Source organism: Cynocephalus volans, chromosome 4 (genome assembly GCF_027409185.1).
Source record: "Cynocephalus volans isolate mCynVol1 chromosome 4, mCynVol1.pri, whole genome shotgun sequence".
Lineage (NCBI taxonomy): Eukaryota > Metazoa > Chordata > Mammalia > Dermoptera > Cynocephalidae > Cynocephalus > Cynocephalus volans.
The window spans coordinates 4,730,514-4,868,005 of NC_084463.1; the positions used below are offsets into that span (position 1 = coordinate 4,730,514).

At 39.2% G+C, this 137,492-nt stretch overlaps 4 protein-coding genes and 1 pseudogene across 5 annotated transcripts in view; 1 reads left to right on the forward strand and 4 right to left on the reverse strand.

Annotated features, from left to right (window-relative positions):
• The window catches only part of LOC134375183 (protein O-glucosyltransferase 3), a 22,541-nt gene extending 4,803 nt beyond the window's left edge, over window positions 1-17,738 (reverse strand). The window contains exons 1-6 of one of the 2 annotated variants that reach the window (XM_063093409.1): window positions 17,408-17,738; window positions 9,011-9,208; window positions 6,519-6,805; window positions 5,623-5,839; window positions 2,521-2,717; window positions 859-1,053 (exon numbers count right to left, since the gene is read on the reverse strand). In XM_063093409.1, the coding sequence (XP_062949479.1) occupies window positions 859-1,053; window positions 2,521-2,717; window positions 5,623-5,839; window positions 6,519-6,805; window positions 9,011-9,208; window positions 17,408-17,612 (1,299 nt within the window). In that variant the 5' untranslated portion in view covers window positions 17,613-17,738. The remainder of the gene's footprint in view (window positions 1-858; window positions 1,054-2,520; window positions 2,718-5,622; window positions 5,840-6,518; window positions 6,806-9,010; window positions 9,209-17,407) is intronic. The other variant, XM_063093410.1, reaches the window with a different exon arrangement.
• LOC134375637 (cytochrome c, somatic-like) lies at window positions 3,953-4,462 on the forward strand. Its single transcript, XM_063094272.1, has one exon. It carries the CDS (start codon window positions 3,953-3,955, stop codon window positions 4,268-4,270), a length of 318 nt encoding a protein of 105 aa, XP_062950342.1. The 3' UTR covers window positions 4,271-4,462.
• Window positions 17,739-24,706: 6,968 nt separating the features above from the next.
• Window positions 24,707-100,330, reverse strand: EXPH5 (exophilin 5). Its single transcript, XM_063095845.1, has 7 exons — window positions 100,212-100,330; window positions 52,509-52,669; window positions 50,002-50,161; window positions 40,956-41,004; window positions 34,031-34,169; window positions 28,198-30,102; window positions 24,707-28,146 (listed from the first exon to the last, which is right to left on the reverse strand). Exons 1-7 carry the CDS (start codon window positions 100,328-100,330, stop codon window positions 24,707-24,709), a joined length of 5,973 nt encoding a protein of 1,990 aa, XP_062951915.1.
• On the reverse strand, window positions 64,412-100,072 carry LOC134374934 (ADP-ribosylation factor 1-like; annotated as a pseudogene).
• Window positions 100,331-124,760: 24,430 nt separating the features above from the next.
• Window positions 124,761-125,300, reverse strand: LOC134374581 (large ribosomal subunit protein eL18-like). Its single transcript, XM_063092386.1, has one exon. It carries the CDS (start codon window positions 125,298-125,300, stop codon window positions 124,761-124,763), a length of 540 nt encoding a protein of 179 aa, XP_062948456.1.
• Between the last annotated feature and the right edge of the window lie 12,192 nt (window positions 125,301-137,492).

Genomic DNA, 137,492 nt, shown 5'->3' on the forward strand with positions numbered 1-137,492 from the left:
TAGAAAATCTATATTCTATTTAACACTGGACTTCAAATCTTCAAAAAATCCTTGAAAATATTAATAGAGGTTATACAAAACAATTCTGATGTTGATTCTTTAGATATTTCAAGGGAACAAGAATTTCAGAAAATAACATTTCTTTTGGTTCCATTATGTCAAATTAAATTGCCTTGTGTTCATAATAGCTGAGATATAGAATGAACCTAAATATCTGACAGATATGGGATAAAGAAAATGTGATATATGTACACAAATAATGTACACTACTCAGCCATAAAAAACAATGAAATACTGCCATTCGCAGCAGCACAGATAAGCTTAGAGAAAACTATATTAAGTGAAATAAGCCAGGCACAGAAACAGAAATACCACATGTTCTCATATGTGGGAGCTAAAATAAATAAATAAACAAATAAAACTGAACTTTTAGGAGGAGACAGTAGAACTATCTACACGCAGGAAAGGGGAGGAGAAAGGGGATAGTGGGAGGTTGGTTAAAGGACACAAAATTACAGCTAGATAGGAAAAATAAGTTCTATTGGTGTATAGTTGAGCTAGGCATCTATAATTAACAATAATTTACTGCATGCAATCAAACAGCTACGACAGGAGATCCAATGTGCACATCACAAAGAAATGATTAAGTTTTGCACTGATGATGAATATGCTAATTACCCTGATTTGGTCATCACACATCATATACATGTATTGAAATATAACTCTGTACCTCGTAAATATGTATAATCAATATATTTCAATAAAAAATAAATAAATAAACTGTTGTGATAGAACTCATATAACTAATACTGGTGAATTTGTTATTCCCTAAAGAAATGAAAATTGCAGGAAGTGTACCTTGGCCCATTTAATTTTCTCTAGTAAATCACTAAGATTTCTTTTAATTGGAACATAATGTTTCCAAGCCTTTAGTGCCCCGTAGAAATGTTCATAATATGGTGAGTCCTGCTTCAGAACCAGACTGTCGCCCAGCATGAGATATGGGTATCTATAAGCAGCCACGGTCCCATCCACATTCACTTGATACTTGTACTGGAAGGTTAAAAACAAACATAAACAACCAAAGCTTTTATTTTTTAAGTAGTCATTTGCTTCACTTCTGCTTCTCATCAACACTGTAATTAATGCTAAATACAAAGGAATTACTTTCCATTTTCCAACTTTTGTGTTTCACAGTTTTATTTTATAACATGTTTCTTTTTGAATTAAAATCATAAACAGCCTTTAGCAGATCAATTTTAAGACATACAATGCATTTAAAGATAAGATAATAAATAATTTTTGGAAATAGGAATGAATACCTCTTTCAATTATGTCTGTGTAATGGAGAATCCCGATTTCAGTAACCAGGTAGGAAAACTATTTTTGAAAGTTCTATCTTTATTCAAGATGAGTATTGATAAAAATTTACACTTTCACTTTTCCATAATATTATTTGTTCTTTATACTCAACCTATGAAACAGGAAGGCACTATCTCTATTTTACAGTTTTAGAGTTGAGACAGAAATCTGGAGAATTTTAAGGACTTGTGCAAGATGCCAGCAACACAGTAGGTATTTTGTTTGCATATCTGTTGGATTAATAGATGTTGACTTACATTTCAAAAGCTCTTTTCATAGACATTAAACCTCATTCAATTATAAAGCAATGTGAAGCAGTATTTTAACTCCTCCCCCCCCCCTTTTTTTTTTATAAAAGAGAAAACTGGTGTTCAGAGGAATATAAAAACCCCTATTCTCTGAGTCCAAGTCCCCTGTTCTTTTCACCATATCACACTGAGATGAAGAGGATATACTTCCAGATCTGGTCATTATTTCTTTCGTTTTATTTTTTTTTATTTTGGCAGATGGAGGGTAAAGGGATTTGAACCCTTGACCTTGGTGTTATCACTGCCACACTCTACACCAAGTGAGCTAACCAGCCAGCCCTAACTATTTCTTAAACAATTGGTACCAAGTTTTCTAGCCAGTCAGATTTTGTCACATTGTTCACATCTCTATCTCCTTTGAGCCTCATGATAATGTTCTGAAGGAGCTAGGTATCTCACGTGTTTAGAATCCAGACACTCAGAGATGAAGGTCCTACAGTTAGTGGCAGAGGAAGGACTTGAACTCCAATTCCAGCTCCTCTTTTACATACATGGAATTTATACTCTATTTACAAAAGACATGAGATCACTTCACGTAAAAAATATTTATATTCCCAGCTTATTAAAATAAATACAAAAAAGAGAAAAGATAAATAAATACATCAAAACCCCAGATTAATCCTATATTCCCATTTTGAGCATTAAGTATAGTTTTGAGCTATTTGGTAGACAAAATTAAAGATAAAAAAAGGAAACCACAATGAGTTTTGTAATTCTTTGTGTCTGATAAGAAAGTGTGAAAGTGTGTCAGTTCACAAAAGAGGAGAAATTTGCCTAAGCCCACCTATCAGGTAGACTTTTAACATAAGTTTATCACTTCATATCCATACAGGAAGATTCAAATGCGTACCTTGAAGAAATCAAAGAAACCTGTCAACTTGGCTTTTCCAAGCTCTTTTTCTTTTTCCTGGAAAAAGAAATATCCTGTAATTCCTGCATCTAGTAGTTGTGGATTTTCTTTGGACAGCTGTACCAACTGGAGCCTTTCCTCTCGGCTATCTCTACCTCTGAAGAAAGCTTTCTCTGTTTTATTGATCCAGGAAGGCCCTAGAAGTTTGAGACCATAAAAACAAACTAGGATTATGAACTTGACTTTCTATATGGTAAGTAAATCATCTTTAATCTACCATTGTCATTTAAGATATTAAAGCTCTTTTATCATCAACTTATCTTTTAAAGTAGATGCTATTTCCAAAAAAAATGGGATTGAGTCTCAATTTGCCAGCGATACTTTCAAGTTTAGACTTTCAGAACAGTCTATTTATTTTTTTATTATTTATTTATTTGCTGTATTATAATAAAAGAATGCTGTAATTTTACCATTTTGTCCGCTATGAGAGCTCACACAAATATTGGTCTTTTCTGTTGTACAACCCTAGGAAATGTCCAAAGTAATATCCAAAGTAAATGTTGGACCAAGTTCAAAGCAAAAAGAGATTCAGTGACTTGGCCCACTCACCAAGGCATTAGCTTCTTCCATCTTTTGTGTTTCATAACCACACATGACCTAGGCTTTGTTCTTAGACAGGGTCACCAAAAAAACCTACATAACTAATACTCATAAATCTTTAATCCTTAGGTTGCTCAGAATTTTGAATACAGGGAAGACTTTTTCTAATATGCTGTTAAATGCAAATATATATATATATATATATATATATATATATATATATATAAACTCAACTGTATACATATATTTATATCCACTCTTTCCTGGAAGGGAAATATTCTAGAATTAATTTAAATTTATTTCTATTATTCTAAAGAAAGATGTCATTGATTTAATACCTGTCAATGTTTGAAAGGATAAATCATGAGGCATAGAAGCTGGAGGCAGTCAATATCTATTATTTTAGCACACTTTTCAGGAATTCACTGTTATCAAATTAAAAGTAGGTCAGTTTTCATTTCATGTTATCTTTAGATAGTTTACATAAAGTCCCTGGTCTTGTCTACCAAATAAGTCCACCAAACCACTATAAACAGAAATAGAGGCTATAAAGACAAGGCAGGGCTTTTTCTGCTCATACATTTTGGTTTAATAAAAAGTTGTGTTGGGAGAGTGGGACGTCTGGCTTCCGAGTGGGGATCCTAGTAGCACTAGTGACGAAAGAGCGAATTAAAAATGGGTGATGTTGGGCCGAACCTGTGGCGCACTTGGTAGAGTGCTGCGCTGGCAGCGTGGCGACGCTCCCGCCGCGGGTTCGGATCCTATATAGGACTGACCGGTGTGTGCCGGTCACGAAAAAAAAAAAAACGACAAAAAAAAAAAAAAAAAAAAAATGGGTGATGTTGAGAAAGGCAAGAAGATTTTTGTTCAGAAGTGTGCCCAGTGCCACACCGTGGAAAAGGGAGGCAAGCACAAGACTGGGCCCAATCTCCATGGTCTGTTTGGGTGGAAGACAGGTCAGGCACCTGGATTCTCTTACACAGATGCCAACAAGAACAAAGGCATCACCTGGGGAGAGGACACACTCATGGAGTATTTGGAGAATCCCAAGAAGTACATCCCTGGAACAAAAATGATCTTCGCTGGCATTAAGAAGAAGGCAGAAAGAGCAGATTTGATAGCTTATCTCAAAAAAGCTTCTAATGAGTAATAGTTGGCCACTGCCTTATTTATTACAAAATGGAAATGTCTCATGACTTTTTATGTGTACCATAATTTAGTTGATCTCATACACCAGAATTTAGATCATGAGTGACTGACAGAATATTTTTGTTGGACAGTCCTGATTTAAGTAAGACTGGTTTGTGGTAAATATAATAGGTTTTTTGAATTTTGATAGTAATTCCAGTCCAGTCAATACTATCACTGTTTTCCCCTTCTAAAGACATGATTGGACTTGATTAGTAGTGTTCAACTTTTCACAAAGATGGTGAATGCCATCTCAGAACCTATTGGAGATTAGTTTTATATCTAGATTTATAACTGATTATATGAATAAATTTAAATACTGGAGAAATCCCTTCACAGTTTCAGAACCGAGCACGACTCACCTTTGTTTTAATGTGTGTTCATTAGCCTGTTGAAGGCGAGGGCTGAAGTTAAGTAGCAATGTCTACTTTATATTTTTGGTCTTAACTATGCCAATCTAATGAGAATTCCCTGTGTCTAAAATGCTGCCTTTTACTTATTGAAAAGCATTTTAGTGTGGTTTATGTATTATATCAAATAAGGAAGATTTAACACTTGTCATATTTTATAGATGATATATGAGAACAGATGCTTTTAAAAGTCAGGGTGACGAGATATAATACCAAGTTAAATTTTACTTTTGAATTCTTTACTAAGTCAAGCTCAGTTATAATTTAGGATTGCCTTTAAACAAGTATTCAAAAACACATAAAACTGTAGAACTACAAAAAAAAAAAAGTTGTGTTGTAGTGTTGTATTACAAATCTAAGGCCATCAATCAGGGAGAAAGGAATTCAGATTTTAAAGGAACAAGAGAGGCAGAAAAAGGAAAGGAAGAATTCCTTACAAAGTGTTGGAAGTAGTAATATTAAAATCATATGACTATCACAATTCTCTTATATTTGCTTATAATTTTTAATTTTCAAAATTCTCTCATTTCATCTGGTAACATAAAGGCATTGGAGTCAAAATTATGTTAAGTGGCAACTTCACCAAATACATATTTTCAAATTGTATTTGCAAGTGACCAACTCAAAGGAGACTCAGTTAAGGTAGGATTAGAAGATACTAAACAAACCACTTCAGCATTTAGGGTGCTCTTTTTCTCTTTTCTTGGTTATAAAATAAGAACGGTTATTTAAATATGCTAGAGGTCTTCAAAAAGTTCATGGAAAGATTCATATCATCTTTTAATTCCATTTTTTCCCATGGACCTTTTGAAGTACCCTCGTATACATTTACTCTCTCTGACTGAACATACCCTTCACCTTTTTTACCTCTAAACTTTTTCTTAGAGAATTAACCTTAATTTACCTGTATTTCCCTGAATAGAGAGGAGATCACTTGTAACACCTCTCATTCCTTCAAGTGTGGAGTGCGTGATGTCATATGTTGGAAGGATAACATCTCTTGAATCCAGAGAGCCACACCATGAAATGATAGGAATAGGGCCAGGGGTTTCATTGACTTTTCGATGCTCCAAGGGCCAGTCTCCAAGATTAACGTAAAGTTCTAAATCTGGGAGAAGGACCTAAATAAACAGAAGTATAATTATCAGTGCTGGAAAAACTTCTGTCTTTGGTACTAAATACTACAGTTCTTTGGCTTTATTAAATATTTCTGAAAGAACTGACTACATGTGTTCTAAGTTCAAGTCATTTTTTTTTTCAAAAGATGACCGGTAAGGGGATCTTAACCCTTGACTTGGCGTTGTCAGCACCATGCTCACCCAATGAGCTAACCGGCCATCCCTATATGGGATCCGATCCCGGGGCCTTGGTGTTATCAGCACCGCACTCTCCCGAGTGAGCCACGGGCCGGACCAAAGTTCAAGTCATTTTGAGGTAAAGAGAAGAAAACAGCTGCAGAAGGTGAAATCTGAATGGGAGGAGTATTTAGCAGAAACAGAGAACGTAAAGAAGTGACCTAGAGGCTGTAAACATCTGGGAGTTCACAGAAACCTTGGGAGTGCCCTGTATGGCTTAATTACCTGGGAGGGGGTCTCTAGCCAATTAATTTAAATCTTCCAAGAAAGTGAGCTCCACAAAGGTGGAGGACTTATGAGCACTCAAGTGGTAAACGTCTTAGAAGCACACTTCTGAGCTTGAAATCCATTTTCATCCTTTGCCATTATAATTTTAAGCATTTAAATGTGACAACTAAATAATTAAATTTTACTATTTTTGGAATCAATTAATTTATTCTCATACCTTTCTTGCCAGTGACAGCAAAATCTCATCGGAGAACATTTTGAAGTCTGTGTATTTCCCTAAAGATCTCCGGTAAATGAGGTTATTGAGGATTGTGTAATGAACAATGGCACCCCTCTCATCCCCAAACCTTTTGGGGACTTCATTTAGCATCTGTTGGAGATTAATGCTGGGGAAGGAAGCAAAGTCTTTTGCAATCTGTGGTTCCTTGGTTGGACAAGAAAGAGTTTTCTGCCAGGCCTGAGGATCCTCTTCTGGACAGTCACAGAACTCATGGTACACTGGACCTAAGGAAAAAGAACCAGTACAAGGCCACACTCCATTAAGAAGCACCATAACATGGGGAGTTGTTTCTGCCCCTGCTTCTTGGTGAATTATAAGATTATCCAAACAGAGATAATCTTCCCTAGTCAAAATGGTGGTGATTGTAATTATGTCGGGGTCCTAAGCTTCTACTTTCTGTGTCCTTTTCATATCACCCTGGGTAACCTAGCATAGCACATGCCCTCTCCCAGTCTATCTTACTCGCAGACAATTAACTGATAAATTCATTTCTAGTGAGGTATAAATGGCTGACGAACATAAAACAACTTATCTTTTAACAAGGAAAAAAAGAATGTATTAATTTTCAGGCATTAAAGTGTAGTAGGGGTTGTGATTTCTTAAGACAAGTTGGGGTCTCCTCTGAGCCCTTAAAATCACTTCCATCAGCAAATCTCAGAGGAAATGTGTAACTCAGGAGGGTGTGGCAGTGTAATTTAAGTGGCCAGCCATAAGTACAGAACTTCTCTGAAGACTCATTTAAAAAAGAATTTATGCAAAATTTATGTCTTGATTCAAGATATAGCTATACTTATTTTAATATAAAAATGATTTTTAAAATTATTTAATTTTCTTGAGGATTGCTATATCAGGCCAAGATGAATTACAGGGACTGATTTACCCTACTACCTGAAACAGCCAAAAAAGCCCAGACAAAATACATAAAACAACAGTGTTTAAGACACTGGACATGAGGCAATGAAGGACAGTGTCTGAGAGATGGGAAACAAATAAGATGAGCCCTGTAATTCCTACAGCTTACTTCTGAAGGGAGTTTGTAGTGTAGGGAGGAGGAATGTAGGCAGAAGCTGGCAGTCTCACTGAGTTGAAGAGATAGAGCTGAGAGTCCAAGGGGACCAAGGAACCTAGAATCTGTAGGACAGAATATCTGAAAGGAGAGAATTGCACAGAAAGAACTCCAGAGATCTGCACAAGGTCCCCTTCAAGTATTTTAGCAGAGCACATGATCAGTGCATATGTGTGAGGAAGCCATCCAAGTCAGAGGAATACCATCTAAAGTGATGAGGGAACAGTACCTACCACTCACAGAGAGCTGGGAATAGTGCCTATTTGTACCAGCCAAACTGGAAAGCCTCCTGATTCATGGGGCTTGGATAGAATATGCAGAAGGGTGTTGCCTTAGCAGTGGGAAATAATTAGCCCTAGACTAAACATGGCTGTAGTCCTACCTAACAAATTGTAAAAGCAAAACTCAAAAGGATGAAACTATTTCCAAGTAACACAATTGCATCCCAGAAAAAAGCTCTAGAAGATGAAAAAGCATCAAGAAATGAAGATGAAAAATATACTGTATGGGGTTAATGACAAACTGGACATTGCAGAACCTAAAGACATAGCAATAGAAACTATACAAAATCAAACAGAGAGAAAAAGAGAATTTAAAAAATGAATAGTATCAAAAGCCATAATTTCAAGCTTAATATATGAGTAATTAGAATCTATGAAAGGCAGCTGGAGTAGAACAGAAAAAATATTTGAAGAAATAATGACCAAAATTTTCTAAATATGATAAAAAGTATAAGCCCAAGGATCCAAGAAGATCCACAAATCCTAAGTACAAGAATCATGAAAAAAACTACACTAAGGCACACAATAATCAAACTACTCAAAGCAACTAAAGAGAAAAGCTTAAAAGCAGTGTGGAGAAACAAAGATGATGGTAGAGTTATTGTTGGAACCAATGCAAGTGAGAAGATAAAGTAAAAGCATCTTTGAAGTACTAAAAACAAACAAACCCATCAAATTATCATTCTATAACCAGCAAAAATGTCTTTTAAAAATGAAGGCGGAATGAAGACTTTTTCAGACATTCCAAAGCTGGATGAATTCATTACCAGTATTCTCACACTAGGAAATCCTTCAAGCAGAAGGCAAATGGTACTAGATGGAAATATGGATCTACAGAAAGGAATGAAGAGTACCAGAAATGGTAACAATGTGGGTAAATATACAAAATTTTTTTCTTATCATTTAAAACTCTATAAATTACTTAATTTTCTTTCCCCTAAATTTTCAAATTAAATTGAGCTTCAGGAGTTATATATACAATGTTCACTGTTACACATGACTTCGAGGTCATCATAATCCATTCCTGAAAAGCAGGGGACCTACACATAAGGCTGGCTCTGGATTATATAAGAGTCACCTACCTTTCAAAATATAGGGAGACTGAGCCACATGTTCATCACCATAAAGGATGTCTATCTTCAGCCCTTCACTGACAGTTTCATACATCCTATATCTCACCAAAAAAGTTCCATCATTCCTGTCCAAAGGTTTAGGAACATGAATCCGGACTAACTCTTTAGGTGAAAGAGATTTCACTGCTACTTTAAATAGTGTTTGACCTGGAAGAAAAAGAAATATAAACAACTCTACCACTTTATGATTATTATGCCTTAACAATTATTGGATAGGTATCTCCATATATAAGTTACTTATTACTGTAGCATCAATAGTAAACAAAATCATTTCAGCTTGGATGATTCTTGAGGCCGGGAACTATGTCTGGTTCATGTGTTGAAACCAAGGATCAGACTCAGACTCGACATTTAATTCGGTTTTTTTTTTTTTTTTTTGGTGGCTAGCCAGTACATTCGATAAAGATGTACTGAGTGAACAAAATCAATTCATTTTTAAAAATCAAAGAAGAAATTAACTTTTTGCCATGTGATCTTTTCTCCTTTGGGTAGGATTGAAGCCCAGGTAGTTAAAAATCCATGAACTCTAAGAAGGACAGACCTCTACAGTAATCCAACTTTCTTCTTGTAAAATACACATAAATATACCATTTCAATATCTAACAACCCTTATTTCTGAAAAATTTCCTTTTTTTAAACCCAAATTTCAAGCAATACTTCTAAGCACATTTTCTTAGGTAGAGAGCAATTATAGCTAATTACCAGTTTGTGCACAAATACACACACAAACACACACACACATCTTTATAAATACCAGAGTTTACTTCTCTGAGTCTATCTCCACAGTTTGAAATGAGATATTTATATTATGATGATCCCTTCCAACTCCAAAATTATATGGGTTTTCTGTTCTGGTAAATAATACCTACTTAACAAACTTGCCTTTTTCTATCAGCTGACTTATTTAGGCTTTGAAACAATACTGTTGTGATTAATGTTACTGTGGCCCAGGAATAAATTTTGGAACCTCTTTTTTCAGAGAGTACAGTGGATATATCATTCAGATCACTATATCAGAGGGAGATGTTTAAAAAGTGGTGAATCCTCTAAAATCCACAACCCTAGTAAACAGTAAGTTGTGACCAAAGTTGTCTTTCATCTCACATCTATCATATTATGAAATAAAGCTTATTTCGGGGCTGGCCTGTGGCTCACTCAGGAGAGTGAGGTGCTGATAACATGAAGGCCACGGGTTCGGATCCCATATAGGGATGGCCGGTTTGCTCACTGGGTGAGCGTGGTGCTGACAACACCAAGTCAAGGGTTAAGATCCCCTTACCAGTCATCTTTTTAAAAAAAAAAAGAGAAAAAAAGAAATGAAAAAGTTTGTTTCTCCTACTCTTAGTTTCTATATCTAGTGACTGTGAGATTCTACTTTCTTTTGATCTTCAAGGGTTTTATTTTTTCTACTGTGTCAGGAGAAATGTTTCTCAGTCTCTTCTATTTAGTAACTGTAATATGATATCTGACACATTGCTATTAAATAAGTAGCAAACACATTTTAGGATCCTTGAAATAAGTGTAATAAAATTATGAAAGAAATCTGCTAAAATAAATGAACTATAATAAACAGAGCAGATGTTATTTAAAAAGATAACAATGTAATATGAAATTATTAGAAATGTTGGCCAATTACCTGAGATGCATAAATGAAACACATAAATCTCTGCCTTATTTTCTACTTGGTTTCAGAAAGGCCATGTGGCACAGCAAATTGAAAATCAGGAGAGAAAGTCTGGGAATTAGAAAGCACTTTCCATTGCTCTCTTCCCAAATCGGAAATGTACAAAAAGGTTTTCTTGTCTGCTGATCAAACACTCCTGTTCTCCATATGTTTATTTTAAACAAACAAAACAGACATAATGCAAGCATATTATTGACTGTGATTTTTTGGAAAGAGCTGGACTTACAGAAGAAAACTAGCTCCAAAATGCTTCATTATTTGTAAATTGCAAATATTGGACTAGATCACTATGGTCTCTTCCAATTATAACATTTTTGTCTCTGAAACAGCATTTAAAAGTTATGTTTCAAAATGTATCAAGCTATAATATAGAAATTGGAAATACATATTTTAAATGTTCCGTTATTTTTATAGTAATCTTTCATGCCTGTGTCATTGTTGGCATGAAATTAATATCAGCATCAATGCAAAATAATATTGATCAGAGTTGAAACAGAAATAAGCAATTCTAATCTCATAAAAGAGAAAATAAGAAAAGTGAAATTTCAAATTGCTTCAAATGGGAGGAATGTGAGTTCTCATTTACCCTGGGTCTAATATAATAGAACAGAATTGAAGCTCAGCTTGAGCTTTCTACTGCACAAATTCAAACTTCTTTAAGAGAAATAGCTAATTGAATGAGAATGCAGTGAGTGTGTGGACAAAAGGAGGTTGTCCATATCAAAGTCTCAACATCATTAGAGTTAGAGATCTTGATCACTTTTGATATGGATAGAAATCAAAAGCATTTTTAGACATTCATGTACTTAGCACTTATTATGTGCCAGCTCCTGAGCTTCAGATTTCATATGTATTTTCTCATTTATTTCCTACAAGAACTTTGAGGTAGATATTTGTCACCCTCATTTTACAGATCAAGAAACCAAAGCTCCAAGAAGTTAAGTGACTTGCCCAAGGTCACATACAAAACAGTAGCAGAGCCAATATTTGAACACAGCTTCACAGAATTCAAAATTGGAGAAATATTGCTGGCACTTGTGGTACAATGGTGTCATCTCCTGTTGTTTAGGAAGTTTATTAAGGCTTTCTGCAGCTACAGTAAATTGTTGACCCCATGTGGCCAGAGTCCTGGAAGGCGAAGGTGTAATGTGCCCTGAGGACAAATGCAAATCCTCCAAAAATGTCTGGCTGCCGGCTGGCCATGCACACTCTCCAGGATCTTATGGAAAATTGATATTAGGGTGATTTGATAAAAGGGAAAGAGTATCAAAGCAGGAATTCAAATGGTTGTTCTGGTCTTAGCTCTGACACTTAGTTGTGGAGCCCATGGGCAAGGCCTTTTCGTTTCATTGAGCCCAGTTTCCTATGTGTAAAGTGAAAAAAAAATCTATCCTCTTACCTCACCAGATTATTTTTCAGGACAAATTAAATAGGGCATAGTTTAAAACACTAAAGTACTACACAACTAGGAGGTAAGATTATTTTATGAAGATACCATTACTGATGAATGTTGAGGACTGAGTAGAACATAATTACATCCTTCCACCTTGACATATTTCAGCCATCCCTACCTCAACCCCTTCTTTCCATTCATCTACAATATTTAGTTGGAATCACTGCCAGGCATCATGCAAGATGCTTGGAATGTAACAGTATCAACAGGTTCTGCCTACATTCATAATGGAAGGAAATGCTTAATTTAGGTCAGAGGTTAGTGAAAATAAAGATACAGGTTTTTTTCCCCCATCCAAGCTCACAGACCCCCTAATTTCTGTCTGTGGACTCCAGTTTGAGATTGCCTGCTTTAGATACTGAAGTTCACAATATGTTTTCTAGGTATTTGGATATATGCAGCATAATAATAGTATTCAGACAAATGTTACACTGTTAAATAGGAGTGATAATAAGGAAATCTTCATAAGTGTGTACAGTAGACTACAGCTTGGGAAAATTTTTCCTCTTTTTCAATTAGTTCTGGGAGATGGAAAGATTTCAGGATTTGCAAGTGTATGACAGTAGCAGAAAATGTAAAAAACAGATTAGGTGAGCTTTTCAGAACTATAAGACAGCTTTTTAATTGGAAGCTAGAAATCAAGTGGCCTGAAAGAAACAAAGAGAATCCAAAGGAATGACAGTAAGATTGTCTTAAGTTTTTGGTGACGTGGTGAAGACTTTAGCTTTTTTTTTTCTTATGACTTTTTTCCTGATTATAAAAATATTATGATCATTTTAGGGGAAAATTTTTTTGAGAAAAATAGTATGAAAAAGAAAAAAACCCTTACTCTCTTGCTGTAACCACTGATAAGCATAGGTACAGGTTCATTTATTTTTTTACAAAATTGGAATGAAACTATATAATTCTGTTCTGCCCTTAACCTTGTAAGCATTATTAAATAATCTTTACTCATATTAAATAATCTTAAAAAAATTTTAAAACATTTTAAATTGTGATTTAAAAAAACACATAAAATTCACCATCTTAACCATTTTTAAGTGTACAGTTCAGTAGAGTCAAGTATTTTCAAGTAACATTTTAGGTTCAAGTAACATTTTCACATTGTTGTGCAATAAATCACCAGACCTTTTTCATCTTACAAAGCTGAAATTCTACGTCCATTTGAGACAGGACAGGGCTAGGCCTGTGAACCAAACTGACTCCATTTTCCCTGCAGAGGGCATTTTGTTACTTTTCCACTCCTCTATCATGACACCCCAGTGGACACGATTACCCCATGGCCCTGATCAAAGTAACTGAAAGAGACCTGTTGGGCATGACTGGTTGGGTATAACTACCCTGATAAAATAAACTGAGATAAGGGAACAGATATTCAATTCACTGAGTTCCAAAATCCTCCCCCCCAAGGCTTGTTTCCTGTAACTGTAAAAATTAAATTACAGATTAACCTTATGACCCCTTTAGGAGTTCCCACATGCGCACAAAGCTTCAGGGTGACCGCTACAATGACCCTCCTGGGGTGATGATATTGAACACCACGACCATCTTGGACCTATTGAGCAGCACAAGGACCAAAGCCCTAACTGAGCATACACCCATGATGCAATCAGGAAGAGCAGAACGGACCACCTCCAGAAGTGCAGAATGATGACACTGGCCTGGTCCTTGACCCCACTTCCTATAAAGAACGCTAAACAGCTCCCCTAAGGGGAGCTTTCCTGTAGCTACCCCCCTTATGCACTGCTTGCTCTACTGCTGGGTGCTTTGTCAGTTTCTATGACTTTGGGACCCAAGAGCCTAATTTGGTAACATATTTAACATCTTCCTATTTACCCTTTCCCCTGGCTACCATCGTTCTACTTTGTTTCTATAAATTTGACTACTTTAGATACCTTATATAAGTGGAATCTAAAATGTTACTTTTAATGGCTATCAAATAGTCTATCATAATGAATGTACCATACTTTATTTATCAATTACATAATGGTTGGCTATGTGGACTTGCTGTGACAAGTAATTATAATACTGCAAGAATATCCTTGCATATAAATCTCTGACCACACAGATTATTTTCTCAGGACAGATACCTAGAACTCAGATAAAAGGGCATGATTTTTTTTGTACATAATATTTTCTTAAAAATTACAGTTCTTAAATGTTGAAACTCTTTATATATATACACACACAAACATATGTGTATACGTTTTGTAAAGTTCAAGACTCTTGATAGTTTGGAAAATTACTTTCCAGAAACAATTTACCAATTTGTGCTCCCATCAGTAGGGAAGGAAAGTGACTATCAGAGTGTCCCATTGCTCCCTTAATAGCTTAGAATATTTCCACTTAAAAAAAAAAATCTTTGCCGATATCTTTATATAAAAAATTGAATTTTATTTGGGCTTGTGTTATTTTTATTAATAGTTAAATTAACATTATTTCATTTCAAATCATGTAATTTTCTTTTTTCACGTATAACTTTTTCTTAGTTTTCCATCTTTTCTTATTAAATTCCCTCTTCATTTTAACATTACAAAATTAATTTTAAAAAATAAAGCAGAAAATACACCCCTCATGAATCTTGAATTTAGATTTAAGAATATTTTCTCCTGAACCTTAAGACAATGGAAAGTCTCTGTAAGACCAAAAAAAAAAAAAAAAAAGTCATCGTTTGCAAGGGTAAGCCATGTAGAAACAGATGTAATCCCTTTTCTGTTAAGATATTTAATAGACACCGAGTGTAAACTGTTTCTGTTTGATGTGTGTGTATATACATAACTTTAAGTCATGTATCACTTGGATTTTGATGAGGGTCTTTAATATATATATCAGGGGTTGGCAAACTATGGCTAATCCAGCTCATTGCTTATTTTTGTAAGGCCTGTGAGCTAAAGAATGTTTTTTACATTTTAAAATGGTTGGAAAAAAAACCAAAAGAAGAATATTTTGCGACATGAAAAATTATATGAAATTCAAATTTCAGCGGCCATAGTTTCATTAGAGCCCAGACAGCCCGTTTACACACTGTCTAAGACTATAGGCAGAAGTGAGTAAATCTGACAGACTGTATGACATGCAAAGCCTAAATTATTTACTATCTGGCCCTTTAAAGAAAAAGTTTGCCAAACCCTGATATACACTCATGAGTCCCTGCTGTAACTATTCTACCCTAGTGCATAAAAAGCATACAAAACCAGTTTTTTGAGGATTTAGGATCTAATTAGGCCTAATTTGATCTAATGCTATCAAAGTGATATTCAAGGACAACTTTAGGAGTGGTGTTCTGAAGCAAATGTAGAGCACAAGCCCCATGTCACTCTCAGCTCTAAATTCTCCAATGGCTCTCCTTTACCTAGTTCTAAAAAGACTTTGCTTGGCATTCAAGGCCCTTGAAGATTTGGGGCTGTGATCTGACTAGGCTTTCCTGCTCAGCATCACTGAAGTACTTATTGTCCTGAACGCCATGCTCTCTATGCCTCTGTGCTTTTGCACATGCGGGTGCATCCACCTGCGTGTCCGCCCCCCGACACCCTCTCATCCTTCAACTGTGTGCTCCTGAAATGTTTCCGGACTTTTTCAGGCCGACTTGGTAGTTCTTCAATGTTTCCATTGCACTCTGCACATACCTTCATTGTAACAATTATCTTGCACAGTTATCTGTTATCTGCATGCTTGTTTTCCCAAAGGGCTGTAAATTCCTTGACGGCCAGTCATTGTCTTTTCATCCTTACCAAACACATAGTAAGTAGACAGCAAATGATTATTGCTTGAATAAATAAAAATTTTTAAAAATTTAAAATCTAAAAGTGAATTATGTTTGGCTCCTAAATTTTCTGCTTTGCCGAATTTGTCCCTAACTCCCCATCCACAAGCTGGGGCTCACTTCTGGCAGCTAAGTGAAGTTCCCAGCTGGACTGGCAGGGGAAGACACTGGTTTTGATTGCCTCTTTGTTAATAGGGTGCCAGTTGGCCGGAGCCCTAAACTTAAGACATAAATTGGCCAATCCTGACTGGCAACACTTGAAACCAGCAGGACAAGTTGTAAGGAGCTGCAAAGTTAAGATGTGAAGTAGATAGTGGGAGAGGGACCAGGCAGAAAGGGATTCAGGACAAGATCCACCCTTGGTGGAGAGAAAACCGAATGATTTGTATTGTTTCACTAATTCCTGTAATCTGCTTTCAAGAACTCAAAACTAAGAAGAAAATAAAACCAAGGGTGCAAAACTGCCTCCTTTCTGTCTACTGCTCTGACATTTCCTCTGTGTAGGAGTTCGTTGTTTCAAAGCTATCAGGCCTAAAGCATGTAATCTGAGGTGGGCTTGATGACTCATCACGTGCATGTTGTAACAGTTCAGACAACTAAGCCGCCGAGGGACCATCCTCCAACTCTGTTACTCACACAACATTCATTATAATGTTGTGGGGCGAACGCACAGAGGAATCCAAGACCGACGTTAGTGCTGTAGTTTTATAGCTCTTTATTTTAGTGTTGCAGTCTTTGTTCAGCGTTATAGCGCCTCTTTTTGCTTGCAAGCAAGGAGAGCACTGGAGAGCAGAAACTCTTAACCCAGTGTCTCCCAGAACAAAGGAAAAGACCCCCTTATATAGCTAAATTCCTGCCTTTTTCCCTCCCAGGTTCCCATTCCGGTCCTCTTACGTAAATAAGGGATGCTGTCCTGCTAATTTAGATTGGCTGGTTATGGGACACAGTCTGTTGGTCACTTTAGGAGCCTAATTTGCCTCTGGCCCCTGGGGGAGGGTGTGAGACTGCTGTTATCTCATAGAGGGTGGGCGCAAGAAGCAAGCTGGGTAAATGGTAGGGGCCTGAGTTTGCAGTGGAGCATAGTTTCTAAAACAGTTTCTCAAAAGGGAAAAGCTCAACAATTAAAAATGCTTAGGGTTCCCTGCAGCAATAACGCCCTGGGCGCCATCCACTCGGAACAGCAGTCCCTGCACAATAAATGTGCAAGAACCCTCGGAGTTCGTTCATTCATTCAACCAACTTTTGGGGAGATTCCTTGCCGCTTTGTATCCGGTGAGGACGAAGGAAGAGGAGCTGACCTCACCGGAGAAAGGGCGACGCAAGCCGGGGGAAGGACGCCCCGCAGGCCGCGGGCAGATTCCGGGGCGGGGCTGTCGCGGCGTGGACGCGCGGCGGCGACGGACGGGGAGCGCGCAGCGAGGCTCTAGGCCCGCGGCGGGACGGTACCTGGGGGCGAGCGAGTGAGGTTCTGGCCCTCCGAGTCGACCGCCTGCACGTAGAAATAGCGGACGGGCAGGACGACGGCCGCCTGCAGCCCGGGCCCCCACACCAGGCTCCGCGGCGCGCTGACCGGCGCCTCGGGGGCCCCGGCGGCCACGAGCAGGGCGAGCTGCAGCGGCGGCAGCAGCAGGGCCGGCGGGAGGCGGCGCATGGTCGGCGGGGCTGCAGCGGTCCAGCTCCGCGGCGGCGGGGAGGGGACGGGAGTGCCGCGGGCCCAGGCCGGGGCCCACCCGGGGGCGGGCCTGTAGGCGGCCGCCCGCCGTCCCGCCCCCGGCTCTCAGGGCGGCACCGTGAGCGAGCGCCGCAGACACCGGCCGTGCGCGCTGCCGAGCGTGGACGGCGGACACCCGCCTGCTCCAGCCGCGGTGGCGCGCACCGAGTCCCAGGGTGCGGGCGCGCGCTCTTGACGGCCGAGGCCCCGGGCGCGCGGCCCCCACCCCTGGTGGTTTGGCTTGTCGACTGTTCAGAGGAAACCGTTTTTAAGGGACGCAGACCCAGTGGTCATTCCTGTGGGAGGAGAGGAGGGGCCCCGCCGCGAAGAACCTCGATGTAGGTCAGGGAAATGATCTTGCCGCTCCCCTCCACGGCCCCTCTAGCAGCCCTCTGTTGACACCAACACCGGCCACGTTCTCTGGTCGCCTGTTTTCTTTCTTTTCTGCTCAGCCGTGATTCCCTCCACTCCTTCCCTTTCCCCCTTCCTGCCACACTCCCCTTCTCTCACCACGTGTTTACTGAGCGTCTGCGGAGTTTGGGCCAAGCCCGGGCTGAGGAGCTGGGCCCTGGAGCGGCAGAAGGCGGGGTCTCGGCCTTGCATTGAGCCTGGTGGGTGAGCTTCACCTCAAAGCCAGGAACCTCCTGTCCCCTGCAATCGATGGGGAATGGTTCGTCTTGGCCACTTCCACAGCTTCTCAAGCTGGAAGTCGGATCCAGGAAGAGAGTGGCAGGGGCCCTAAGAGCCAGACGCTACTGTCTGCCTCTCTTCTGACCGTTTTATCAACGTTTGTTGGTTATTTTTCCTTTTTAAAATCTGCTTATGGTTTCGATATATTTAAAGGAAATAAAGATTCTCCTCAGCGAACTCACACCCCAGAATGGACACAGGGTTTCTGCACCCTCTTAGCAGGCTTCCATCCGAAAATGTCAGAACCAGGCAGTGGGCAGCCCTGTGGTCATACCATGGCTTTAATTGGCCTACTCAGCAGTCTTGCTGTGACCGAGTTTTATGAGGGCAAAATCTTTCCCATATTTTCACCCGTTCTCTTGACCTATGTTAGTAATGCTGAGCAGAGGTTGTAGACAGTATTCTTCATACTTTGGAAAAGATTATCAGAAACTGGTAGTAAATCACTGGTAAATTGTAGGGCTCAAGTGTAGCATTACTTGGTATTACTTTCATTGATAAACTTATTTGTGGGGGTGTGTCTGCATGCTTTAAATGGAAAGCTGCACTCAGTTCCAACTGTCACTTTAAAAGATTGTATGGAACACATTTTGTTCACTCTTCCAAAATCAGACTTTAAAAAATTTTCCTGAGAAATAATCCGACAGCTGGTACTGGATGATAGTGAAATATGGCCTAATAAATTATATAGCACTTGGGGTAACACCTAGTTTTTTTATGAGCACATCAAGGAAGCCATATAATTTTATCTGAACACTCTTGTTTAGCAATACTGAGTCTGTGCTAACCTGTTTTCTTTCTCATTTTAATCCATCTCATAAGACCCTATCTCTTTAGATCAGCCAATTCCTTGACCAGATTCTTTATCATTAGTCAAACTTTATTCATTCAACAAACATTTATTTAGTGCATACTATATTTTAGATATTGAACTTTGACTTCAGAATACCTGTGTTTAGTGGAGAGGAAAGACAAAGAGGCAATGTAAATAGGGTATCAGTGTTAAAATATGGGTGTTAAGAACTGTGCAAGGTCTGGGATTTTACCTTACAAGCTAACAAGTTAGACTGTTACTGTTTCAAGGATGCTCTTGAAAGACACAAGACTCCTGGGTCAGAGACAAAGGACTTTATTATTCACTGCAGAAGGAGTAGCCAGAGTTTCGTTTTGGTTCATGTTGGTTCCCTATGCCCCCCAAAGTCCTGCAGGGACATTGCAAAAGGCTGGTCATGGATGCCTGAAGTGGGTGGCATTACAAGAGAGGAGCACTGAATGCATAAAATTTTAATTATTTCAATAATATTTATTCAGCACCCACTTGATGTCATCATGCATTTTGCAAGGTGCTGGAGATATAAACTCATTCTCCACCCTTCCACAATTAGTCTCATAATCAGATTGTGAGACAATTGGTTTAAATATTAACTTGAATCCAGAATCTCATAATATACGGGTATTTCCTCCTAAAAAACAACTACTCATTAGTCCAGCCTGAGTCAAGGACTCATCTCTGAACCAACAGACTGTGCCCAGACTCTTAGGATCATGTAAGAATATTGATTCTTCCACAGTCAGTATGTGGCCTAGAGGGGAGGAGGGTGTCATTCAGAGAACGCAGTTCCCAAAGAAAAAAGTGTCTACTGGGCAAACAATCATATCAATATCTAGTACATGCTTCTAGAATATTTCTAGAAGTACTTCCGAGTTTACCCCAGACTGGAATGACAACACAATGTGGAAAGGATGCTTGGGGAAGAAAGCATGGGCCTAGAGGGAAACTTAGTGGTAGCATTTATGTTATTAAAATACAGAGTTTTGTAGAATCAAGTACGATGATCAATTTTTACTTTTATTTATTTATTTATTTTTTGTGACTGGTAAGGGGATCTTAACCCTTGGCTTGGTGTCGTCCGCACCGCGCTCCCTGAACGCACCAGCCATCCCCACATAGGATCCGAACCCGCGGCCTCGGCGCTCCCAGCGCTGCACTCTCCTAAGTGAGCCACAGGGTCGGCCCGATGATCAATTTTTAAAAGGAAAGTAACTTATTAAATATTCTCCTGGAGAATAACTAAAGAATAAAGAATAAATAAAGTAACTTATTAAATATTCTCCTGGAGAGTAAATCTTTCAAAAAACTATCTTTACCTGCACATCCACTGATATATAATTCTACATAAGTGCATAATCATAATTACATACACACATATCTCAATATTTCTATATACATGTATATTTGGTTTCTTTTTTGAAGATGGTCTTGAATATCCCTTCTCTTTCTTTTCTCCTATTCTCAAACCCCATCCCCCCTTCCCAAATCTGGCCACAAAACTGAACTGGGATGTATCCCTCCATATGTACACATGTATATACAAGTTTTTTGGTTAATGCTTATTAAAAATGAGATTTTTGCCTTTCTTGCTCAAAAAAATCTCATAAAAATTTTCCAAATCAACTTGTCTAGGTCTATTTTTTTTTTTAATGGTTTCATAATACTACATATATAATGTTCCATAATACTGTATTCAGTCACTTCTTATTAACTGTTCACCTTGTTTCCAGCTTTTGCCACAAAAACATTACAGCAATAAAAACTATGTGTAAATCTATACACACTTGTGTTTTTATTTCTATAGCAGTCATTTCTGGGGCAAGTGAATATGGTGATTCAGTGTATTGACCCACTTAATGTCCTGATTCTGCATCTTCCTGATTATAACAGACATAGCACCTCCCTTGGCAAGTCCAATTCTGTGACATGGCTTTAGGAATTGGTTCTGGAATTTCAGCTTAAAATCTATCTCCTCAGCCCTACCAATGCATGTGTGAGCAAAGTATACACTTTAATAAATCTTCTATTTGAACCAGCTAGAGAGGATGCTATTGTTTACCACTAAAAATCCTAGCTGATCCAATGTAATTTAAATTTTAATAAAGAACAGTATTTTGAATAAAATGCTGTCCATATTTAAGATGATGACACTTTCCTGTCTTTGGTAAGGAAAGGGCTCTGGGTTGCTATTCCAGGAAAGATAAAAGATTAGTACAAATTAGCAAGAATTAACATCACATGTCTTATATTCAACTAGAAAGACATGCTTATCTGTCATCAGTGCCACTGGGCAATGGATGGCCCCCAACTCCATGTAGCTCCCTCTTCCTCCATAAATATAAAAAAACCCCCCACAATGCCAGACTTTCTTCATTCCTGTCCTATTAGGCAACCAGGAACATTGATCTCTTGATGCTGGTTAGTTGCTTTTTGAGTACAAATGAAAGAAGAAAGAAGCAAGCCACTGTTTTTTTTTTTTAAACCACCTATGTGGTCAATCTCATTCAATTGCCACCACAAGATTCATTTGAATACTTTCGCTCCCCACCCCACCCCCTTTTTTTTATTCCTGAAACTTTCACTCTTAAAAATAATCATTTGAGGATGGGGATAAAACCAAACAGTACAACTGTTTAAATCTTTTATTTCAACACAGGCATTGTTTTAAATTGGCACCTTGTATTGTAACACATATCATACCTAGAGAATAGATCTGAGAACAACTACATAAAAGGATTATTTGACAAAGTTTTAACAAAAGTGTTTATAGCTTATTTGTTTCAGAAACACAGAATTGCTAGACACAAACAACCACTAAGTGGCAAAACATTTATTCACAAACTTGCTTAGAAAGTAAAATATTTACATATTTACACTGTACATTTAGGTGGGATACTCTGATACATTATTAACAATAAACTCTTAGCAATAAGACTTCTTGGAGTTCAGTGGAACATATTAATTTTATGGAGGTGTGAAATTTCCAATTTGATTTCCATCTTTACCATAACCTAAGTGAACTTTCTTTAACCACCTTCAGGACACATGCTTACCTCCTATACAAAATAGCTTTTATTAGCTTATCACCAACCAAACCCTTGTTAGTAACAGATGGAGTTTTATTATCAATGTATTTATAATGTAAGGGTAAATTATTTAGAAGGAAGTCTCTAAAAATTATAATCTCATTAAACCCTATTTTAAATGAACTTTACAGTATAAAATTTATGGTCACATAAGTCTAATATCTAAACAAGTTAATAATTTACAAAGTACTTATTTGTATTGATACTCTCATGATTTACTCCATTTACATGGATATTTATTTTAATAATGACATCTTTTAGAAAACAAGTTATGAATATAAAAATGACTATTATAAATTACCATAGCTATACCAAAAATGAACATTCAAAAAGCAGCAATTTGTATGTTAAAATACATAGAAATTTGCTCTACTTCTTTAGCAAAATGCTTTATAAAAGTATAAAACTATAAAAGGTGCTATTTTCTTGAATTTTCAGTTTTCTTGATACTTGAGCCAGACCAACAAGCAAACATTACAAATAGTGCAACTGAGCACTGGTCATCGATTTACTTTGAATTCAGACAGTAGATTCCAGTGCACAGAGTCGGGCCCCAAAGCAGTTGTTCATCCTTTTGTTAACATACCTAACTGTTGATAGAGTCTAAGCTCACTGAAAAATAACTTATCTCACCTTTTGTAGAATACATGTAGACTCAGTATTTACTGAAATAGAGCTAACAAGCTTATCATTACAAAATCAAGACAATTAAAATAGTAACTCTGAATATCTTAACATAGGAAAATATAGGTCATGATTTATGAAAATTTTACTCAAGCACATAAGTAGTAAAAGAGGAAAGGCAGAATTTATAAACATATATGAAACAAAAAATAAAATGTTATTCTTTACCATATAAATTTGAATTGACAAGTTCAGAACAGTCGATTTAAAATTCTATCATCAGTCTCTTTGCACTCAAGATTGGTCAGAGCTTCAAATTTAAAACAGTTGACAGATTTAAGGAATAGCTTTCACATTAATGACCTCATCTTCATTCATTTTGAGTTTCATGGGAACAATGTAAACTAGCCCTGGCACTTTGTTCTAGGTAAGGCAATTATTAGAAGGGTAATAATAATATAGCTCTTTCTTGCATTTCTATCAGTTCTTGCGTTGCTATCAGCATGATAGTATTGAGATCCAAGATTGCATGCTGTCTAGTTCTAGCAAATTATCTTCACCACCATCTATTGGTCTTTATCTTGAATTAGGAGAGAAATCCCCAGATATTCTGCACAGTAACAAAAGTTAGGAAAGCCAAATTATCAGGAGGTATCAGAAGTGATTTACTCTAGATAAATTATTGAAAAAGTCATAGTGACAGGCACTTAGGAACTCTGCCTTAGAATTTCCCAAGGATTTGCTAAACGATCCTGCAGAGATGCCTGTGAATCCTAGTGTCAGTTCTGACTTGACAGCATTTTTGGGACTTGGCCAAGTTTCCCTCTTGATACTTGTAACTGAAATGTCCCACCTGAAAAGAAGTATTCTATCCTGCAAATAAAGAAAATGTGAAAATGGATAGTTCTAGTTCCGGCAGAATGGGAAAAAAAATGGGAGAGCTGCAGTAAAGATGTCAGTGCCATGGAGAGAAGTCTTCTTGTCTCCTCCCCCCAGTTATGCTCCCTTCATGCAGAAATTCTGTGGCCATGCCACTATCCATATGGTAAGGTTGCCTGGCCTAAGTCCTTGGCTTGATTAAAACTTAGCCCTTAATAATTCAGCCAATTCCCACAAACTGTTTCAAAGATATTCGTAGGAGTATTAATGTTCTATTAGCTTACTAGTGATTCAGCTCCTCATCTATAACTTCAACATGTGCTTTAAATATGTGCCTCCTGGGCTCCATTATGGATATAACAGGACATCCTTATGAAAATTCTTTTAACTTTGTTTCAAAGAAAAAAAATTCCTCAAACTCTTAAATGTTGTTGAGTCAAACAGGGTGATAATATTTACTCTACTGTTATTATCCCTACATTTTATTTAATGTCATGAGTAGAAGGTACAGACGGGAAGAGGCAATACAGAGTTTTGCAGTTCTGCTGAGTAATTAATAAGTTTTCCATGTGCCTGGGATACTAACGTTGCAAATCACAATGAATGTGTAAACATTTTAGGTGGACGGTAAAGCAGAAAGCCAAAATTGGACATTGAATTTGAGATTAAGTTGGTGGAGAGTCGGGGAGAAGGCAGGCCAAGAACAGACATGGAAGGAGAAAATAGCAGAAAAGTCATTGTTCTGGAATTCAGGAAGTATATATATAGGGTATAGAGGGAAAAAAGGAAATCTGGGCTGTTTGAGAGCAGGCACTGCCCAGACTAGACCGTTTATATTTGCCTTTCCCATGGACACACACATTTACACTTCCTTTCCATGACAAGCTTTTGGCAAAAAGGTTATGCATTTCATTGAAAAAGCCTCACAGTTCTGACTCTTTGTCCTTTTCATCCAGGTAGTATTCATCATCTGTGGTTGTGTCTGTGTCACAATCCGAGTCCACTGGGTCCTCCTCATAGATATTAAGTGGTTTATTTGGAGATAAGCCATCTTCGGGCATCTGACCACTAGGAGAATTTGAGCTTAACAACTCTGATGGGTTGGGAGGGTTAATCACATCATCTTTCAGGAAGCCAGGGTTCTTAAGAAAACTTGGTTTCCATAATCTTCCTTGTGTGAGTGACCTCTTTACATTCTCCAAGAAAGCCAACTGTTGTTCTTTCCCAAAAATACCATAGTCAATAGGTCTGGATATAGATGATGCAGACTTGGGACCTGTTTTTGTCCTGCTGCTATACAAAGTCCAACTTTCATTTTCATCACAGGAAGGAAATTCGGAAAATGATTTGAATCTACGACTGTACCTATTGTTGACAGAGAATTCATTCCCAAGGGTCAGTCGACTCAGAGTATTGTCAATAGAAGTGCTTTCAGAAAAATGGCGCTCCCTGACTTTTGGAGGATGATTTTTGTGTAGCAGATCACCGTGCACATTGATGCTTTTTAAACTCTTTGAACGATAGAGGTGTGACTCGGGTTCCCACTCCAGGGATGAAGCGCTCCTTTGCTGCTGCTGACAACTGGCCAGAGGGATACTGAGTGTAGATTTCTGTGCAGGCTCCAGTGGAAAAGGAGAGCTCAGCCTCCTGTGATGGTCAGAGAAGTCTGCTTCCCCGAGGCTGGTGAATTTGAGCTGGTCTGGGGCTCCTGACTCTCTTTCCAAAATCTGAGCTACTGTTATGTCTTTAGAATTCTCATGCTTTGGTGGTGATTCTGAGACATTATTAAACCCATTCTGATGTAGTTGTGAAATGCTGTCAGACTTCTGATTGCTGGAGTGTGTAGAAGGTTCTCCGTTGGATATTACAGTAACCTGGAGAAGGTTCTCAGATTTCTCCACATTCATTCCATCATTACTCAACCTGCTTTCACCTATGGATTCTGAGGACTTTGTAGTAGGCTCAGGGGACAGTGGGTTGCACTCCAGTGTGCCGAGAGATAAACAGCCAAAGCCAGACCTGCTTCCACTTTTGGGGATGATAGTAGCTACATGTCTTCTGGGACTTAACTCTTTAGCTGGGAATTTTCTGATTGCTGTAGACTTGGTTAAACATCTGTGTTTAACTGAAGATCTGTCTTCCTCTTTTTCTAGGTCATCCAGGTTGTTTTCATTTTTATTATTTCCCCCAGGAAGTAAAGGTGGATCCCATGCAAACTTGGGCATTTCATCTTTAGCCTTCCTGTTCTCTGTCATATTTACCTCCTCACTTCTTTGAGGTGATCCTCTGGGTTCAGTCTGCAAACTCTCTAAATCTGGGTCCCCTGAATGAGTCTCTTCAACAAGCTGTAGTTTATGCAATGCTGGAATAAGAGCAAAGACTTGGTTTTCTGAGTCAGAAAGTGTTTTCTCAGTCAATTTTTGGCAATCTATTCTGATTTCCTCTTTGACTTCCCTACACTGTGATCCACTGATGCCATCATCTACAGCTCTGGCTGTGTGATTTTTCTGAGGACACTTTCCATTTCCAGTGAATGTAGTGACTATTTCACTACCTGCACACACCCCGGAACTTCTTTTGGTTTGGAAATTTTCAATATGATCTTCTGAATGGGCTGGTAGACTAGAAGAACCACTGTTACCTGAATTAATAAATTGTTGACAATTTTCATATTTTTCTTCTGTACCATTTTTTTCTTGAAGCATCAATGAGGTATGCAGGGTTTCACTTTGCAACTTGATTCCTCTCTCTTTCCTGCTTTGTGAATCATCCAGAGGACTTTTAGCTAAATTATCTGGGAAAATCTCTGTAGTTTTAGATTCTCCTTTATGAGGAGAAACATCTGCCTCAACAGAAACCATTTCCTGTAATGTAGACTCTGAGGGTCTTCTACTTGGGAACTGCAAGATGGTCATATTCTCAGTGGTATGAGAAAGACAATGGCTATTCTTCTGAGCAGAGTTAACCGGCATCTTTAGATTTTCAGATAAAGGTGTTCCTGACTGCTCTTGCACAGAATAGTTTAGTTCGTTTTTTTCTAAAGCTTTACAAAATGTTTCAGTCTCCACTTGAGGTGATTCTGTAAGTGAATCAGTACTTTGTGTATACTGTTGAAGAAGGTTACAGAATGTTTTGCTCTGTTTCCTTGGTAGAGTGTAATATATTGAAACCACCTCAAGACATTTTACATTATCTTCATCACCAGAAACAGAAAACGTACTCGTAGTCTTAAATTTATGTAATGTTTTCCCACTTTCCTTTCCTGACAGATCTGAACAAAAAGGTACAGAGTCTTTGTTTGAAAGAGAAAATACACTTGTCCTGGAGGCAGCAATTTTGCCATCCTTTTCAGTGCATTCTTGAGCGTATTCCTTTTGGTTGTATCTTTTGGTTAAATAACAATCTCTAATAGACGAGTCACTTTCCAGAGGGTTAATGTTCCTCTCCCTAGGCCTTGGTGTTATGGCAAAAGCACTGGTGTCTGAGACTGCTGATTTTTTTCTTTCATCCCTTCCATTTGAGGCACATGGATCTCCTGAAGGACATGACATAGTCCTCTTGATATGGAACGGAAATGGTCCTTTTCTCACAGAAGATTTCATCATTTTCATATTTGTCATCCTTTCCGTGGCTTCAGCTGCTACTGGAACTGAGTTTGAAATGACTTTGGCACATTCACTAATTGACTCAGGAGAACTGGGACTGAGTTTGTTTGATGTGTGCTTTCCTATTGGATCGTCCACATTATGTTTGATTTGGAATGGAAGCGGCCCATTCCTAAACGAAGCAGCCATTATCTTCCCTTCAGACTGCCTATTATTTGTGAGAAAACTGGCTGGTTTTCTTGGCAAGGTACAATAAATTGTGTCAAACTCGGAAGCTTTGGCACTGCTCTGATTCACCTCAATGACGCTACTGCTATCATTTGTAGGTGCTGATTTACTTTCTGTTTTGCTTAACTTTTCAATACAGGATATGCGACGTCTTACTTTTCCTTTTCCCTTTCCACTCCTGAAAGGAGAGTGTGAGTGGCATTGGACAAAATCATCCACTTCATCATAGACAGGCACATGACTATCATTGTCCTTTTGGTTTTCTGAGGGGCATACAGCAAATGGATCATTTTGGCTCTTGCTAGCATTGTCTTTTCCTTCTCTTTCTCCCAGAGATGAATCTTCATCCGAAAGGCCTCTCCTGGAGAACCCTGTAGTAGAAGGAATCACAAGAGCATCAGGGAAAGAATTATTCCATGATGAGGAATCTGGTAGTGCACCTGATGACACACCTAAAGAATCACATGAGATATTGTGCCCGGCAGCCAACTTGCTATAGTTAATGGAATGAGTTGTGGTACATTCTTCTCCTTTGGTGTCTAAAATAACAGGCTCCCCTGGAGACAGTGCATTTTGATTACCTGTAGGTTTATTAATACTTGAAATATCTTCATTACTTTCTGTTAATTCCTGGTGACAATCTTGACTTGGGCTGGGGAAAGATAGTGGTGGTCTACTTTTCTGAATGAAATGAAGGGAAGTTGCTGAGCCAAGTTGTCTGTTACCATCAAAACTCTGGTCAATTTTAAGTTCATTGGCTTTATCTCTGTGTGATATATAAATTTTGGAGGAATCTTTCCTGGAAAAGGCTCTGGGTGACCTTTTTGAACTTATTGTCATAGATACATTTGAAATAAACCTGTTGCTCTTGGCTGAATCCTGGGAGAGGGGGTTTTGAAAATCAGGTAAAGGGTTAGAAATTACTGTCTGTGAAACAGATTGTGGTATTTCATCTGTCATGTTTATGTGGTCCTTCTTGTTTAGTTTGTCTTCTTCTGAAATAGATTCATTCAAGCCTTTCTTATAATTCACTTTTGTAGCCAAGATATTGGGCTGGCTTTCAGCAAGAAGTGGAGAATCAATGGAATCACTGTTGGTCACAGTGACTTCTGTATGGCTTCTTATTGGAAGAGAGGCCAGCTTATCAGGAATAATTTTCTGCATAGTGACTGTGGGATTCTGAAAGTTGGGACTCTGAGAATCCCCTCTGTCATCAGGAATTTGGGGAAAGGAAGTTTGGAATGAGGATGATGGAGTCTGAGCAATACCCAATGAGTAAGGTTCTTTGTTTTTATGTACTACTATAGGAGAACTGTCCTGTTGATATTCCAACCCACCAGATGTGATGTGATAACTTGAACCAGACATGGAGCAAACATTTGGTGTGCCATAATGAGGAGTCAGCTGGTTCCCATTACCTTTTGATACCTCCAAGCTCTCCAGTGTGGACATCTGAACATCAGACTGCCAGGGATGTGCCTCTTCTTGGACTCTGGAAACATCTGCTCTGTAACCAGGAGAAATCGATCCCCAGTGCTGAGAAGAAACACTATGGCCATGAACAGCTGATGCACTATTTGTTTCAATGGAAATCATGTCAAAGTCTCTGTCAGAAGAAGTGGATGGCTTCCTGCTTTGATGAAAGTCAGACCAGGAGGAATGTTCTTCCTGTTGGCCCCAAAAAGGATTTTGTCCATATCTCTGTTCTCTGCTTCGTCCAAAGGTATTGCTAAAGAAAGATCTAGCAAATGAGTTGTCTTTATGGTAGAATGGCATATTCTCTGAGTTCTCAAATGTGTCAGGACTCATTGCATTATCCATGGGGGCATTTAAACTAACACTTTGGTAAACATTCTGTGAATGGTACGATTCATCTCTTCTGTTCTCCTGAAAACACCTGGGATACATATACTGGTCAGTAGAGTCAATTTCCATTGGTGAAGGTGCCCTCAGAAACTCTTCCTGGTTCTGCTTATCTGTAGAAGAATCTGATCTATTCCATACGATGGCTGATAGAGGAACTCTCTTTGGGCTCTGCTGGTGGAGTGGTGGCACAAAACCATGCTTGCTCTGAGTCACGGTTGGAAAATGTAAGCTTCTTGTTGTGAAATGCCTTGTCGCTTGTGGGGTTGATCGTCGCCTGCTGTCGAAACACAGAGAAGTACTACCAAAAGTATTCTTTTGCACAGCATCTTCTTTTAAGACTCTGGGCTCCCTTGTCCTGTACATATCATAAATTGTCTTTGTCCTAGGAGAAAAGGTTTTAAAACCTTCCCTGGGAGTTCTTGGTCTTAGGATGTCATAGATAGACATATTGGAAGTTTCATTATAGCTATTTTTGTGCCTTCCTGTGAGATTATCGTGTCTGTTCCCACTGGAGTAAAAATGACTGAACTGTGTTCTTGATCCACAGGTGGGGGGCGTTCTGGTATTCACTGAGCTTGCAGATTGTTCCTGAGCCAGTTTGCTATCCAAATCATCTAAAACTGAAAGAAAAATGGAGTCAATTTTTTGGATATGATTTTACAGTTAAATAATAATCTGAGTTGTAAAAAACCCATCTTCAAGAAACATAGTTTTTATCATATTATCATGAGTGCAATGATTACATTAATTTTGGATATAAGATAGCCTGACTTATACAAGACTGTAATGGAAGTTTCTTTTTCATACTTTTTCAAAGTAAACCTTACATAATGACAAGGATATAAAGCTATATTTTTTCTAACAATGAATTTTTTTTTTTTTTTTTTTTTTTGTCTTTTTCGTGACCGGCACTCAGCCACTGAGTGCACCCGCCATTACCTATATAGGATCCGAACCCGCAGCGGGAGCGTCGCCGCGTTCCCAGCGCTGCACTCTCCCGAGCGCGCCACGGGCTCGGCCCAACTAACAATGAATTTTAATCATGTTTTTTTCTAAGACATAGGCCTTTGTAAGACATTGGTTAGTAATAAAAGGGAATTAATAATGTAAATTGCAGTATTGGTTCTACCATTTTTTTTTAATGATTTTTAAAAATCAACTTTATTGAGATATATTTTACATAAAGTAAATACAGTAATTTTAAGTGTTAGTTCTATTCCTTTCAACTACCACAATCAAGATATAGAATAAATATAGTTCCATCACCCTAAAAATTTTTTTCATCCCCTGTCCCAGGCAGTCCCCATTCACCACTGCTTTCCATCACTAAAGGTGACATTTCTCTTTTCTAGGATTTCATAAAAATAGAACCATATAGTGTGCACTTTTTTGTGTGTCTGACATCTTTCCTCAGCATAATGTTTCTGATTCATCCGTGTCATTGTATGTATCTATAGTTAATTACTCTTTAATACTGAAGAGGATTCCATTTTATAGATATAACACAATTTGCTATCCAAACACCTACTGATGAATATTTGTTTATTTCCAGTTCTGGAGTATTATAAATGAAACTGTTATGAACAAGTCTTTGAGTGGATGTATTCTTTTATTTCTCTTCAATATCCAGGAGTAGAATTGCTGGATCATAGAATATGTATTTGTTTAACTTAACAAAGAATTGACAGTTTTCTTTTTTTTCTCATTTTATTTTATTTTGTCGATATACAATGTGGTTGATTATTGTGGCCCATTACCGAAACCTCCCTGCCTCCTCCCTCTCCCCCCTCCCAACAATCCAACAATGTTGGTTCTACCATTGAATAACTAGACAGCTATGGGTATTATTAACCCATGTCTTTCTGTTTTTTTCATGCCACTAAGTCTCTGAAATATTTCCACCTGTGTTTACCTTATGGGCTTGTAATAGAAATGAGTCTGTAAATAGCATGTGATTTCTCAGTTGTACTATTAAAAACAGCATTACTACCAAAAGATAAACAGCTAATTTATAAACATACTTAGATGGATTTGAGGAATACATATAATTAAAAGTTCTATACAATATTATTAAATGATATGCTAAGGGTAGATTTTTTTTCCTGAAAAAATTAAGACCTATTAGCATTCCTATAATACAGCACTTTCTATGTGTCAGGCACTTATCTCACATAACCTTACAAGATTGGTACTACTACTATTCTCATTTTATAATGAGGAAACTGAGGCATGAAGACATTAAGTAAATTGCCAGGATCACATGGCACTGGAATTTGAATCCAGGCAGTCTGTCTCCTGAGTCCATGCATGCAAACTCTGTGCAATGCAACTGCTGGTCTCTAAAAGCTGACTTTTCATTTTTACTTTTTATGAACTATAAAGATGACTTCACTATGATATGAGTTTGTAGTTTTACAAGGATGTGAAGTTGCTGTTGTCAAACAATGATTACTTTGATCTCAGTAGCAAGGTCAGAGGGTGGTGTCCAAGTCGGGGACCAGTGATCTCCTTGTCAAACCAAGGACCCAGGCCAAGTGGAGCCCCAGGGCTCATGTTCATTAGGACCACAGTCTCTGTGACCTCAAACAAGCTACAGCATATTTTCATTGATATGGTTGGCATTTCTTCAAATTGTGTTTGTTTAATTATATTTGACATCTTTTTCTCAGTAAAATCCTGTCAGAATTTAAATAGAACTATAATCTTTCAGGCTCTTTAAATTCTCTAACATCTATCTCATAATAGATGTATTTCACCATATTCATGTACAATAAATACAAATACATTATGTATTTATTGGAGAAATGTTCATTAATGAAAATCAAATCTGATATGGGAAATAAGTTATAGCATTATTTAAATAGCTGAAAGAGGTTTTTGTTTGTTTTGTTTAGCAGCTGGTTGGTAGAGGGATTGAACCCTGCACCTTGGTGTTATCAACATCATGCTCTTAACCAACTGAGCAAACTGGCCAGCCCTGAAGAAGTTTTTGGTTTACAGAAATCTCTCCTTCTGAGTTACATAAAATAGTGCATTAACGTTTGTTATTTTAAATTATTTGTCATTTAGATTTCTGATTTTAACTAGACAATGACAAGGAAAGTGAGGCATATTAGTGTCTGCATGCAATGGGATGTACATGTGACCTGCCAGTTATGTTAGGACAGATGCTAAGGGCATTTTTGATGTTCGTTCTGGATTTTCCCTACTCTATTTTATTTGTAAGTTGGTGCAATTAAGTTTGTACAGCCAACAGAAGAATTAATCTTGAGCATAAAGGATCTGTAAACTAAGGAATTCTTTAGGGAATCTTCCTGCCAATGTTTTAATGAAAAACTATTTATTTATCCCTAGTCTTCCAAATAATCTATTCTCTACACCCACAATAAAATAATCAAGCAATGTCAAAGTATAAGGTGGGGTAAAAAGAAAACAAAACTATGTAATGAATGAAAATCTGTCATTCAAACAAATAATAATAAAATCTCTTTGATCTCCATTCTCCCTTTCAAGTTTGTGTGTTTGTTTCTCCCTTAAAGTCTTTTTCTGACTACAAAAGCAATGTATGGTTAGAATAGAAAATTCAGGAAAGTATAACAAAAGAGGTAAAACCACCTGGAATACTAACCAGAAGTAACCACTCTTACCATCACTATAACAGGATTTTAAATAATTCAAAGTCAATTAGAATCCCAAATTAATGGTGCTGTTTTACTCACGACGCCTGATGTCAGAAAAACTTCTGCACGGTTCTCTTCTTTTTTTTCTGAGAGGACGTGCCATTTTTTAAAAAAATTCCATAAACAGTAGCTCCCCTCTTCAAACAAAACCTTCATTTTGAAATATATATTTTCCTTGGGGTCTCTGCCAGGCACCATCTTACTGAAGGGAGTCCCTCGGGTGACCATCCAGCTGAATGTCTTTCACTGACCACCCCGCCTGTCCCACACACGGGCAAGGTGATGTCATTACCTTTGCAAACTGAATTAGTTCCTCAGGGTGAAACTGGTGAATGACTTTAGAGATAACTTTTCAAATGGCCAGGCTTATTTTCACACAGAATAACCTATGTAAAGGTGAACTACAATTGTATAATAATAAGAAACATGTGCATATGGTACTTTTGGAATCTGTTTCAGTTTTCATCATTATCTATTGTACAAGGTTAATTGTTTAATGACAATTAGATTTTATTACAATGCATTTAGGTCCTAATGAGGAATAATAAAAGTCTAGTAAGTGCAGCAAACTTTATAGATATATTTCCTAAAGATGCATTTCCTTTGTTAAATATTAAACATGATTACTGTTCCATATATTTATCACTTTGACCTGAGAATATTTGCTTAGATTATATTTAATCACAAGATTTTAAAATATTTGTATTAATAATATATTTGGCATCCTCTACAAATAAGGTAAACAAAAAGACTTCAAAAATAAAGTACAGGGTTTGATATGTTTTGAGCACTTCAATACAAACTATAATTATTATTTGCTTCCTTTTAGTGCTGGGAGTTCGGAAAGTGACTTAATGCATGGACTTACCTTGAAAAATCTCATTCTCCAGCAGGGAGGCATCCCATGGAGGAGGGATCCCACTTCCTTCCCTCATGACTGCTGGCTTGGAGACAAATGCACTGTTGACTGGTTGTCTTTCCAGAGGTAAACTGTATGTTTTTGTCTGCTAATTTTAGAGTAGAAAATACAATATTATTTCTGGATCCTCTCCAGACAAAATACACACATGCTCCCACAAAAATGCCCCAAGCTTAAAAGTCCTAACTTAAGGACTATAAATCAATTTCCCTAACATTTATTCCTCAACTTACAATGTTTTGTTGTTTTTGCTATTTGGAACCGATCATGAACTTCATACTTACACTAATTCTTTCAACTATGAGTCTTTAAGCAAGATACTGAGCCTCTCTCTGCCAAAGTGTCCAACCAACTTACACAGCTCTATACAAATCTGTTGTGGAGTGGGAGGGGTGTTCCTGGCAGACAGGAAAGAAATCAACCTTTCCTGAGTGGGAGTGTTGTCTCCATGGCGCCAATGGCTGGGATTTTGTATTTCCTAACGCTGTACCTATTCTATCAGGAGCCTATTAGCTGAAGCTTGTAATGGACCTTCAGGTTTGTGAACTTGGTGGATTTAGAAAAAAAGTGTTTTTACCCAGAGGTCACCTAGAATGGTAGAATCCTAGTAGTTCTGGAACAAAGGCACCAAAAGTTATGACCTTAGAAATTTTTAAAACCATTGCAAGTTTTAAAGGATTTAGGAGAATGATACAGAGGTAAAGTTGTTTTCCTTTTATTTTTTAACTAGCAAATGTTTATCTTGATTTCATCAAATACAATCACTGCCCTACTTTCAAGCTTTAATTTGTCTTTATAACCTTGGGAGCCACTCCCGTATCTTTACTTTCTTGTGCCAAAACTTCATTTGCATTTCCTCTGTCAAACTGGCTCTGTCACTCATGGCTCCACTTTCACACATCCTGCACATCCCTGAACAAGGCTGGCAGTCACTTCCCTTTCCAGTCTCATTATTTGCATCTCATTCTGCTACCCAGTCCTTGACCCTTGAATCCCTTTCCTCCCCAACTTAATCCTTTCCATTTGATGTTCAACATTACATTTCCATCTTTAATGCCAAGACCAAATGTCTAACCTTTCCAAAGTTCCAACTTCTCAATTTTTCCATCACAGGTCTGTCCAATTCTAAAACCCAGTTCTCTTACCTCTCCATTCCTCACAATCTAGTATTTTCCCTCCTGCCTGTTTTCTTTCTCAAAGTCTAAGTCAGTTATTTCTTACAGAAGCCTTCCTAATTTCATTGACTTGTGGTTTTCAGTTCTATTGGCAAGCCACAATTGACTACTCACAAAGAAGATTAATTAATAAGGAAGAAATGTTCCCATGATAATCTATTAGTCATTGGATATAACTTAATGCACTAATATGAAATTAGGAAGTAAACAAATATTAGAAGCAAAACATAACTACAGTGAGATACCAAGTGAAGGTAATAAAAACTCAACCTAGTCATTTGAGAAATAGATCAGTTAAAGTTAATTCTAAAGTACATCAAGGTGTTCTCTTTTGTTTCCTGCCTAATGTGTCTCCAACTCTTCATTTATGATAATAACAATTAATCACAAATAATTATAAGAATAGATCTTATAAATCTATTCTTTCCAAATCTGCAGTTTTGATGGTTGGTGCAGAGTAGATATATCTGATAAAGAGAATACTAAACATCATTGTCTTTCAACCATTTTAACATCCAAACAAACTTCAAATTTCCTCCATGTAGATCAGAGAACATTCCTTGTGACCTCCTGGATCACATTCCTTTATAATGAAAATTTACAGTGAAATGAAAAGTACATGAACTGTAGGGTCATGTTGAAAAGATGAAACGCTCTAGGATGGGAAGAATTAGTACCATCTAGAGATCTGAGTATAATTTCCTTTGATTATATTTCTGCTCAAACCTCTCCTTCAAGACCAACCCTACTCACCCAACATATTCAGGATGATTCCAAAACATAGAGATGTAAATTACATGGCTAAGAGAAAACACCTTGGGTTTACTTATACTTAACTTTAACTCTGCAAGGATTTTTTTAGTGATAAAAGTGTTTTTAAAAAGTAACTGCAAGGGCTGGCCCATGGCTCACTTGGGAGAGCGTGGTGCTGACAACACCAAGTCAAGGGTTAAGATCCCCTTCCGGTCATCTTAAAAAAAAAAAAAAAGTAACTGCTAGTCAATGGTAGGTATCATATATAAAGAAGATCAAACGCTCACTGATCTGTAGACCCAACTTGTATTTAAGCTATGTGTGAGATATTATTATTACTATTATTATTATTGTTAGCAGCAGCAGCAACTAAACATTGATTATTCTGGGCAATGTGTAAGGGCTTTATATGGGTTACTTTATTTAGTTATTTTAATGACACTATGAGGTTGGTACTACTATTATCCCTACTTTGAGAAAATTGAGGTTTCAAGAGGTCCGGTCATTTGCCTCAGGTCACACTGGTGGAGGGAGAGGTTCACTCCCAGTCTGCTGGATTTCAGAGCCCGTGCTGAATCACCTCACTAGTCCTGATCAAGTTTTGCAGCACTATATTCTAGTATATAATATACTACAGTATATAACATGCTATTACTGCACTATATCCTAGCAGTAGGCATTCTCTGAAGCTAAATACAGATCTTAGAGCTGCTGGAAAGCACCCTAGAAAAGAGGTAAATCCCTCCAGGGCCCAGAACAGATGCTGATCTTCAACAGGGCTCAGTCTTGAACTCAGAATTCACCTCAAAATAATGCGTGGAGTTGCCGTAAAAGGTGAAGTCTATTTCCCACCTCTGGCCTATAGGAGGAGGTTCAAACACCACTTTGCAGCAAAATTGTGTAAAATTCCTTTTCCAATTTTGGATGTAAGCCTTTCCTCCCATCTCTCCATGGATGTCCTGTGCTCCAAGCTCACTATGCACAGTTCCCCAAAATGTCATGTCATATACTTCTAGGCCTCCATGTCTCTGCTTCTGGTTTTTGCTCTTTCTCCATTTCTTCTTCTGGAAAATAGAGTCCAGTTTATATAACACCATCTCTGTGAGCCTTTCTCCAACTCTCTTGGGTAGAATTAATTCTGGTGGTATTTTTTATGCACCTCTGCTATGTCATACTCAAACCTGTTTACGTTCTTCCCACTTTTAGTTTACCAGTAGTCTTCTCCCCTTTCTCCCTACCACAAATTTCAGTCCCCTCCATGATTCAGAAAACCAAGGATTCAAAGACAAATGAATCAGGACCTTGGACGTGGATCAATCTCTAAAATGACTAAGAAAGCACAGTATTCTTCTTTGTATCCCCAGCACCTAGTATGGTGTTTAGCATATAAGAGATTGATTAATATCAAATCCAAGACTACTCTTCGCACAATAATATTCTCCTCTTCTGGACTTCTCTAACACATTTTTGTGTACTCTTTTCTTACTGACTTTCTTATATTTGAACAGAAGTACTCATTTATTCAGTTTTCAATATACTTTTTAATATCCTCTCTCATCGGGTCCTTACAAAAAATTTGTGAGTTATGTAGGGATTATCATTCCCATTTTGCAGATGAGAAAACTAAGTCTCTTGTAAGTGCCTTACTTAAGTCATATGAATAATGTATGGTGGCTTCAGCTACTCACACTCATATGATCTGATCCTTAACCCTGTTCTTTCCACTATGCTGCTTTTTACTGTTATTTTACTAATGTACATATCTTCAGTTAGACGGTAAACTCTCTGAAGAGAGGAAACTTGTTGTAAACATTCCATACCCTTCATTGCATGTGGCGTGATACTTTGCACAGTTATGAAATGATCTACAATACACCAACTTAGAAATCTACATATATAAAATTTCTAGTAAAGATTATTACAGAAATTGTGACACTAAAAATTTACAATATAGGACTCAAAAAAGCATGTTGAATGCAGGGACAGCACAGTGGTTAAGCACATGAGCTCTACGTAGTTTCAAATCCTGGTTCTGCCCATTAATTTTTATATGACTTTGAGCAAGTGACTTAACCTCTCTGTACCTTCATTTCTTGGTAAAATAAAAAGAACAACAACCACAACAACACCTACCTCATAGGGTTGCTGTGAGAGTCAAATGAATAGTTATAAAACACTTAGAGTGATGTCTAGCACTTAGTAAGTCCTTACTATTAGCTGTTACTATTCTTTCGTGGTTTTTCCGGAGAATTTCCTGAGGACTTCTGCTGATGCTTGCAGCCCAACAAGCTAGAAAGGTTCCCACAGGATTAAACGCTGGAGTCTCCAAACGTTGGCTTTCAGGATCTCAGTTACATTCTCAGACACGGTACACAAAATAGGCTGAGAAAAATGAGGCCTTTTACGCAACTCCAATCCACTCTACTGGTATTGTCTGCAATTCTGACATGACTAGATAAACAAACCTTCTGTCCCACAGTAACCTTAGAATATTTGAGATTCCTAGGGCAGCCAAACCTGCAGAACAGCTGTCAGAGCTAAAGCCTAAGCTCACCGATGCTATCATGATAAAGTCAGTTCTGTGTCTGTTTTCCTGAGTAGGTCACATCCACCAATGTTCCTCGTGGCTTAACAACTCCCATTCATTTCTTCACTCAATTCCTGGGTGCTGAGGTTGTGCTAGCAATCGGGATGCACAGGTGGGAATTAGACAGCCCCTGCCTTGGGGATCTCACATGGGCCCAGTGTGGTCACATGGGAGGTGTGATCCAGGGGGGCAGAGCTGACTGTATCACCTAACAGTAGGTCCTGGCAGAATTTGTTCAGAGATAAAGAGTGATCATGTGGCCCAGGCCATAAGTTTTGTCTTTATTCTCAAAGATGGTGACTACTTTGACTTTGGATTCCTCACTTGTTAGATGGTTCTCAACCGGAGGCCACTTGTTCCTCAGGGAACATTTGACAATGGAGACATTTTTGATTGTCACAATTGGATGGAGGAGAGGTAATGGCATCTAGTAGGTAGAGACCAGGGATGCTGCTAAATATCCTACATACAAAAAGGCCAGCTCCCATCCCCCCAGCAGAGAATTATTCAGCCCAAAATGTCAATAATGCTGAGGTTGAGAGAAACCCTAGGCTAGATGATCTCTATGTTTCTCCCCAGCTCTAAAAATTCTATGTTTTCTGAAACGCTTTACTTCTTTTAATTTTACGCAGAGTTAACTAGCAGCTTCCTTCTTTTCTGAGTGGAAGGTCATCTAATAATGTAGTACAACCTCCCGTAAAATTCTGGATTCCCCTTTGTACCAATCCTGCCAGGCTGCCAACCAAGTGATGGGAAGGAAGTTCATCACCTCACGTCTTGGCAAGGATCCCTGTGGCATCAATGGTCAGCTTCCAGCTCTCTGTGGGCTAAGGGATAGGACTTCCATGAAAAAATGATAGAAATCTACATGTCACACAGAGCTCTCGTTTTAGTAGATATTTTCTCTCTCTTACTTTTTGTAACAGCTGTTAACTGGGAGCAACAATCACTGGCTTTTATTTTTCCAGCTCTTCCCTTTTAGATTGACAGGCTCTGAGCAGTGAAATGGTGAAACGTAAGGGACAATCGGGAAGGTCAAAGAAAGATATCTATTAATCTTCAGACTGGATTTTCAAATCCCAAGAACTCCGAATTAGCTCTACTGTCTTATAATTTCAAGGCATTTGCATTTCTTTTTATGTTCTTTATCTGCTTCAGATCCCACGGCTCTCAAACAGGAGGTCAGTCTGAGCACTTTTCTTGGGAAAATTGAGAGTACATGTGCATCCCGGTGCAGGGTTCCGTCTTCTTAGAGAGTAAAGCTGGATGTGGAGGACGTTTCAAGTCCACTGCTCAATTAAAGGAGAGTCTCTGAAGGTAGCAAACAACTGGGGTTCATATGCAAACAGGGGCTGATGAACTACAGACGTTATGACTTCTGGCTGTTGAGTTATAGACACCCAGGTTTTCTAATCCTGACTCCACTATTTACCATTGTGACCTTGAGCATGATCTTTAAATTCTCTAAACCTCAGTTTCTTCATCTTTGAAATGGGAACACTAATAGTACCTATTTCATAGGTTTTCTTGGGGGATTAAATGAAATGACCTATGTCCAGTGCCTGGATGATAATAAATTCTCCATGAGAGTGTAGCAGTTGTTGGTGTTGCTGTCATGGCTGTGGCTAAATCATACAGAGGTGAGAAACAACGTTCAGTGTTATTATCCAGAAAAAGTACATTACTCTGAAGAAGAAAGGAGACTCATTTTTGTTTTTGAAGGACCTCTGTTTATATGCACTCCTCATGGAATTCTACTCCATGCTTTTTGCAAAAAAAAAAAAAAAAAAGAAAGAAAGAAAGAAAGAAAATAAAGTGCAAAGGCCATAATAAATTGAAAAATGCTGCTGCCCTCTTCCTGCACACTCGTAGGTCCTTTCCAAAACTCTACCTTTGTTTCATCTCCAAAACCACACGAATTATACAGAAAGACACAGGCAGGCGTAGATCAAAAGTTATGACCACGAATAAGCATAACAGAAAACTTAAACCTTCTCAGTCTTGTAAGTGTGTGAACACACTGATAAATTTAAATTTAAGACTTTGGGGGAGGTCACACTAGGTCAATGCCCTTGTGTGAACTTGGTCCAGCAAAATGCATTTCATCTACCAGTGGTTTCTTCTTTCAGTACAACCGATGATCAACCCTCCCTGGCAGAGCCCACTGCCTGAGCACGCCAGTACCGCAGCCAGCCGGAAACCAACCATGAGTGGGGAACTTTGAACTCTTGAGAAAAAATCTAAGCTTCTAAAGTAAATTTAAAGTTAGGCCTAGGGGAATCTTATTTAAATATGTAGCCAACCTGGCATTACATAAATTCGAATTTCTGAGTGTAATGGTTATTCTCTGGCTACTTACCACCGAGGTTCCCCTCACAGACGCAGGAGGTCCTGCCTGACCATCGCATCTGTGGAAAGAATTTGAAATAATGTCTTTGAAGAAAAGCCTAATTTTTACCAGGAGGAAAATCAACAGACCATTTACCATTCTATGTTCTTATCTTGAGGAGATATATTTCTCATGCTTTGTAGAAAGACATTTCTTGGTTTGTGCATTGCTGAAAAGAATTTCAGAAACTTTTTCTATGATTGTTTAGAATCAATGTTATATATCTTTTTCACTCAGGAGGCCAAGAACAAATTACATAATAGTGGATTTGTACTTGAGCACAGCATGGAAACCTAATAACAAAAACAGTTACATTTGTTGAGTTTTGACTCTGTGTCAAGTACTGGTCTCATGTTTTATATGCATTTTAATTCATTTACATACATCACTCCTGTGAGACGGATATTATGGCTACTCCCATTTTACAGAGAGAAGATGGAGGTACAGAGAAGTTAGAATACACCACCCAAGGTACACAGTTAGTGGCTGCTCTTAGCTTAAGAGTCTTAGCTTAAGAGTTGGGCAAAGGCTGTCTGACTCTCTCCTTAACCAGTACAGCGCACTGACTCTTCTTGCAAATGGGAAACAGATTTTCTGTCTCTGTGTATTTTTATTTTAAAGATAATTAAGTGAGGACCAGAGTTAATAATCCATAGGAGAGTTGTTTAAAGAAGAAACCCTATAAAAATTGCTTCGATATGTTTATTTTTATAAAGATGCCTGACTTATTATGAAACAATTTTGCAGGTGACCAAGTACGCTTTTACTATTTATGTTTCTTCTCTCAAATTCAGTGAGAAGGTAAAAAATTTATAAGACCTAGGTCCAAAATAGAGATAGATTTTGATCTTTTAAATCCATAGTCTTTGCTCTGCCTTTATTCTGGTTCGAGATTTAATAGACCATAATGACTCAGAGATCTGTATAAATCAGGCTCTCTCCTCCACTAAGAGAACACTAGGTCGGATCAGTCAAAAGTAGCAAGGCATGGCTGACTTTCATTCAAACTCCTAGCTGCTTTGTGTTCATGAAAATTGTGCATAAAACCTGGGAGACCAAATAATGTTATATTTTAAAGATATCCACGCATATTTTATAATTTAGCTCAGATTTTAAACAGAAATTGAAATTAATATCATGAATTTCTTCATAGTACTTTGAAATACTAGCTCTACAAATAATATCTAGAAGTTAGATACTGCTTATATTTTTATTCTTCTCTTCTGTACACATTTATTGAGCCTGTATTCCTCCTATATGCTATGTACTACTTCGAGCTCTCTGTAGGAAACAAATATGACTGAGATAGAGATTCCATTTCTAAGAGCTTTTAACAATAGAAAAGATTAGCTACATAACGAGCCAAAACACAAGCTAAGACTTGATAAGGACAAAGAGATATAAGTAAAATGTGCTGAAAATGCAGAAAGGCCAGCAAGCACTTCCTGGGGATGAACAGGGAAGTGACAGGAAGAAGATGGCAGTTGAACTAGTACCAGAGGCTGAGAAACAGCATAAGCAAAAGCTTGGAGATGGGAGCGTTGCAAGGAAGGTTGGGAACTGGCAAGTGATTCAATTTGCCTGGAGCCAAGAATATACGCCAGCTTGTGAAGAAAGACCCAGAACCCTGTTGGGCTGCAACCCTCACGGTGTATCCCCACATCCCAACACTCTCACCAGCTCACCAGGCACCCATCAGATTTGGAATGAGAGCAGCGTGGGCAGGTTTCTGAGAATGGCAGGTGGGTGGAAGATATGGCTAAAGGACCAGAGGATGTCTGGAGCACAGTCGGGACAGAGCACCACTGGATATGAGAGTGTGCAGGAATGGAAGGATGCACACTCACCTAAGGGTGTGCATGTCGTGTGTAACACCGTGGACTTAGGTATAAGAGGGTATGGGACTCAGTCGCCTTGGTGGACCAGAGAGTCTCTACACCTATTCCTAGGCCCTCCTACAAGTTAATTTATGTGTCTGATTTGAATAGACTCCACTTGTTGAGTGAATAAAAGCAACAGTGGTATCATGAAAGCTATGCTGGTAAAAGCCCTCAGAACTTGGTCATATCAAAGGATATGAAGATATCTCCTCTTCTGCATTTACTCATGAGTCCTATTGATGCCAGGTCTTAGAGATCTATCATGTATATCCCCACTTCTCCATCTCCAATCATTCTGCCTGATATTAAACTTTCACAATTTATCTTCTGGACTCCTCTCCATCCTTCATACCACCAGCAGAAAGATCTGCCTAAAATGGAAATTTGACCTCATCAATCTTACAATTATCCCAAATCTTAGCATGACACAAGGCTTTTCTTTTATCTGGTGAATCCCACAGACAGTACCTCACTCTTCGAGCCTCATCTCCCCACACTTCTCCCCTCCACAAGTACCTGTACTCTAGACTTGTCAAGTTAATTCCACCTCCATTAAATATTTTCTTTTCCATACATTTGCATATGCCATTCAGGAATTCTCATTCGATAGAGTAGGATAGGGCTCAAGAATATTCTTTTCCAACCAGAACCCTGAATGATTTTCCCCCAGGTATTGGTGGAGCACACTTTAACCACTGAGGGGCTCCACCTGGATGGCCACAGGCAATTCAGACCCTACCTGTCCAAAACAGACTCCACATCTTCCTTTCATCTCCATACTTTCCGGTCCAAGCAATCAACAAATCCTGTTGATTTAAACTCAGAAATCCCCCTCAAATCCATCCACATCTCTACATCTCCCTGCCTTTATCCTAGTTAAGACATCCATCATCCCTTGCTTTTATTACGGCAATACCCCTTTAACTATTAATATTAATCACCCTGTCTGTCGATGGGTTTTATCCTAATCCAATTCATTCTTTATCCTTTAGCTAGAGTGATCAGTATAAACTGAATCATGCCACTTCCCTGCAGACTTCCACTTGCTCTTAGGTGAAAGTTGAAATTCTTTTCTGTGTCTTTGCGTTTAGGTGAAAGTTGAAATTCTTTTCATGATACCACATAAGGCCCTATGTGATCTAGTCCCTGCATACTTTCCAGCCTCATAACTCATCTTCCCATACTCCTTCTGACACAGAGAATTTGATAGACCTCTGAGCCTATGCACATATTGTTCCTCTGCCTGGAACAAATTTCTACCAGCTCTTTGCCTGGATAACCATCTCATACTTGAAGAATCATTACAAATGTCATTTTCTCCAGGAGACCTACCTGGGCTTAGTCTAAGATCCATACCTCTCGTACATGCTCCCATAGCCTACGGGTCTTCCCCATCCTAGCATTATTCTTCTTTGTGTCTCTATTTTCTTTTTATTGTCCTCACAAGACTAAAGCCCATGAAGGCAAAGACTGTTTTGTCCCACAGTGCTGTAAAGGCCTTCTTCGAGCAGTTTTTGTTGACTATATGAGTGAATGCATTCATTCTTATCCTCACCACATCTGCTCTTCTTATGTTGTTCACGATTACAGACCTAGTTTCCCAAGTCATGTCCACTCCTTCCTCCTCACCCACCACGTCTGATCACTAGGTTTTCGTATTTCTATACTCGAAATCTTGCACAAATCTGCCCATCTTTGCCTTGCTCATTGCTTCTACCGTATTTTAGGCCACCACCATCTCAATAGTCTCTTTCCTGATCTCTCTGCCTCTTTTGCCTCCTCAAATCCATTGTTTGTGCTACAGTGAGAGCAGTTTCTCAGCCGTGGCACCATTGACATGTCTTTGTTATGGTGGCCTGTCGTGTGCACGGTAGGATGTCTAGCAGCATCCCTGGCCTCTACCCACTACATGCCAATAGCATCCCCGCTTCCATTGTGAAAATCAAAAATGTTTTCAAACATTGCTAGATGTCCTTTGGTGGACAAGCTCACCCTTGGTTGAAAACCACTGAGCTAAAGTGATCTTTCTTAAAATGAAAATCTGACTATGTCATTTCTCTGTTTAAAAACCATCAATGGAAAAAATATACCCACATGCACAGTCACACACACAGAAATACGCCAAAATGCTAGTGGTTTGTCCAGATCAGTGGGTTGTGGGTGATTTTATCTGATATACATATATATATATGTATATAAAACGTGGAAAAGAATGGTATTATTCTAAAAGTGGTCAAGGGCTCCACACTTCCTACAGAATCAAGTCCTTTGTATTGCATTGCTTGTATAAAGTCTCCATGTTCTGGCCTCGCCAACCTCTTCCACCCTGCCTCTTACCAGTCTTCACCTTATACTGGGTCACTGAACTTCAGTGACCTAGATGAATTCCTGCTTTCTCCAGTCTCTGCATCTTTGCTGTGTCATTCCTTTTGCCTGGTGCAGACTCTACAATCTTAATTGCCTAGCTCAGTACTATTTCCCCTTCAAAAATTGGCTCTCTCTTTCCAAGGAGACTTCTGGATCCTCTAGTCTAAATTAAGCACTCCCTCCTATATGTTTTCCTGGCAGGAATATCATGCATCACCATGGCATTCACAATATTATACCACAGTCTCAGTAACTCAGCTGTTACTCAGGTTGCTGCAAGGCCACATGGTATCCCTGTGTGAGTTTTAAAGAGCATACCTTTCTCAAAACTCCTTACTGTCATTTGTCGGAAATTTCCATAATAAATATACAAATCCATGATGACCATGATGTGACTAGCACTTCCTAGGAGTTCTGAGATGTGCCTCCTGCCCGGCCGTAGCAATCTGGTGTTCCCTAGTAGATTACAAAGTCCTCCAGGCAGGGATTTTGCTTTATTTTCACTCTTTTATCTCTAGCACTAAATGCAGTGTCTGATCCAGAGTAGGACTCTGATAAAAGCTTGATAAATAACCCAAAGGGAAGCTGTCATCTTGGCTGTCATTACCCACACCAGGAATTTTGATGGCCCTTGCTATAGCGGGAAAAGCAGCAACCTACACTGCAGTGGTTCCCAAACCTGAATGAGCATCTGAATATCCTGGAGAATTAGAAGTAAATAAATAAAGCTCCCCGTGCCCTACTTCAGGCCTTCTGAATCAGAACCACGGACTGGGGCCTGATTACCTGTCCAATTTAAATTTTACCAATTTAAATTACCTTTTAAATTGCTTCATGAGATACTGATAATGGTCAACCAGATCAACTGGGAACCACTGGCCACCCAGGACGAAACTCAAAACCACTTCCCCTGTCTTGCTTCTCCCTCGTGCCACCACAACCCTGCTGTTTTTCTCTGGAAACACCTGGAATCACAAAAGGGTCATTTCCAAGAAGGATTTTGCTTGCTCTGAATTCTCCTTCAGTCTAGGTGTCTTAGATTCCTGTGTCTTCCAGCTCGGACACAGGCTCTCAACTAGGAAAGAGGAAGAGGGCACAGGAGGACATTTGGAAGGAGTGAGGGGGAAAGAGAGGGAGAGAGAGAGAAACAGAATCCAGGAAAAAACATGATCTGCCATTTTAACTTTCCAAAATAGTATTTGACCTTTTTTGTTTACGTAACAGAGGTTGCAGCTAGACTGCCTAAGCCATGTACGCCCTGTGGATCAGGCAAATTCGGGCATGTCTGAAGAGCAGCCAGGTGGATCTTTGCATCTGAAATTAAGAAAATCACCCTAAAGGAACAGTGTGGTGGGCACACATACTCTCACTCCAAGACAACAGCTGTCATTCCAATCACAGCTCTATCCTAAGTACTGTGATGGTCCTTGAAGGAAAGCGGTGGTTTAACGTTTGTTTATTTATTTTCTTGGGGCTTTTTTTTTTTTTTTGCGGGGGTGGAGGGTTCAGTGGCTAGCTGGTACAGGGATCTGAACTCTCAACCGTGGTGTTATCAGCACCATGCTCTAACCATGTGAGCTAACCAGCCAGCCTTACATTTAACTGTGCGTGTTATTCAGGTGCCTTATGAACTAGTTCTCTTGTATTTTCACTTTGCCTTAATCCTTGGGACTACCACAGGATAGGGAGAAAAACCCACATCCGTAAAATTGCCATAATGAATTGGTAGCATATGGCTGCACAGCTTTGAGGTGTGTGGACATGAGGGTAGGTGGCTCCTTTCAGGGAGTGGTTTCCTTGTGGAGTCCTGTGGAGCATGGAACAGAGGGCAGCAAAGCACATCACCTATTTATGGTGTAGAGGACATCACTGGGATAACGGGGGGTCTGGAACAAGAAATGAACAATTGTAGACGCTACTTGGCAGCCAGGAAGACTGCATGTATAAGCTCACGACTTACTCTATTGGATACTTAGAACTATGTGGAAGGAATCTGTGAGATGATGGAGTTACTGAAATTCTGTGGTGGGGTTTGTGTACCATATGTCACATGCACTAGGTACCCCATAATAAGACACGAGGAAACACGATTTACAGGAAAATGTTGGGGAAAAGCTACATGAAATATATGTAATACATTTCTTGAATTTATTGGCTAGGCTAGCAATAAATAAATTAAAACATGAATGGAAAATACTTTTCTTTTTTCCTGGGGTTAGGGTGGGGTCAATCATTTACAAATAGAAATAAATTAAAATCATAATGGGATAATTTGGGAATTGTATAAGTTTGGGAGGAGGAACAAATCATATATGAAGCACAAATGGTAAATGCTTTTGCCTTTTTGTAAAAATATGAAGTCACTATATTATCCACTGATTTTAGAAAACTCAAAGTTTCAAAATGCCATGCGCGTATTGGCCGGGCCTTAAAGTGAGCAAGTATATCTGGAGAAATGATGAGGCCCGTTTTCTTCTGGGGAGGGATACCCATTACTCAGTGTCATTTCTCTGTTAAAACCAAAGCTTAAAAGAGGAAAAGAAATTTCTCTGTTAATCAAGTTTTTTTAAAAGGGCTGAACAGAAGGCTGTCGTTTGCATATAGGGGTTGGTTCTTTTTCTTTGATTTGCAAAAGATCCATTAAACTGCTTTGCTGACCTGTTCTCCAAAGCACCAGTTGTGACAAAGTCAATCCCTTGATGGCTTCAGCAAGTAGAAACCTGACTGCTGCATGACTGTGCTTCCCCGGGCCCTTTGTCAATCCCTCCCGGTGTACTAATAGGCAAGTAGGAACTCCTGATTCAGAGTCTGTATTTTGAAGGTTGATTTTATATTTTGAAAGAGCAAAACTGCCAAAGAATGTTAGGTTCTACCTGAGATTAAAGAGCTTCTTAAAATCAACATATATGATACACAATTTATGTTACCAGCCATAGCACAATACCTCTCTTAAAAAATACTTCCTCCCCCATGTTTGGGATATATATCCAGATATTTAGGTCACATTCAACTTTAAAAATAAAAAGGACATGCTTTTACATTTTATATTCTGAAATCTCTTAGGAAGAAAAAAGCAGTGCATTCATTACATTCTGTACCAGCAGAATTAATAAATATTTATCAATATCAATAATAACATTAAGATAAGTGTTAAATATTCCCACTTATGTTTTTAAAGTAAAATGTATTTAAAGATAAAAAATTCTGAAAACTGCTAAGTGCACATATGAAATTTGTTTCATTCCTGCATGCTATGCCATATGTTTCAGTTTGTCTGGTTAAAAGAGAGCTGCAAGTCATCTTACTACCTAAGAACATTTACTAAACAGAATCTTGCAAGAGTTTCAATTTTTTTTTTTCAGTTTGATCTATAACCAAAGCACATGACACCCAGAATGCAGATTATAGATCTTTTATCTTCTTCGATCCACTTTGTAACTTGTAACACGAACTTGGAAATAACTTGCCCATAGAGTTAACAGGTTTCTCAACTTTTCCCAGTTTGCTAATGTTACATTGTTCAGCTATATAACACTCTGCCTTGAAGAAAATCATCTAAAACACAAATTACATCACAAGCCTATACCACACACTGGGAATATTTCTTTCTTAAAAGAAATATTTATCCTTAAAAGAAATATTTCCTATGCAGGAAGTACTCCTCAATTTTAAATTCCCCAAGTGAGAGAATTACTAGTGTCTCAAACATTTTTACAAAGAAAAGCAACTTACCTATTCGAAGAGTATTTTCTTGCAAGTGACTCTGGTAGAGACAGTCACATAAATCTACATTTTGTTCAGTTCCTCATTATTTCAAAACAGCCTCAGGTGAGAGCTGAAAAACCTTCCATCCACCCAAGAGGGGCGGACAGTGCTCTGCTAAGTCCAGGAGCCTCATCACATGCCCTACCAGCTGCTCACTGTCTATTGTTTTTCAGCTACAGTGACCTCCAACACCTTTTATTCAGTGCTGCAAAACTCTCAATGGTTTGCCGGCACACGGAACACATCACGTGCCAAGCCAACACCTTAACTGGGTGGGAAGCTTTGCAACCAGGAAGACATACCGAAAATATTTAGCAGTCAGCTTATGTGCATGTCAGCATAGCCTTGCTTGTTTTTCACAAAACAATCCAACTACATAATGAGTCCGATGAACTGATTTATACAGTACCTCACCGGCAATCATCTGGAACTGTGCCTCCACTGCTCCAAAAGCTTCTCCTTCCTCACCTTATATTTAAATTCTGGGCAACCACATGGGAACGAGTGCCCTCAATATGTCTGGTGACAGTAACACATTTTTCTGCTTTAAGAATCTTGTTTTTCTCTATGCTCTTTGCTCCTCTGATATTTACTCTCATCCAGTCTTTATGCCCCAACTCTCCTTATGACCACAGACATGCATTGTCCCCAGAGACGGAGTAGTTTGGATTAAAATATTTCTTCCCGGACAAGGCATTGACATGGCTCTTGGAGCAGTGGAAAAAAAAATCAAGAACTATTTCCTAATGTTTAACCCATCATTCCCCAAGTGCACCACCAGGGACCTCTGCAGTCGGTCAGAAGTTGCATTTCAGGTGAGCCAAGTTTCATGGTTTCTTAACAACTTTGTCACTGTGTGAATGACAAAGGTTGTCCTCTTTCTTTTGTTACTATCTGAATTGAAATTCTAAGAACAAACATTAAACATTCTGAGCACAAAACAGGCTGCTGGCCTCTGATATTGAATAACTAATAGGCTGTCCCATGACCTGAGTTCAACTCACCCTTTCTGTCCCGGAGACTGAAGCTTTAAAGTCTCCTTTCCGGGTTTTCTGAATGAGAACAGGGAAGCAAATGATGATCTGAAGCTCAGCCGAGACGAAACAGATGTCTTTTTCTGATTCATTAAATTTTTAGATCCTGATGTTTGTAATTCTATTGGATCTAAAAAAAATGGGAAAAATTTTGCATTGTTAAAATATTTCCAGGCAAATATGCTTGGTAGAATGAAGCGTTCACTGTTGCTTCACTCTGCCCCTCTGTGCAGTGTGGAAAAGGAGCAGGCATCCTAATGTGAAGACTTCAGGAATTTGGGGGGTCAGAGTCACTTCTCAGAGTTCTGTGCCCTCTGATGGTTCTGCCAAGCAGAGCAAATCCTCACAAATAGTAGGAAGTCTTTCCATATGGACTGTGGATCGGAGTTCTGTCTAATGGCCCTCCCCTCACACCAGCTGTGTGAATATTCCTCAACCTGTCTTCCCAAGGGCTGTCCAAAACCCAGGCCAGGAGGTCAGGGACCCCATCCAATTCTCAGGTTGCTTAACCACTCTGTCCTTCAGAAATTTTTGTTTTAGGACTTTAAAACCGTCGCGATAGGTACTACATAACTTTTTTTTTTTTTTTTGGAGTAGAAAACTTTTAAAAAAATTTTAATTTATCAATATACAATATAGTTGATTTTTGTAGCAACACGGATGGACTTATAATTAAAGAAAATTATATTAAGTGAAATAAGCCAGGCACAGAAAGAGAAATACTACAATAAAAACTTTTTATACTGAAGTAAAGGAAAAGGAAATTAAGCCATTTAGACTGTTTCTTATTCCTCTCCAAAATCTCTCTCTGTATATGTATTTGCTACATATGTGGTTTATATATGTGTATCCATGTAGCATATATATGGATAATATATCTGTATAGATAATATATAGTTTTACTTATGAGCATTAGAAATTCCAAAGCACCATCAAAACATAAAAATAATGCTATAAAACTATAATACTTTTGGACATGCTAATCTTATAAATATTAGAGGAATTCAAGATAAGGGAAAAGTCACCATGGGTGTTGATTTAAAAATCTGAACTGTGAGTCTTTTTATTTATTTATTATTTATTTATTTATTTTTATTTTTGGTGGCTGGCTGATGTGAGAATCTGAACCCTTGACCTTGGTGTTATCAATACCATACTTTAACCACGTGAGCTAACCAGCTAGCTCCGTGAGTCTTTTTAGATAAATTTGTTTATTAAGGGAGTCGCAAGATATTATCAATATATAAGTTTAGAAATATTGTTAGATGTTTCATGATATTACTAATGTTAGTAATATATGCAAAAGCAGCCTATGTGACCTTGTATCAGTAAAAAGATACTTTATACTATTTTAATATTTTATAATTTCTAATGCACTTTTTTATTTTCACAATAGTACTGTGAAAGCAGGTTTTATTATCCCCATTTACAGATTTTTGTAGAAATTGATGAAGTTAAGTGCATGCTGGTAGTCACATAGAATGTCCATAGAAGACACTTATTAGAATTCACATACGGGGCCAGCCCGTGGCTCGCTCGGGAGAGTGCGGTGCTGATAACACCCAGGCCACGGGTTCGGATCCCATATACGGATGGCCAGTTAGCTCACTGGGTGAGCGTGGTGCTGATAGCACCAAGTCAAGTGTTAAGATCCCCTTACCGGTCATCTTTAAAAAAAAAAAAAAAAAAGAATTCACATATGCAGTTTACAAAAGTAACAGAATTACTTGAAGTTGATACGACAAGCAAACAGAAAGGACATTGTTGGGGGGCAGGGGGGGAGGGAGAAGGGAGGGAGGTTTTGGTGATGGGGAGCAATAATCAGCCACAATGTATATCAACAAAATAAAATTAAAAAAAAAAAATAAATAAATAAAATAAAAAATAAAAAAAAAGTAACAGAAGGGTGGCAGCTCCTCACCATGTTCCCTCCCCTCTTCCCCCTGCCTCCCCTGATTCTCCCTTTCTCTATTCCTCCCCTCCTGTTTCCTCCTCCTCCATCATCCTCACTATCCCACTTATTTAAGTGCTTACTGTATTAATACTTTACAGCTTACAGCTTAATACTTTATACACATAATTTTACTTAATTCTCACTACCACTTATGAGGTAGGTACTATTATACCCATATAAAGATGAGAAAATTGAGGTTTACAGAGAATAAAAAATTTGGACAGATTCACATGGAGAGAGACAGAGTGGATATTTGAATCCAGCCCTTTTTTGACATCAATGGTTGTGTTCCTAACCAATATACTATCTTGCCTGATTCTAAAAACACACCCCCCACAAGACATTCCTGCAGTGAGATTTTGGTTCACTCTTTTTAGTGTATGTTGTGCTATTAAACTACTGTGGCTTATAATAATAGTCCTAAAATATGGATTGGTAAAATTGGAGATCCACTGAGCCATTATCTACAATACTATACCACAAGAAACAGAAAAAAAAAATTAAATCTAAATTTTTTTCTCACCATTTTTTGCCATCTCCTTCCTTAGCCTGCATGTAAGTGGTTGTTTTAACATTTGGCTAACATCTGTGTCATTGCAAAACTTTTTTCTTTGAATTTCTTCAAACCATTCGCCGGTCACTCCTTGAAGCCATCTGATATCTCTCTTTGTCTTCTGAAGTTTGCTGAAATCAAACAAAAATATCAATGCACTTTTAAATTCATTCACGTCTAGTGCAAATTACGTGATGGGCTAAATTCTACCTAATGAAGCAGCAGCAGCAACTATAAATCTAGAAAAAAAAATTGGCTCTAGTCAGAATTTCCTTTTCACCACTGAGTATATATTTCAGATGTATTCTTCTAAATACCATGACAACCTAAAAGTTTTGCATGTAGAGAAAATAATCATCAAGCCAATGAGGCCAACCTGGGTTGAGCAACGTGCTAAAAACCTGACCTAACAATGCAATTGAATGATAGATGCTCTAATGACACGTAGAAACTAGAATATTCTAGTTCTGATTACTCATTCATTTGTTAATCCATTACATGTTTATTAAGGAATGTTAATCAATTAAATATTTATTGAGGTCCCCTATAGAAAATGGAGATTCAACAGGGAATATAACAGATAGAATTCTTGTCCATCCAGTGGTCAAAGAAAAAGCCAACATGAAGAAAAGAAATTGTTAAATGTAATGGTCTTAGATAATGGAATTCTTTAATACAAAAACAGAAAAGCTTGTGAACGAGCTCAGGGCTAATGCTCAGGTAGCAAAGGACAGTGTGACTGGAGATGAACAGAAAAAGCAATCCAGGGCACAAATGCGTCTGCCACACACCCTCAGAATACCAGGCTGATGTTTTGTCATTACTGCTTTTTCCTTTTCTTCTGCCCCTTCCTGCTTCATCCTCTTTCACATGAAAATGGTGCTATAAGTCCCTAATTAAATCACCAGTTGTGGACTCATTTTTTTCAAAGTATATTATTTTGCTCTATTTCAGGAGGACCCTAGAACTGTTTGGAAATGAGAGGTGCTTAATCTAGAGAGAGACGTTCCTGGACTGAGGTTAAAAAAAAAAAAAAAAAGCAGAAAAGGGAGTTGGAAGAACCTGATGCCAAGGCTTGTACAGTGGTTGGTTTTGCATAGCACTAATGAAGTCAGGCTTGCTGTTGGGTTCCAAGCTTGGGAAGTTCTGCTGTTTGGGGAAGTATTTCATGTAACTCAGAAGCTGTTATCCTTTGTCCAGGGTCTGCTGTAAAGCACAAGTGTTAGGGTCTTTGTGTTACTAAGAAGGTGGTGAGCAAGGTGTCTGTGAAGTGGCAAATTTGGGGTTAAAGGCAATGAACTGAGATGGCTCTTGCTTGGGGCCACGATACTGCCACTTTATAAAAATATTTGAGAAGGAAGCCAAAGGTCATCTTGCCCAGACTTGCATTTTGAAAAGCATTAGGCAGCATTCATTATGTGCAGCCCATAGAATTTGCATTGGTGCCTCCTCTTTGCGGTTGCTACACTCTGACATCTGGTCACTCCTGTCTCTATGGCTACCTCCCTTACTGGCAGAACAGGCTAAGAGATCCCAGTATCTGCCTCTAACTAGTACTGGCTGCCTCCAACTTTCTCACACCTCATTTACTAATGTCCCTCCTTTGTACGTGACCTCGTGACCTCGGCTTCCTCAGTGCCCTCCCTAATTGTTGGTTCCCCCAAAGTCAATACCACTCTACTTCGCTTCTCACACATCCATCTCATTTCAGAGCACAGGCAAGACAGACTTAGGAACACTCTATGTAAACATAAGTTTTTTTTTTTTTTTCCTACAGTATTGGGATAACATTGACTCTTAGAAATATTTCTAACATAAAGAAATGGTAAATGTTTGAGGTGATGGAAAAGCTAATTACCCTGATTCGATCACTATACATTGTATACATGTATCAAAATATCACTTTATACTCCATAAATATGTACAATGATTGTGTGTCAATCAAAAATAATAAAATGAAAAAAAAATCACAGTTCATTAAATCCTACCCCATTACGTATTCCATACTGAACACATATCCATTACTACTGCCTGTTTCTTTTCCATCTTCCGACCAATCAAGTCAGAAATCTGTATTTCCCTGTGAGTACTCATACACTTTGAATTCTATTCCAGGAAATATATCTTAAAGCAATAACCCCACCAGAAGTACATTAATTTAACTGAACATGGTATAGTTACTAACAGTAATTATTACACAGGCAATGTAGAATTCTGGGGAAATGCCTATGACATAACATGAAGAAGGAAAAACAAAATGCAACATTCTTTCTATGATTACAGCTATGTAAAAATGATGCAGCCACTGGGATACACCAGGGAAAAAATGAAAACATCTGATCTTTCAGAGTAGAATAATTATAGGTATCATTTCTATTTTTAGCTTATTTTATTATTTTCAATTTTATTTTAGCTTTTTGATTATTCAATACCTAAAATATATGGAGTTATTTCTTCTTTTTGCTTAATTGTGAATTTTTATTTATATTGGTAGTTCTCTATTATATATATTTTTTGGAGACAGAAAAAAAATCAGTTATACTGTCACAATCCTAATACAATCACTATTGCTCTTTTGGTGTGACTTTTCCTCTGAGTTTTTCACATGGTTGTACTAAAATTTATTGAGTATAAATAAACCCTGCGGAAGGTCTCCTGTGGTTCAGGTGCTGGGATACAATGGTGAGCAGAGCCGACATGGCTCCACCCAAGAGAGCTTACATTCTAGTGGCAGAGAGTGACGAGAATCCAATAATGGTACAGATGTAAGGTAACAAATATGATTTATTCATTCAACACATGTTTGAACCCTGGATAAAGAGCAGTGAACAAGTCAAACCCCTGCCTGCATGGAATTTATTTATTTATTTTTATGGGATACTGCAAATAAATTCTGCTGGGGTGGTAGTGAGGGGTTGGGGGGAGGCAAATGATAAAAAAGTAAATAGCAGCTGAGAAAGCATATAACAACGGGACCTGGTGTGAGGCAGCAGTTAAGACTTCCCGGAGAAGATGGCTTAGGACTGAAAGGATGAAGGATGGAGGATGAGACAAAGGGGAGTGGGCAGGGGGCTCTGGGACAGAGCTTTCTAGGCAGAGTAGCAGCAGCTGTGGAGCAACGAGTGTCCCAGGGAAAGAAGCAAGGAACTGAGATGAAGCCCACGTGGCTGGAGTGTGGAGATGGAGGGAAAAACTAACTAACTGAAGGAGAGAGGAGAGAGGCAGCTGCTAGATCATGCAGAATTAGAGGTCAAGTTCAGCCGCCTGGCCTTTGGTCCTGGAGTAATGAGAAAGCATTGGTGGTTTAGCACGCGGATTACATGTCAGATTTGCATTTTTAAAAGGTCATCCTAGCTGCAGGTGGAGAGTAGATTCCAGTGGGGGACAGGAGACCAGCCAGGGTACTTGCAGGATTTAAGACACACAGGTGTTTGCTTGGAACAGGATGGTGGTGGTGGTGAAGCTGAAGAAAGTAGAAAGTGTTCAGAGTGACTTAGGGGGTAAAACTGAGCCCCAAGTGATGAGCGACTTCGTGGGGGGATAGGGACAGAGACACATCGTGGAAGACTCCTAGACTTCCAATTTACATAAGTACACAGAAGATGCTATTCATAGAGATCATGCATATATAATCTTAAAAAATCCAAAACAATTATATCAAGAACACTTTTAACATTACTCATCTTCAGAGCAATCGTTACATATTTTCATAATATTCAAGCTAGTATGTTTTTCATAATTTATTTACTATTCCTCCCTGGTGCTGGACATTGAGAACATCATTGTGCATTTTCTATTTTTATAGTGTTTCTGATAGACACTGAAATAGAATGATTGGGTCAAAGAATTGAAATATTTTTGTGACTCTATACACGTTACCAAAATGCTTTTCAAAATGGCTGTACCGATATTACTCATGCTGTAATGTACATGACTGCCATTAGGCATCCTTGGAAGACTAGGTATTATTATTTCAAGTATTTTTATTTTCCTAATTTAATATTTTATGCTACATTTCTTTGGGTAAATAGTGAGGTTTGAACACTATCCCATATGTCTGTTTAGTAATTATAGTTTATGTTTTGTCAATTGCATGTTTTGTCAATTTATGAATCAGTGCCTCAGAGTTTTTCATTGGAATGAGACATACCTAATAAAAGTATTAGCTCATTATTTTTATTACATGTTTTCAATATTTTACCCAGGTTTTTGACTTTAATTTTGATTAAATTTTGAGTGTTGGGTCATAAAACCTCATTCTGGCTTGGGTTAGAGTAGGTAAAATATAATTAATCTGTAGATATGTTTATGTTAACATTTGTTTCCTGAAGACAATGAGAAATGAAATTTAGACAGTAGCGACATTCACATACATGAAGGGGGCAAGATTTTGAAGAAATTCAGAGACTTTTAAAGCAGAAATATTTCAGGTATGGTCCTGGGGATGGTTGTCAGGAAAGTGGATGAACAAGTAAGTACAGTCAAGAACCAGAAAATTCCAGGTTCAGGTGGTCAACAGTAGCATTGTGCTTTTTGCTGTTTTATTTTTTTTTTTACTGGTTATACATATTCATGGGGTACAAAGCTGACCGTCACCACTCGTGCCCAAGATGTGGTGGTCAGATCAATACTATCCGCATGCCCATTACCACAAATTGCGATTATTCCCCATGTCCCCCACCCAGTTAATCCCCGACCGCCCTCCCCCTCCCCTTCTTCCTTCCCTTCCCCCCTCCCCCACTCCACTCTGCAACCCTAGGTATGCTCTCTCCCTCTGCAAGTCCAACACAAGTAGCATTGTGTTTAACCAAGGAAGCAAAACAGAAATAGTTCTGGCCTTGGAAGTAAGGGTGACCCAGGAAGGGAAACTATGAATGACATAATTCTAGACTCTTTTGGTGCCTGTGACTCACCATCTTAACCTTATACATCCAAGAGCCCCATGTACTATAAGATAGTTTGTACACTCACAAAGATTGACTGAGCTTCTTGTACTAAACGGAACACAACAAGTGTAAAATCAGTGGTTAAGGCTCATTGATTTACTTACAATAATAAAATATCAAATTAGCTCAACATTAGCAAGTAAGAAAAAATTCTGACATGAAGCAGAAATGCAGTGACGTGTACAACTTGAGGACAGTGTTTTATACCTCATCTGGCCTCAGTTTGACAGAGATAACATTTGTTTGTAAGTGGACTTCACTCAAGTTCATAACCAGCCTGCACAAGGCTCTTCCTCATCTGTGCTCAGCTGGCCGATTGGAGTGTACGGTCCACTATATGCCAATGAGAAGAACCTCAGGGTTAGCAATGACACACGTACAGGCAAATCACTAGTATACAGCTAGTCTGTTTAATCAGTCCTGCTTGACTCAACATATGACAAGGGCCTGTTGTCTACACTTCTAACTGTTTTACTCCCAGGCTGATAGACTTGAATAAATTAGTTCAGGTCTTTCCTTGCTGTGACACAGGCTGCCCTCTGCTCCAGGTCAGTGTCCTTTCTTCATTCACATGAATCCTAGTACTTCCTGAACACACCACTCCTCTTAGATTTATTTTTCCTTTGTTTTCCAGCCTTGAGCTATGGATTCCATCTCCCCCTCCTCTTTGACTTCCCAGTTGTGACCTTGCTGACCTTTACTAGTCACCTTTGTCTTCATTCTGAGCAAGTCTTTGTCCTCACCATTATTTCCATGACTAGTGAATTATATATTAACCATATAGAATGTGCTCAGTCAATAACAGTCATCTCTTTATATCCCATTTTTTTGGCCCCACTTGTCTGTCTCCTGTTAATCAAACAGGTCCATTCTTGAGTTACCATCAGATAGTAGAAAGAGCATAGGACCAGGGTCAGTTCTAGCTGAGTGATCTTGGCCAAACATCTAACTTTCTTGGCATTACTTTCCTCATTTATAAGAGGGATAAATGATGGGGAGATTTTTTGAAAGAAAGCCTCCGTAATTCCTTTCATTCCTGAAGGTACCCTCCTGGGCAAAGTGACCTTGCCACACTTCCCTCTCCCTTGAATCTGGGCTGGTTTGTGCTTGCTCAGACCAACAGAATACAGTGGACATGGAACTGTGAGACTTCTAAGCCAAGGCCTCGAGAGATCTTGTAGCTTCTGCTCTCTCCTTGACTGCTGTGCAAAAAAGCCTGTGCTAGTCTCCTTGAGGAGGAGATCATAACCAGAGAGAGGAGCAGCTGAGAGCCATCATAAAGTGCCAAACATGTGGGTGATGTCACCTTGGACCATCCAGACCCAGCTGAGCTGCCAGACTACTAGAGCCAAATGAGGGATCCCAGGCAAACCACCCAGCTGAGTCCAGCCCAAATGGAGATCACACATAATCATAAGCTAATAAGTAGAAGTTGTTTTAAGTCTTTAAGTTTTTTTGGGGTTTGTTATATACAATTTTTAAAAAATGGACGCAGATGAAGTTATCCCAAAGATATCTTCTGGTCTGAAATCTATGGTCAAAAGACTTAATATTTCTACTTTAAATCCTTGAGAAATCTTAGAAAGCTGCAAAGGGCGTCAAGACATAATCTGATCAAGCTCCCTGTCTTTAGGCGAAATAATACCAATAAAAAATAATAACGGCAGATGATGTATCGAGCTCCTGCTCTCTCCCAGGACTGTGCAGTCATCATTGCTAATCCTCACCATAACACTGGCAGAATTATCGATGTCCTCATTTACAGAGAGGGCACTGAAGCCCGGCAGGCTGGAGTCACTGTACTGAGATGTGAACTCACATCTTTGATTCTAAAGTTCACGTTCTCCTAACCTTATATCTCACTGAAATGGGTGTTATTAACCCCACTAATAAACAGTGCAATTGATGTAAACAAAAGTGACATTTACCAAGTAAGCAGGTGGTAATGATAATTCAAATATGATTGAGGAGAGAGCAATTAGACAAATTTTGAAAGCAAACAAATCCTCTAAGCCAGAAAACAGGAATTATACCTTCCATTTTCTTGCCAGAAAAATCTCAAATATTTCTCAAAATAGTTCCCCTTAATAGCTCCTCTTGCTGAAGGAATAGCTCCTCTTTTTGCTGTTCTCACCTCTCCTCACTGACATTTTTTCCTCCACTTGTCTTACTTCTCTTTGCTTCTATACACATTTAATCTTTCTTTCATAGCTGTCCTTCCCCTACTTGATTTTTATTACACCTTGTTCTGCCTTCCAGGCAGCTACGCACCCTGATCCTTATCAACCCTTGATAACAGGCTTCAAGGACCTCTTGCCAAATATTCCGCAAATCCCCCACCCTATCCTTGTCTTACAGGTTCAATCATCAGTGAAGCCCAGAAAGAATTTTTCAGTTACACTGAATCTTGTAAAAGTGGATTTACACTTGATTTACAGGAGATCAAAGAAGCATTAAAGTTTTCCTCCCACACAGGAATTCAAACATATTTTTGTTTCTATTGCTCAGCAACCACAACACACAGAAATGCACAAATGGAGGGCGTGAGGCCAGGAACTGTGAGGCCAGGAACTGTATCCCGAGTCAGAGCTTTAATATCAGCTTAATGCTGTAATGGAGAATGGATCAGTATTGTCCCAGCAAGAACTTTTTCAAAACCCTAAAGCTCCAAGGGAGACTCACCATCTCAGGAAAGTGTTACCTTTGTTTTCCTACTCCAGAAAGGTGATAGTTCCAGGTGGAGATTTCTTATCTTCCAGGTACAGATTTCTTATTGCTCACACCCTAAGGAAAGCTTTAGAACAAATATTGCGAGTTCTCAGGAAGAGGCAGAATAAAGGAAGCAAAAGTCCTGTGCTTCAGTGGCTGCCCCAGCTATATTATAGTCCAGGGCCAGATCTCTCCTCTCCCTTTGCTCTTCTGAAAAGATTATTTGAAAGCCTTTGCCCCTGACATCAGAGCCTATTCTTTGGCTCAGCCCACAGCCAAGACTCAGGGAGGATCAGGGATTAGAAAAAGCAAGCACGTATATTGAGAAATGTGTTCTTTTCATAAGAGTAAACTTATACCACGGAAGGAAGTCTAGCAGAAGGGAAGCTTGGATAAGGAGAGGTGGTGAACTAAAGCAAGCAAGCAACTATAACAACAAACCTTTAGAACTCAGAGGTGCAACAAAAGAATGGCACCAGCATTTGAGTCAAGCTAGATAATAAAGCCCATTTAAACTCCTCGAATGGCTGTGATTGAGACTGCGCACTCTTTGATAAAAGACAACCTTTTCTATATTTTTTAAATTGATATTGTGACATTCCTGGATGTTTATGTTCACATGACACAAAGTCACAACGAAGTTAAAAATAAGTTATCTGAGTAACAATAAGGATGTGTAATTCCCATACTGGTTCAGATCCCTTACCAATAGTCACCCTTTACTTACTGTCACCTTAAAGAGGGTGCTATAAAAAACAAGCTGTCCACCCTAACGTCAGACTTGGAGTTTAAGTGGCAATTCCTCCTGTGGCCATAAAGGCTCTTCTGTCTTCCTAGGTTTATCCGATCTCTTTTTGAATCCATTTATACATTTTTCATCTCTGTATTTACCAAGTTATATCAAATAACTTGTCATGTCCCTGTTTGGCTGTCCCAGCAGGCTGTCAGCTCCTTGAGGTATTGTGTCTCATCTGTTTTGGTATCACCAGGGCCTCGTATGGTCCCTGACTCATGGTCAATCCATCTATATTTTCTCAACTTCTGGGGTAATGAATGAGTTCTACAAAGTTATTATGCCATTATTGTGAAGTCGTTGGTATTTGACATAAGTGATCTTGCACACAGACAAAAATTGTGTATATAAAAAGTAATTTTTTTACATACACTAGAAAGCAAATCATAGCTGGCATTTACACAATGCTTACCCTGGGCTGGGCATGGTTACACATATTAACTAACTTAAACTTCACAAGAACCCTAATGAAGCTAGATAACATTATTCCTATTTTACCAATGAGAAAATTAAAATACTGAGAGGCTAAATTAAAATCAGATTGCTTGGGATGAATGCTGCCCCTGATCTTTATTAACTGTCTGACTTTGACCTCTGTGCCTCAATTTACTAATCTGCAAAATGAGGACAAGAGTGATATTATCTCCCAGAGCTTTTGTGAAGATGACTGGTGTCAACGCATGTAGGGTCCACAAACGAAGTGATGAGTCATTGTGACCTATGAAATTTGCAGGATGGGTAATAAAGTTAGTGGAGAGTGGGGGGAGGGATGGAAATTGTGTATTACCATCCCCTACACAAAAAAGGTCTATGGCAGTAAAGAAAATTACCCTTAGGTTTTTCTTTTCCTGTAAAGAAACTCAAAAGCATCAACTGTTTGGTTTAGGCCCAACAGATCAGCTCTTCACGTTGCACCTAAATCAACATCACAATTGTGAGAAAACCAAACTTTTCAGTGCAGATGTTCACAAACACCGCTTACATGGCATGTGCAAGACAAGAGGAGTACATTCACTGCTGGTCACCAGACTGGCTCTCACACTACACTGAATTCACTGGTTAATGCCATGGTTTGGGCCACAGAATTGCTAAGAATAGTGTACAAATATTATTAAAAAGGTCTCAAAAGCACATACTATTCCAAACTTGAATAAGGCGAATATACATGAACTGAGAAGAGCTTATACCTTTATTTATCTTAAACCTGGATTCCAGTTTAATTTCAAAAAGTAACCATGAATAGAAATCATCATGTCAAAGAGATACATGCACCCCCATGTTTATCAGGGCTCTATCCACAATAACCAAGAGTGGAACCAACGTAAATGTCCATCACTGGTCAACTGGATAAGGAAAATGTGGTATATATACATAATGGAATACTATTCTGCCATAAAAAAGAATGAAATTGTGCCATTCACAAGGAACATGGATGAACTTAGAAAAAAATCATGTTAAGTGAAATAAGCCAAATACCACATGTCCTTACTCTTAAGTGGAGCTAAAAAATAAACAAATAAATAATAAAAAGAAGAAAGATGCAACAATCACAGTAATACTTTGACCTTTCAAAAGGAGACAACAGAACTGAGGTTACCAGAGGTGGGGGAGGAGGGGGTAAGGGAGGAATTGGTAAAGGGCCATCAAAAACGATTACACTTTATAATGTTGAAAATACTAATTATCCTGATTTGGGCATCACATATTGCACACAGGTGTTGATGTTCAACTCTGTACCCCACAGAAATGTACAATCGACTGTTATAATAAAAACAAAAACAAAAACAAAAATAGTAACCATTCATTGATTTGACTAATATTTATTGAGCACTTGTGTGTCAGGCACTGTTCTAGGAGCTTGGAATACATTAGTGTGCAAAAGAGACAAGGAACCTCACCTTCCTAGAGCTTGCAGTCTACCAAGTATCTCCAAAGTCACCTCCCTGGTCCAAGCCACCACTGTCTCTCACCTGGATGACTGCAGGAATCCCCTACCTGTCTCCCTGCTCCCACTCTGGCTCCCCTTCCATCCAGAATCCACACAGCAGTCAGAGAAATTGTCAAAGAACAAAATTTCAACAAACTGAGTTTTAAAGATCTAACTGGCTTTTATTACTGATTCATGAATCAGGCAGCATCCCATCTACAAAATAGAGAGCTACATTGGGCATGGCAGAGCAGTTGGTTTTGTAATGTAGCTTAAGCAGGAATAAGGAAAACAAAAAAAGTGGATTAGTTAACAACAGGTTACTTCAGGTTACTTTATTCATAAGGATTAAAGCAGAGGGAACTTCCTAATCATGGAGGCTAGGGTGGACTTGGGCCTTCTTCTTCTTTTTTTTTTTTTTTTTAATAATTAAGAGACTTTATTCTAATAGTTATAGTTATAGTGCTTGTTTGTCGAAATTTAAAGTGAAAACAAATACACAAAACGGTTGATTACTAATTGTATACTGAAAGCAGTAAGCGATTCCACGACACCAAATGAACCAGTTCTGAGGTCTTCCCCAAGATAAATTTAACAGCTCCAGCTTCTTCCGTGTTTATCAAAATACAAAAGAAAAAAGTAGATGGCAAATCGGACCCTTGCAGGCTGAGGGAGCGAGGGCTACTTCACACGGTGCCTGGGTGCTCTAGAGGGCGGCTCTGGAACCGCCCGACCCTCCCTGCGAGCGGGGCTCCTGCCGGGGAGACCCCAGGCAGCCCCCTAACGTCTGCGCGCTGCACACGGCAGGCGCCTCCCAGTGCGTCCCCTCCGTGAGCACAGGTCCAAGCACAACGGCTATGGAACGCAGGGTGACCCAAAGACGAGCGAGTCACGTGCCGCCTACCGTGACCATGCAGGGTGGATCCGTTGGTTTCGTCACCACCTCACGTTCCCAAAGGGAAACAGACGAGCCGATGGACCGTTTTCAGGCCGTTACCTCAAAACCGGCACTACGCATAGCCTCCCTTCTGCCTGCTCATGAGTTCAACTAATCTTGTATTTTTAACTATTTTTTAAAAATGCACCGAGCTCGGGTTAAAAACCAACACACAAATGGATCTCAACACAGATCTCAGCCAGGAGGTGCGTCCAACTCGTCTAAGGCGGCTGCTGCTGGGGCCAGACGCCCACGTGCCCACGTCCCTTCTCAGAACTGAACAGTGAGTTGATTTTTCTTCTTACAGTTAAAAACAAGCTGAGTGACATTGCATACGAGTACCAGACACTGCCTCATTGGAAACAAAAGCTATTTACGTTAAATAAAAACCCTGGCTGCAGGCTGCGTCTGCCACATTTACAGCAAGGCGCGGTGCACATGGTGACCAAAACCATGGGGACAGCTTCTGGTACTCAGAACCACAGAGTCGCTCATCTGCCTCATGAGAGTGAAGCGGAGGGCGGAGAGGAGGAAGTGGGGTGGGGGTGGGAGCGTTCGCCTTCACTGCTGGTTGTGGAGCTGATGGGGCCGCCAGTCCAGTCCTTCATGGAGCCTGTCCCCGCTGGTGGCGCAGAGTGCAGCCCCAGCTTGTCTGTGATTTCAGATGTGTTCACGGCGGTGAGGAGGTCCTGTTGTTGGCTGGCACTCGGGGAGGTCCTGCTGTTGGTTGGCACACTCGGGGAGGTCCTGCTGTTGGCACACTCGGGGAGCTCCTGTTGTTGGCACACTCGGGGAGGTCCTGCTGTTGGCATACTCGGGGAGGGCCTGTTGTTGGTTGGCACACTCGGGGAGGTCCTGTTGTTGGTTGGCACACTCGGGGAGGTCCTGTTGTTGGTTGGCACACTCGGGGAGGTCCTGTTGTTGGCTGGCACACTCGGGGAGGTCCTGTTGTTGGCATACTTGAGGAGGAACGAGTCCCGGAGCTCGTCCTCGGCCAGCATCCTCCTGAGCTCCTCGCGGGCCGCATTCACACACTCCCGCTCACAGCTGTCCACCGTGGAGATCTAACTTAGTGTGTTCTGGAAGTAGTGGCGCCACAGTGGCCGGATCTTGTCCTGGCCACCCCCGGCCCAGGCGGTGAAACTGATGTTCCTGTCGTCTGCGGTCTCTACATTGAAACCTGGGGTGGGAATGGTAATCACCATGTCACCGAGCTTCAGTTTGTACAGAATCATCAAGAGCATGCGCATTTCCTCTTTGTCAAAAAGGCCCTTGAAGAGGTTAAGATATTCCCCATTCCTGCGGACGGGTGGAAGCGACGCTGGCCAGAGAAACTTCAGCAGCTGTTGCTCCCAGCAAGTCACTGGTTTTGCACCCACAACATGGTGGCTCTTGACTTGTCGCTTTTTGATTGGTTGCTTTGAGTCTCCCGTTTTCTTGAAAAACTAACTTGTTTGGACATTTTCCTGTTTTTTTAAAGTTTCAGTTTAATTATGTGGCACTTGACAAGAGTGACTCCTTTTGTTGTTGTTATGAATATTCATGAGATACAAGGCTGATTGTCCCCGTCTTGCCCTGGATGGGAAGGCCAGATCCATACTGGCAGCATGCCCATTACCACAAATTGCGATTGTAGCCCCTCTCCTCCACCCAGTTATCCCCAACCTCCCCCACCCCACTCCACTTTGTATTCCCAGGAATGTTCTCTCCCTCTGCAAGTCCAACGCACTGCTGTGGTCTTTCTTTCCTCCCTTCTTTCTCTTAGCTCCCACATATGAATGAGTACCTGAGGTATTTATCCCTCTGTGCTTTGCTTATTTCACTCAAGTTAAGTTTCTCCAAGCTCATCCATGTTGTTGTAAATGGGAGAATTTCATTCTTTTTTATGGCAGAGTAGTATTCCATGGTGCATATATACCACAATTTCCTTATCCAATCATCCATTGATGGACATTTAGGTTGGTTCCATATCTTGGCTATTGTAAACAGAGCTGCAATGAACGTGGGAGTTCAGGTATCCCTTTGACACAATGATTTCCATTCCTCTGGGTATATACCCAGACGTGGGATTGCTGGATCATATGAAAGATCTATCTGTAGTTGTTTGAGAAACCTTCGTACTGTTTTCCATAGTGGTTGTATTAATTTACAACCTACACCAACAGTGTAGGAGCGTTCCCTTCTCTCTACATCCTCACAAGCATTTGTTATTCACCGTCTTTTTGATTTTAGCCAGTCTAACTGGGGTGAGGTGGTATCTCAATGTGGTTTTAATTTCCATTTCCCTGATGAACTAGTGATGTTGAGCATTTTTTCTTGTACCTGTTGGCCATTCATATATCTTCCTTTGAAAAATGTCTATTCAGCTCCTTTGCACATTTTTTAATTGGGTTATTTGGTTTTTTACTGAGTAATTACTTGAGTTCCTTGTATATTATGCATATTAATCCCTTGTTGGATGCATAGTTAGCAAAAGTTTTCTCCCACTCTGTAGGTTGTCGTTTTAACTTTCGTTTCCTTTGCTGTGCAGAAGCTTTTTAGTTTGATATAGTCCCATTTGTTTATTTTTTCTTTTGTTGCTTGTGCTTTCGGACTCATGTTCATAAAGTCTGTGCCCAGACCTAGTTGCTGAAACGTTTCACCTATATTTTCCCTTAGTAATTTTACAGTTTCAGGTCTTATACTTAAGTCTTTAGTCCATTTTGAGTTGATTTTAGTATATGGTGAGAGGTGCATGTCTAGTTTCATTCTTCTGCATATGGATATCCAGTTTTCTGAGCACCACTTGTTGAAGAGGCAGTCTTTTCCCCAATGTAGATTTTTGTTGCCTTTGTCCAATATCAGATGGCTATAGAGTGACTCCGTTTTGGTTTGGTCTGGTGGGGCCTATTGCAGGAGCTCATCCCCCCGCAACCCCAAGCTTAGGATATATGGTCTTCAAAGCTGTATAGTGTCTGGACTTCTGCCTTTTCTACCACTTTTAATACCACTTTCCCCTCCACTCAGCATTTGGGCTTCTTTCTGTTCCTCTAGCAAACTGGTTCCCTCTGGGCTTTGCACTTGCTGTTCCCTCCACCTGAAATGCTCTTCCCTACTCTGTCACATGGCCATTGCTTTGTATCATTTAGATCTTAGCTAAAATGTTACAACCTTAGAGAAACCTCCCCTGACTCTCCAAAATAAATGATCCCTTTCCCTAAATACAGTCTCTTTCTACCAAATTAGTTGGTTTACTTTTCTTAATCTCATTAATCTCCTTTTGAAATCATTATCATCATTTATTAACTTTTTTTTACCAATTGTCTCCCTGGTGCCCCACTAAAATATAATCCATAAGCATAAGAATCTTGTTTGTCTTGTTTTCTGGAATGCTGTCTGACAGAGTAGGGACTCCATAAGCCCTTGGTGAACAAACGAACAAATGAATGAATGTGAATGAAATTTGGGAAACTCTTTTCTCTGGACCTGCATTTCTTCATCCATAAAATGTAGGGGGTGGGGAACTTGAGGCTCTCATGGTGCTTTCCCACTTTTTGTGATTCTAAGCACACTTTTGCTAATGTTTCAAATATCCTGGTATTTTATTTTTTTTAAATTTTTTACTTGCAATTTATTTCCATGTTAGTCACTTTACTACAAAAAAATAACTTAAATGATATTTAAGTTTGCCATCACGAGGATTCTATTTACCAATTCTTTTATTGTAATACCTATGGAGTAGAAATATACATTCAGAAAGACAAATAATATAGGAAGTGACACATTAATATTAAATATGATGCCAATAGTAGGTTCAGGTGAGGTAGACATTGCATATATCCATTTTTATCTTTATTTATTTTTCTTTCTTTCTTTCTTTCTTTCTTTCTTTCTTTCTTTCTTTCTTTCTTTCTTTCTTTCTTTCTTTCTTTCTTTCTTTCTTTCTCTCTCTCTCTCTCTCTCTCTCTTTCTTTCTTTTTAATTTTATTATGTCGATATACATTGTGGCTGATTATTGTTGCCCATCACCAAAACCTCCCTCCCTCCTCCCTCCCCCCTCCCCCCCAACAATGTCCTTTCTGTTTGCTTGTCGTATCAACTTCAAGTAATTGTGGTTGTTATATCTTCTTCCCCCCCAGTTTTTTTTTTTTTTGTGTGTGTGTGTGTGTGAATTATATATTAATTTTTAGCTCCCACCAATAAGTGAGAACATGTGGTATTTCTCTTTCTGTGCCTGACTTCTTTCACTTAATATAATTCTCTCAAGGTCCATCCATTTTGTTGCAAATGGCAGTATTTCATTCGTTTTTATAGCTGAGTAGTATTCCATTGTGTAGATGTACCACATTTTCCGTATCCACTCATCTGATGATGGACATTTGGGCTGGTTCCAACTCTTGGCTATTGTAAAGAGTGCTGCGATGAACATTGGGGAACAGGTAATATCCTGGTATTTAAAAACGTGGTTAACAAATCCATATTTAGCTCTATTTCAGCCTGAAAAATCCCAAGCTTGTTCTCTTGTGTCAACTGCCCTTTCTGCTGCTTCTCTCTAAATTAATTGCATGATTAAAACTGATGTTGGAGGTAGGGTACAGGGGGCCCCACAGTCGGCCTCCACACACCCAGTCCTCTTACAAGGTTCTTGACTCTGCCACAGCAAAGAATTCAAGGGCAGGGTCACAGGAAAAAGTGAGAACACGTTTAATATAATAGATAAGAAATACAGGTTCCACAGAGAGTACAGCATAGCTCCTGAGACTGAGCAGGGCCCACACCAAGTTTAACACAAAAGTAAGTTCAGTATAGACATCAAGTGTTAACACAAAAGCAAGAAAAACAAAGTTCAGTATGAAGTGCAGGCTGGCTCAAGAGAATGAGCAGGTGCAGGCTGAAAGTAAGTTTGATACAAAGTAAAGTATGCACACCTCAGCCAGCAAAGTACAGCTGACTCCCCGAAAGTGAGCAACAACCCCACCTTTGCCTGGGACTTGGCTTTTATAGTTTCTCTACCTAATGAATATTCAATTAAGGGGGTGGCTCCCATGTATGTAATATTTAGTCTTGCACATGCTCAGTTGGTTTCTTCCTGGAGCATGTTCATTGGTCAGACCCTATCGCATGCACCAGGCATATTCAAGAATATTCAGTCCTCCCTATTGAGTATGCCCAGTTACTAGATTTGCATAAGCCAGCCCCCTGTGATTTCATCTTCCCCCTGTTCCTGCTGAAAATAGGTCTAACTGCCAACAGTAACTTTCCTCCAGGGGAGAATCCAGAGGAGGGGGCCTGACACCTCAGGGACTGGATGGAAACCCAGTGGTGTGTCCTGAAAGCTGAGCCCAGGGAAACTGAGCACCTCCTATATCAAAATGAAACAACTAGAAAAGGCCATGTAATTCCAGATTCAAACTGACAATAACTTTAGGAAGATGAAGATAATATTTAGTATTACTTCTAGCACCTTCATGCTGCTCCTGAACATGATGGGAACTTGCATACTGAAAAGACACATTGTTCCCTGAGGAGAAAAGTGGGTCTAAAATTCACCATTAAACATACATTTTGTGACAGCCACTGTGCTGGGTGCTTCCACATAGCACCATAGGAACCCAGTGAGGCAGGTGCTACTATACCCATTTTACAATAAAAGGAATTAAAACCATGAAAAGTGAAAAAAACTTGCCAGAGGTTGTAAAGAGGGAAAAGAGCAAGGCTTCTACCTAGCTTCAGACCACCGCTACCCAGCATGAAAATATTCGTTGAGTAAGTACAGTTATTTCCAGATTATATTCCAGAGGCTGAATTGTTCAATACTTGCCTAGAATTAGCCTCCTTTGTTAAGTCTCTGCAATTTTTTTCATGCTGGTTGTCTTGTCACTGGATTGCCAGCTCCTTAAATCAAGTGCAAGAATTCCTGAACACACATCAAGCAGTGAATAAATACTTGTTGAATAACCGAACAAATGAATACAAGGGAATTAAAAACTAGAGCTTTTAGTTTTTGCCTCCCTTTTATTCCTCTTTATACAGATGCTTGTACATTTTCCACTGAAACTTGCAAGGCAAGTGTTAGTGCAAGTTGAATGTTGGGATTCTACAAGCGCAGGGAATCTGCAAGGCAGGTTAGAGCCAGTAAAGTTCCACAGATAAAGTGCATGATCTCAACATCTTGGATTTGTTTATTATATTATTCATGGCTTCTTTCCAAAGGCAACTACATCCTAAATTCTGACCACATCCTCTGTACCACTAGTTATGCAGAGTTAGGTAACAAGACAGAACTGTACACATGAATATCTAGTGCATCCCCGCTTCACTTTCATTAATAAGAATACAGGGAGTGTTTTTTCTCATATTCAGGCAATTTAATGCTTATTCTTAGAAGACAAAAATAGGAGCCTAGGCAATTTCACAAGGTGTAAGGAAACTGATGCTCCCATAGATTCATTCTGGGTCCAGGCAGAAAGGTCACAAGTCTAAATGGCTTTCACTTCTCACACTGTAATTAAAATCCACAATTATTGTATTCAACTTCATTCACCCTCTGTGTCATGCAATCTTAAAGGTGTTAGAAAACCAACTTAAATTCAACTTTCTGGAATTAGCTTTAGCTTTAAGGAATTCAGTGTTACAATGTGAGACTCTCCCCTTCCCCCTCCTCCTGCCCCACCTCCCCGCGCTGGTCAAATATGCAAGCCAGGAAGGAAGATAGATCTCTGATAGCTATTTAGTCTTTACTTTAGAGCACAGAATGTTGAGAACATGCCCTGAGGTTTCCTAAATGTCACCACCATGAATGTACTGCTCCTGGGTTCCATAAGGGATAGTGGAGGTTCCCAGACTCCATGATTTGCAAACCTGTCCATTGCAGGATTCACCCACTGGGTCAAAAAAAGCTTGATGTTGGAATCAGTTAAAGCTCATTGGTTTGAATTACAGTCTAATTCATTTTCAAAAAGAGTTAATCCTTGAAGTATAACCCTTATCCAAGTGGTTGCTGCTTTTCTAAATCCTCTCAAGAAAAGATGCCCTACAAAGACCAGTGCTGTATTTAAACGGCTTTTTTCCATCTACTGACAAATCAACTGACCTGGCAAACCACTCCACCTCAGAAATTACTGCAGAATCCCATTCCAAGGGCTTTACTTTGAACATTTCCCCCTTGGATCCTTGTACTAAATGTTCTCATTAGAATTATTACTCTGCTGATAAGTTATTCCAAACACACGTATTGTTTTCATATGGTATTATCTCATCCAGAAGACCTTGTTAAGTTTTGTCTTTATGCGTGGGTCTGCTCCAAATTATGTAACTTGTTTAGGGAAGCTTGATTTTGTGTAAGATATTTTTCTGGTAATGTCATTGTTGTATGTTCTTATTATTTGTGATCATTTTAACTTTCAGATTCTAGTATCTAAATTCTTCTTTCTCAGTCTCAATAACAAACGAAATTTGTGACCATTCTTTATAATGTATTTAATACTTGATCATGAAATCTCAATGGGTCTTTGGAGACAAGACCTAAATGAAGCCTTGTTACACAGTACAAATGAAAATGTAACAATGAAGGATGTTACACACTTTAAATTAATATGTCTCAGTACATCAAGAATAGGTACGGAATAATTGTACTCAATCTGTTAACAATCAGCCCATTTTTCAAAAATGGAAAGAAATATCAATTCAAGGGAGCAGTAATGCCAGGTGCATTTTACAGAAGAAAAATGGAAATGAAAAGAACTGTTTACTTGGTACATGTATATGGGTGTGGCCTATTCTTTATTAACAATGACCTTAGATTTTAAAAATCATCATCTAGTTAGCTTTGAATTACTTGAATTACTTTGGCTTTCCTTTTTGGAAAAATGTTTGTTCTCTTTAAGGTAGAATACAGAATGTCTAACATAGAAAAAGAAATCTCGAAATTTGATTCCCCCCACTTTTTGTTTTGTTTTGTTTTAAATGTTTTGAACACCCACAAATAGGACTCAAGCCACAGAAGTAATGGATTAAACATGATTTAGATCCATCTGAGAGGCATGGACCACTTTTCTAGCACACGAGCAGCCCATGATGTGTTGGGAGCCTGTCCCACTCATAGCAAAGTGGTCATTGTAGTTGCTGTGCTTTGGGTCATGGGATACAAAACTTTTTGCACTCCTGGCTGTAATCAGCTGAACCAGGGATTCGTGGTTGACCCAAAAGCCATGAGCAAGAATGCTGCCCAGCCGATGTGCTCCATTTTGGAGAGTAACACCTTAATCTCGTCTTTCCTCCTGGCATGTCTTGAAATCATGACAAGTAAGACATACTGAAATGACATAGAGGCTGAGAGACACACAGAGAGAAGGCATTGAGCCTGAGTATGTACCATGAGTAGAAGCCATGAAGCAACAGGGTCATGAACAGGCAGAAGCCATGGGACAGACAAGAAAGTTGTAAGAAGAAAGTCAGCCATGGCAACGGAAGTGAGCAGGGAGAAACAGAGCAGAGAAGCTGAGCCACAAGCCTGGCCTATTACCAGCCCAGGTGATTGGCACCAGAATGCTGCTGTATTCTGATCAACTTTCCAGTTCCTGAGGACTGGTTGTGCAGGGCTGAGGCTATTTCATGTTTCCTTACTTCTCCATTGTATCCTTGAAAAAAGTGTCACCCACCACTTGAGCAAACTAGTGTATGTTCCTTGTCACCTAAAATAGCATAACTAAAATATCCAGCCATTAAAACATCAACACACAAAAACCAATAGTCTTACTAGTCACCAATAGTGAAATAGCTGAAGAAGAAATCAAGAAAGTGATTGAATTCATAATAACTATTAAATAAATGAAGTATCTAGGAGTAAATTTAACCAAGGAGGTGAGAGACCTCTACAATCAAAACTATAAAACACTGGTGAAAAAAACTGAAGATGACAAAAATAAATGGAAAGTATCCCATGTTCATAGGATGGAAGAATTAACATCATCAAAATGTCCATATTACCCAAAGCAATCTACACATTCAGCACAATCCCTACCAAAATACCAATGACACTCTTCACATAAATAGAAAAAATGATCTGAAAATTTGTAGAGAAAAGAAAATTTGTATGGAACCACAAAAGACCCTGTATAGCTAAAGCAATCTTGAGCAAAAAGAACAAAGTTGGAAGCATTGTGCTTCCTGACTTAAAAATATACTATAAAACTATAGTAACCAAAACAGAATGGTACTGGCATAAAAACAGAAAATTAGACCAATGGAACAGAATAGAGAGCCCAGAAACAAACCCACACACTTACAGTCAATTGACTTTTGACAAAAGTGCCAAGAACATACAGTGGGGAAAGGACCGTCTCTTCAATAAACGGTGCTGGGAAAACTGGATATCTATACACAGAAGATTGATACCCCTATCTTTCATCATACATGAAAATCAACTTAAAATGGTTAAAGACCTAAATTTAAGACCCAAAACTATGAAACTACTAGAACAAAACATAGGGGAAATGCTACACAAAATGGGAGTGGGCAGTGCTTTTTCACGCAAGACTACAAAGGCACAGGCAACAAAAGCAAAAATACACAAATGGGAGTTCATCAGACTAAAAAGCTTCTGCACAAAAGGAACACTATCAACAAAGTAAAGTGACAACCTACAGAATGGGAGAAAGTGTTCACAAACTACACATCAGACAAGGGGCTAATAGCAACAATATATTAGGGACTCAAACAAATCAACAGCAAAAAACCAAATAACCCAATTAAAAAATGGGCAAAGGACCTGAACAGACATTTTGCAAAAGAAGACATACAAATGGCCAACAGGCACATGAAAAATGCTCAAAATCACTCAGCATCAGGGAAATGCAAATTAAAACCACAATAAGATATCATCTCTCACCCCAGTTAGAATGGCTATTATTGACAAGACAGAAAATAACAAGTGCTGACAAGGATGTGGAGAAAAGGGAACCCTCCTACATTGTTGGTGGGAATGTAAATTGGTACAGCCACTGGGGAAAACAGTATGGAGGTTCCTCAGAGAATTAAAAATAGATCTACCTTACAACCCACCTATCACACTGTGGATATATGCCCAAAGGAAATGAAATCAATGCATTAAAAAGACACCTGCAACTCCCATGTTTATTGCAACTCTGTTCACAATAGCCAAGAGATGGAATCAACCCAAAGGCCCATCAACAGATGAATGGATAAAAAAACTGGTATATATACACAAGGGAATACTATTAAGCTATAAAAAGAAATGATATCCTATTATTTACAGCAACATGGATGGAACTGGAAACCATCATGTTGAGTAAGTCAGGCACAGAACGACAAATACTGCACAATCTCACTCATGTGGAATCTAAAAAAAAAAAATCACAAAAAATACGTAAGTGGTTCTCATAGAAGTAGAGAGTAGAATAACGATTACCAGAGGCCAGGAGGAGAGGGGGTGGGAGGGAGGGGAAGTGGTGGACTAATGGATACAAAACTATGCTATCTACCCTAAGTGAATCGTTGTGCAGCATATGCATGTATTGAAACAACACACTGTATCCCACAAAAATGTACAAATAAATGTTAAAATTAAAAAAGAAAACATCCAGCCACAAGCAACATGTAGGAATGTATTCACAAGTGTTGGGACAGGAAATTTCAAATATCAATTAAAACTGACTTTGTCTTACCATTATAAAATTTTTAAGTTAATTTTTTTGTAATTATGAATGTAAAAATATACTCAATGCAGAAGACTTGGAAATTACAAAAAAAGCTTGGAAAAGAAAAGTCACAATCGCCACAACCAGAGATATTGCTGTGTTGTGTGTATGTCTCTCCAAGTGTTTTAAAGCAGGAGTAACAGGACTGGGATTCTGCCTGTCTCAGTTTTATCTGGGATATGAAAGCAAGAGATCCCAGATATCCAAGTGAGTTTGTAAAGAAGACCAGCCAGGAGAACTTGCTCGGTGGGATTTACAAAAACAAACTAAAGCCCAAGCTCTCTTGTTAGGGTTACAAGTCTCCTTACCCACAGGGTCAGGAGAGCAGAGACAAAGGGAGGATCTGTGAGGAGGCTTTCTTTAGAGAGGGGGGCTTCTACAGCACTATAGAAGAGCATAATTCTGTCCCTACTAGTGTGGGGAAAGGCGGCCTGGTATCTGACTCCTGCCTGAGAAGTCCGAGTTTGAGAAACTGGGGCAGGCCCGTTGCTTTGGCTGCAGTGTAAAGTGCATAGCTCAGCTGGCAATCTGCTCATTTCCAGGGTTTCTTGGGCAAAAATGGTGTGAGTGCTTCCCATGAACAAGACATGGGCCACAGGAGAGGCTGAGGAGGCATGGGGTTCTCTTGGTTTGTGTTCACTAGAGCTGGCTCAAGGGGTGAAGAGACCTTAGTAGAAAGAGGCTGTGGGTGAATCATTGGAATTCTAGGAGAGAGTAGGGGAGAGTACATAATCTGCATCAAAAGAGCTGCAGAACAGTGCCTGGCCATGGGGCATCTCTGAAAACGCCACATGAGCACACACAAGAAAAGAGGCAGATTTAAACATCTGCCCAACCCAGAGAATGTGAAGCTACCCTGCAACCATTCCAGCCAAACCAGAGCCTTTCAGCATATGCCTCCCATTCAGACTCGTGCCTCTCCTCCAACCCACTCTCCACCTCCACCCTGGAATGGTTAAAAACCAGCATCAAAGGGATGAAGAGGTAGAAGCTTAGAGGGAAAGGAAGAAGGACCAAATTCCTCCTCACTGTCTCACTGCAGCAAGTGGTGGCTGTGCAAGGGAAGTGACTGCTCCTCTGAAAGAAGCTGGAATTAATCTGGGACAGGACATTCTAGGTATTGTATTGAATTGAGACTATGTTTTGTGTCTTCAAGTGATCAAAGGAACTTTATTACATAAGAGTGAGCAGAAAAGTCACAGGACTGCCCTTGTTTTTATCCAGCTGCATTTGAAGGGATAGTAGGAGACAAAACTAAAGACGGTTTCTGATTATATTCCCTGATTCCTCTTTGCTCGATGTGCCAAGTTATACATGTGTGCAGTTTTAAAAAATGCTGTTACACTATATGTACTGTTGGGCAGCCTAGGTTTCCCACTTAGCACTACAGTGGGATTGCTCTGCTATGTCAATACTGGACCACTGTATCTCTGTACTGTAACATGTGTACCTACTCCCCTATTGTTGGATATATGAGTTATTTCTAATTTTTTAAGGTCATAATGTTGAAATGAACATGGTTCAAAACTAGCATTGTGCACATCTCTGATTAATTCCTTAGGATAAATTTCCTTGAAGTGGGATTTTCAAGTCAAAGGATGAGCACGCTTTAATGACTTAAGAAAATATATGACCAAATTGCTCTCCTGGAGAAAGGTCATACTAAATTTTTCTCCTATGAGTGCCCATTTTCTTTGCCAACAGTAGTTATTATTATTGTTTTTTAAATCTTTGCTATTCTGATAGACAAAAATTTTTTTTTCTTTTTTTGGTATTTATTTGATTACTTATAGAGGTTGAACATTATTTCGTATGTTTATTGGATTAGTATACTTTTTCTTGACTTCTCTGCTCAACATCTATGCTTATTATTTAAACCAGGAGTCACTGAAAATATTGATTCCATGAAGTTCAAGGTAAAGAGCCAAAAGAAGGTAGAATTGGCAACTTTTGGTATTTGCTTTAGAGTGTAGCTCACAGGCCGGTTTATATGGCACTAATCGGGGCTCAGAGTGGCCCCTACAGCATGCACCTTTTTCTTGGTTGCCTCATATTGCTCTTGCCTCTGTTCAGGTTGCAATGGTAAGTACAGAGAAGTAAAATGTGGCCTAGTTATACAGACATTACTGTCATTTACGCTATCACTATTTTCATGTTTGATGGCCCCAGACTGCAGTGGTAGCATAAAATTACTGTGTGAGCTTCTCTGAGGGTGCTGGGCCTGGCTGGTGAGGACGATCAGTCAGATGATGGGTTCTAATTTGTTCCTTGGGCTGATCAAATAACATCTGTGTGCCTCATTTTCCTCATCCGTAAAACTCACTTCTTTATGACCGGCCCCCTGCTTACCCATCCGGACCTGTTTACCATTACTCCTTTGATTAAATCTAAGGTGCCAACCATTCTGAACTCTTCGCCATGCTCTCTGGACATTTTCCAAGTTTCTCTTTTGCTTACAGTGAATGCTCTTTCTTCACATAATTTGTCCCGTGATCTAATTCAGTGCTGGCACTCAGCTAAAGGTTGAAAAATGTCTTTTTGAATGAAAAAAAAAAAAAAATGAATCCCATTCAACCATAGTGAGCATTTAAATTTGTAAGGATGATATGAAGACACTAGGAAATTTAAGATCTATTGGTGGAAAAAGATATGTTCAAAGTATCTGTGATATATCATGTAATAGAAAACTAAGACTCTTGCTTTGGGATGATGAAGAAGAAGATTAATTCTAGCAAAGGGCTAGGAAAGCATTCATGAGGATGGGCCTTAAAAGATAGAATTAGACTTTCTGGAGTACAAGCTCCATTAGAGCCAGGTCTGAATCCACCATTGTTCATCTCTAGTGATGCTCATTCCCCAATGAATAAGTGAATGACATGGAAAGTAGATAAGGTGTGCAAGTGGGGGGTGGGGTGAGGGTGAGTGAAGGCCATCGCTGGCAGGGAAAATCCTCTGAGTGCAGGAAGTGAGGTAGGAGAGTAAATGACTTGGCTTTGGTTTGTTTGTTTTAAGTGGTCATACGAAGTTTTTATTTGCTAGCCTTGCATCAAGGGAAACTGTCCAAAGTTACTCATGGAGGTCAACCATTATCTATTAATATTTTCATTATTGTCTGAGTCACTGGACTATAACTAAGAATCCTAGAAACCCTGAAATTCTCTCGATTTCTTGGTAGATACACAGGAAAACATTCAACACTAAGATCATGAAAGTTTTCTGGATGCTTCCTATGCTCTTGTGTAAAGAACAGGGCTGGGAGGTGGGAGGGGGGAAACTAACATTTCCTTCTGTGGGCTCATGCCAGTCACTCACTCACACACTATGTGATTGCTCTGTGATACGACTGATTCAGCTGATAGCCAAAGATATGGAGAAAGGTGCCACAAAGCCCTTTAATTCATATTTAAATTCTATTTTATCAGAAATGATTTTGTGCTTTTCTTCTATTTAACATTTCCAGAATTTAAAAACAAAAACCAAAAAAAAAAAAAAAAAACAGTTCAGCTAAATCTCATTCTCTGTGTGCAAGTCTGTTAAAAATTAATGAACATTTAGCCTTACTGAAGAGGAACAGATTGCTGGGGAGGGGGAGGGAAGGAAGTCAGGTGGGAAGGAATGTTCTAGAGCAAGTCAGCAGTTACACACAATAAATAATAAATGAACATCAGCTTTTTTCTTTAGGGCTTTAGCTTCCAATATTGACTTGAATGGTCTTTGTGAATTGAAGATTCAAATATTCCAACTACGCATTAAAATTCAATAGTGTGTTATGTAGAATTGACTCGAAAGCATTAAGAGGCCGAAACTGGAAATCATTTTCCCCCTATCCATCTTCCACGTATCCACGTCCAAAAACCCTTCAAGGCCAGCCTTTTTATGAAGGCTTTCCTACTAATTTCAGCTCCCACCCATCTTTCTCTCATTCCAAAACCCTACTTCACTACTGTCTGTGCCACTCATTAGGAACTTAGTCATGTGCAGCCTTATAATGTTATTTAAATTTTCACTTCCTGTCCTCCCAAATGGATTACAAATTTCTCAGGTCCTACACTTTGCATTTACCATAGCAGATTGCGTGGCCCACACAAATAGTAGGTCTTCACAATATTTGTCAAGTATCAAAACACCACTAATCTTAATCCCACAGACGTGCAAAGGTGTTGGGATTTAAGTAAGCTCACATCACAATAAACTTGGAAAGGGGTATCTCTTTCCTTTATCATCATGCCTGCTGAAGATATCATTCTCAGCCTTGCTGCTTTGAGCCCAGGGGTGTGTGTTCAATATATTTAAGCAAATTCTGGAATACCAGGGTCAAGTGAGCTCCAGGGGCTTCATCCTGGAGCACAGCAGCTTACCTGGTGGGTGTTAGGAACCACACGGCAGAATGATGGCTTTGCCTCTCTCCTCAGTGACTCTGAACAAGCTTCAAAACCAAGATCCACAGTGCCCTACGCTGGTGGTCACTGAAGAAGTGATCTCCCACTTGGTGAAGTTGAAATATATTTCTGCTGACCCTGAACCAAAAGTGAGGGTGCTGTTGAAGAGTCAGCTTGTTGCTGCTGCTTCAGGGAGGAGAAACAGCGACTTGAAGTGTCCTTTTTTTTTTTTTTTGGAGGGGAGTGTCTCAATGATCAATTGCCTTAATTATTTTTGCTTAGAGTAGGAGAGAAATAAAGCTCCTGACCAAAGTCCAAAGCTGAAAGGGAGGAAATGAAAGCACCTGCAGTTTCCTCTGGTCTGCTGGGCACCTGCTGACTGCCAGGCTGCTGACCGGCAGCTGCTGACCATGGCTTGCCTGACTGGTGGTTCCTGTGGGCCAATCAGTCTCCTTCTCTACTGTCAGGTGGCTGCTGTCAGCTTCTCCCTCAGACGTCCTTCACCAGGCCATCTGGAGCTGGGGGACAAGTTCCAAGCTCCCTTGCCAGAATTCTGCTTTAAAATCTGCCCACCTTTCTCCTCACCCCCAATCCTGGTCACAGGCCTAAAACCTGACCTTAATTGTCAAGAGACAACGTACATCAAGAGATACTGTATCTAAATATTTCGAAGTTGACAGAGGAACTGATGTCCTTTAGTATTCAGATAAATTACCTTAGTCTGGACTTACAAAGTGTAAGGTCCACTTGGATCCACTAGTATCAGTGTAAACAGTAGGTCAAATGCCAAAAACTCATCAAAGCCAGAAACCTGAGTTCATATGAACTCTCCTTTATCCTTCCTCCTATAGCTAATCAGCCACCAGGTCCTGCTAATTTGTTTTTCCAACTATTTCTTAAATCTCTTACTTTTTCTTCACCCTTAGTCGAGGCTCTTAAACACAACTCTCCTCTAATCCAGGCTTCACCCTTCACCCAGAGCCACCCACATAAGAAGCAAATTTGACTTTGTCACTCTGTTGCTGAAAACGTTTCGATGGCTGCTCCTCACCTCGTTTCATCAAAGCCCAGGGTTCTGAGGCAGTGACAAGTTCCAAAGACCACTGCCTCAATGCTGCAAACAGAGGATCTGGTCATACCTGGCAGCTCCGAGAGAAAGAGGTGACATTGCAGTGCTGTTCCCAACACTTAATTTTGACAGTTGGCTGACCTACAATAAAGAACTCCTGCTAACATCCTGCCTCCCAGGAAGGACGGCCGATCCAAGCCAAAGGAGTAGCTGGGAACTGGCTTACCTCCCGAAATGACCCAGGCCCCTGGAGGTGTAGAATCTTTATCCTTAGGGGACTGCCACTCGTGAGGACCTGCAGCACCTCAGAGATGAGGCTCAGGTAAGCTGAGAACAGAAAAGTATGTTTAACACTTTAATTTAAAGTTATTGTTGTTCTGAAGCACTGTTTGGAAATTGTGGCATTTACCATTTTTGTGAGTTGGCTTTTAGATATATGCAAATCATTTGAACAAAAAATTTACATCTATGTATTATTTTGTTTTGGTGAACTCTCCTTAAGGTTCTGGGAGGCCCAGAACAAGGTGTTATAAGTTGGCACATGGAGGAAGTGGAAAGAAAGCTTGAAGAAGCTGGAGCCTGAGCTCAGTAGAACTGGGTATACAAGAGCTGGGTACAGCCAGGTGAGGGTGGGGTCTGGTGTGGCTTTGAAGGTGGAGACAGCTACCCTGGAGGGCATATGTTACTCATAAACCTTTTAAAGACTTTTGCCTGAACGGCAGTGGCAAAGCAATTAAACAGCCTTGGATAGACATGACCTAATTTATTGGCCTTTGCAATTGCCGTCCGTGGAGCCCGAGCTATACCGTAACCTACAACTAAGAACGAGTTTCGGTGGGTGAGGAGGGGTTTGCTGAGAAGAGGGGAGAAACTGGTGTCCTTAAGGAGGAAGAGGCACCAGGAAGCAAACCAGCGATAAAGAAGGTGGCCACACCCTCCCTGACAGACTCCCCACAGAGAAGACCATTGTCAGAATTCCCCCTACCCGTGCTTTTTCTACCTGAGTTTCTACCTGAGGAGCGAAGCACCTAATTGCCACCACTTAGGGGACAACTTTCAGCAAACAGAGCTCTCACTTGGCCCCTGGTGATCCTGAAGAGGAACTTCAAAGTGTGAGTACATGTGCAGTAATTCAGCCAGCAGCTTAGACCTACCCTCAAATATGCACAACCCCAAAAGTCATTTTCATATGCCCTTTATGACATCTCGAAGAAAAGAAGAGAACCACACATAAAATACATGACAGCAGTATTAAAAATGGCCATTGAACATAACCACTCATACAACCAATGTGCAGAACTTATGACTACACTGGGGTACGAGAAAGCCAGTTCACAAGGAGGGCCAGGAGGTATTCAGCTTGTGGACATTACAGCATTTGTGTTTATGGTAACCTGCACTTAGTGGGCAGTAAAACAAAACAAAAACAACAAAAAGCAAAAAGTGATTCTTCCAGCTGCCAGACTAAACAGCTCCAGGGGCAGAAGGTCCCTTTAATCCTGCCAAGCAATTTTAAAGTTGAAAGTACTAGAAATAAGGTTTATTACATTTGTGTCAGGCATATTTCTCTCCATTGTCTTTTGCGAAGATCCCAGGCTTTCCCCTCCCAAACCGCAGAATTTCCTGAGAAATCAACAGTCACACTTATGCAAAAAAGTGGGGTGTAGGAAAGATGTGACAGGTGAGGTCAGTGACCCAAGAGCCCAGGCAGCCAGGACGGAATTGCTTAGTGCACATTACAGTCATCTGGGTAGTTTTAAAAAAACATTACGCCAACCTGGTCACCAACCCATTAAGCCAGAATGTCTTGGGGTGAGACCTGGCACTGGTAGTTTTGAGTTCCCCCAGGTGGCAGTAATTTCAGCCCAGGGTTGAGAATCTCTGCGCTAGCAGAGTCTGTGGCCTAAGACCTGTCATCAAAGACGCCAGGCAGACACATGAGATGTGTCATTAGTCTTGGTGCCTAGGTGAGCACTCAGAGAGGAGAAGCAGAGGAGCACAGAGAAGGCAAGTGCACTATCCCTTCTGGCCAGGTGAGTCTCAGTGCCTGCCATACCAACATGATGGCACTTTAGCTAAACTGGATGGTCTATAGTCCCTGCTCAGAAAGTCCAGCACTAAGCTTTCCCCCGGAAGTGCTACAGATTGGATGCCCTAGGCTGGCTAGAGATGCGTCAGGTGACCTGGCATGATGGCCATGACCATCAGAATCTGGACCAGGTACCCAGAGGAATGGAAATCATCAAGTCGAAGGTATACCTGTTCCCCAATGTTTATCGCAGCACTCTTTACAATAGCCAAGAGTTGGAACCAGCCCAAATGTCCATCATCAGATGAGTGGATACGGAAAATGTGGTACATCTACACAATGGAATACTACTCAGCTATAAAAACGAATGAAATACTGCCATTTGCAACAACATGGATGGACCTTGAGAGAATTATATTAAGTGAAACAAGTCAGGCACAGAAAGAGAAATACCACATGTTCTCACTTATTGGTGGGAGCTAAAAATTAATATATAAATACACATATACACACACACACACACACACACACACACACACACACACACAAACCGGGGGGGGGGGGAGAAGATATAACAACCACAATTATTTGAAGTTGATACGACAAGCAAACAGAAAGGACATTGTTGGGGGGGGAGGGAGAAGGGAGGGAGGTTTTGGTGATGGGGAGCAATAATCAGCCACAATGTATATCGACAAAATAAAATTAAAAAAAAAAAAAAAAAAGAATCTGGACCAGGGAGAGTCAGCCAGTTGAAGAATGCAGCAACAGGATGTGAGGGAATCAGAGGCATCCTGGGTAGGCTGTGAGAGGTGAGCAGAGTGGGTAGCTGGTCCCTAAAGGCGTCTTGGTTCCCCAAATCCTTCAAATTCCAGTTTCAGTCCATGTGTAATCTTTCCCTCTCTGCCTAAGGTGCCCCGAGTGAGACTTTCTTCCTCTCCACCCAAATATCCTGACTCACACGTGCAAGAAAGAGCCGGATCACGGTCCCTTTCTGGGAAGAACACCCCAAAAGGAGTAAGGTGTAGAGAAGCAACAGCAGAATACAGCAACTTCCGAAAGACGCAGAAGCAAGAGAGAGAAACTGTAAAAGAGCAAAGAATGGGCATGAACAACAACAGTACAGGGAAAAGAGAAGAGAAACAAGTGAGAATTTTTAGGCAGGGAAACAATATATGAGTGGGCAATGAGAAAACGCAGAATCTAAAAGATGACAGAGAGACAACAAGGATAGAAGAGAACAGAGGAGGACAAGAGACTGTCCATCCCTGCTTTGTATTGTGCTGCTGAAAGATGACCCCTATAGGCTGCATTTCCCAGGCTCTCACAACCTGCCCAGCTGCTTCCAACCAGGTCTCGCCAGGAACTGGCAGGATATTAGAAGGTGAGAAGAAGGGAAAAGTCAGGGTATTTCTCCTCCTCTCTCTGTCTCATGCAGAACTTCTGGAAATGTCTGTCTCTTCCACATCTCCAAATCCCAAATCACACCTGCCGTCATGGTTCACATTTCTCTTAGGGGATCCTATCCTGTGGGCTAGTGGTGTACTACAGCTGGCTTGTACTGGCTCACAAAAGCAGATCGTTAAATATTCAGGAATTTTGCAGGCTGGTGTTAAATTGGCTTGAAATTGGCCAATGCTACAAATCAGGGCTTTTTTCTTCTTTTTTTTCCCCAGGAGAGCCAGTTACCAGCACACCACTGCCTCCAGCCTAGGGGTAGTGGAAGTTTCTGCTGCTGCCAGTCTCTGGTTTACCTCACTGTCCTCTGACTGGTTTCTCTGCTTCTTTTTGCCACTGTGTAACCAATTCTCTGTACTACATTCTGTTTCGAATACCAAGTAGCTTCTGTTTTCCTGGTTGGACCCTCCCTCACTGATATGGAGACAACGGTCTGCTAAAGAGCTTTATCAGCTCCCCTGCGAGTGGGAAACATAATATTCACAACACGTGGGGTTCTGATTTTATTTGCTTGTTTGTCTAGTAATCCTGTTAATCACTTATCTTTGTGATTAAGTAATTTTTAAAGCAAATTAATTTTGTTATAAGTTAAAAACTGACACTACCCTACCAGGGTACTGGTTTGACCAGCAAAAGAACCAAATCTAAATGACAGGTCACTTGATGGAGACCTAAAGATGAATAGTCTACCCTCAGTTGGGTGTGCCACCTTGCATACAAAATGGGAAGAGGGAGGAAACTGAAACATGATCCATTAGCTATGTACACTAATATAGGTATAACAAACACATTTCTCTATACAAAAGCCTCTTCCCTACAATTTCCTTCTCAGATTTCATGAAAGCTGATGCTGCAGCATTTTGCCTCATCAACTCTTTGTTGTTGTTGTCATTGTTTGATTGTTCCCCTGTCTTTTCTCTAAAAGAAATTATCACAGGCCTTAGAAGGAGATGGGAATAAATGGTACCAGAACAATTTGATAGCAATTTGTAAAAAATCAATTTATATAATTATCCTACTATCTAGACAAAATATATATCAAATGAATTAAAGTTAAATTTAAAAAAGATTTTTAAAAGTTAGACATGAACATTGATCTAATCTCGATGTGTAGAGCTTTCTAATTTTAAAAACAAAAGGAAAATTTTGTAAAACTTGGTATATTTTGCTACATAAAAATGAAAAAACAACTTTTATTTTCAGATAAATAGAAGTTAGGAGCAAACTGAAACCTGAGAAATAAATTTATAATAAATAGGACAAAAGTCAATTTCCTTAATATGCAGTGAAATATATAAATCAATAAGAAAAAAACCACACCAAGACTATGTCAGACAGTGTTGGTTGCCTTCTAGAATTTATTTCCCTCAACTCCTCTCCTTTCTGGTTTTGTTATGAGCAGCAAAGTGTTCAGTCCCAGGGGATGGACCATGATTGATCTCATATTTCAATCCCATTCCTTGCATTCTCAATTCTCTTGCAGCTAAAGGTGGCTATAATGACCTGGTTCTGGTGAATGAGAAATAAAGGGGAAGTCTGCTGATATGGCATCAAGGAAAGCTTTTACTTCTATGGTGAAAGGGACACTTCCACTCCCAGGTATACCCCAAAGATGCAGTTGTCTCAACTCTTAACCCCCTTCTCCCTGTCTTGAACATGGGTGTGATGTCTGGAGCAGCTGCAGCCATCTTGCATGGCAAAGACACCATCCAAATGTCCTTAAACCACTAGACCAGCTAGCAGCTGCCTACTTCCAGATGTTTTATTATGTCACAAAAATTTACACCCAATTTGTTAAAACCACAGTTAGATTTGCTGTTATTTGTGACAAGCAGCATTCCAGATACAGACCCTGATATACAAATGGGCCAAGATATTAGTAGACAATTCTTAAATCAAGAAATGTGAATAGTAATCATGTGAAAAAAAAGTTTATGTTCACTATAACCACAGCATTAGAAATTAAAACAAGTACAAGAATTTCTTTTCCTACAAAATTGGCAAAGATTAAGAAAAATAATACAACACTATCCAGTGCTGGGAAGGATGTGGTAAAACAGGGGGTCTTCCCACACTGACAGTCAAGGTGCAATTTGGTAGAACATTCTTAGAAAGCAATTTGGTAACATGTAACAACTTAAATGTATTTATATTATTTAAACTAATAATTCTACTTTTTGAAATTTACCTTTGGGACAATTTAAATTGAATTAAGGATGTAAGCACAAAGGTTTGCTACAGTGTTATTTCACACAGCAATAAGAAAAAAATAGAATTTAAAAAATCAAAGTGGCTAAAATATTGAAATTGTTAACTAAATTATAAAATATATACAGTAGAACAATATGCAGCCACAACAATAGTGTTGACTCTGAGTCTTTAATTTGAAGGGGTTATCTTTATGCTATGATATTATATAAATAAGAAACAAAAATATACACAGTATGACCACAAGTGTGTTAAAAGTGGATGTGGGGAAACAGTTTGACAGTTCTTCAAAAAGTTAAACATAGAATCACCACACGTCCCAGTAATTCCTTTCCTGGGCCTATACCCAAAAGAATTGAGAACAAGGACTCAAACACATACTTGTTGACAAGTGTTCATAGGAGCATTATTTACAGTAGCCAACAGGTGGATACAACCCAAATGTCTTCCACCAGATGAATGGACAAACAAATTGTGGTCTACAGATACAATAGAATACTGTTCAACCACAGAAAGGAACAAAGTACTGAATACATGCTATAAGATAGATAAACCTCTCAAAAACACTATGTGAAGTAAAAAAAGACAGACACAAAAGGTTGCATGTTATGATTTCATTCACATAAAATATGCTAAATAGGTAAATCCATTGAGACAGAAAGCAGATTAGTGGTTGCCAGCAGTTGGGGGGAGGTGGGAATGGCAAGTAACTGTTTAATGAATTCTATTCCAGGAAGATAAAAATATTTTGGTACTATATAGAGGTGGTGATTGCACAATATTGTGAATGTACCAAATGCCAATGAATTGTTCACTTTAAGGTGGATAATTTTATTTTGTTTGAATTTCACCTCGACAAAAAAATATTTTAAAGAAGTAAATGTGGGGAATTCTGGTTCCAGGTAAGATGGAATAAGCACTTTCCACTCTGTCTCTCCTGGTGAATGTAGCCATAAAATCTGGACAGAATGCAGAGCTTCCAAATATATACAGCAAAAAACTAACAGACCAGAAGGAAGAAATAGACGAACTCACAATTATAGTTACAATGTCAGCACTTCTCTTTCAGTTGCTGACAGAACTAATGGACAGATACAAGAATGAAGAAGTGAGCAACGACATAAGCTAAACGGATCTAATCAAGATTTATCGAACAGTCCACCAAACAACAGCAAAGAAGTACACATGGAACCTTCCATGATAGACCATAACCTGGGTCATAAAACAAACTTTAGCAAGCTGAAAGGAATTGAAATCATGTAAAGTATATTCTTGACAATAATAAAGCATAAATCAATGATAGAAATGTAACATAAGAATCTCCAAACACTTGAAAATTAACACACTTTTAAATAATCTATAGGTCAAAGTCTCAAGGGAAATAAAATATATACTGAAGTGAATGGAACAAAAATACAAATATAAAAGTTTGTTGGATGGGCCGGCCCTTGGCTCACTCAGGAGAGTGCAGCGCTGGTAGTGCCGAGGCTGCAGGTTCGGATCCTATACAGGGATGGCCGGTGTGCTCACTGGCTGAGCGTGGTGCAGACCACACTGTGCTGAGGGTTGCGATCCCCTTACCGGTCAGGAAAAAAAAAAAATTTGCTGGACAAAGTCATAGCAGTGCTGAGAGGGAAATTTATAGCAGTCAATGCTTATATTAGAAAAGAGGAAAATCTGAACTCAAAAATAAAAAGGGAAGTATATCAAAATTTGTGGGATACAACCTAAGTGTGGTTTGTGCAGCAGCACTATAGAGTAGAAGCTTGAAACCTTGGTGGCATCCATGTTGTGTTAAATCTGTAGGCCAGCAGGACATGAGAGCAGTGGATGCATGGCAGCCTCCACCCAGATTCCAGAGGATGTATTGAAAAGCCTGGAAGCCCAGGCAGAGACCTGCTGCAGGGGCGGAGCCACTGCAGAGGCCATCTACTAGAGCAATGCCAAGCAGGAATGTGAGGTCAGAACCCCCACAGAGAGCCCCCAAGGGGGAATGTCTAGTAGAGCCGAGACAGCAGGACCACCATGGAGACCCCAGACCTATGGAGCTACCAGAGTGGAACACTGGCCTGGAAAAGCTGCAGGCACCATCACTGCCCACTGGGCTATGCCTGGCAGAGCTGTGGAAGTGAAGTTGCCCAAGATTTTGGGAGCCCAGATGCCCAATTGTGCCCAGTATGCTGGACTTGGAATCAAAGATTATTTTGGAGCTTTAAGACTTAATGTCTGTTAGGGGTGGAATGATGGAGTTTGGATGTGTCGTCCCCCCCAAAACTCATGGAAATTTGATCCCCATGTGGCAGTGTTGGAAACTGATTGAGTCATGGGGGCAGATCCCTCATGAATGGGTTAATGCTCTCCCTGGGGGAGGGGTGATTAATGAGTGAGTTCTTGCTCTATTAGTTCCCGTGAGAGCTTGTTGTTTAAAAGACCCTGACACCTCCTCTCTCTCTCTTGCTTCCTCTCGCCATGTGATCTGCTTGTACCTGCCAGCTGCCTGCCACTTTCCGCCATGAGTTAGAAGCAGCCTGAGGCCTGTGCCAGATGCAGCTGTCCCAGAATCATAAGCCAAATAAACTTCTGTTCTTTATAAATTACCCAGTCTCAGGTATTTCTGTTATAGCAACACAAAACGGACTAATACACAACCAAAGCCATGCCTAGAGAGAAATTTGTAGCATTAAATGTTTATACTGGAAAAAAAGAAAGGTCTTCAATCTAAGTTTCTACCTTAAGAAACTAGAAAAAAATAGCAAAATCAACTAAAGCAAGCAGAAGGAAGAATAAATACCAGAAGAAATCAATGAAATTAAAACAGAAAATAGAGTAAAATCAAAACAAAACCAAAACTGGGTTCTTTGAAAATATAAATAAAATTGATAAACGTTTAGCAAGACTGAAAAAGAAAAATAGGGAAAAGACAAATTACTAATATCAGGAATGGAAGAGGGCTATCATTACATAACATCCAGACATTAAAAGGATAATAAGTGATTACTATAAGCAATTTTATGCCCCTAAATTTGACAATTTAGATAAAATAGATCCATTTCTCAAAAACCACAAACTATCAGACTCACCCATGATGAAATAGCCTGAATAGCCCTCTATTTATATCAAATAAGTCGAATTCATAGTTAAAATCCTTTTTTTAAAAAAAGCCTCCAGTTCTAGATGGTTTCACTGGTGAATTTTACCAAATGCTAAAGGAACAAGTAACACCAATGCTAACACAATCTCTTCCAGAAAATAGAAAACACAAGGATACTTCCTCACCCATTTTACAAGGCTAAGATCACCCTGACACCAAAACCAGACAAAAATAGTGTACGAAAAGGTAAAACTATATATCATTATCCCTCATGAAGCCAGATGCTAAATCCTCAACAAAATATGAACAAAGTGAGTAAAAAACACATAAAAATAATACACCATGACCAAGTGGGATTTATCCTGAGAATATAAGTGTATTAGTTTGCTAGTGCTGCCATAATAAAGCACACGAATGAGTGACTTAAACAACAGAAATTTATTGTCTCACAGTTCTGGTGGCTAGAGGTCAAGGTGTTGGCAGGGCCATGCTCCCTCTGAAGGCACTGGGGAAGAATCTGTTCCAGGTCTCTTTCCAAGCTTCTGCTAGTTCCTTGGCTTGGGACTGCATAACTCCATTCTGCACATGGCATTCTCACTGTGTGCCTGTTTGTTTGTGTCCAAATTTTTCCTTTTTTATAAAGGCATCAGTCATATTAGAATAGGGCTCACCTTGATGACGTCATTTCAACTTGATTACCTGTATAAGGACCCTACCTCCTAATAAGTATCTCCACATTCTGTGTGTAGTAGATTGAGTAATGTCCCCCCAAAACTCACTGGAACTTGAAGTGTGTCCCCCACGTTTTATGTATTAGAAACTTGGCCCCCACTGTGACTGTTAAGAGGGTGGGAAATCCTATTATGGTAATTGAAAGGTGATTGGATTGTAGGACCCTGCAGTACTGAATGGATTAAAAATGGTGGTCAGGGGCATGGTTCTGAGGGCTTTAAAAGAAGAGGAGAGTCTCTCTCTCTCTCTCTGCTCCACCATTTTCTGCAATGTGATACCACTGGGTCACTGTTGCCACCACCAGATGGACTTTGGACTTCCCAGCCTCAGAAACTGTAAGCAATAAATTTTGTTTTCTTTATAAGTCACCCAGTTTCAAGTATTTTGTTATAAGCAACAGGAACGGTCTAATACACTGAGGTGCTAGGGATTAAGGTTCATATATATATTTTTTTCGGAGCACAGTTCTACCCATAACAGTAAGTAATAGTTTGATATTTTAAAATTGATTACTGTAAACTATATCAACAGTCTAAAGAAGAAAAGCCACACGATGATATTAGTTAATTCAGAAATCATTTGATAAAATTCAACACATTCATGATAAAAACTGTTAGCAATTAAGAAATAGAACCTGGGCTGTCCAGTTAGCTCAGTTGGTTAGAGCTTGGTGCTGATAACACCAAGGTCCCGGGTTTGATCCCTATACTGGCTAGCCACCAAAAGAAAAAAGAAATAGGACCTGATAAAAGGCATCTACAAAAAAAAAACCTTACAGGTAACATCGCACTTAATAGTGAAAGACTGTATACTCGCTAGCAAGGCAAGGATGTACATTCTCAACACTCCTATTCAACATCATGCTTGTCAAAGTCCTATCCAGTATTAGGTGAGGAAAAGAAATAAAAGACATACATACTGGAAAGGAAGAAATAAAACTGTCCTTATTTGCAGATGACGTGATTGTCTACATAAAAAAAAACTACCAAAAAAAGAAATCCTAAAACTAATAATTGTGTTTAGCAAAGTGATAGGATATAAAATCAATACTCAAAAATCAATTGTATTTCTGTGTACTAGCAATGAACAATTATAAACTTAAATTTAAAAATTTATATGGAAAAGGAAAGACAAAACAATTTTGAAAATGAATAAAGTTGGAGGAATCACAATGTTAAGACTTACTATAAAGCCACAGTAGTCAAGATAGCATAGTATTTGTGAAGGAAAAGATGTATACAGTAGTCCCCTCTTATCCACAGGGATGCCTGAAACCACAGGGATGCCTTATACCTCCAATGGATGCCTGAAACCACAAATAATGCCAAACCCTATATATACACTGTGTTTTTTTCTTGTATATACATACCTATGATAAAGTTTTATAGGCTCAATGCTTTCTGGCACAACAAGTTGCCATCGATCAGAACACATATTCTGTTCATGTCTTCTACCCACAAATTTAATACCTTTTCCATCTTAACTAATTACTTATCATGCACTGTGACTGTAACTTTTGCAGTTTGAGATGCAAACTAGCACACATTTCTTTTTCCTTCTTCACAATTTTATGGATGGAAGATTCATTCTTACTGTACATCTTAGCAACCTCAGCATATGATTTTTTTTCTTAAGTTGAGAACTTTCACCTTTCCACTTAAAGGAAGCACTTTATCACTTCTCTTTGGCATATCCAAATTGCCAGCATCATACTCTTGCACTTTGGGGCCATTATTAAGTCAAATAAGGGTACTTGAACACAAGCACTGCGATACTGCAACAGTTGATGTGGTAACCAAGGTGGCTGCTAAATGCTAATGGGCAGGAGGCATCTACAGCATGGAGATGCTGGACAAAGAGATGATGCACATTCTAGGAGGGGAGGAGGAGGAGGGCATAAGATTTTATCACGCTACTCAGAATAGCACGCAATTTAAAATTTGTGAATTGTTTATTTCTGGAATTTTTGATTTAATATCTTTGGGCCATGGTTGACTACAAGTAACTGAAATTTCAAAGAGCAAAACCATGGATAAGAGAGAACTGTAGATCAGTGAAACAGAACAAAGTCTAGAAATAGATCCAAAAAATATAGTTAATTTTTTACAGAGGTGCAAAGGCAATTCAATGAAAGACAGTCTTTTCAACAAATGGTGTTGGGATAACTGGGCATCCATTTGCAGAAATGAAATAAACCTCAATCTAAACCTCACACTTTACATAAAAATTATTTTAAAATGGATCAATGTGAGACATAAAAAAATAAAAATTTAAAAAGAAATCATAAGAGAAAGTCTTTGCAATATGGGCTTGGGTGGATTGTTATTAGAAGGCTACCAAAAGCATGACTGATAAAAGAAAAAATTTTGATATATTGGATTTCATCAAAATGAAAAATTTTTCCTCTGCAAAGACACTGTAAGAGAATTAAAAGACAATTTACAGATGGGAAGAAAATATTTGCAAAACCCACATTCAGCAAAAGACTTGTATCCAGAATGTATAAAGAATTCTCAAAATTCAACAGTAAAAAAATAAACAAGCTAATTAAAAAATGTGCAAAAGATGTGAACAGACACTTCAAAGAGAATATATGGAAGGTAAATAAACACATGAAGAAATGTTTACCATCGTTGTTTTTTAGGGAAACGCAAATTGAAACATGATGAGATACCACTATAAACCTATTAAAATGGCTGAGATTAAAATGTTGAAAATACCAAATACTGTCATGATTGAAGAACTATTGTGCTATGTTATGAATATATGTGTCCCCCCACCCCTAAATTCATGTGTTGAAACCTAACCCTCAAGATGATGGAATTAAGAGGAGGGACCTTTGAGAGGTGATAAGGTCAAGAGGGCCCCACCCCTATGAACAGTTTTAGTGACCTTATAAAAGAAGCTTGAGAAGGGGGTCTTTTCGTCCCTTTCACCATATGCAGATACATTCAAGTCTCAGTCTATGAGGAATGGACCCTTAGCAGACACCAAATGTGCCAGCACCTTGATCTTGGACTTCCCAACACCAGAACTGTGAGCAATAAATTTCTATTGTTTATGAATTACCCCCTCCAAGCTATTTTGTTATAGCAGCCTGAACGTTTAAGGCAGAAATTGGAACTCTCTCACACATTGCTGGTAGAAATGCAAAACGGTACTGCCATTGGGAAAAACAGGCAGTTTCTTGTAAATTCAAGAATATGACCCAGATATTCCACTCCTAATAAAAACTTAAGTTCATGAAAAACCTGTACATGGATGTTTTTAGCAGCTCTATTCAATATCTCGCAAACTTGGAGACAATAAAAATGTCCCTCAGCAGGTGAATGGTTAAACAAACTGCAGTACATCTATATAATAGAATACTACTTAGCAATATAAAGGAATAGATTATTGATGCATACAACAACTTGCATGACTGTCAAAGGAATTTAGCTGAGTTAAAGAAGCCAGTCTCAAAAAAGATTGTGTACTCTGTGCTCCCATTTATATAACATTCTTTAAAAGATAAAACTATAGCGATGGGGAATAGAACAGTGGTTTGTAGTAAACTGCCCTCTCTCCCATCCCCCTTCCTCCTTCAACTACTGTTAAATGGATTGTTTTGAAGTTGAAACCAAGACAAACTTGGTATTAACATAAAAAATCACAACCTTTTGTTGGGGGTGGGAGATTTGGTCATTGCAGCCCCCAATTTCCTCTTTCATCACTAGAAAGCCTAACACAATGGAACGAGGAAGCTGGCTCCTGTGGTATGCCAAGTTCATATGTGAAGTACAGTCTTTTGAATAGGGCCATTGGCAACATCAATAAGACAGCATTCCTGAGAAGGAGAGGAAGACAAGCCTATGGCTCTCAAATATCACAGCCTGTGCAGTAGCTAACTGCAGAAAAACAGACCGGAATGAAGGTGAAGGAAGAATTCACCCGTGTGTGTGTGTGTGTGAAAGACAATACCTCAGCAGGCTCTTAGCCACCTGCTTCTCAGTTTTAGGACCCAAGTGTGCCAACAAGGAAGAAAAACATTTTCTTACTAACTTTAACCTGACTTCCCTTTGACCTTCATGTGGTTCTCAGTTTTAAGACCATCTGTGTCAATGAGGAAGGAAAGTATTTTCTGACTAACCTTAATCTGACCTTCTTTTGTCCTTCATGTGGTTTTGGCCTCCTTTTGTCTTTCATAGATCTTTCCTTCCCTTACTTTGTATTTTCTACAAACCAATAAGTTAAGTTCCATTTAACTAGGTTTTGTGAGGTTGTTTTTGGGTGGCCTGTGGGTACAGGGATCCAAACCCTTGTCCTTGGTGTCATGACACCACGCTCTAACCAACTGAGCTAACTGGCCAGCCCCCATTTAACTAGGTTGAGTACCTACTAAGTGTGTGAGGCTCTCCATTCCTGAGATAATCCTTGACCACAAGGAGCCAAGGTTGATATACACATGTACCAACTTACCCATGTATTATTACATTAACATAAAAAAAAAGGATAAGGGCAAAAAAAATTTAGACTTTTTAAAAAAAGAAATTATTTAATAATTTAAAATTATTTATGAAAGTAAAAAATAAACATTCTGCATTTCTTTATTATCAAAAGAAACAGTCAATGTTACTTTTTTTTAGTAACATACTCATATGGTAACTGTAAGAAATAAAATAGTAGTAAAAGGGTTAAAGTCCCTTTAAATATCATTCCCAAGAGATAAGCATTTTAACAGTCTGGAGTATATCCTTACAAAATACATATATGCATTTTTTAACATAAATGGTTGCCAGAAATTTTTTCTATGTAGACAGATACCACTAGTTGTCCCCCCTTATCCGTTATGCCATTTTCCTCAGTGGTAACATACCCAACATTTAGTTGGGCACGTGACGACCTAAAATTGTGTGTTCTCTATTTTCATGGTCAGTGGAGTTTTTTTTTTTTTTTAATTTTTATTTTGTCGATATACAATGTGATTGATTATTGTGGCCCATCACCGAAACCTCCCTCCCTCCTCCCTCCCCTCCCTCCCACCCAACAATGTCCTTTCTGTTTGCTTGTCATATCAACTTCAAGTAATTGTGGTTGTTATATCTTCTTCCCCCCCGTTTTTTTTTTTTTTGTGTGTGTGTGTGTGTGAATTATATATTAATTTTTAGCTCCCACCAATAATAGCAAGAGTTTTAAAGTGAAAAAATATCCAGGTCAGGCACAGAAAGAGAAATACCACATGTTCTCACTTATTTGTGGGAGCTAAAAATAAATAAACAAACGGGGGGGGGGGGGGGCAGGGAAGAAGAAACAACAATCACAATTCCTTGAACTTGTTAAGACAAGTGAACAGATATGATGTTGATGGGTGGGGGTGGGGAGAGGGAGGGGGAGGGAGGAATCAGTAAAGAGACACAAAAATCAACTACATTGTATATTGATAAAATTTAAAAAATAAATAAATGAAAAGTAAAGTGAAAAAGTCTCAGTCCTGATTGTTACAAACTAGACAGGCCATGACAGTTCAACTTTTTTGTACTGTAGGAGGCAGCACTGCACAGATTACATGCAGATGGAGCTCTCAAATTCCACACTTCCTAGCAATATTACCTCAAGCAAGTTACTTATCCTCTAAGCTTCTTCTGTAAAATGGAAATAAAAATATCCTCTGATTCATCAGGTTGTTGTGAGAATTCAATGAGATAATACAATGAATTTAGAATAGAACAAGTGCAACAAATGTTAGCTATTATTATAGTCACTATTATTATTTTGAAAAAGATGAAAATACCTGCATTACCATGTTTAAGATGAGGATAAAAACAAAAAGATATGGAAGACTTTAAAAGCTAAAAGAGAGGGCTGGCCTGTTAGCTCAGCTGGTTAGAGCACGACCTTGTAATACCAAGGTCCAGCACCAGTCAGCCACCACAGGAAAAAAAAAAAAAAGCTACAAGAGTTATAATGTCAAAAAGCCTAACGAGGACACTACTCCCTGACCTTGGGATATGGAATGATATTATTGTGGTTGTTCTATGTGTATTACCCATGGAGAGCAATCCACAGGAGTAAACAGACAGGAGAATATATCTGAGACAAAGTTCTCCCCTCCGTTTAAAGGAATTAACTAAATTGGATGTTGTTGGAAAGAGCAGACACCTCAGAGATCCATGAAGTTAATCAGATACTACCTTGTTATATATCAGAATACTCAAGCCTATTGGGCATGCCTGTGACTTCTAGGCATTGCTCTCATGGTCCCTTTTCCAGGCCACATAGGGCTGCTTAAGGGTGAGCTATATTTATGTGAATGCTTCATCTTATAGGTTCTACCACCAATAAAAAACTTGCATAGACTTTAGCTGTTGGGGCAGAATCTGTGTTTTATTCTCTTCGTAGTGTTTGGCACATAGTAGATGCCCAATAAATAGGCATCCAATGTCTCTTGAACTCTCTTAGCCAGAGGCAGATTTCACAGGCTGGGAGAGGAGAGAGCAGGCAGACAGCCTGGGAGAGACAGGATGTGTCTGGCTTTTAATCTCTGCAGGATGCTGCAGCTTCCACCAGCTATGCTTCGCAACTGTGATATGTTAAATTAAGTGTGAGCTAAAGGTTTCTTCAGACATAGTGAACTGGAACCTCACTTGAGGTATAGACAGACTGTAACCTACTTTTGGAACCAGTAGCCAAGTCTTAGCCAATCACCGGCAGCCAACTATTCGAACTGCGTTCAAATAAGGCAAACACCCAGTTGTAACCAATCCAGCTGTTTCTGTACCTCACTTCCATTTCCTATACGTCACTTTTCCTTTTTCTGTTTATAAATCTTAGCCTACCATGCGGCAGCCTCAGAGTCACTCTGAACCTATTCTGGTTCTGAAGTCTGCCCAATTTGCGAATCTTTCTTTGCTCAATTAAACTCTGTTAAATCAAATTTGTCTAAAGTTTCTCTTTTACCGGATATATACAGTCCCCTTCAGGACTGTGCCACAGCTCAAGGACACTATTGCAAATCAATCAGAGACAACTAAATTCTGGAAAACCTTCCTAGGCTGCAATCTTGCTATTGAGCAAAGATGGTCTAAATCTAGACATGCCATTTTTCAACTTGATTGCACCAGGTTTTGTAATATCTTATACTTTATAAGTTTTCTGCAATAGGAAAAACAAACATTTCTGATGTATATATATCTCTTTCATGAGCTGATGAGGTGATATAACCTTTTGGTACTCTCCATTTCAGAGTTCCATTCATGAGACCTGGTGATGGAGGTGGAGGTAGTTGTGGTTTTCGAACCATGACTATATATACATATATGCATATGCACCCACACAGCATACACACACACACATACATATATACATATGAGGATACTTCAAAAAGTTCAGGGAAAGATTCGTATTATCTTTCAGTTCTATTTTCCACAAACTTTTTGAAGTGCCATTGCATACACAAAAAGAATACAAGCTTTGGAGCCAGATAAATTTGGGTTCAAATTCTAGCTCTTCCACTTATGAGCTGTGTGACCTAGGGCAAGTTCCTTACCCTTGCTAAATTTTAGTTTCCCTTTTGTAAAAAGCCATTAATAATGTTCATTCCAAGGAACAGTTATAAGGATTATTCAGTGCTGATGGGTAAAATAGTTCTGAGATAGACTTGGATTTGAATTCTGGTTCTACTGCTTAACTTGGACAAGGCACCCAACCTTTGTAAGTTTTTCCTTCTCTGTGAAATGAAAATTAAAGTATGCACCTAATGAGGTTATTGGGAAGATAAATTAAATCTGTATAACATGTTTATTACAGTGCCTAGTATACAGTAAGGGCCCAATAAGTGTTAATGGTTATTATTATCATAATAATTACTATTATTATATTAAAAAGCAGTACTTTATAAATGTTGGTGTGGTTATCTTCTCCACCTCAATTTCCTATTAATAAGAAATATCCAAGAATTGGACAACTGAGTTAAGAGTAAGGTATATCTGTATAGGGATTGCCATATTGCTCACCAAAAGACTCACGATGTCACTTACAATATGCAGAATCTTTCTGCTTCTCTCTATCTTTACAAATAGTTTTTCCTGTCATTTTTAAAGGGGCACCATGATACTTCAAGGTTATTTCAATTTTTTTAATTACTGTGAGGAAAAGCATTTTCCTATCTGTTTTGTTTACTGTTTGGATATTTTCTGGTGTGAATGGTTTATTTCTATCTTTTGCATATTTATCAATTTGTATCTTGGTGTTTTTCTTAAAAATTTGAATAAACTTTTTATATATTAGAGACATTAACTATTACATTTAATATAAATACTTTCCCTATAAGCTGGAGCCAGAGAGGTCCAGTGCAGATGAGGAGAGACAGGCAAAAGCTCTGTGTGTTCAGCAGCATTTCTGTGGGTGGGGCTGCTGTCTCCTGCATGGTGAACTCAACTACTCGCACGACTTTAACATCCATCTCTGAACATCTCTGGCTCTAACTATAGGATATTTCTTCTTAGTTGTACTGTAGACACCTCAAGCCTATCACAGTTATAACTGAACTCATCAGTTGTCCTCCAACCAGATAACTTTCCAAACTTCCCCATTTGGTCCCTTTTCTTCCTAGTCAAGAGATCTTGAGGCTGTTTCTCAATATAGTAAAAAGTCTGCCCAGAGTCTCTCAGACAGGCCTGTTGAACTGTCTGTGAAATTATATCTTTGAATAATAAGTCATGTATCCTGATCTTTGATTTGGAAAATATGATGATCATACATATCAAGAAAATCAGCAGAAGAGGCAGCCAAGTTGACATGTTATCTCAGGCCCTTTCTGCATGTCAGTATCTGCTACTAAAACCATGTGAGCCTAAGGAAGGTAAGCAAAACAATCCCATGGAGACTGCTATCCAGACATGAGTGTTTGAGAGTGGAAGCCAGGAATTATCCGGGGGGAAAGAAGTACTAGAAATTATTGCCTTGAATATTTGGTCCAAGCATCTACTTTCCTTAAATTATTTTTATATTTTAATGGTGACATTTTCCGAATTGAGTAGTTAAATATTATTAGTAGTTTGTTACAGTATTGATTTTGTCTTAGCACTATGGCTTTTTCTGTTGATGTTTCAGTTAGGATGTGAGGGCCATGAAATCAGATGTTTTTTAGCCTTCTAACACCTAGCCCATTGGCCTTTGCCACCTATGTATAGATCTAGTTCCCTCTAAAGTCAACTGAAGTGGGTACCATGAACTGCTATAGAGGAAACACAAGGCAATCATCAGGTCAAATATAAAATGTCAAAATTCTCTTGAGTGAAAATTAAAATAAATTATATCTCTATTTTTAAGACTATAGTTCATGAGAAATCAATTTGATAACCTAAATAGAAACTTCCCTTCCTCTTATTTCCTAATTCTCCCCTCAATTTCCCCAAATACACAATGTATCACTTAGAAAGCCCTATGCTCTTCAGAGACAAGAAATACTTCCAGTAATGTATACTGAGAGCAACCACAGTTTCTTAGCGCCTTTGGAACCTGTGTTGAAGCCAAACTCCACGCAGTTCTAAAGTTCTCCTTCCCAAAGTTGGGTGTGCCTGGGTGGTGCATGTGCATATGTGTGGGTCCATGTACGTGGGTGTGCGTGGGTTTGGACATACTGCTCTCAGGAGAGCACACCTTTTACACTGTTTGGAGGAATGATAAAGCTTATTTTTCTAAAAGCCGAGTGTGTGAAATCCACATCCTCAAACTTCGACAATCATCTAGAGAAGTTTTTGGATGGGTCTATTCCAACACTGGGGAGAGAGTGCCTTTAATTCATCCCAGGACTTATCCCACACTTCCCCAGCAGGGAACTGGTTAATTTACATCCCACGTATTTTTCAGGATTCCATTCTCTGTTAACTACTCTCTCACTGGCAACACTGTATAGTAAGGACAAGGGTGAAATTCCGTAGACACTTCCTCCCCAAAGCACCACACACAAGGAGACCCACCCATTCCAGCCAAGCCCGCGCGTCCACGTGCCATTAACTCACACAAGCCTATGTTTGGCAAATTCCTCGAGCTCCCGCCCGAGGGATGGGGACGTGTCGCCGCCCGGGAGGTGCCAGCTCTCCCGGGCCTCTCTGACTGGTAGCGTGGGGTGGACAGAAGTGTCTCTGGGGCCTCGGGAAAAGGCGTTAGGAGAGGGTAGACGATCTAGAGGACCGGTGTGCGCACGTGGATGCGCGCGGACCGCAGAGGAGCAGCGGCAGGACTTGGAGCCACGCAGCGCCCCCGCCCCATTCCCCTGCCGGAAATGGCCCTCGGCCCCCAACGGCGGAGGACACACCTGAGCAGAACGCGGCGTCGCCACACACCTGGACACCACGCAGCCGAGCGCGGCCCACGTGTCCCGGACGGGGCTGGACAGTCGCTCGGGACCCGCTCGCAGAGAAAGGCACCGAAGAACTCGCCACTACCCTGCGGGACCCCAGACTCGCAGCCATACCCGCCCGGGATGCAGTCGGTGTCTGGAGAGAGCACCCACCAGGCGTCCCAAAGTGCTTTAGGGAGGAACTCAGCGCACTCTTCCTCTTCCCGACCCGCAGCATCCGCTGGAACGCGCGTCCCCGGCGTCCCGGAGCCCCCGGGGCAGGGGTCCCGCGACAGCCCCGCGCCTCCCAGCGCACGTCCCGCTCTGGGGAGCCGCAGACCCCGGCCCAGGGAAAGGGAAAGGAATTTGCTCTGTACCTGATCCTGTCCTTCTCTGCCCTCTGTAGTTCCTCATTTCTTTCCAGCACCTGAAGGATCTTCCTGGCTTCTTCGTCACTTAAGAAACCGAAATCAAACCTCTGAGGAACTTTCGTCATTTTCTCTACTGTGTGTGTTAAACTTGAGCTCCTTGGCGCCTCCTATTACAATGGCATTTTTCAAGGTATAGAAGACTCGTTTCGGGAACTTGATCCCAAAGCCCATAAGTCCGCCCCTTTGAAAATCTCAAACAACAAACCTAGGGAACGTCCCACAAGTACAGGACTCGTTTTGACAACACCTTAATGACATGTTTCTCTCAACCTGTCCAACCGAGATGCAAAATGAACGACTAAAAGTGGAGAGGGAACCAATCCCCTTCCAAGGGGGGCGGGCTCTTCCTCGTCCCCGCCCTTTCCCCCTCCCCCTCCCTCATCTGACTTCTAAGCAAACAAGCCTACATAATTCTGCATCTAATGAGACCAAGGCTTAACTGCTGGCCCAACACTATTTGCTTTGGCTGTTGCTGTTTACTCTCAGAACTTGAACTTGAGTAGTAGAAGGAGTGAAAAGAATAAAGACTCATGACTAATCTTCCCTTTCAATATTTAAGAGCCGGTAAGAAACAGAATGTGAGTAGGAGCTTTAGAACTGATGGAAGCCTTACCCTATTTAAAAGACCAGAAAAGGCTGAACTCATTACACAGGTAGCTGTGGATGGACCTGGCCGAAGGGCTGAAATGAGTATATCTTTGGAAATTTAGGAGAAGACAGCCCTGGGGCAAAGGATGGTAGAAAGCACCTGTCAGAAATTTTTTGTAAGATTTTATAATCTTAATAAGTTGTTTCAGAAAGTAATACACTTTCAAATACCTAATCCTCTGACTAAAGCAAAATGTAACAAATAGCTTTTCCTAGAAAGTCAACTATTCCACATTGTAATGAAGTATGGATAGAAATTTCCAAGAACATTCATATGTACACATTTTAAAAATTATCAAGGCTTTTTTTCAGAAAACATGTTGTTTCTCTTGGTTTCATTTCCTACCCCGAAATAACTTTTCCAGATCGACTTTCCTGCCCCATAGCCTTAATTTGGTTATTCCTTATGTGGTTATGACGATTACTAACATTTAAAATGTACTGCCATATATATCATCTCTTTTCCTGGCAAATAAGCCTAATAAAGATTTTGTGGGCCGACCCCCTGGCTCACTCGGGAGAGTGCGGCGCTGGGAGCGCAACAGCGCTCGGGCCGCGGGTTCCGATCCTATATAGGGATGGCCGGTGCGCTCACTGGCTGAGCGCAGGAGGGTTGCGATCCCCTTACCGGTCACAAAAAAAAAAAAAAAAAAAAAAAAAAAAAAAAAAAAAAAGATTCTGTATTTGTAACAAAAACATGATGTCAAAAATGGCTATTTATGTTTTTGTCTTGGGCCCTTAACCCACCCTGATCATCATTACTTAAGAGAAGTCTAGGCAGCTAGCCATTCAAATAACTTTTCGTGGGTGTCTTGTTTGTTATTTGCATGAAGCAAGAACCAATTCTGTTTACCAATGTTTTACTGCACACAGAACTCCTTTATAGTCTCTATATTAACAATGGTGGTTTGGGAGTGTGTCTTAGAGTTGTACAGGGTGTCCAATTTTTCTAGGGTGTTTGTTTATTCATTTATTCAACACATACATGGGACTTCTTAATGTAGGCATTGGTAGGCTTTTACCCTGTTTCCAGTATATTAGCGAATTAATTTCAAACGACATATTCTGGTGTCTATTACATGAAGGCATTGTTCACTGCAAACACATAGTTCTTGTTTTTAAGAAGTTTATAATCTGGTAGGAGAGGTACCATGAATAGAAAAATGACTAAAGAACAAAGAACATAATAGAGGAAAAAAGAAAATTCCCTGAGAGCACAGAAAAAAGTTACAGCTAAGGGGATCTGGGGAGAGGATATGGTATTTAGGTTGCAACATGAAGGGTCAGATTTCAACAGGAAGTAGCAGATGGTGGTGGGAGGAGACATGTGACTCTTTTCTAGGCAAGGGGAACAGGTGCTGATAGCAGAAGTACACTCTAGGAATTTTCTTATATTCCCTCAACTCCTCTGACTAATGGCCAGAGTGAGCAAAAACTTGGAATCCAGAAAATACAAGGGCATATTCAGGGGTTGGTAAGTGGTCTGTTTTGGCTACAGCATGCATTCTAGTAAGGGCAAAATCTTACTCTTTTTGTGTATAGAACACACATATGCACACAATACATAGACAGATACACAGTATATCTGTGGTATTAACATTTTCTGAGGGTGGTGATTAAGAAAAAAGTTCTAAAAAGGCTCTTTAGTGGGGACAGTAATGAAAAAGAGGCTTAGAAACACTGGGCTAGCAGATAAGGAAGGCACTGTAGAGTGAATACGGCTGAGATCTGCTTGTGAATGCCGTGGTAACCAATCTAGTCTTCTTGTATAAGCAATGAGAGGCCAATACTGGTTCTGAGAATGACAATGGTATAGCTGAAACTGAGCTTTGGAAAGATTACTCTGATAGCAGTAGACAAGAAAGAATAGAGTGAAGAATGTTTGCAAGGAAACTATTGTGTGGGAATGCTGATACAGGAGAAAGGGAGAGAGGACCTGAACTAAAGCAGTGGAAGTGAAAATAGAAAAGAGGGCCGAAGTCCAAAGATATAGGCTGGACTTGGTAACTTATTAGGTATGAGGGTCAAGAAAGGAGGCACAAAGATGATGCATGATTTCAAGAGAAGTGTCTTAAAGGAGACTAGTCTATTTGACGGTATGAGAAACATAAGGTTTCTAAGGAGATCAGGTATTCACTTTCAGACATAAGGAGCTTGAGGTGCCTGCGGTTACCCAGCAAAAATGAGAAATGTGGGACTGGAATTCTTAAAGCCCAGATGGAGAAGTCGATTTGAAAGTCATCTGCTTAAAGATGATTGCCAAAACCCTGACACTGGATAAGACGGTCGCAGCAAAGAGTGGACAGGGAGCAGAGACTGGTTCAGCTCTATCAGACATCAGCATCGAGGCATGCTTCAGCCCTGGGTTGTAGCACAAATAGTGCATAGCACTGAGAAATTATTATATTGAGAAATTTACAAGGCTTTGGGGGTTGCCCTGAAAACACACAGAATAGTTTCTGTGGGGTTATAAACATGGTACTCTTAAAGTAAATCATTCTCAAGGGTTTGTTTTATGGATTTATTTAGCCAGCTGCAAGCAGCCCTTTTTAATCTTAGTATCTGGTAACCCTGACAGCAACCTTCTGCCGAGCCACTCAGCTAAAGAGATACTTACTAGTTTTTAAAAATTTTTATTGTTCTTGTTTTTTAGTATCATCTAGATAGAAAGCAATAATCTTTAGAAATCTCCAATAGTCACCTATCTTCTCCAGGTTGTGGGGCTTAATTTTTTTCTTTCCTGGCAATCACCCAGCCAAGAGAAATGCTAATTACATCACTTCCTTGAATGTATGAATTTTTGCCATCTAAAAGTACGTATGACCCCAGTAGGCCATTGAGAAGCAACTCTGTAGACTGGGATAGTTTTTTCACAGAGGTATCTTTCTGACCTATTTTAGCTCTTCTCTCCAGACAACCCAAATGTTTTCTCTTCCAGCTGCAGGTCATGGCGTGAGTTTGGGTGATGGCTTTCAGTTAAACAAGCAAATACAAGTCAGCTTGAATGTAAGATGCTGATAACAGGCCTTTATTAGTGAACAAGAGATGTAAAATTTTAAGGGAGTTTGCACAGTTGTTCATTTCAATTTTCACTATTCCAACTGTTTAGTGAATAGCTTTGCAAGGCTTTGGTCCTGTATCCATTATTACGGAATAAAGATTCCATGAAAAACAGCAGCTTAAAATCCCTAAACCTTACCTTTAAAAAAAAAAAAACTTCTAAAGATCATAGTAGAACCAACCTTATAAGATTGTTATAAAAATTCACTGAGATGATGCAAAGCAATTAACAGGGTCATTCATAGTCAATGTGCAATAAATGGTACTTATTAATAATATTCTTTGCATACAAAGCAGCCTACAATTTTAGAAGTAACATTTTCTTTCACTATAAAAGTAATATAATTCAACATAGTGTTGGAAGTACTAGCCAGAGCAATCAGAGAAGAGAAGGAAATAAAGGGCATCCAGATTGGAAAAGATGAAGTCAAACTGTCCCTGTTTGTAGATGACATGATCCTATATACCGAACAGCTTAAAGCCTCTACAAAAAAACTCTTGGAGTTGATAAATGATTTCAGCACAGTAGCAGGATACAAAATCAACACACAAAAATCAGTAGCATTTCTATTCTCCAATAGTGAACATGCAGAAAGAGAAATCAAGAAAGCCTGCCCATTTACAATAGCCACCAAAAAAATAAAATACTTAGGAATTGAGTCAACCAAGGATGTGAAAAATCTCTATAATGAGAACTACAAACCACTGCTGAGAGAAATTAGAGAGGATACAAGAAGATGGAAAGATATCCCATGCTCTTGGATTGGAAGAATCAACATAGTGAAAATGTCCATACTACCCAAAGTGATATACAAATTCAATGCAATCCCCATCAAAATTCCAAAGACATTTTTCTCAGAAATGGAAAGAACTATCCAGACATTTATATGGAATAACAAAAGACCATGCATAGCCAAAGCACACCGAGCAAAAAAAATAAAGCTGGAGGCATAACACTACCTGACTTTTAACTATACTATAAAGCTATAATTACCAAAACAGTATGGTACTGGCATAAAAACAGACACACTGATCAATGGAATAGAATAGAGAATCCAGAAATCAACCTACACACCTACAGCCATCTGATCTTTGACAAAGGCACCAAGCCTATACACTGGGGAAGAGACTGCCTCTTTAGCAAATGGTGCTGGGAGAACTGGATATCAATATGCAGGAGAATGAAACTAGACCCATACCTTTCACCATACACTAAAGTCAGCTCAAAATGGATTAAAGAATTAAATATACACCCTGAAACAATAAAACTCCTTAAAGAAAACATAGGAGAAACACTTCAGGAAATAGGACTGGACACAGACTTCATGAATACGACCCCAAAAGCATGGGCAACCAAAGGAAAAATAAACAAATGGGATTATATCAAACTATAGAGCTTCTGCACAGCAAAAGAAACAACAGAGTTAAAAGACAACCAACAGGGTGGGAGAAAATATTTGCAAAATATACATCCGACAAAGGATTAATATCCAGAATATACAAGGAACTCAAACAACTTTATAACAAAAAAACAAGCAACCCAATGAAAAAAATGGGCAAAAGAGCTAAGTAGGCATTTCTCTAAGGAAGATATACAAATGGCCAACAGACATATGGAAAAATGCTCAACATCACTCAGCATCCAGGAAATGCAAATCAAAACTACACTGAGATACCATCTCACCCCAGTTAGGATGGCTAAAATCCAAAAGACTCTGAACGATAAATGCTGGCGAGGTTGCGGAGAAAAAGGAACTCTCATACATTGTTGGTGGGACTGCAAAATGGTGCAGCCTCTATGGAAAATGGTATGGAGGTTCCTCAAACAATTGCAGATAGATCTACCATACGACCCAGCTATCCCGCTGCTGGGAATATACCCAGAGGAATGGAAATCATTAAGTCGAAGGTATACCTGTTCCCCAATGTTCATCGCAGCACTCTTTACAATAGCCAAGAGTTGGAACCAGCCCAAATGTCCATCATCAGATGAGTGGATACGGAAAATGTGGTACATCCACACAATGGAATACTACTCAGCTATAAAAACGAATGAAATACTGCCATTTGCAACAACATGGATGGACCTTGAGAGAATTATATTAAGTGAAACAAGTCAGGCACAGAAAGAGAAATACCACATGTTCTCACTTATTGGTGGGAGCTAAAAATAAATAAATAAATTCACACACACACACACACACACACACACACACACACACACACACACACACCAAAAAAAAAAAACCGGGGGTGGGGAAGAAGACATAACAACTACAGTTCCTTGAAGTTGATAGGACAAGCAAACAGAAAGGACATTGTTGGGTGGGAGGGAGGAGAGGGAGGAGGGAGGGAGGTTTCGGTAATGGGCCACAATAATCAACCACATTGTATATCAACAAAATAAAATAAAATAAAAAAGTAATATATATTTATTGGGGCTGGAGAAAATTGAAAAATATGAGGGTACTGGAAAAAGTTTGTGGAAAAATAGAGTTAAAAGATAATACAAACCTTCCATGAACTTTTTTTGAAGTACCCTTGCATAACATACAAATCAGATAGATAGATGGAGATAAAAATTTCAGCTTTATTACTAGTAAAGTTTAATTGAAGAATGTGGTTTGGTTTTGCAGCCGAAGCTTACTAGTGCTACCCCTTCAGATCTAGACCCTGGGGCAGATAGAGCACCAGAAGAAGATGGGGATCTGGGGAACAGACATTATTGATGATAAGAAGGTAGGAGGGAGAATGACAACCAAGTGCTTCAAGCTTCCTAATAAATTAGCCCCACCCGGTGAAAAAGCATACCTTACCACAAAATAACTTACTGCTCCACCTACCCTGAGAAGGAATGAGTAAGGATCAGGCAGAGAGGCTGGGAGTTACTCCAGTCCCCTCACATAAAAAGTGATAGAAAAGATTGTTCCCTCTGGTAATGTTAATTATATAAAAATGTAAGAATATGGAAAAGAGCTCCCAAAGTGTCAATATCCATACATGTATATCTACACCCAACCACCATTTTTATTTTTTATATTTTTATTTATATCCCTATGTATTCCCCCTTTCCATATGAGTGAGTGTGTGTGTGTGTGTGTGTGTGTGTGTGTGTGTGTGTGTGTGTGTGTGTGTACACACATATGAGGGGTCTTCAAAAGTTCATGGAAAGATCTTTATTTTCTTTCAATTCTATTTTTTTGTGAATGTTTTGAAGTACCCACAGAAAAAAGTAAAACATTTCCCAGGGCATTATAGGAATCTATTGCTATCCTTATAGCACCCAGACACCTAGGTCAATAAACAAATACACAAACCAAAAAACACACTACAATTTTTTCTTGTGACTATAGATGTGACCAAATTCTAAGAAAAATGCCAGGAAATAGAAGTAGAGTTTATTCCAGAAATGCAAGAATATTTAAATATTAACATAGTTTCCTTTATCAGGAGGTCAAAGCAAGAAAATAGTATTATCAAAAGTTCTTTGATAAAATTCAAGATTGTTTTTTGTTAGAACTAAACTAAATTTAAAATACTTAGTGAAGTTGGATTAGAAGGATGTTTCCTTGACATGGTAAGAATTGTCTGTGCCAGACAACACTAATGTTATCATTAATGGTGAGTCTTTTAAATAAAAGCTAATCAAGGATATCTGCCATTACCAGTATTGTCCAAAATTGTTCTGGTAGTTCTAGTTGATACAATAAAGAAAAAAAAATAATGAGGTGTAACTCTCAGAAAAGAGAAAATCGATCAGAGATGAGTATATACTTAGTAAAAAATCAAAGAAATCTAATTAATAACTATTAGGACTACAAAGAGAATACATATTAGTGGACAGTGTATTGGTTCATTCAATAAATATTTATGGAATGTCTACTGGTATATGTCGAGAAATGTTCTACACACTGTGTAGATGAGATGTTCCTGCCCTCAAGTATATCACATTCTAATGGGCAGAGATAAAAAATAAGAAACAAGTCAACCTAAGTTTAGAGTGTGATAAGTGCTATGAACTAAGTAAACAGGTGGCGGGGGACAGTGGAGGGAAGGCTCCTTTTGGAGTGGTCAGGAGGACGCTGATAAGATGCCATCTGAGCTGAAACCTGAAGGATAAGAGGCCAGACATGTGAAGAACTGGGAAAATGAATGCACAGACGTCCTCAAAGAGGCTTAAATTGGAATAAAATGTGGGTTAAAAAGTAGACTTATGTGCTATGTATAAAATCTTTTGAACCTGTCATCTTCATGCAAGAAATAATCCACTGGGTTCCATGTCCCAGATAACATCGTTAGGGACATTTAGTATTTGTACAACCTGCTGTGTTGAACCCGGTTCCAGGTGTTGGAAACACAGAGGTACAAAAACAAATAGGTCTCTGTCCTCATAGAGTTTGTATTCCTGGGAGAAGAGACAGACAAGTGTGATAAAGTGCTATGAGGAAAATTAATGGTGATATGACAGAGAGTAACTTTGAGGAGGAGGAGAATACTTTACATGGAGTGGTCAGGAAGGCCAGCCACCCTGAGGTGATGTAAGCGGAAACCTGAAGGGTGTCAAGGATCCAGCCATGATAAGAGCTATGAGAAGGTCTTCCCAAGCAGAGGCAAGGGCCAAGACACTGAAGCAAGAGAGATTGGAAAGCTCTTGGTTCTGCAGCCAGCGCTTACTTGTGCCACCCCTTCAGATCTGGGCTGATGTCTCTGGACCATGGGAAATAAGGGGAAGAGGCACAGAAAGGGAGGCTGGGGAAGGAGGCATGGGCCTGATGACATAAGGCTGGTAGGCCAAGGTGAAGGAGTTTAGCTCCTATCCTAAGGGCATGGGCTTGGAGTCAGGAGTCCTTGGTTCAAGCTTGGGTACAGGATTTATTAAATGTGTGATCTTGGGTGGTTATTTCACCTCCCCATCTGTGAAACATGGGTAATAATAGTACCTACCTCACAAGGTTGTGGAATTAATGTGATAATGTATGTAAAGTGCTTTAGCATATAGTAAGCCCTCATGAATGAGGGGGGGGAGAGAGAGAGAGAAGGAGAGAGAGAGAGATCTTTCTTATTGGGTGGCCAGTTGACTTCTGCCCAGTTTTCTCCTACACCTGGCCAGCTTCTTGGATAAGGAAGGATTTCTAGATGTCATCTCTTCTCTCCCTGACTCCAAGCTGGAGGAACTCTTGCCTCTGGGAAAAACCCACCTCAAGTCACTTGTGACATAAGGATTGAAATGGTTTTAAATTGAAAATATAGCATGATGATACAAAAGTAGTAAAAGAAAAAAAAGTTATTTATAATCCTATCATCCTAGTTTAAGGATTCTTTCCATATTTAAATATAATTCTAAAGTTCTTTTCCGTGTGTATATATTTATAACTATAGTTATAATCACAACTGTGTATACGCATATATACAAACACATTTTCATAACACAGTTGTAATCACAGTGTGCATATTTTGATAAAGGCTTTTAATACTATTAATGAAAGACCTCTGCAGAAGATTTCACAATATAGTGGGATTAAAAAAAAAAACACTTTAGAAGTTTCTTTGAGAACTTTAAAGTGTTTCACAGAAATAAGATTGATTTTTTTTCATATTACCTCAGTAACCAGTTCTAGCATTTTATAATATCCATTCATTGATCATTCTTTCTTCTAGTGATTCTGCCTACTGCTGTGTGGTTGCCTTTCTTTTTAGAAAACAGTACCCTTTAAATAACAATCCCCGTGCACAGATTAAGTGACACCTGAAAAATAAATCTTCTTCGTTTGTTGTTGGGGAATATTCTTGTTGGTAAAGAAAGCAGGGTAAGTGAGAGGACCTGTATTGTTGATGGGATGGAAACTTTAATAACTACTGTCAGCCTGAGAGAAGGAACACCACGCCTGCTCTCACTAGAAGATTTTTAAAAGTTCTCAGTGACTCACTTCTTCAAAGTCAAAGGCTTATACAGTTGGCTCTCCATATCTGTGGGTTCTGTATCCGTGGATTTAGCTAAGCATGGATTGAAAATATTCAGGGAAAAAAAGGATGATTATGCCTGTACTGAACATGTGCATACTTTTTTTGTCATTATTCTATAAACAATACAGTATAAGAACTGCTTATATAACATTTACATTGTATCAGGTATTATCAGTAATCTAGGAGTAATTTAGAGTACTGAATACGGTAGGATGTGTGTACTACAACATTTTATATAAGGCACGTGAGCATCTTCTGATTTTGGTACCCATGAGGGGTCCTGGAAACCATCCCCCATGGATACTGAGGGATGACTGTATTTGTTTGCTTCCATAATACTAAACCATTGAACTTAATTTTATTCTTTGAGTCCAGGAAAAATTGCCATCTGGGCAACTTGGAATGTACAAGGGAGGTAAGAAGAGAGGACCCTTCCCTACACTTCACCTTCTATATTGCATAGAGAGGTGGGGGAAAGCAGGACAGAAAGAATGAAAGAAAATTCTAACACAGAAGACTGAACCCAGCTTCTTCCAAACTTCAAAGAGATGTCCACTCAGAATAAAAGGAGCGAAACTGAAAGTTAGGTTTTTCTTTCTCCATCCACAGCCTTAGCACTCGTGTGCAGTCGCCTCTTTGCAGCTTCTAATTAGATGGATCACTGCAATTAATTAGCCTGTCACTGACATCTAATCAAATTGTGGCTCAGACTAAACTGGAAGTATCTTTTCTTCTCTATGTGTTTTAAAGAGAATTTATTAATGTATTTGGATTTTTTCATTTTGATTAAAAATCATAGGTTTTAAACTAGATAAAATTGTTATCTGTTTAATGTGACAGGCACAGTATCAAGACTGCAGTTCTTCAAAACTTGTATTGTGATTTAAGTAGGCAAATTTCCAATAAATAGAATTTGATAATTTCATTTCCTGTTTCTAAATTCATTATCAGGACCAAGGTAGTGTCTGGTTGGAAGACTATAAGCAGAGCTAACTAATCAAGGCCTCTGTAACTTACCCTCCATAACTTAATTGGGATGTATTCTAGCACTTATTGGTCCTTCATTTCCTTTACTAGTCATTTGTTCTCATATATGGGGCATGCTTCAAACAGTACCTAAACCACACAGATCTTGGGATTCTGGCCATCACCTTTTCCAAGGCATATAATTGTTTTCTCCGGTTATGTTTGTCATTTCACATGGTTAGAAGTTTGTTGTCAAGTGACAAGTTTGATGCAAGTACAATGTTATTCAGTATCTTCAAACAGGATGATGACATGTAAACTTCTAAATATGAGCATTTGAAAGAACACAGAAAGTTGTTGCTGTGCCTGGAGAAGCATGCTAAGACCTGTAGCTAGGCCCCTGGATCAGCATGAATTGTCTACAATAGAAGGGCTTCCTGCAGGTATAGAATATTCTTGCTGGAGGTAAAAATATGCCATATATGCTTGTTGCCCTGGAGTTAGAATGTCTAACTAAAGTATTAATTGAGCAGAAATGTTTACTGTCTTGGAATAGAGTAACTTCCCCGTCTTGCTAAATCCTATTAAACTAATTACTGTGTAGATCAAAATATGCCAGTGCTTTAATTAACTGTGTGTTATAATACCAATAGTCACATGATGGTAAGTATCATACTAGAAGTTCTTCTGGTCGAGGGACGGACTAGGTAGCCAAACTTTTAAATTAATAGCATACTTCAACTAATAGTCATAGGGGAGAAAATACACTTAACATATAAAGAAATACAAACTAGGAATAGTATCCTCCAGACTGACTAAGAAATGGTCACATAAATTTACAACCACACTAGGTGCGATCCAAGCTAGTAAACAACAATTTCTATAATAACAGATGCTCTTCTACTTCCGGCCTTTTTGTTAAAACCTTAAATTTGGGAATTCAGTAAGTATTTTTTCCCTCAAAGTTGAATTCTCATAAGCTCAAATATTTAACATGATAAATAGCAAAGGTGGTGTAAACTTTAATCTCCCTCCCCACACTGTAAATATTTGAATATGAAGTGATAGATTCTATCTCTTCCCTATTTGTTTTTAAGGCTGGTCTAACTGCAACTAATGTGCTTCCCCTCATCGTATATTAAATTGCCCCCTTGAAACACTGCTCCTTCATCCTGATCCACTTCCAATGCAGCCATCCATTCATTCACTCTGGGTTATTTTCATTAATTCACTTAGGATTATTTTTATTCATTCAATAATTCAACAAATATTTATTTTGCACCTGCACGTGCCAGGCACTGTTCTAGGGCTGTTCTTTACCTCTCTATTCTAGCTTCTCTTTTTAGTTTGGTTTCCTCCAAATTCCTTCCTTGATCATTTTATGCAGTTATTTGCCCCCATCTCCTACACATCTCTTTTTGAAGAATGTGTTCTACATAGAATTCTGTTATCCAGCAATTTTCCAGAGTGTAACTTGCTGTCCTTCTTGTACTCCCACTTCACTAAAACTGTCTTTAACGTAAAGTGGGTTATAAGGGGTCAGTAGGATGAGAAAAGAAAATAGAAACCCAACACCTACAGCAAATACTGTGTAAATCATATATAATTTACCAGGTTGATTTAAAATATTTCAATGGGCATAGGGTTTCCTTTTGGTGCTGAAAATGTTTTGGAACTAGATGGAGGTGGTGGTTGCACAACACCTGTGAATGTACTAAATGCCACTGAATCGTTCACTTTAAAATGGTAAATTTTATGTTATGTTAACTTCACCTCAATAAAAATAACTTTTAAATCATATTTCACTATTTTTGTCCATGTTGATAAAATTGTAAACCTCCCCAACCTCACCCCAGTTGTCTAGGGAGCAGTCCAAACATAAACTCAGTGCATTAAGCATAATGCCATTATTAATTCAGTTTTCTCAAAATGTGAAACAGGACAGTATTAAGCCAAAGGAGCTGTAAGCACATGCAAGACATGACCACTCTGTTCTGATTTACAGGCCGTTTGCTCTGCATGACTGTGAATGCTGGAACAAATAAGCATCTCCACCTGTGTGTGGAGACCACTTCCTGATAGATACTACCTAATAACCATAAGGAGCAAGATTTCTTTTGGATTGACCCTGAGGGAAAAAAGGCTCTTTTTAGGAGAAGCAAGTACAGATTTCAGAGATCTGAGGGAAAAGATGGCTGGGATTCTGAAAAGATGTTGGGGAAGCGTAACAGGCTATTATCCAGAAGTAAATATACATTTGAGATGTATCTAGTGGTCCAGGTCAGGAAAGATATTCTGATGTTAGTCGATCTGTTTTAGATTTTTAGAGGTAGGCAGTTATTTTACTACATTTAATTGAAGGAAGGACTGAATATTTTTGCTGATTATAGAAAACCTATTTTCCTTTCAATTCATCCTCCCCTCATTGCCCTACCTGACCTCTTTGTATTTTCTGTATTTATTTTCTGTATATTATTATTGCAAATTAAAACTCAGAGAGAAGCTTTTCCTCCTGAGGAGGTCTGAACCCAACCCCTTTTCTGTAAGTAAGTGTCCTGGATTATAGATGACAGGATGGGATGCCAATGGGAGTGTTGAGATGACTTTTTGAAAAGATGATACTAAAGAAAGATGGCTAGAAAAGTGGGCTTGAAGTAGATGGGGAGGCCAAGGAAAATGCCAGTACCTGAGGGTCCTGAGACCCCAGGGCCAATGGGAAGAGGGGAACACAAGAATTGCCACCACCTGTGGTCAAGAAGGAAATTCAAGTCATGAAGACAAAATTAGTTTTAGGTTAAAAGGGGAAAGAACACTCAAAAGATCTGAAAATGGACAGAAAATTCTGGTAAAATCAATAATGGTTTCAGAAGTCATAAAATAAACATGTTCAAGAAGTAGGCTTAGTTGGATGGAGCTGAGTTGGATGGGACTGACTTGGAAGGGACAGTAATGAAGTCAGTGGACAAGAGGGACATTCCCCAAGAGCAAGATCACTGGGATTGGGATGGGATCTCAGGTGGTAGAAAGAAAATTTCTGGGCAAGAGTGTCAAACCAACCACCCCAAAGTTCCAGATGGAACTGTGTGTGATGGTGAAGTACCTGGAAAGCTGCTTCCTCACTGCTGATCAATTTTAGCCATCATTTTCAAAATGAATTAGTGACCAAAGCAGTGTGACCCTGTTGCTTGGATTCTTCTCATCCTGAAAAGACTCAGTGTCTGAGCAACCCTGGCCTGAGCTTCACAAGAAAGTCATGAGAAACAGCCGTCTAGGCAGAGCATAGGAGGAGATGTTATTCTTACAAAAATTAAACTGTGTGATACACTACAGCAGTTGTTCTCAACTGAAGGTGATTTTGCCCCCAACCCCAGGGTCATTTGGCAATGTCTGGAGACATTTTTCACTGTTACGTGTGTGAGGGTGGCATGCTACTGGCATCTAGTGGGTAGAGGCAGAGATGCTGTTAAAAATCCTACAGTGTGTGGTAAGGCCCCCTCAATAAAGAATTATCTGGTCCAGAATGTCGACAGTGCTGAGGCTGAGAAACCCTGTGTTAGAGTGATTTGGGGTCAGAGAACCAGGGTTCTGGGGTATGCTCTACTCATTGCTAATGCTGTGTCCTTGGAAAAGCTACTCAGCCTCTCTTCTGATGCTTAAAGTTGCTTGCCACTCCCACCATATAGTGGACATACATCATGCTGAATCATTATTAAAAGTGTGAAGAGAAATACAAATGTGATAGTTCACCATCAGAAGCACCAACTGGCAGTCCCTTTGCCCCCAACACTCTGCTGCTGTCCCTTCGCAGGCCCTCAACGCCTCCCTGCTGGAGGATGGCAGCAGCCTCTACACTGGTCTCCCATCCTACAGCCTAAACTCTTTTTAGTCTGTTGTTTGAAATGGAAACTAGGCTTGTTTTCCTGAAATATTGCTTTCAGCAAATGACTTCCCTGATCAGGAATCTGTGAGGTCTCACCATCACCTTCTTCATCAAATCCCCAAACTTCCTGATTCTTAAGCCCGATCATGATGTGACCCTGTTACATCCCTCTGTGCCTACACCAGTCCCTGGCAAGCACTCTCTGCTCTAATCAGTTGGTTTTCTCCTTCATGGGCCCTGTCTTTGCTCAAACTCTTTCCCTGCCTCATGCTCCTCAGTCTCCACTGTGTTTATCTATATCTTGCCCATCCTAAGGCTTGGCTCAACTTTACCACCTTTATAAAGCCCTTTGTACCTACTCCAACCCATCTGCCCTACTTTTCCAAAAGCTTTTTACGCCTATTAATCAGTCCTACACAACTTAATATCAAATTATTCAATGATTTTTTCCATGTATTTTAAATTTGGGCTCTCTCGTGAAGTTGTAAATGCCTTGATTTTAAGCCTTTTAAAGACAGTTTCATACTAAAGACTCAGCTCCAAGACTCACTTTGTGTATAAAGCCTTTCCTAACCCTTCCCCTTATGATACACCCCTGCCTGAGGACAGCCTCCCGCAAGCCTCACCTACCCATACAGACCTCTATCATAGCACCTAGAATACTTTATGACACTTGTTTACATACCTCTCTCCCCTAGCTAAACAATAAACTCTGTGAAGCAGGGACGGTACTATCTTAATTATTTTTTAAACTCATACACTCTGCTCCAGGCTCAATATTTTTATACCACTTACAGATTTTTAAAGTTTCTGAGCCATTGAGATCATTTCCATTTACCTTCATAAGCTACAAAGATCCTAAGTGAAGGGCTTTTCATTGGGGCCACCTAAGAGTTATTGAATTGAGGCTCAAGAGAAGTAGGAGAGATTAGGAGGTCTAAAAATAGAGGCTCTTCTCTGGAAATCTTTTGAAATATGAATCTGAGGACAAACAGAAGTCCATCAGCTGTTCAGACAATAGACCAACAGCACACAAATATAAAACATTCTTAATGAAAATATTACTGTCCTACGTAAGGTGTTAGAAAAAGGGAGGAAGAGCTTCATTTCTCTTTGTTTCCTTTATCATCTGCTTGTCACTCACATGCCTTGAAGAACTGAAAGAAGTGAAAGACAGAAGGAAGAATTCTAGAATTGCACGCTGGGAATACTCAATATTAACACTGAGAATAAGAATTAGTTTTTAAAACTTACTTAGGCTTATATTTATTGCATGTCTTACGGTTTTCAGTGAAGGGAGAATATAATGTCAACTGGAAAAGAATATACCATAATTTTTCCTCATTCAATATACAAAATACCCTCCAAGTAAAACATTCTTGCTTAAATAAATGACCATCAGAGCATTAAACCATGTCATTGCTGGTACTTACATCTGGGCAGCTGGACATGGTGGTGTGACTGGCATGGTGGCTCTAGAATGTGCGAACAATTATCTTTGTTTTGTTTGGCTCATATATATGCTCTTCTAATTTGCATGCATAATTACCTAAACGCCAAGCAATTACCCACTTTCCTCACATGGTGATTTACACACATGAGGAATCCCTCCCCTTCACTAATCTTTCATACCTCCACCCACAGTTGCATCAAACAAGGGCTCATGTACCTGCCAATTGACTTCTCTTAGACCAAATCCGGGGACATTTCTATAGCCCTGGGACCCTGTCCTATTATTTTCAGAGCTTCCCCATGAACCAATTTTTAAATCTTGCATTCATTGAAGCAAATTGCATTCTGGCCTCTCTGGCAAATCATACATTTCTAACTAGTCTCAGCACATCCTTACATTTCATCTCCTTTATAAACTAGCATTTCAAAAAGGATTATCTGAGGATCAAAATCACATGGGTAGCTGGTTCAAAATGCAAATTCCTGGGTTTACCCAGACTTACTGAATCCGAATTACCAGCAGTACCAGGAATCTGCATTTTTAACAAGCACTGTAAGACAGTACTTATGCATGCTAAGGTTTGTAACCACCACCAAGGTTTTTGGTGCTCAAATTCACTTTCCTAAAGTGAAGATTTGAGGATCATCATCTCACAACAGAAGAAAGATGTTATTGTGATTAACAAATTCTCAAAATGGACATTCAGGACAAGCTAATTATATTCTGGAAGTAGAGGAGGCTTCAAATACACCACTGTTAAGCTTAAATGTTCTTCTCCACATGGTTGAATGCACATTTATGAATGAGGAAGGGAAGCTTCCACGCTTCTCTGCAGCTTCCTATCCAGCAGGTCAGAGAATTTTGGCTGGTGTCCATTTGACGGTATAGAAAATTGCTCAAGCAGAGATTGCAAAGACTGTCTTAGAGGGCTGCTCTCTGCAGGCCAAAGTTGCATCCTCAATGTGAGAGAGAGGGTGGTGATGGAGGGGGAGAGGGAGAGGGAGAGAGAGGAAGCAGAAGGAGGAGGAGGAAAAGGAGGAGGAGGAGGAGAAGGGAAAAGGGAAGAAAATAGGTCGACCGGTGGCGCACTCGGGAGAGTGCGGCGCTGGGAGCGCAGCGGCGCTCCCGCCGCGGGGTCGGATCCTATATAGGGATGGGCGGGGCGCTCACTGGCTGAGCGCGGTGCACCCGGTCACAAAAAAGACAAAAAAAAAAAAAAAAAGGGGGAAGAAAAGAAGAGAGAGTGAGGAAGTCCAGGGAGGAAGCGACCGCTGTCCTTGAGAAGTATTCCTGCCCAAATTAGTCTTCCACACAGACTCCTTCTTGGGCTCTGGGTATCTCTCAAGGATCCATGATCCCATGACCTTTGACTGCTGAAATTTTATCCTATGTAAGAGGTTCTTAACCAGGGGCGATTTTGCACACAGCACCCCCCACTCCGCCAAGCAGAGACATCTGGCAACATCTGGAGATAGTTTTGATTGTCACAACTCCAGGGTGGTGGTGGGGGGAGGGCATAGGCGGGGGTTGCAACTGGCATCTAGTTCATAGAAACCAGTGATGCCCCTAAACCTTCAGTGCTCAGGATAGCCCCCCAAAATAAGAAATTATTCTGTCCAAAACGTTAATAGTGCAAAACTGAGAAACTTTGTCCTATTCATGATTGTCCTACGTGATGTGCCTGATGTGTGACCCTGGTTATCCGCCCCTCTCTCATCTCACTGCCCTTTGCTGGTGTTTTTTCAACATTTCCACCCCAAACAGTTTCCTGGTTTGGGTGATTTGCCCTAGTCCAGCTTTACCATGCGGCCTGCCTGAACAGTATGACAAATGAGGGAGCTCACAAGAGAGTATGTGGTCTCCTGGACAGCAAGGCTACAAAAGAGGCCCAGCCTTTCACTGTTGCTTTGCTCCTCTGCCGAAAAGTCCAGAGGCAATTTTCTTGCTTTTCTTCCTATTTTAGATTAAGCTGATCTTCAGAGCTCTCACTGAAGAACTGAATAAAATAATAAAATCCCAAGTAATTCTTATGCTTATTTTTCACTTACCCTTGAAAGAGATTTTGATATTTTAATTGACACACCTCTCTGCCATTTGCCTTGTCGGGCTAGGGCTAGGGCTCACAGGCGCCTCGAGTCCGTTGTCCAGACTGGGTCACAGACCCTCCACACACAGGTCTACAAGCTAGGTAATAGGAAAAGGTCCTGGGAGCCCTGGGTGAAGAAATAATAGGCTTTATTCAGAGCTAGTAGCAGCTGACCTAGTGGCTTCCCGGAGCATCTTCAGAAGCTTCGCGCATCTGCGCCATTAGTCCTTTATACTCAAGTCCATAATCCAAAACACCCGGGTGCACACGCACAGTCACATTAGACAATAGCAAGGAACACCTGTGCGCACGTGCATATTTACATCAGATGCTGGGCAAGATTCTGAACATCTGAGGGGCCCTGACCATTTTTTTCTATATTTTCCTAACATTCCTGAACTGGCTTTCTAAATGGAGCAACTTGATATGGATTTGTAGGCCATATGGCGGCGGTGGTGGATGAACAGTACCCAGGAGAGCTGGAGAACTGGAGAGCAGGAAAGGAAAAGAGGGTCATACTCTATGATCTCCCCATGCTTTTATGAGGCAAAGACGACCACAAGATTTAGTTCGGTTTAGTTTTGCTTTTTTTCTTTGAAGGGAGCGGGTAAGAGACTGGAATGAATATTCTATTTGACAATACTTGCTTCAGACTTGCAAAGTCCATCACGTGCAAGATGCCAAGTTATGCCATTCATTCTTGTAGAAGTTATTATCAGAGTGTACTTTAAGAAGCTTTATACTTCTGGATTGAAAAATACTTTAAAAAAAAGTTTACACAAATAGCAAGAAGATTAAGATGATTGTATACAGTGTTTAGTTATATAAATAGTAAAATTTAAGAAACTGTTATACAGGCAGCTTTCATTATTGTTTATGCTCAAGGAGACAAACCGAATGAGTGATTATAGTACTGAACAGGTTAACTTACAACAGAACATGTATCGCCTAATTGTGCTGATGAGTCATGATTTCTAAGTTTCTGTTTACAACACATCAATCAGGCACTCTGAGGACTGGATTAAAATTGCTAAAGATGTTACAGCTGTTAACTATGGGGGAAGGAATTATATTTTATGCTCTATCTTATTCTACACAGATCATTACAGAGCAGGAAGGTTTGAATAAAATGACCAGAGTATAACACAATAATCTAACCAGGGTCATGCTTGGAGCAATGTGTATCCAAGTATTGTTTATTTGGCAACTTTCAAGGTCAGTAGAAGGCATGAGAAGAAACTGCTTCTGACAGAAGCATTAAAGATAGTGTCAAAACAGTTCAAGAAGTTTATATAGAAGGCCAACCATAAGCCCAGCATGTCAAAGTTGAGAAATGCATTCATTCTTTCACCGATTCAAGAATCAGATATATGTTGGACACTCACTGTGTGGAAGACACTTTGTGGAAAGCCAAAATTGCTAAGGACATTAGCTGGTAGGGAACGCTTTGCTGTGCTAATGTCTATACAAAGAAGTTGAAAAGAGAAGTGACGTATTTCTTTCTTACTAAAGGCCAGGAAAAGATTGCTTATCAATCATAGTGGCATATTAATAAGGTTCTAAACTTTTTTTTTTTTTGCTAGTATGTGGCTCTTTTAATATTGTGATGATACTTTTTCAGTTATATTGCTTAAGATACAGTAGAATTAATGTTATCTAAAGAGCAATTGTCATGAGGATTATGTTAGGAGAGGCTTTCCTATGGGAGAGTCCTCACTTCCAGTGGCTATTCACAATGATTTAGGACATTTTATTTGAGTGAATGTTAAACTTTGAAATAAATATAACTCCTAGGTATGCACACAAAAAGTTTATGAAATGGAAGAAAATGTACATCATTCATTTCATTTTTTTCCATGGTCATAAGATGAAAATACACTTGTTCATAAAGAGTATTTAAGTGAGAAAATCAAATAATCGGGGCCTTTTGTTTTCGTCTATTTGTAGGTATGTTGCCTATTATTTACCTGAGAAGCAAAACAACCTGAATATTCAAACTTAACACATGACTGTTACGACTCATAATTCCTGCTTGACTTTTGAGTCCTCTTGTCCAGTGATTACCTCATTGGGATTGTATGAATCATCACCTTGTCTTCTGGGTGTTGACTAGAAGAAGACTTCCTGGTTTCTCCCGAGAGATTGTTTCCTTTTTGTGGTGATCAGCGTCACCATGACACTTCAATAGGGTACTCACATTCCAGAGCAGTGGAGGACATATTGAGCCAGGAGGCTGAGTTAGGGATGGCATGATTCCGTCCTATCCCTGAAATATTCAGTGAATATGTGCTCAGTGTAATGCTCAGTATCATAGTCCCTGGCAAAGGTAGAAAAGGTAAGGATACAGCCGAATAAAATGGGCCAGAAAAGAAGTTTAATCTTGGAAATCTTAACGTTAATCAAGGCCCCTCTTAAATTGACACTTGAGGACTGATCGAAAACAAAATACTCTCCCATTTGGGGATAGGATATCCTGAGATAGTTCCCAGGGCTTCTGTCTTTTCACTAATGTCAAATTAGGTGTGTATGGTAAGAAGAAATACCATGAGACTGTCACCAAGAGCTCCTTTGAAATTTTTCTAAATTCTAATCCACTCTACACCCTCATATTTTTCATGATCTATTTGTTAGAATTTTTCTTTATAAGCAAGGCTTAGTGTGCTAACATATAGATTCTGCTAAAACCATTACATGAGAAAGAAGGCAAACCCTTCATCTTCACATGCGGCATCCTCCCTCTCAGCACTTTAAGAGTATTAATTATTAATGGAACATCATGTTTGGGTACAAATTGAGATGTGGGTAAGAGAAAAGGAAGGGAAAGAGAAGGAGGGTGACTAAGGCCTAACCCAGGGATAAGTCAGTGGTTCAGAATGAGGTGGAAGCTTTACCTGTTGACTACTAACGTAGGACTACCATACAATCCAGCAATCCCACTGCTGGCTACATACCCAAAGGAATGGAAATCATCGCGGTGAAGGGACACCTGCACTCCCGTTTATTGCCTTGTTAGCCTGTGAGATGCAGATGCTGTTTGTGGGCATGAGAAGCTGAGTCACCTTGCAAAGGTGCAGATGAGGCAAGACCTTTTGCTGTCTCTGTTCTGTGTTTTCTGTTAACACCAGATCTACACCAGAGAAGTTCCAAAAAGGTTAAAAATGCCTTGGGATTGCATCTGATTAGTGAAGAGATAATGAATTTATGGCAGAATTCTGGGTAAATTGAAAAAGAAAGAAAGTCAGCTGAAGCAGAAGCTGCATAAACCACTTAAGCATGTTACATGGATCTAACCTGTCACAGCCATCACAAGCTGTGCATGACCCTGTCTCTTTCCTCCCCTCTTGTAAGTCCCTGTGGCACAAGGAAACTTCATTTCTACTTTTAGTGTATACATTTGTTAGAGATACTAACAGAATGAAAAATGATAAGAGAATACTTAAAAAAAATTCAGATGTGTTTGAATAGACAAAATAAAGAAGCATTTGTTTAGGGATTAAAAGTAGTGGGGGGCGGGGTGCGTGTGTGCCCACATGCTTGTTTTGGAATTTACGATCCATTTTTAAATTACTGAAACATAATTGATTATACATATTTGTGGGATAAAGAGTTGAATATCAATATCTGTGTACGTTATGTGATGTTCAAATCAGGATAGTTAGCATATACATCATTATAAAACATAATCATTCTTTGTGTCTGTATTACTCCATTTCTGTTGCTTATAACAAAATACCTCGAACTGGGTAATTTATAAAGAAACAATATTATTGCTTACAGTTTTGGAGGCTGAGAAGTCCAAAGTCCAGGGAACACATCTGGTGAAGGCCTTGTTAGTGGTAACAGTGATGCAGGGGTCTCCCATGGAAGAATGGTGGAGCAGAGAGATAGCTCTTCATGCACTCTCTGTTTAAAGCCCTCAGAACCTCGCCCATGCCCACCATTAAACTTCAACTTATTAATCCATTTACTAGAGCATGGTCCTCACAATCTAATCACCTCTCCAAGGCCCCATCTTTCAACCACCACAATAGGACTTCCCACCCTCTTAAGACTGTCACAGTGGGGACCAAGACTCCAATACATGTGCCTTGGGGGACACAATTCAATCCACAGCAGTATCCATTAACCAATTTCTCACTAAACTCCCTCCCCCTCTCACTTCTCCACTTCTAGTACCCACAGTTTTGTTCTCTCCTTCTGAATGTTTAATGAATTATTTGTGATTGTTTCCTTCCTTCCCGCCCTCCTACCTTCCTTCCCTCCCTCCTACCTTTCTTCCCTCCTTCCTTCCTTCCTTCCTTCCTTCCTTCCTTCCTTCCTTCCTTCCTTCCTTCCTTCCTTCCTTCCTTCCTTCCTTCCATCTGCCCCCACTTATGAGTGAGGACATGTGGTATTTCTCTTTCTGTGCCTGGCTTATTTCACTTAACATAATTTTCTCTAAGCTCACCTATGTTACTGTGAACGGCAGAATTTCATTCTTTTTTATGGCTGAGTAGTATTCCATTGTGTATATATACCACATTTCACTTATATAGCCATCTGTCAATCAACATTTAGGTTGGTTCCATGTCTTGGCTATTGTAAATAGAGCTGCAATAAACATGGAGGTGTAGGTATCCCTTCAACATGATGATTTCTGTTCCTCTGGGTATATACCCAGCAGTGGGGTTGCTGGATTGTATGGTAGTTCTACCCATAGCTTTGTGAGAAACCTCCATACTGTTTTCCATAACAGATGCACTAATTTACAGTCCCACCAACAGTGTAGAAGAGTTCCCTTTCTCCACATCCTCACCAGCATTTGTTATTCTCTCTCTATTTGATAATAGCCAGTCTGACTGGGGTGAGATGATATCTCACTGTGGTTTTGATTTGCATTTCCCTGATGATTAGTGACGTTGATCATTTTCTCATGTACTTGCTGGCCATTTGTATGTCTTCTTTAGAGAAATGTCTGTTCGGCTCCTTCATTTTTTATTTATTTTTTTACCGTTAAGTTGTTTGAGTTCCTTTTGTGTTCTGAATATTAATCCATTGTCAGATGTATAGTTTGCAAATACTTTCTCCCATTCTGTAGGTTGTCTTTTCACTCTGTTGATTGTTTCCTTTGCTGTGCAGAAGCTTTTAGTTTGATATAATCCCATTTGTTGATTTTGTTGTTATTGCCTGTGCTTTTGAGGTCTTATTCATAAAGTCTTTGCCCAGTCCTCCTAAAATCCTGAAGTGTTTTACCTATGTTTTCTTCTATGAGTTTTATAGTTTCAGGTCTTATATTTAAGTCTTTAATTCATTTTGAGTTGATTTTGGTATATGGCAAGAGGTATGGGTCTAGTTTTATTCATCTATGTGTGGATATCCAGTTTTCCTAGCACCATTTATTGAAGATGCTGTCCTTTCCCCAACGTATGCTTCATCAAAGATAAGTTGGCTGTTAAGTATGTGGGTTGATTTCTGCGTTCTCTATTCTGTTCCATTGGTCCATATCTCTGTTTTTATACCAGTACCATGCTGTTTTGGTTACTATAACTTTGTAGTATAATTTGAACTCAGATGGTGTAATGCCTCTGACTTTATTTATTTATTTATTTTTGTTCAAGATTGCTTTGGCTATACAGGGTTTTTTGTCGCTCCATATGAATGTTAGGATTTTTTTTTTCTGTGAAAAGTGTCATTGGTGTTTTGATGGGGATTGCACTGAATCTGTAGATCACTTTGGGTAGCATGGACATTTTCACGATATTAATTCTTCCAATCTATTAGCATGGAATGTCTTTCCATCTTTTGGTGTCCTTTTTACTTTCTTTCAGCAGTGTTTTGCAGTTCTCATTGTAAAGATCTTTCACCTCCTTGGTTTAGTTTATTCCTACATGTTCTATTCTTTTGGTAGCTATTGTAAATGGGCTTGCTTTCTTGATTTCTTTTTCTTCTGGTTTGTTGCTGGTATATAAAAATGCTACTGATTTTTGTGCATTGATTTTGTACCCTGAGCTTTACTGAATGTTTTTATCAGCTCTAGGAGTTTTTGGTAGTTTTTAGGTTTTTCTATATATAGGATCAAGTCATCTGCAAACAAGGACAGTTTGACTTCATCTTTCCCAGTTTGGATGCCCTTTATTTCCTTCTCTTGCCTGATTGCTCTGGCTAGTACTTCCAATACTGTGTTAAATAGGAGTGTTGAGAGTGGGCACTTTGTGTTGTTCCTGTTCTAAAAGGAAAAGCTCTGAACTTTTCCCCATTTAGGATGATATTCGTGGTGGGCTTGTCATATAGGGCTTTTATTGTGTTGAGATACTTTCCTTCCATACCTAATTTGTTGACAGTCTTTATCATGAATGAATGTTGAAATTTGTCAAATGCTTTTTTTTTTTTCCAGCATCCAAAATCTTTTTAATAACAGGACAGGATCCAGGGTTAGTTTTTGTAGCTGTGGCTGGCCCATCAGCCTCTGGCATGCTCGAACTTCTGTCCCTTCGAATGTATGTAGGGTTTGGTGTGGCTGTGTGGGGTTCCCGGGGCCTGGCCAAAGTGCCGGTACACCTCTTGCCCCTTGTGAGGTCCAGAGAGCAAGACAGTGCCACAGCCCTTGGGGAAGTCCAGAGCCAGCCGGTCAAAGGTGAGGATTTTGCCCCCAGCCTTGAGGATGCAGCTGCGGGCCCGGCTGGTCACATGCAGTGCACACACCTTTACTTTGGGCACCTCTTGAACCCGTACATCATCTGTTATGGTCCCCACAGCCACAGCCATTTCGTTTTCCCAGCCAGGAAGCTTCATCTTCTGGATCATCCAGGAAAGGGACAGAGGAGGCTGGTTGGTGTGACTCATAAACAACCTCTTCAGCACAACTTGGTTGAAGGTGGAGTTGGTTCGTCTGGCTGGAAACCTGTACAGCTTGACCAACAGCCTTAGGTGGATGTCCTGGCTCTTGGGCTCCTTGCACCAAAATTTTTGATCCTTGTTGTGGCAGATGTCGACTCCCATGATGGCGCCTCCTGCTCGGCCAGGTCTGGAAAGAGGCCAGATATTTTTTCTGCATCTATTGAGATGATCATATGGTTTTTGTACTTGATTTTGTTGATGTGATGCACCACATTTATTGATTTGTGTATGTTGATCCATCCTTCCACACTTCACAAGGATCTTGTCACTCTCCTGGTGCTCTGCAGTGTTTCCTCAGTTGTTTCAGTCAAAATAAATATCTTTGTTATTTTGGTTTCTTTCTGTGCATTTGTAGGAGGGGTGGAGAAGGCACTAGTGCCTCTTCAGGCATCTTGGGAAAAGAAAGTGTGTTCACTGGAGTTTCTGGGAAAGCTGAAAATCTCACTCCTACAATTCAGGTTTTACCCAGAATCAAATGCAGAAAACTTATAAAAGGACTTGAATTTTAGAAATTAAATATACTGTGCTCTCTCTTCTACTCCCTCCCCTTTCCCGTATATAAATAAAATTGGTAACATCACAAACAGTAGTGATCTTCTTGTGGTATATATGATTCATGTCTATAGTACTCCCTTGTGAAACTCCTCGTGTCATAGTACCTAATTCTCATAGCTGCCTGAGGGTGGTACTTGAGACATTATTATTATTATCTTCATACCTGGGATTTTAGATTAAATCTGTTGTCACCCTGGCCACTAATATAAATGCATACTGATGCTGTTCAGAAATGACTGGTTAACCTCATGTGGCAATTCTTTATTATCTTTAAGATAACCCTTACTTTTCCTTCCATAGAGTGTCTGCAAAATTTTTTTTGTCTCTATGTCTGCTGTAAAGTCAAAGGCTATATACCTTTTGCGTATATGTCCATGTATTTGTGTATAGATCCTTTATATTTACACATATATATAGATATATATTTTTTTTGCCTCAAATTCTAACAGCTTTTATCCATTCTTTAGGAATCTTATCTGATGATTTTTTATTTATCTATCCATTTTGGTTTTCTATTGAGCATAGACTGATGATCTTCTTTTTGTCCAAATTAATATTCCACAAATAGATAAGTTAACAGTCATTGCTATTAAAAATTAGTTTTGGTCTGGTCGATATGATAGTGCAAATGTGAGATTCACTCTCGCTGACACAAAATAGTGTATGGATTTTGACAAAAGTGGCTTGGATCTTTATGGCCTTTCCATGTAGGAAACTGTTTTGCTCTTCTGGAACTTTCCAGAAGTGGCTTGGATCTTTGTGGCCTTTCCATGTAGGAGACTTTTTCAGTGGGGAGGAGCTGAAATCTTCACTCTTCTTGGGAAAATTCTTTCTTTCAGCTAGTTTTCCTCTCCCCTCTTGCTTAGTGGTGGGGGGTATCAGGACACCTCTACTCATCCAGAGGAAATGCAGCAATTATTTGATTATAAAAGATCCAGATTCTTTGGAAGATATTCCTGAAAGAAAAAATGATTTGACCTGTTAGGTATGTAGAAGAAATCATGTTCTAATATATAAACAACTATGTTGTAAGGTAGATCAGAACTATTTTTCTCTATTTTATAGATGGGAAAGGGTAGACTCAAAGAGGTTAAGTTTCTTACTCAAGGTGACATACCTATTATGTATTATTGTAATTTTTACAGGTAAAATTAAAGAAAGATCTTTTGGCAATTTCATATGGCTCAACCTAACAAAATCCAGGGCTGCAGTGCATGGATTCTGTCTCCCATTCTAGAATCTTATCTTATATACCATTGTTTCTTCCTTGGATCTTTAATGATGACTTAAACTATCTTTATTTAAATGCTGCTTAAATATGCACAACATATGATAGTTTATAGACCTCTGATTCATCAGCTTTTTAAAACTACATGAATAACAATTTTTTAAAAACTTAAAAATTAAATAAAAAGAAAACAAAAAAACTAAAAATCAACTTACTAACATGTATGTAATGAAACAGAGGGTGTTGTTTTGCTGAAAGAAAGCAATGAACTAGATTTAAAAAACCCCACCAATCCATTACTTTAATAAAGCATTCAATTTAATAGCATATCCCCCAATACATACAATACTAATGAATAAAAAACACTGTCTTAAGAAATTTCTTTATTGCATATCTACTAGTACACGTAATGGTTCTGCGTATAATGATGAAATTTATGTAACACATCTGCCTATTTATGACAACATGCCTTTTATAGCATTTGCCCTAATGTGTGTTGACTCAGTCTTTGCACTATTGTAAAACTTTCACTCATTTATATATTAAACCTCCACTTGGATTGAACCCATTTGCTTCTTGTGTTTTTTTTTTTTCTTAATGGCCTATAACAGTCAAAGTAGTTCATGACTCCACTGCATCATGTTATTCTCATACAAGCAAAAAAGCCAAACTCATGGATGTAGAGAGTAGAATGGGGGTTAGTAGAGGTTGGGGGAGGTGGGCATGGAAGGGGGAAATGTTGGTCAGTGGGTACAAAGTTTCAGTTAGGAGAAATGAGTATGGTGATCTATTGCACAGAAAGGTGACTATATATAAATAATATATATTAAATAATAATGTATATTTGAAAATTACTAAAAGAGTGGATTTTAAGTGTTTCTACCACAAAGTAATAAGTAAGTGAAGTGATGAATATGTGAATTTGCCTGATTTGCTTATTCCACAATGTATATGTGCATGGACTCATCACATTGTACCCCACAAATATACACAATTGCTATTTGTCAATAAAAATAAAAATTAAATTAAGAAAAGAGACTGTGGTACTGGCTTAAGTATCTACACACAGGTCAGTGGAATAAAATTGAGAGTCAAAATATAAACTTATACATCTATGATGAATTAATTTTCACAAGTGTTTTATGACAACTTAATGGGGGAAGAATAATTTCTTCAATAAATGGTGCTGAGAAACTGGATAGCCACATGTAAAAAAATGAAGTCGAGCCCCTTTCTCACACCACACACAAAACTTAACTCCAAATGGATCATAGAACTAAATGTAGAAGTTAAAACTATAGCACTCTTAAAATACTGTAATGAATCTTTGAGATGCTGGATTCGGTGATGGTCTCCTAGATAAGATACTGAAAACACAAGCAACCATAGAAAAAATAGTAAACTGGATGTCATCAAAATTAAAAACTGGGGGCGGGAAAAAAGTTAAAAACTGTTATGCTTTAAAGGACACCACCAAGAAAGTGAAAAGACAGCACACAGAATGGCAAAAGTATTTTCAAGTCATATATCTGCATAAAAATATATGAAGAACTCTTGCAACTCAGCAATCAAAAAGACAATTAGCCCAATTAAAAAATGGTCAGAGGAAGAACTAGCCAGTTAGCTCAGTTGGTTAGAAAGTGGTGTTATAACACCAATATCAAGGATTAGGACTCCCATACCAGCCAGCTGCCAAAAAGGAAAAAAAGAAAAGGAAAAAAAAAAAAGAAAAGAGAGAAAGAAAGAAAGAAAAAATGGTCAGAGGATTCAAATAAACATTTCTGTGTGGGATATACAAAAGTCTAATACACACCTAAAAAGATATTCATCATCATAGGTTATTAAGGAAATGAAATTCAAAACCACAGTGAGATAATACTTCAGACACATTAGGATGGCTGTAATCAATAAGACAATAGCAAGTGCTAGCAAAGATATGGAGATATCAGAACCCTCATATGTTGCTGGTTGGATTGTAAAATGGTGTAAATATTAGGAAACAATTTGGCAGTTTTTGAAAATGTGAAATGCAAAGTTATCATGTGGCCCAGCAATTCCACTGCTGGATACATACCTGTGAGAACTGAAAACATATGTCCCCCCAGAAGTTTGTACATAGATGGCATGAATGGTCAGATCAGCATTATTTGTAAAAGTCAAGTCAAAACCACACAAATCTCCATTAAGTGATGAATGGACAAACAAGGTGTAGTATATACATATAATGGAATATTATTTCACAATAAAAAGCATTAAGTATGAGATATGTTGCATCAGGAATGAACCTGAAACATGCTATGTGAAAAAAGCCAGGCACAAAAGGCCATGCGTTATGTGATTTCATGGACGTGAAGTGTCCAGACTAGGCTAATCCATACAGATAGAAAGTAGAGTTCTGGTCAAGATGGCAGAATAGATGGTCCCCAGCATCACTCTCTCCCACAAATCAACCAATTTACAACTATAAAAATGTAACAACAGCCAGGCTGGGGCTGCTAGAGATCAGGGGAAGAGGAGCAGAGACCTACGGAGTTCATGAAGGTGGGAGAAGCCATGATGAGAGAAAGAAAAAACTGCTTGGAGCATTTTGGGCTATGGCCATTTTAAGGCTGGAGCTGCTGAGCACATGGAGCAGGAGCCAGCAAAAGCTGCAGCTGTGCCTGTTGGATGGAGTTGCTTGAAGGAGGCAGGGGAGAAGAGTGCCTTGGTGGCCCCCAGGACAGCAAGACCACTAATAGGGTTCCTGTGGACCCACATAGGAACAAGTTGCCACAACAACTGAAAAAAATGGAGCCACTCAGAGGCTGGTGAGTCATCACAAGGGACCAGTGCATGGTCTATCCCATGGGAAGTGTTTGCAGCACAGGCAGTGGGGGAGATGGGCCCACCAGGGGAACACTGGGGCACAACAATGACAGTTGTTCTGCCCCCCAATCAGTGTAGGATGACTCAGAGGAGACTGGTCAGGAATATAGAATTGCATGGGGTGCAGTTTGATGAAAAGATTCAGGCCCAGATCAGAGTTTCTACACAACCCAGGTGTACCAGGTCTCTGGAGAGCCAGAAGTACCTATAAAGTCAACCCTTATAACCTGAGCTGTACCAAAAGCCTTCCCTAGGGAAGCAGCAGCAAAGCAGCAATTTAGCTAAACCACAGAGCTCAAGTACTGGTTCCCACAGGAAGTTCCCCCATTTTAGAAGTAAGCAAAGGACAAAAAATTAGTTCCAGCCCAGGCACACTGCCAGCACCAAGGAGCATGCCAAAAACATCATTTCCATGTAGGTGGCCCACTACAGCCACCACAATAACCACAGCTGCTGCAAAAGTGGCTAGACTCCATAACCACCACACAGATGGTCCACCAGTCACTGGAGTGCATTGACACAAGGAGAGTCACCAGCAGAGACCAAAGAAAAGAAGATGTCTCTCTCCACAAAGTCCATTCCAGAGTGACAGAAGAAGCATCTGCTCTACGATAATATTGGGGGACCTGAACACACCTCTCAGTGGTGGACAGATCATCTAGGCAACAAATCAACAGAGTAACCATTACTCTTTCAGAGGGAGAGAAGAAATCTAGGGTAATTAGAGGGGGGAGGGAGAGGGGGATGGAGAGAGATCAGACAAGGAGCATAAAAAGTAAGTATGATTTGTAACAATATGTATGTTAGTAATATTTATTTGATCAACATATGTCAATGCTGAACACCAAAAATATGTATAATCAATTATGATTCAATAAAATTTTTTTTAAAAAAGAAAGAAAGTAGCTCAGTGTCTGCCAGGGGTTGTGGGGATGGGGGTAATGAGCTGTGACTGCTAATGGGTACAGGGCTTTCTGCAGGGTGGTGATGAAAATATTCTACAATTAAACCATGGTAGTTTTACAGCGCTATGAATATTCTAAAAAATATTGAATTGTATACTTGAAAAGGGTGAATTTTATAGGATGTTACATTTCAATGAAGGTGTTATAAAAATTAAAACAACAATAAAATAATAATGACACAATCTGACCATACAAAACATGGTACCACAACCTGCTAATTTGCCACCATCCTTTGTGCCTTTCCCATCTAGGTTATGCCTACTGTAAACCTCTTTATTTATGGCAAACACACCCATTGAGTTTTTCTCCAAACAATGTGGTATGTGTCTCTCCCCGCCGACACACAAAAATTGTACTGTACTGACTCAAAACTATAACTATCAGGCCAGCCCATGGCTCACTTGGGAGAGTGTGGTGCTGACAACACCAAGTCAAGGGTTAAGATCCCCTTACTGGTCATTAAAAAAAAGTAAAAAAAAAAAAAAAATATATATATATATAAAACTATCTTTTACTGTTATTATTTTTTCCCTCTAGTTAATAAACAAGAAAAATATAGGCCTTTCTAACATTTAATTATTAATAAGTTGCATGCATAAGGCAGACACATACTCAATTAAAAATATTTCTTCTGTTCTTTTGTACAAGAAATAACTAACAAATACAAAATAAAAATAAACATAGTAAAGGAGGACTGTAATTACAGTATGAATGAAGAGATTGTCAGAAAATACCCAGCAGCTTCAAGTGAGGTGCTGAGTAATTTGCTGCCTGGCATTTGCTTGGTTCTGACGCCTCAGTTTTCTTTTTATTTATTTTATTTATTTTATTTATTTTTTATTTTTATTTTTCTTAAAGATGACCGGTAAGGGGATCTTAACCCTCGACTTGGTGTTGTCAGCACCATGCTCACCCACTGAGCAAACCGACCATCCCTGTATGGGATCTGAACCCGTGGCCTTGGTGTTATCAGCACCGCACTCTCCCGAGTAAGCCACAGGCCGGCGGCCCCCTGACGCCTCAGTTTTCTGTCTCCTACAACGGCTAACCATCCCCAACTCCGGTTAACTCTGTACTTCAGTAGAAAAGTTTAGGGATATGTAGAGCACAAAATTGTCAACTCATGATCAAGCCAAACTGTTGCTGATTTTATAAACCTAGAAATGATAGTTTCCTATTTATATTTTATAAAATCCCAGTTACTGATTTTAGTACACCCCCTGATTTTACCTCTTTTAGAGGAACTGAACTGCTACATCCTTCCGTATTTTTGACTCTTCACATTGGCAGTTGACTGTTTTTTCTGTATTTCTTGTCTCTCACAAAGCTGTTCCACGAAATACTAGGCTCCATCACAGAAGCTCCATTATCTCTTGTCCAATGTCTGTAACTTTGACAGCAAGTGCGGAGCTCTACTTCATTACATGTGACCAGCTCCCCCCGAAGTCCGACTCTGACACATTTTCGTAATCCCTACTGCTTCCTGTTCCGCCCTGTTAACACCACCTATGTGTACCTGTGTGTTTGAATGCCTGTGACTGTTGCTTATGGAGAATTTCCAAGTAACCTGTCCTGCGCCAGTGGTCTTACCCTGTCTTTTTGCCTGATCCATCTTAGAGATAAATGAATCCTAGTATAATGAAAAAGTAGTTCAAGAGAAAAAAAGTTTCTTTTTAAAAAAAAATAGTGTTACTGAGGCATAATTGATATACAAAGAACTATACATATTTAATGAGTACAACTGATAAGTTTGAACATATGCAAACACTCATGATGCCATCACTGCAGTCAAATTTATAGATATATCCATACCTCCCACAGTTTCCTGTGTCCTTTTTGTTTGTTTTTTGTTTTTTGGGATTGTGTGTGTGTGCACGCATGTGTATGTGTGCACAAGTGTGTGTGTGAAGAACATATAATATGAAATTTACTCTCTTAGCAAATTTTAAAGTGCACAGTACTGTATTGATAATTACAGGCACAATGTTGCACAGAATATGTCTAGAATTTACTCATCTTAGACAGCTGAAACTTTATAGCCACGGAACAACTCCTGTTTCCCCTGTGCCCCTACCTGCAACAACCATTATTGTATTCTCTGCTTCTATGAATTTGACTATCGTAGAAACCTCATGTAAGTGGAATCACGCAGTATTTGTCCTTCTGTGACTGGCCTATTTCACTTAGCATAATGCCCTCCCAGTTCATCCGTGTTGTTGCAAATGGCAGGATTTCCTTCAGGAAAAAATGTTTTGAGCCCTTATAAAAGAAAGAAGTGATGATTCAGAACCAGCATAAGATTGCTAATGTATGCCCAGAATTTTTGTTCCATTAGAGTTTTACTGGATTAATAGAGTAAAAGGATATAATAGTCGTAGGTTATATTGATTTTAGTAAACTATTTTCTAAATCTCTTGTAATAATCTTATGAACACGATACAGTTGTGTCACAGGTGAAAATACGGAATAAAATCTCATAGTTAATGTCAACTCAAGGAGCATCTAAAGACTAATCATAACATGAGACATCTTGAGTTGTTATTTTATAGGACTTTAATTTTGTCTGGAAAAAGAATTCTACCAACAAATTGGATGATGTCATACAAGAAAGTATTATGAAATTTATAGATTACATTCATGGTAAAAAGCTCTGGATCCAGAGACAAACAGCTAAAAATGCCAATGAGTACCAAAAGATTCATTAAAAGGAACATAGTATCCAAAAAGAGGGAAGCAATGGTCACACTAAATCAACAGCATCTGCTGAATTGTGCTTGTTTCTGGCGACTAGGTTTTATGATGGTGATTTACATTATTATAATTATCCAGGAAAATTAAAAATTTAGATCAAAATACTCTACACCTAGTATCTACATGACTTGTAACACAGATTAAGATTGGATTTATTTTATGTGACCTCATATGGCAGAGCTATAGCCAATGAGATACATTTTGTCTTAACATCAAAATCTCTCTAACCAGTAAACATGCCTGAAGGTAGTATGTGTCGAATTATGAATAAGATAATTTTCTGTCTTCAGATGTGTCACAGCAAAAGATGAGTAACCATTTTCAGATAGCCTCAGGAAATTTCTATAATGTGAAGAGTCTGGACTTCATGAGAGTCCTTCAACATGCTGAGATTGAAACATGGAACAGATGGAACTCAGATACTCTCCCTTTTTGTACTTGGAAACCTTGGTCTGGGTAATATTTCTGTTTTACACCCAGTGCCCTCTAAGAAAAATAGCTCTTGATGTTGCTGGTCACAGTTCAAAACAGGGACTCCTGGGCTCTTTTACTTAAAGGATAAGAATGCTGATCTTAGTCTCTGAATAGCTCACATGGATATTGTGGATGGAAAGCCAGGTGTCACTCTTGTGGCTTCCTCATAATGGCACCCAAGGCACTTGTCAAAGTGACATTTTTTCCCCAGGGTTTTGATATATAAGAGGCATCATCACAAGCATAGACAGAAGCTCCCTCAAGATTTCCTTTCACAAGGGATGAGCTATTGGGATGTAAGAGCAATTAAAATGTGCTTTCTTCATCCTTTGAAGGCACTCATATTAGCTCCCTTGTGTATAATATTCTCTCTCAGTGTTGAAATAGCATTTAGTAAGTTAGGGGACTGAAATTAAAGCCTAGCGGACGTGGTTCTAAGAGGTCTTCAAGACAACAACCTCCTATCTGAATATAATTTCTGAAATATTTAAACACAATTTTTATCTTTCTGTTTATTTAAGGCTTGGAAAATATTTGATTGTATGCAATCATCAGTAAAAGTTGCTCTTTAATGTGCTTTTTTTAAAAAACGTTTTTAGACACTTTATGGCAGAACCTCAGTGAAGGAGGTGGTGGGAGTGCTTACCTGAGTAACTTTGGAAATGAGTGGGGATTGCAGGACTAAAGACAAAGTGAGCTGTGCATCAGCACTGTACTGTAGTTGATAAAGTGGTTGATAAAGTTGTTTCCCCTGGAGGTATAGGCTGACAATTCTGAAACCAGTGTAATTGTATACTAGAAGTGAACAAATAAATAAATGGATGTTGGATAATGGCAGCTAGGTTTCTTGAAGTGGAAGGTTATAGATAGCAAGGGGGGATTTCGAGAGTGAACCACATGGTACTGAGAGTAGGAAAGATCAATATAAACTGATGTTTAGCTTATTACAGACACACACACAAGTATATATAATTATAGATACATTATTACAGATAAGGGTATAAAATGGGTTAGTGTATACATGTGTGTTTCCTAGTTCAGTCTGCTGAGAAGACTAGAAGCAATGACACCCAAGTAGCAATGAGCACACCCAGCTCCCATGGGTGTGCTGGGCTTCTAATACTCTTCTTCAATAAAAGGAACCAAAGCTTTTTGGAGAAACAGCTAATCATAAACTGGGCCAAAAAATATACAAGATGTTTGGAGCACCTTTTAGTGCAAGACAGCAAGGCTGTGTTAAAACAAAATGATGAGAGTATGTCAAAGGGGCACAGAAGGCCAATAAAAGGGCTTCCAATGGCCAACGCTGTAATAAGTTGAGCAAAAAAATAAATACACTAGTACTGGAATATAAATCAAAGCATAAAGATCCATGTGTCCACACTGATTTAAATAAGGGAACAAACAAACAAATAGGGAAAAGAAACAAATCTCCAATTCAGAATTCCAAATTATTTATGTAGATGCTCTTCTCTTTAGTAAGTGGAGCATGATTACTCACCACCTGAGTGTGGGCTGCACGTAATGGCCCTTGATATGATGTGACGAAAATGGCACTTTGCTTATGTGATCTTTATCTCAACAAATATATCCTTTATATAATCATGAAGCAACACGTCAGGGAGACATAAGTTGAGGGACATTCTACAAAACACCAGTATAGAAGAGCCTAAGAAAACATGAAAACTAACTCTAATGTTATATCCTGGATGCATTGCAAGAACAGAAAAGGGACATTAGATAAAAACTAAGAAAATTAAAGTATGGAGTTTAGATAATATATCAATACTGGTTGTGACAAATGTTCCATTATAATGGTAGCAATAGGAAAACCTGGGTGTAAAAAGTGTATGTGAAATCTCAATAATATTCTTGCAACTTTTCTGTAAATGTAAAACAATTCTAAAATAAAAGCTTGTATTACAGCCAAAATCCTGATTTCTGCAAAAAAAATTCTAGAAAATTTCTGTGCATTTTTTGGCCTCCATACATACCCTTATATCTTTCTATAATCGCTCCTTCTTATGTTTCAGACTCTAGTTTCCTTTTTTAAATCAAACTACTACTTCAGTTCTTCCATCACTTGGTTTCAATCTTTTGTATCTGAACAGTGTCTGAAAATCACCACCGCTTCCCAAAACTTCAAGCATGATAGGAAGCTAACAAATCAATAACCTCAGCTCAGGGAATGGGGCTGGCAGCAGTGCGTTGCTCACAGAGTGGCTCTCATACTTTTCTACAGACATTACTTCATTAGAATCATCTTGCTAATTTTAATCCAAGACATTTGCTATCTATCTATCTATATCTATCTATCTATCTGTCTATCTATCTATCTGTCTGTCTGTCTGTCTGTCTGTCTATCTATCCGTCTATCTATCTATCATCTATCTATCAATGTATCACCTATCTCTCTAAAAATAACTCAAGTTGATGATAACGATCAGGACTCTGAAGAGTGTTGGATTCATTCATTAAAATATACATTAAAATATGAATGGGGGGACTCTTGGTGTAAAACTAAATGATTCTTTTACTCTGACTATTTCACTTTAAGCCTCTCTACTTATACAAATCATGCCATTATTCAATCAAATAATTTCTCTTAAGAAACTAAAATGAAATTTGAGTTGAAGGGATACAGAAAGTTGTACGAGCCAGTTATGGTGCCTGCCTTCATGGAGGTCAGTTAGAAGGCTACACTAAAACATTTCATAAAAGACTAAACAATGCAAGTCAGAGTACAAATGAGTCAGAATTTGAGGGACAGTCTACACCAGCATTCATTATGCACTTTAGCAGTCAGGGAAGGCTACGTGAAAAAACATATCAACTATAAATAGAAATAGTACTTCTAGGTAAGGGGAGTAGAATGAATCTAAGTAGAACATGAAATGAAGCAGGGTGTTTGTGAGATATCAAAGCTGTTCTGAGGCAAATAATGTATTTTTCTTGAAAAATAGTGAGATAAAGTTGGTGTCACTAGGTAGGTAGGATTTTGATCTCAATAAAATTACTTTGTACTTTGAAAGCTATGTGCAGTAGTTTAGTTTTAATGAAACTTAGCTCATTCGTTTTTTCTCTTTGAGTTTTACTAAGGTATAATTGATACACACAAAAAACCAAACTGCACACATTTAATGAATACAGTTTGGTAAGTTTGGACATATGCATACACACGTGATTCCATTACCACCCTCCAGGCAGTAACCATATCTATTACCTCCAAAAGATTCCTTGTATCCCTTTGCTTTTGGGGTGTGTGTGTGTGAGTGTGTGTGTGTGTTAACATTCTTATGCTGAGATCTACCTTCTTAAATATTTAAGTGCACAACACTGTAATGTTAACTACAGGAACTATGCTGTGGAGCAGATAGATCTCTAGAACTTATTCATCTTGTATAACTGTAATTTTATACTCATTAAACAGCAACTTCCCATTGCCCACTCACCCCA

Excerpts from the sequence above, each read along its gene's own strand:
- LOC134374581 (XM_063092386.1), bottom strand. The coding sequence starts at position 125,300 with ATGGGAGTCGACATCTGCCACAACAAGGATCAAAAATTTTGGTGCAAG.
- LOC134375637 (XM_063094272.1), top strand. The coding sequence starts at position 3,953 with ATGGGTGATGTTGAGAAAGGCAAGAAGATTTTTGTTCAGAAGTGTGCC.
- EXPH5 (XM_063095845.1), bottom strand. The coding sequence starts at position 100,330 with ATGACGAAAGTTCCTCAGAGGTTTGATTTCGGTTTCTTAAGTGACGAA. Across the intron at positions 50,162-52,508 it reads GAAGGAGATGGCAAAAAATG|ATCCAATAGAATTACAAACA; the intron begins GTGAGAAAAAAA and ends CATTTTTTTTAG. Across the intron at positions 41,005-50,001 it reads CAGTCTCCGGGACAGAAAGG|ATGCGATGGTCAGGCAGGAC; the intron begins GTGAGTTGAACT and ends TTCTTTCCACAG.